At 43.8% G+C, this 144,179-nt stretch overlaps 1 protein-coding gene across 2 annotated transcripts; it reads left to right on the top strand.

Moving 5' to 3' along the window:
* Positions 1 to 3,459: 3,459 nt before the first annotated feature.
* On the top strand, positions 3,460 to 110,291 carry Kctd1 (potassium channel tetramerization domain containing 1). 2 transcript variants are annotated; one of them, XM_027404373.2, is made up of 5 exons: positions 3,460 to 4,294; positions 58,876 to 59,054; positions 89,093 to 89,237; positions 104,796 to 105,101; positions 109,372 to 110,291. In XM_027404373.2, exons 2-5 carry the CDS (start codon positions 58,891 to 58,893, stop codon positions 109,528 to 109,530), a joined length of 774 nt encoding a protein of 257 aa, XP_027260174.1. In that variant the 5' UTR covers positions 3,460 to 4,294; positions 58,876 to 58,890; the 3' UTR covers positions 109,531 to 110,291. The 2 variants fall into 2 exon arrangements, with proteins under 2 accessions (XP_027260174.1, XP_027260173.1); XM_027404372.2 differs by lacking the exon at positions 3,460 to 4,294 and adding an exon at positions 4,327 to 6,434.
* The last annotated feature ends 33,888 nt before the right edge of the window (positions 110,292 to 144,179 follow it).

Below are 144,179 nucleotides of genomic sequence, written 5' to 3' on the forward strand. Positions count from 1 at the left end.
ATTCTTGTCCTTTCAGAGTTATTTCTCTTCCACTTTGTAGAGTTAGATTACATGAGTTCAAATTTCATCTGAGTTCAAAAAGCATAACTCGAGATGTTCTTCAATTGAACACAACAGAATTAATAGTAAAATTGAAAAAAATGTCAAAATAGCTTCAATTTGAATTCCTATTTAGCCTCAAAAGCACTTTATGAATCTTTAAGTAATCAAATCAAGAGAGCATGGTTTTCTCTTTTGATTTGTTTCTTTAAAGTGATTAACTAAATGCTTTTTCTGGCTTCTGCCCAAGAGTCCACAAAATCCTGTGGGTTTATCAGTGTAAATCCTCTCCAACTCACTTCTCCTAATACACAGACACCTCCATCCCCAAAACCTCTCTTTGGAGAGTCCACAGTAACTAACTCCACTGGGTCAGGTAGATGGTCCCTTTTTCTACTACCGTAACAACGTTCTACAAAATGTTCTACCAGAGAAAAATTTTGATGGTGGGCATATTAACCAAAGCAGCCATCGAATTCTCTTTAATATCCAGGGGCTGGTGTTGTATAACCATTCTTTTTTGTGCTGCTTTTGAATTGTAGAATATCATTCATGCTATTTTATATTTTCAAATGAAAAAATTCTGTTAAGTCTAGGATTTAACTAAACACAACCCTTCTGCTCATTTGTTCATTGGCTTGCAATAAATGCTGGAGAGCTCACTCTTACAAGTATTGGGTTAGTAGAGGAAGCAAAGCAGCTCAAAGGCACTTATACAAAGTTCCTAACAGATGAACCTCAAAACTGGAAGTGATATCTGAGTCTGAGTGTGAACATTTTGATGGCTTTTAGAAGAGGGTGCTTAGTAGTTTTCTTAAAAGGCTATCCTAAATGATAATGACAACAAACATATGAGAATCTAAAATGGGAATCATGGCTTATAAAGCAGGTGTGTGGAGGGTGTCTGGAGGATTTCCTCCCCAAATAACCTTCTCTGTTTTCTGAGATGGGAAACACAGAGACATAAGTGGTACTTTCTGATGATGCTGGCAGAGCCAGCTCCTGTGGACAAAGCATCTTGGGGAAGCTGCACAGATCTTCAGGCGAAGGATCTAACAGTTGGATGGTTGCAGCCAAAGTTCCACATTGAACGGGATTTTTTTTTTTTTTTTTGTAACAAACCACATTTCTTGCCCAGTTTTAAGTGGTGAGCAGAACAGACTTAGTGATGTGAAAATCAGGAAGGACTTAGAAACAGATAGACCAAACAAGTAATACTGCCTCTACAAAAATAATAAGAGAGCATTTGTTATTTTTTTCTATTTCACATTGAGTATATGGTACTACATGATGTAAAAGATCATCTAATAAGCCTGGGATTGAACTCTTTTTTTGAGTTCAACTGTAATTTTATGTATTGGGTTTTGAGTAAAACAACCTTCCCCCTTATCTTTCTTTCCTTTGATGGGTACAGTGGGGAAAGAGCACATATTTCTCGTTGTGTTTGTTTTGTTTTGTTTGGCAGTTCTGCCTGGTAACTATGTTAGTTACTAACCTGACGAGGTCTATTCGGTATTTGATGAAGTATCCTTATAGGCATAAAATTTTGGTAGCAGAGCTGATGCGAGGGGGTGGATGAACAGTCCCGACAATCGGGCCAAAGCATCCTTTCCAAGGTGCGTTTTTTCATCCCTAGTTTAAGTTCGGGTCCTGCCGGTTGTTGCCAAATGTTGAGGCTGCTCCCGGAACTGCTGTTTCTCCAAGTCCGTTAAAAAGCGATTCGTGCCTGGGTGGCATTTCCCCCTCTTCAGCCCTGCTATTCCCCACCTCCATCGCCTGGCTTTTGCCAGTAGGGACTTGCCCTGGGGGGTGTTTTGTCCTGGGAACACAAAACTATTTTCTTTTCTGGAAATAGGTTGACGTCAACTGGAAGCTGTTTTTGGTTGCTTTGTTTCCCGGAGCGTCCAATCCAGCATATTGCCTCCAGCAAAATGCAAGCAATTGGAAGCAGCTCCCCCAGAGGGGAGCAGCGGAGCCGGTGTCTGTGTGGGAGAGGGTTGGGGAGTGGTTGTAGCCGATCTGCTGCAAAAGGAGGAGACCTGCAGAGCTACTCCCTCATGGGCCCAAGCGAGGAGCTCGGTCCCCAGGCAAAGTCCGAGCGCAGCCGGTATCTAAGGTGGACCCTGGGTTCACGGTGCTTCTAAGAGGTCAAGGCCACTGATAGTTAAGGAGACTTGCCCAGGGCCCAACTGAGTCCTCAGCACCGCAGCAATTCTCAGAGGTTCCAAAACCTGGCAGCATCCTGGGACCAAGGGCCCGCTCTCCGGAAGGGCTGAGTGCGACCAGCATGTGCAGGCTCTTTAGCTGAGCTCCGGGTCATGTGTATCCACTTAGCTTCCCATTGCTCCAAGCTCTAGGAAGCTAGTACATCTCGATACATATTCCAGGGGCTAAGACAGAGAACAGAACGCTGTGACACATCCGACCACCTCTCTATTAGTACCCGGGGAAAGATTTCTCTGAAGTCCAACCCCAAGTCCAACCCTCCTCGGACAGATGTCAGTTGTCTGTGATGAGAGGGCGCGTGGGCGTGTGTGTGTGTGTGTGTGTGTGTGTGTGTGTGTGTGTGTGTGTGTGTGTGTGTTTCCCCAAGGAACTGGAGAAAACCTGAGAGACAGGGACTTGTTACAACTTGTTTTACCCCTGGCATGGCTTCTCCAACGCTCTGTGGTGTCCAGGGCTGAGGGAGGCTCTCAGAGGACGACAAAACATGGCTACAGAAAAGACACTGTCATCTCCCTCTTGGATGCCCACGCGGCCCGGACTTAGCCTTTCTTTCTTACTTAACATTCCTTATAAATTACAAATTGATGGATGGTTTCTATTGAGGCACACAATGATAAACGCCCTGAAACAACAACAACAACAAAAAAAGACAGGCAACAGGGAAAGAGGGAACAAATAGTTGAGACAGGACTCCCCACAGCTGAATTGAGACTTAGAGGCAAATTCCAATGACGCACGCAAGGACCCAGTGAGACTGCCTCCAGGGAGGCCCGGCCTGGCACATGGGTGCACTGCTGGGATCTGGCTCCGGTGGTTCTCTATGGCCTTGAGTCTCAGACCTCGCTGGAGAGAGTGGGGACACTTGGGCTTCCCAAGGAGTAAGAGAAAGTTAGGATGCAGCTCGTCTCTGGAGACCGCCCTGGCTATTGCCACCAAAGAACAGTCAAGGTCCGGGTGGCACTAGGGCGCTGCCCTCCGGGGCTGGGAGAGAACGGGAGGTGGTGACGTGAAGACCTGCCCAGAGCCTGGGCGCGCCAGGGGCGGGAGTTTGGCTGGAAATGGGACAGTATCTCCTATGGGAAAGCGGGACCCGACGAGCTCTTTGGCTGTCTTTCCAGTTTCCGAGGTGCCCGCCCCCACGAGCCGGAGGCAACGCAGCCCCGAGGGCGAATGCAGGGCAGTTGGCAAACTTCAGAGAGAGCGCTCGAGATCCGAATTGCCGGAATTGGGCGAGAGCGGAGGCGACCCAAACCCAAGTTCACTTTTTCCAACAGCCCGCTCTCCGGCTTGTCCTTTAGGGATCCGCGATGCTTTAGTGCCAACCTGGGCACTCCTTGCCCCGGGGTGTTGTGTCATTTTGCTCTGGGGCAGGGAAGACGGCGGCCCGGGTGGGTGGTGAGTGGGTCCCTGGGGTCCCGGAAAGCCCTTCTTCCCACGTCTTCCCTCCCACCAACCCCTCCCAGTCTTTCTTTCCTGCACTTTCCCGGGGCTGGCTAGACCGGCGCGGACTTGCCCCAGACCTTTGGGGAGCGCCCCAGGTCTTTAATGACAGCTTAAAAGTGGCAGTTGGAAAAGTCTAAACAGATGAGGCTGACGTGGGGCGTGTTCCGCTCCTTAGCAAGAGTCGGGATGGGAGCTGGGAGTCGCGCTGCTGGCCCCAGGCCCCCGCGCCTTGCCGCCAGCAAGTAGGTGGGGGAGCGGCCGCTGCCGCCAGCCTCATCCCGCTCCCAAGCCTCGCCCGCTGCGCCCTGGCCGCGGGCGCTGAGAGGGTGCTGGGCCTCGCGAAGCCTCCTCCACCCAGCTCATTAACCTGCCTGCTCCGGGCGGTCCCGGACACCAGCTCCTCGCAGCAGCACCCGCGGCCCTCACACTGCAGCAGTCGCCCGGATCCCCCGACTCCGGGGGGCAATGAGGGGGCGGTGGAGGGGGCACTGCTCCTCCGGCATTACCTAGAGAAGCGACACCGCCCCGCCCTCCCGCCGGCCCTCCCTCGCGCCCGCCCGGGCCCGCGCGCTGGCTCCGCTAGAGGGTAAGTTGGGAGTGTTTCGCCCCCACCGACAGCTCTCCCTCCCCTTCCTATTTTTCCCCCCCAAAGTTTTCCTAGAAGTGGGGATCGGGCTGGGGAGGACGAAGGTCCCTCTGGCCTCCCTCGTTTACCCTCTCCTAGCCACAATTCCCCACTTCCTCTCCCTGGCATCCCCTCGCCCCTCCCGAGCGGCGCTCCGGAATGACAATTGGAGCGCGGCTCCTTTAAGAGCCCGGCTTTGCCTCCCGGTAGCTGAAGGTCATTAAACACAAAAGCTCTCAGCGCTGCGGTCCAATATAGCGCATGCGCCCTGCCCGAGGACTGGCAGGGAGACGGCAATATGGCGAGAATGCCTGGCAGCGGGGACTGTAACACCAGCGCGGGCGGCAGCGCCGCCGCCGCGGCAGAGAACAATGGGGAACGGGGCGAGGGCGAGCGCGGGGCCGGGGGCCGCGGCCGCCGCCACGGCCGCCCGCACTACTGCAGCGCGGGCGAGGAGGAGGAGGAAGAGGAGGAGGAGGACGAGATCCAGGAGGTGCAGATAACGGGGGACGAGGAGGAGGAGGAGGACGGAGGTGGGGGGCTGGAGGAAGACGAGGAAGAGGAGGAAGAGGAGGAGATGGGGATGGACTGGGAAGAGCCCCTGGAGCCGGAGGACTCGGCCGGGGAGGAGCTGGAGCCCGAGCCGGTCCATATGATCCATATGGACCAGAGCGCCGCGCTGGAGCCCGAGGCGCCACCGCGTCTGCTGGCTCCCCGGGCCCGCGCAGGGCCGCCGGGGGACAGCGCGGAGCTGGACCCCGACGTGCTGCAGCGCCCCGAGCGGGCCCGGCTGAGCGAGAACACCCGGCTGGCTACCCGCTACGCCGTGCGCATCTTCCGGGAGTACCTGAGCGAAAAGGCTCAGAGCCCGGACTTCGAGACCATGGACAAGGGGGCGCTGTGCCGCGTGCTGCGCTCCTTCTACGCCGAGGCCCGTTCTAAGAGCGGCCAGCTCTACAGCAAGTCCTCGCTCATCAGCATCCGCAGCTCCCTCAACCGCTACCTCAACGAGCCCCCGTACTGTCGCACGCTCGACCTCACCAAGGACCCCGAGCTGCGCAGCGCCAACCTGACGCTAGCTGCAGTCATCCGCAAGCTCGAAGAACAGGGCGCGGGGCCCGTGGTGCAGAAGCAAGCCATCACGCGCGCCGACCTGCGCAAGCTCTACACCTCCAGCGTCTTCAGCACCAACACGCCCTTTGGGCTGCTCAACAAGGTCTGGTTCGAGACCTGCATGTACTTCTGCACGCGCGGCCGCGAGAACCAGCGCGAGCTGGAGGAGGACTCCTTCGGGCTGGCCATGGACGAGGATGGTCGCAAGTTCGTCTACTTCAAATCTCTTGGGCCTTACCATAAGTCGCGCTCCTCGTCCTGGAGTAAGAAGCGTGCTGAAAGCAGCGACGAAGAGAACTTGCCGCGCATGTACGAGACAGGCACTGAGTTCTGTCCCTATGCCAGCTTTGTCAAGTACCTGTCGAAGCGCAATCCCCTCTGTAAGGCGTTCTTCCAGCGGCCCCGGGACCACTGCAGCGAGGGCGATGTGACCTGGTACGAGAACAAAGCCATAGGCAAGAACTTGCTGGGCACCAGGATGCAGATGCTTTCTAAGGCAGCCAAGCTGTCCAAGACTTACACTAACCACTGCATCGGAGCGGTGTCCATCGCCACGCTCAACAGCATCGCGGGCATCGGGACCAAGCTAGGCTCCCCGACCCCTCAGGGCTGCTATACCGAAGCTCTGAACGGGTCAGCTCGTCACCACTCCCACCATCCCCCCACCCATCCTTCCCACCACCACCGCCCCCAGCCGCCCTCGCTGGGAAACACTTATATCCTCCCCAAAGACAGCCAGGTCGGGCCCGACGTGAAATCCGAGGCTGCGCCCAAGCGCGCACTGTACGAGTCAGTGTTCGGGTCCGGGGACATCTGCGGCCCTTCTTCCCCCAAAAGACTTTGTATCCGTCCTTCCTCGGAACCTGTGGATGCGGTGGTGGTGGTTTCCGTGAAACACGACCCCCTGCCTCTTCTTCCAGAAGTCAATGGGCACCGAAGCACCAATTCTCCCACAGTAGTTTCACCTGCTATTGTTTCCCCCACCCAGGTAACCAAAACCACCGTCTATGCATGAAATATATGTTTGGTACCCTTAACTTTTGTGCGCCCGATGATCGGGGTTGGGGTGGGAGAGGATTTTTTTTTTTTTTAAGTAGTTGTTATGCTCTACCGGATTTGATACAGTCCCTAGAACTGTATGTAACTCTTCGTGCTTTGGGGAAACTCTACCCTTAAAAGATGCCAGGGATCCTTAGCTCCCAAGTCACTGCTGCGAAGTAAGGGAGTAACCTTACTAGAACCCTCAAAGTTCTCAGAACAAAAGGTTTAAGCTCACCCTACACGATGCCTGAGTTTTATAAGGTAAGGATTGCCAGAGTGCTAAATAGAAGGAGTTATCTTTAATAAATTAGAATGAAGTTACTTTAAAAATGTTCCATTACATACTCGCCAAACTTCTGAAGGCAGAAAACTATGCTTCTCAATTATTAAAAAGAAAACATGCCAATTCCACTTCCTGTAGATTGCTTTTTTGTTGTTAAAGAAAAGGGGCGGAGACTGCCTCTGCAGGCAGGCCGTGGAGTCCAGTTTATTCTTTTAACATGCAGACCTTTGGGGGGTCATTCCCATTAGTGTTTGTTAACATTACTCAGACGGGAAAGTGATGTCTGAGCTATGAACGTGAGACACAGATGTGCAGCTGTGACGTGCCAAGCTGGCGGTGGGCACTGAAACAGCTTTATTCATCCCTAGCCCAATACAGGCTTGCTATTTGGGGCTCAAAGAAGGAAGAGAGAGAAACACTGGGGAGGCTTCACCCCGAGTAAGTAAACAACCAGACAAGAATAAAACGTGGGCAAATCCGTTCACTTGTCTGGGCTTTAGGTATTGTCAATGAGTCTGAAAGAAACCCACCGCAAAATTACTTAAGTCACAGTGGTAGTGACTGCACAGAGACTAGGGCTGCATAGAGACTAGGGCCTGAAAGGACAGAGACTGTCTCCTGCCGCTTGGCCTGGAAGAACCCGTTCACCAGCACTGTTAAGGTTGTGTTCCTGTCTTGGATGCTTCTCCAGAAGGCAAACATGGGACATAGGTCTCTTGTGGCCCCGTTTGCTGGCAGGAGCCACAGGAAGTTTTTACTGCCTTGACACCACACCCACTAATATCAGCAGAAATAGGAATTCTGCCCCAAGTCTGGAGAAATAGTGAGGGCTCATCACTGCCTCTGTGCTCTTTCTCCAAAGTGGAAATTCCAGTTCTGGACAAGCTGACCCTTTCAGAGGCTCAGCAGCTAATGGGCATGCCCCAAGGCTGCCAGGAAGGGCTGTGAATGGCAGTATAAACACCACTGGCTGCTAAACCCACAGAGCCTGTAGGCTGTGTCCTTCTGTGAGGCTCTGTGAGTGTCTCATTTGATCAGGGGTTGTTTAAAAGAATTTTAAGGGTGGAGAGTCGAGTTGGGGTTTACCTTTTCTTTGAAAAATATTCACACTCTTGTAATAAATACCCTTAAAGTGTCCTGGGTTAGAGTCACACCTGCTTAGGGTTTAATGCCTAGGAATGCATATTAAATATGTGTATGCTGGATAATAATGAAGCGGTCAGTTCTGGATATTGGTGCCATACAGATGTGTGACTGAAGAGTCCATACATTTGTTTGATTTTCTTCCTCTTTCCTGGCTTTTGTTTTCTGTGAGTGCACTTGCCCACCCCAGTCACCGTGTTTCAATTAATCCCGTGATTCAATTAAATCAGCCTATAAAACTTTATACTGACACGTTTGTTATTCTCAGGCCACTGTCAGGCAGCTTCCAAGTTAAATGTGGGTAGATTTTACTTATATGATTAGGAACCGAGTCTTTCCAACAAGGTCTTAGCTGCTGGGCTTTTTTAGTTACAACTACCGAAAAGGGCATTCTATTTCACTTTTTCGGTGCGGTGATCTCCTAAAGATCAAGCCCAGGGCCCTGTGCATGATAGGCAGGTGCTGTACTATAGAATTCCACCCCCAACCCTGTTCGAATGTAACTTTTCAGTTGGAATACAGTAGATTTTTTTTTTAAACCAGCAGTTTTGACTGCTGGCTTCTGAAGAACTCACTCGAAGGGCTCTGGGCATTCTCATCACCAAACACATGTTTGTTTAAGTAAAAAGATCCACTAAACTTTTACTTTGGCATATATTAAAATCCCTATCATTGGAGATCAATGACTGTCAGGTCAGTGGTCAATGGCAACATATGCCTGGTGGACTTTGAACTCCAGCTGTGTTTTTCTTAATTATAAACATGGTACCCCAACCTTAATATTGCCTACTGTTAGCCATATTAGTACAGACTTGATAAGCAGAAGCCAGGCTCAGCCACTGCTTATGTCTCTTCTAATATGGCAAGTTTACCAGGAAGAGCCTGCTAATTGAGATAAAGTCACATCATCCCTTCTTCTCCCCGAGAGACACATTCCAAGACCACCCCTACACATAGTACTAAAGCATCCCTTCTCATCCCTGGGAGGCACATTCCAAGACCACCCCACACACATAGCACTAACCCGTGGATATGTCTGATATTTTCCCTAGACAAACATACCTGTCACATAGTTTGATGTAAGTATCAGGCACAATAAGAGATTGGATAATGGTATCTTTGGATAAAAATAGAACAAGTACAATATCCTACAAAAAAACTTATCTAATGCGTATGACATTTTATTTCTGGAACTTTCCATTTAGTATTTTTAGACAATAGTTGACCTTGGAAAGGAGAACTATGGGTAAAGGATGAATAATCTCTTTTAGAGGGTGCTAACAAGTGTCTTCATCTATGAGAAAAAGGAGAAAAATGAATATACCCAAGAATGAATAGGTGTATGGAGTCTGTGATTTTCACTGTCGTGTGCCTGCTTTGGGAGGGTGATGTAGTTCTAACTGACAACTCTGAGTCTCACTAGTGGTGTTAGCAGTTAAAAGTACTTTATGTACCTTCCCCCTACACAGTGTCATGATCGAGGTTTTGGTAGTAATTGCTCTTTCCATTTTACCTGCTCATTTCAGTGTCTGGGAACTGAACTCAGGGCCGTGTATATGTTGAAGACACTTGCTGTGATCCATTTAAAAAATGTTGCACCATCAAGCATGGTGGTACATACTGTAATCCCATCACTGGGAAAGTTGAGGCAGGAGGGTCTTGTATTTGAGGCTAGCCTAGGCTCTATAGTGCAATCCTACCTCAAAAATAAATTTTAAAAAATATTAAATTGGAAAAATAGAAGGTCTAATACTATATCCTCCATCTTTATAACTGTTCCCTTTGCATGAAAAATGCAGCTTTTTACCTGTTTAAGTGGATGGTAGTGATTTGTAATTCATTTGTTTGTTGTGCTGCCACTAAACCCAGAGTCTTCCGTATGCTCAGCAGGCCCTGATGCTGAGCTGTACCTGCACTTTTATTCTTCATTACTCAAAGGAAGAAGAAGTATTAATAATTTTATATTCTACTTGCCATAGTTTTTGTTGATGTTTTTGTAGATGATTTGTGAAATAAAAATGGGCAAGTTAGTTCACTGTAAAACATGCTTGGGGTTAGAGAGGCAGCTTGGTGTCAGAGCTTATACTTTGCATGCACAGAGCCCCAGGCAACACCTCTCTCTCTCTCTCTCTCTCTCTCTCTCTCTCTCTCTCTCTCTCTCGTGTATGTGTGTCACCACCAACATCTGGAATACTTGAATCTTGTGATCAAGGTGTCTGGTTACACTTGCTTGGCCCTAGCCCACATTCATTCTGGAAATACTTTTAAGGAATTCTGCAAGTAGAAGGCTTAGCATAAAGGTTCAGGTGGGGTGAGTCCCCTCTTTCTGTGTGACTTGTCTCACAGTGTTCTTGAGTTGGTCCTTACAGTATACAAGTTAAACACAGGCGCAGCCAACTAGCTGACACACCGCTCTTCAATTCACCTTCTGGAAGAAGCCAGAGGCTAATATCGTTGTTGCTTTTTGGGGAGGGGTGCAATGATGTTGAGAGAAGGTTGTGCCATGTGGCCTAAACTGGCCTAGAATCACCACCAAGCCTTTGGGTCCTAAGTGCTGGGATTACATGTATGCCCTATGACGCTGTGCTCCAGGGGCCATTCTCTCACTCAGGAGCTGCAGTGTGCCTCGGATTTGATGGGAGTAGTGTGAATTTGATGTACTGAAACCATCTCTGAGGTTGTATTATGGGTTGGAAGACTAGGCAAGAGAAATGCTGTTTCTAAAGTAAGAGTTTGTACAGGCAGGAAAGACAGTGAGGGAAACAAGGCTTCTTGAACTGACTGCTTGGCAGTATAGGCTTAATTGCCTCGTTAAAAATGGATGTTTTCCTGCTTTTTAGTATGGTTTGTGGCTGTTTTCCTTTTCCTACAGTACGATGCTTGCTCTTTTAGGGAAACTGCAAACTGGCAGAGGAACTACATGTCTTGTGCATAAATACATTGCTTTTTTTTTTTTTCATTTAGGAAGTAGTTACTGAATGTTGACTATATTGTGCCAGGAATTTATAAATTGATCAGTTTTCTGCTTGGCAAGTAGTCTCATTGGAAAGATTTCAGTCTCATTTCATATTAAAAACAGATCAAAATTTTAAAAAGTTAAAAGGTTATGGCGGGGCTATAAGGCCTCATGTAGCCCAGGCTAGCTTTCGACTCATAGTCCTCCTGTTTCTGTTTCCTAAGCACTGAGGTTACAGGCGTCAGCCATCATGGCCAGCTAGTACACTCAATGTTTTGCAGCTGTTATTGGAGGAAAGTAATCTAGTTTTATATTCTTCTTTATGCAATCTTACATATCAATATTACTGTCAGTACTGGGGGATATTATTATAATTATTTTGTTTTCATCACTATTGGTGAAATAGGAACTCCCTGAGTTTCCCAGGCTGGTCTGTGTTTTCCTGTCTCAGCCATTTGAGCAGCTAAAATTATGGGAGCACACCACCACACCCAGAAGTTTATCATTTCACACGTCTATAAATCAATACCAGGGGCCAGTTCACTGTGTATTAAAGCAGATGTGTGAAATAGGAAAAGACATACATGGTGAGACACATAAGCTTGGATGTCATCTGTGTCAAACTGGAGGGTCCAACCTGAGCCTGTTGCCACCCACCAAGTTCATGATTAACTCTAGATCTCATAGAATTTTAAGTAAGTGTTTGCTGGACTGAATTCACAGCTATCCTGGCCCACAGGCTGGATACTCCTGATGGAAAATGTGAACATTTTTATCACTCTGATTTGAAATCAGACACCCCTAAAGACATCCACTTGTTATTATTAAAGTAGATTTTGAGCAGAGAGAAGTCCCACATCCCTTCTGACTTTCTGAGATGGGCCTCATGTAGCCCAAGCTGGCCTTGAACTCATTCTGAAGCCAAGAGTGAGCTTGATCCTCCTGAGCTGGGATTACAGATATACACTGCTACACTGAGTTTATGTGATTCTGGGGATCGAGCCCACAGTTTAATGCATTCAAGGCAAATACTTTACCAAAGGGGCTGCATCTCTAGCCTGAGAAACTTTTTTCAAAACTGCTAGTTTGACTGGAGGTCTCTTGGGGTTCTGGAGGCATCGTTGGCCAGACAGAAAGCCCACTTCAACTCTGAAGTTCTGAGTTTCAGGTTATCTTTTGGCGTTGTACCTGCCCTTTCAAAAGCTGACTGATGTTGGAGTTCCTGGATAACTGTCCCCACTACAGCTCCTAGAGCAAGTATGTAAGCCCGCACTTTGGGGCTGAGCTGGACCCAGGTCTATAAACGGTGTGACCTCCCTCCCGTTATAGCTCAATGCATTATACTGATTAGTAAAGTACGGTTTAGGGACTTTTTTGGAGAATATACATAAGGAATGGTGTAATTGAATTCATTGTTCCAGAAGGAATATTGATTGATCTTAATAAATTAAAAAAGCAGAACAAAACAAAATGTAGTTTTAGGTCTTTGAAGTGGCTCACTGTGTGTGTTTGTGTGTTTGTGTCTATGAGTATGTAGAGTTTGTGTTTGTGTTTGTGTGGTGTGTATTTGTGTGTGTGTAAGTGGTATGCGTGTTTTGTGTGTGTGTGTGAGAGGATGTGTATGTGTCTGTGGTGTGTGTGTTTGTGTGTGTGTAGTATGCATGTTGTGTGTGTTTGTGGTACTGTGTAAGTGGTGTGTGTATGTTTGTGGTATGTATGTTTTATGTGTATGTGTGTGGCGTGTGTATGTGTGTTGTGTATTTGTGTGTGTGAGAGAGTATGTATGTTGTGTCTGTGGTGTGTGTGTATGTAGTGTGTGGTGTGTGTGTGTTAGGCCAGAGGTTGACTTTCTCTTCCTTGCTTGCTCTCCACCTTACTTTTGGAAATCAGGTCTCACAGAATCTTTTGTTCATTGACTTGGCTAGCTGGCCAGCCAGTGGTATCTAGGGGTCCTCTTGAGGCTACCTCCTCCCGTGCAGGGCTGATGTGTAGACACAGCTGTCCTGGGCCTGGCTTTTCTGTGGACTATAACCTTCCTGCTCATGCAAACACTTCACTGAGCCATCCCTACAGCTGACAGTGCCCTGGTTTTATGTCGCACTTCTCTGTTCTATGATGCTGAATTTAATTCAGTCATTTTTAATTGAGTGTCTTGCTGTGTTCTATAAAGAGGAATAGGGTTCAGACCCTGCAGAGGCAGTTCTCTCTGCCTGGTCATAAACACAGTCGAACTGGGTAGACTCTTCAAGTCTGGCCCCTGGAAACCTCTTCCATGCATAGACAGCCTTCTCTTGGCCTGCTCCTTCCCACTTTCCAGAGAGGACAGACTGGGTGCTATGGGATGGATTCTGTGTGGTCTGTAAAATATGAGCAGTGAGGCCCTGTGAGATCCCCAGTATGTCAAAGCCATAACAGATCAGCATGGATCCATGCTGGGATCTGCTCATGCTCATGACTATAACTGGGCCGGAAAGCTCACTGTAGAGAGCTACAGAAGGCCAGACCCCATGGGGGCTTTGAAGTTTTCAGTAGTTCTCCCAGTCCCTCTGACCACACTGTCTTGTCATTGTCAGGCTACCTGTCCACACCTTTCCAACCTGAAAGAGATCAGTCTGTATTTAACAGTGAACTTAATGATTTTTTTCTTTTTCCCTTTCTTCCTTCCTTTCTTTCTTTCTTTCTTTCTTTCTTTCTTCCTTCCTTCCTTCCTTCCTTTCTTTCTTTTTCTTTTTCTTTCCTTCCTTTCTTCCTTTCTTTCTTTTTTGGTCGTTCAAGACAAGGTTTCTCAGTGTAGCTTTGGAGGCTGTCCTAGCACTCACTCTGTAGACCAGGTTGGCCTCGAACTCACAAAGATCTGTCTGCCTCTGCCTCCTAAGTGCTGGGATTAAAGGTGTGCACCACTACTGCCTGGCAACTTTTCATTTCTTTCTTTCTTTTTTTTTTCTTTTTGTAATTATAAAGTAGGAGTAGAGGATGGCCGCATTGATTAACCCATGAACTGCTTGTAGGTGCTCCTCTGTGTTTGACAGGGTTTTCCACATTGGTAGTCCCTCCCTCTGCATTCTGAGGTGTGTTCTAGATTGTGAAACTTTGATTGTTTTTACTCCTCCAAGGCACAGGACACAGTGAGGATGGTGTCAGTTTCTCATGGTTAACCCTTTAGGACACAGTGAGGATGGTGACAATCTCTCTTGGGGAGCCCTTTAGACACCCCAAGAACTGGAGAACCCAAGTGACCTTGAAAGGGAGCAAGTAGGACAGGCTAGAAGAGCTGTTCCATTTCTACTCCCCCAGCCCCCCCCCCAGCCTCTCTCCTTGGACACTGGGCGGGGCCAGTGCTGTTAGAAACCCCCTTTGCAGGACAGACCTTGTCTGGGAGTACCAGGCCTCACAAGCACCTGGATCTGCTGCTTTCCACAGTCTGGCAGTGACCTCTACAAGACTTGTTGTGATTGGGTCTGAGAGGAGGGGGGCAAGAATGTGCCACAGGAAGGGGCTGACAGATTTAAGATGGCAAATGGGGGCAGGCCCCCGGAGAGAAGAGGGGCTCAGAAAGGATTCAGTGGCCTGACCCAGGATGTCACTTCCTTTATGAGGTGTTCAGTTACCAAATTAAAATGTCAGGACAGTTTGGGAAGCTTGTAATTGTCAGTTTTAGTTTTACTTCATGCCTGTAGTCAAAATTAATGTAGCTAGTTCATTGTCTCCCCATTTGTCTCTTTCTAGACCCAGGGAAAGGGAGTCACTATTGATAGCACAGTTCCCCGTTGGAGCCTTTGCACTCTGTACCGAGCTTAGAGGCTACATTAAAATGTGTATAATATATTTATATATTTAATGTATTAAATGTAACCAGCATTTAAAATCTTACATTATCTGTAGATTTGTCTACCTTACTTTTATAAAAAAAAAATCATAATATTTACACAAATACACGTGATTGTGTGTTTGTGATGGGGTTTCACAATGTAGTCTGGAACTCCTTGCTACTCGAATTGTGGCTATCCTCCTGCCTCAGGTTCCTGAGCATTGGTTACAGGTATGCATCACCCCCCCCCAGCTTGCATTTGATACTTTAAAATAATAATCCTTCATTGTGCTATAGTTTGGGAAGTAATTACTTAGGGCAAGCTTCCTGAACATGATTAACCGTGATATCCTTGCTTGCTCCTGTTTCCAGTATGCAGTTTTAAGGGCTGTAATGTAGGCATGTGAACTGTTTCCACATTCCCAGCTGTCATGGGTCACAGAGTAGACAAGCCAACCAAATCGTGGCAGGAGGGAAAATACAAGTGCTGGGTTCTTGTTTCACTGGGCTGCAGGCTGCAGAGACAACAGGGCTCATTCACTGTGGTGCTCACAGCCTCTCACTGAGCAGCCAGTAATGACCCAGGCTTTCACTCGCTCCATCAGCTAGCAACTTGTACATCATTCAGGAGCTTGTGGGAAATGCAGTGTATTGGTCAGGCTTTGTGTGTGTGTGTGTGTGTGTGTGTGTGTGTGTGTGTGTGTGTGTGTGTGTGTGTGTAACAAAATACTTGAGAAAATAAGGGGAGAAGGACTTTCTTAGCCAGTGGTTTCAGTTCATGGTTTCTGTTGTATGCAGAGCATCCTGGTGAGGAGCTCACCCCATGGCATCTGGGAACAGAGAAGACAGACAGGAAGGGGTGGGGTAACACAGAGCCCCAAGGCCATTTCCCCAGGGACTTACCAGTGTAGCCCTACCTCCTGAAGTCCCAGAACCTTCCAAAACCATGCTAAGCATCCGAAGATAAAGCCTTCAGCTGATGAACTTGGGAGGGAGGCAGGCATTTCATATCCAAACCATACAATATGGAATGTCACCGTGCTGGTCTGGTCAGCATCTTCATTTGACAGGAGCCCTATTTAGGCTTTGCTGAGTTCTGAGCTTGTCTCTCAGTGGCTCACATAGCCATGGACCCTCTTTACAATTTACTGTGGAGACAAGTCTAGTAGATGTTGACTAGCTTACTTGATGACTATCAGGTAACTAAGCTGGGAGTTGAACTCGTAGGTTTAAATGTATAGTCTATTGGTGCCAAATTTCTTGTCAACTGTTGAAGTAAAACAACTTGAAAGAAAAGACAGTGGTGCATCAAATCACATCTCCGGCTTAGGGCTTTCCCTCGACAGCTTGTTTTTGCATAGCACTAAAAATTAACTACACACAAATGTATGTAGGGTTCCACGCTCAGCTTTGGTTGGATCTGGGGACTGGAACAAACTCTTGAGAGACCAAATCACAGAATAGTTAGGAACAGTCCCCACAGTTAGATCCTAGACCAGCTCTCAACTCTGCCCCGCACTCCTTGGGGACCATCCCACCCCTATCAAATGGGTTATCCATCAGAATTAAGTTAGTCACTGTTTGAAAATTCCTCAATTAGGTTAGGGATGTGACTCCATAGGTAGAATGCTTATTTCACATGTAGGAAGCCCTGGGTTCAGTTCCTAGCACAGAATTAATGAGGTGTGTTGGTACATGCCTTATAAAACCAGCCCTGGAGAAATGGAGGCAAAAAGATTAGGGGTTCAAAGTCACCCTCAGCTATGTAGTGAGTTCAAGGCCAGTTTGGGCTTGATTCTTTCTCAAAAACAAAACAAAACACCAAAAGAAAAAAGAAAGAGGAAAAAGGGAAAGAATTGAAGATTGATTCTCAAGACAGCCGTTCTAGAAAGTTACTGTCATTTTGTAAGCACATGTGAGGAAAAAAATGCAATTTTTGAGTCAAGCCCCATGTCAGTCTTCAATATTCCAGGGACTGGGTAAGGACCTATGCAGTTTCTTCTCTGTGGACTGGACAGAGATCACTGGAGGCCATGGGTGTCCTGTTAGGTGGTGAGATTTTGTTGTATCCTGTGACTCTCTGGTCCTCTCTAACCTCTGCTCTCAAATACCTCACAGGGCCCATCTTTGAGCCAGTTTCATTCCCCAAATAAACTTCCTTTTCTGTCTTTGTTTCTCTCTAAGACTTGCCTGCACCTTCTCGACTTACTCTGCCAGCCTTTCCTGTTTCTCTTTGTAGGGGCATGGGGATTTTTTAAGGCTGAAGAGAACCACGTATGGATATAATTGCTGCCAAAATTCCAGCAATTCAGTAATATTGGCTTAGACAAAATCAACAACTTTTTATAGGAGATAAAATTTTATCTGGGATGACTTGGGGGTTAGAGTTCATCATACTGGGAGTCGTTAATTTTTTTTTACGTGTGTGTGTGTGTGTGTGTGTGTGTGTGTGTGTGTGTGTGTGTGTGTATGTGTGTGTGTGTGTGTATGTAGGTCAGAAGATAACTTGAAGGCATCTGTCCTTTCTGTCTACCTTGTGGATTCTGAGGCCTGAACTGTAGTTTTTGGGCTGGTCAACAAGCACCTTTACCCACTGAGCCGTTTCAGCAGCCCATCCTGGTGTTCTTAAAACATGAAAATGATTATAGCAATCGCTTTTCTAGGTCTTCTAATTTTGGTACTCTAAATTAGGGTTTCTATTGGTCTAAATCTCATGTTCTGTTGTTTGCATTTATCAAGTGTGTAAATGGACTACAGTTTTCTAATTGAAAATTGGAATTGAAACCACATTCCTCACTGAATATAGTATAAACGAAAAGAAGTTGCATTTGATGTTGTGGTATCCCAGTTGTGTTGTGAATAGACTCCAAGATCAGGCGATTGGAGTTTTAGTGGAACACTGCCAACCAATTCCTGACCTCTCAAGACTTATTTTAGTGTGACCAAGTGTGCTTATAAAATAGAAATGATTGATGTGACATTTATTGCATTCAGTTTGCCCTTCAAAAGTCCATGATACTCAGCCTGGACAGTCATTGTAGGATAAGTTTGTGGGCTTTTAGGCATTAAGTTTTATTAGTAGGATAGCTCATGTAGAATATTAGCTTCTTGCTTTTGGCATCCTTTCTGATAAAACTTATCTTAATAGGTTTTAGATATTTTAGGCATTTTCTTCCATCTTGAACAAAGATCTTATTGTGGGTTTTTTTTCCTCTAGCAGAGATAGGGAGAGACAGAGGGATAGAAGGAAGGAGAGGTGGGGAGAAAAGAAGGGACAGAATATTTATTTCTCAATAGATTGAGATAGCAATTTAAAAACATGTTGCTGTGGAAACAGACTAAAATAAAAGTCTAACAAGAACTTCAGAAAACTGATTATGATGGTGTCATTTTCTCTTCCCCACAACCCAGTGTCTGTTTACATGTTGAAAATTAATAGCAGGTCATCCACAGAATTGGTGATTTCTCTCTTGGACACTTTTTCAGATTGGTGATGACATTTCAGGAATTCTTCTTAGATCTCTGTAGTTTTGATTTGTGTGTGTGTGTGTGTGTGTGTGTGTGTGTGTGTGTGTGTGTGTGTATGCACATGTGCCGATGTGCAAGCACCCTACCAACTAAACTACACACTCAACACCTGGATTAGTTTACAGATGTGTTTGTTGAACATTTACCGTCTTAGTTAGGGTTTCCATTGCTGTGATAGAGCACCATAAACAAAAGGCAAGTTGGGGAGGAAAGAGTTTATTTGGCCTACACTTCTATATTGCTGTTATCATCAAAGGAAGTCAGGACAGGAACTCAAACAGGGCAGGAACCTGGAGGCAGGAGCTGATGCAGAGGCCATGGAGGGGCTCTGCTTACTGGCTTGCTCCACATGGCCTGTTTAGCCTGCTATTCTGATACAACCCAGGACCACCAGCCCAGGGATGGCCCCACCCACAATGGGCTGTGCACTTCCTCTTGAATCACTAATTAAGAAAACTTACAGCAGGATTTGATGGCGGTGTTTTCTCAATTAGGCTTTCTCCTTTTAGATAACTCTAGTTTTTGTGTCATAAGATCAGTTGACTTAAGACCAGGCAGCACAAATACTGTGTGCAAGGGTTGGAAGAATTTGGAAATGGAGAATTTAGAAATGCAAGAGAAGAAAGACACCGGGGGCCACAGTGGGCACTTGGATGAGCCCAATAAGCTGGTTTGAGAGGAAGTTTCATGACTGATGACAAGGAAACCTAGCAAGCAAACAGTTTGTGCTAGTCTCCAAGAAACATGACTGCAGGCAGCCCGACAGCCCAAAGGCTAGCCTAAGTTCATATAATATGTGGGAACTCAGGAAAAATGAAATATTTGTAAGAAAACATCTCGCCTTTCTTTATGATAACACTTCAGCTTAGTCCAAGCTGGGTGTCTTTTATCCAGTAAGTTTATGAGGAGAAATATTTCCAGTTTTAGGTTTTTCGTTTTGAGATTTTTAGAGTATTTTCATATATATATATATATATATATATATATATATATATATATATTAAGATTTCTTGGAGGAATATTTCAAATATATATGTGAAATTCATCTATGTTCTGTATTTTCCTTATACATGCAGCCGAGGGCTGATTCTATAGTACTGTTTCATTCCAGTTTTCGGACTTCAGCCCAGCACGTGAGATAAGACGTGGAATTTTCCACTTTGGTGGCAGGTCTGTGCTCAGAACAATTTGGATATTCAGATAAAGGATGTCCAACCATTATGTACTCTGGAATTAGTAAACTGCCACATTTCACAGTTTAGCAGTCACTCTAAGTGTTCATCATGTTGTTAACCTGTGTATTGTATGGTTGAAGGAAAAATAAAAACCCCTTTGGAGGAATTAGTCATGTGTATCCTGGGGAGGAGAAAACTAATAGAGTAGTAAGTTTTAACAGCGTGGTAAGCCTGTAAGAGGGGGAAAGCACACAGAGGGAGAGGTTAGAAATCATGGTCACACCCATTCTACAGGTGGAAAGACTTCGGAAAGTTCAACTTCTCAACTTCTCCCACCTGCCAAGAAGCAGGGGGAAAGTTTTAGTTCCTGGCTAAGGCCTAGGCCTCTTATACAGTGGCACTTTTAAAAAAACTTGATAACTAACACTATAAACATGGTACAAATAGTCATTCAGGTGGAGGGAACTAGGCCTGGTGAGGCAGGCAGGCCTGTGATCCCAGCTATTCTAGAGGCTGAGGCTAGCTCAAGGCTAGCCTGGGCAAATTAGTTAGACCCTGTCTCAAAATTAAAGGTTGGAAAAGGAAATAAAGGCTGCCTACAGCTCTGTGATGGAGTACTTGCCTAGCGTGTTTGAGAAATGGGTTCATTCTCTAGTGCCAAAGGTAATGGCGAGAGGGAGGGAGGGAGGGAGGGAAGGAGGGAAGGAGGAAGGCGTGTGCAGAAGGATGGACATCCCCACATGCTGGACATGTCATTGGAAAACAGTTCCATTTTGGAGATTGAAAAAAAAAAAAAAAAACCAAAAAAACAAAAACAAGCATTATGGACTAGGAAGAAATGGTCCCAGGCACACTTCAGCTGTCAGTGACCTGAAGCTACCATCTTAAGTGGATTGGGGGAGTTTTGTTTTTATACAAAGATGAGCACACATGCCTCTCCCAACCCCACCTTTTCTGCAGTGGTGGAGTACTCATTAGGTATTCACTGGGAGTCGGACACTCATGGTGACCAGGCCAGGACTCACTCTCCAAAGCCTTCGGTATTTTCCACTTCACTCAGAGCATTTAATTAAAAGAAACACACACACACACACACACACACACACACACACACACACACAGGAGAGAGAGAGAGAGAGAGAGAGAGAGAGAGAGAGAGAGAGAGAGAGAGAGTGTGTGTTCTGATGCAGAGTTGTTACTAGTAAAAGAACCAATAAAAATGACCATAAACTGCCTGACAAATAGAAAATGTTTAATAACACCACAGTGCTTTATGGCAAGGATTTGCCTCCTGGCATGGGATGACAGGCCCTCCCCACCAAGGCCTTCCTCTTGCTGGCTCTTCTTGGCAGGCAGTACTTGCCCAGCAGGAACAGGCTGGTGAAAGGATCCAGTGCTCTTGGAGTCACTTCACTTAGAACATCTCTGGAAAGTGACAACCACAGACATGTACATCTTTCATTGGTGACGGTAGTACACAAGGAATAAAGGCCACTTTGGTGACCCAGGAGCCCATAAGAAAACAAGGGAAAAACAGAATAAAAAAAAAAGCATGCCAGGCGTTGGTGGCGCACGCCTTTAATTCCAGCACTCGGGAGGCAGAGGCAGGCGGATCTCTGTGAGTTGGAGGCCAGCCTGGTCTCCAGAGCGAGTGCCAGGATGGGCTCCAAAGCTGCACAGAGAAACCCTGTCTCAAAAAAACAAAAAACAAACAAACAAACAAAAAAGAAGCACAAGGCGCAAGTAGATGCTACAAGGTCATGCTGTGCTGCTTCTTCCTACACACGGTGCATGTTTGATGCAGCCTCCATAGAACGAAGCACGCTCCGGCACTTTAGCCATCCCCTTTCCATGCGAGATGCAACAGCAACAGTAGTGTTCATTCTTTTTCCTTCTACACAGTTTCCCAGAAGCCTCTTCATGTCAAGCTCAGCAGCCTCAGTGGATTCCTTTCCCTTTATTAAATAAAACAGTTCCACTTTTAAATCCTGCAAATAGAGACATCACACCCAAGAATTAACCAAGCCCAAAGTCTACACAACTGAAAAGCTTTGCCCTATAAAAGATATGTTTACAGCTTCTCTTTGGCTTATTGGAATTCTCAGCATCCCGGCCCTTGTGCTTCCGGGTGGTTGTTAGTGAATGACATGAGCACAGGAGACTTACTCCGTGGGTTACATGCCAGTACAGTAGGCCTGACCGGTTGATATTATGGCTACAAAGCATATAATTGTAAGGTTCTAGAAGTCTGTGTGCTGGGGAGGGATGGTCCACACCCCAAGTCAGAGCAGTAGGGTGATACAAGGTCTCAACATGCTCAGTACTTGGAACAATGTGTAATTGGGAAGTTCAAATTGTTTACTTCTAGAATTTTCCATTGAATGTTTCAGACCACAGTTGACCATGGTAACTGAAGTCTTTGAAAACCCAATCACAGGCGTTGGGGGTGTGAATCTAGTAACTTGTTCTAAGTCTACGGTGAAGCTGGTGATGTGGGCCTGGGTAGAGTGTTTGTCCAGTGAACGTGATTCTCAGAGTACGATCCCCAGTACCAGAAATATAAATCTTGGAGTATGTTCTTAATAGATTAAAGCTGGAAAATGCTGTTGTTTAGTAGTTGACAAGTGGGGGGCAGCACCATAGGAAGATTTTGGACCATTTATTCCTGATTTTCAATATTCTCTTAATAGTAAGACAAAGGGTCCACAAAAGCTTGTAGGCTGAGAATGCTAAAAGATATCTTCCAGCAAGTAGTTAGTGAATGCCAAATTTAGGACTAGGTCTCTCCCTTGTTCATTTGTTTGACAATTATTCAAGGAAGACTCAATGGTGGAGAAAGGCTTATTTTCTGTGGACTCAATATTTCAGTGGGAAAGGCAGACCTTGAAACTGACAAGACTGCTCATTAAAATAGACTGAAGCCACCAAACCTGCCTTATGCTGTGCAGTCTCCTCTGTCACTTGGGTCCCACCCCACAGAAGCAGGCTTTTACAATGACCGTGCATCCTGACATTGTTACAGGAAGGTTCCATGTGACCCTGGGCAGGTGAAGCTGTTACTTATTCTTCCAGATAAAGGTGGTCACTGTTTCGAGATTTATAAAATGTCAAGAGTTTCCTAAATTTAAAAAAAAAAAATGTGTGTGTTAGGGTACAGGTGCATGCATGACATGGTGCATGTGTGGAGGTCAGAGGACAAGCTTGGGTGTCGTCATTCCTCACCTTCCACCTAGTTTGAGACAGGGTCTCTTGCTATTCAGCACCCTGTAAACAAGACTGGCTAGTCTATGGGGTTAGGAAGTGCTCCTGTCTCCACCCCCTCTCTCCCTTTAGGAGCTGTGGAATTACAGATGTGAGCTAGGGCTGTCTCTGGATTCTGGAGCTCTGACTCAGCAAGTGCTTTATCCACTGAGCCATCTCTGCAGCCTGTATTTCCTAGTCAATGCTGGTTTAAATCAGGGGAAGGTGAACTCTGGAACATGTTAGCCAAGTTCTGTGAGAACTTCACAGTCCTGTTGGGGTGAGGAGAGATGAGAAGGGGAGTCCGTTCAGGGTCAAGAATTGGTCCCAGCCCATGGAGCCAGTCTTCTCCTTGATGACAAAGTCTCTCTCCTGTGCAAGGGTCTACATGACCTCGAGAATGCCATGGCATTGTGCCTCATTCAGGCCTCTCTCATCCTAGAAAGGCCTATCATGCCATCCAAAAAGCTAAATGAGTCATGGGGGGGGACATCTTTTGGCTATCAGTTGCTTCATCCCCAAATGTTGTTTCTTTCCCTCTGTCTCCCATGAAGGAGAGCATCTGAGGTGTACCTGCCTGATCAGCAGCCGGGTGTCAGCACTGGTCTATACTCCTACGAAATGCTGACTCTTGGCTGACTCAAAGGGTTAGCTTTTGAGGAGAGACTGACCGGTAGGGGAGCTTACTTATGCAGCTGAGCTCCACCCTACCCTGCCTGGCCATCAGATGACCACCAACAGACAGGAGGTGCTGACCAGCCCCATAAGGATCAAGAAATGTTATCTGGCCATGTCATACACATAAAATCTACCCTTTACCAGAGAACCTATGATTCTGTCTTGGCAAAATATCTGCAAATAAAATGTTTGCAAATTAGGTCAAAACAAATACATGGAGGGAAATTATTTTTTAAAGGTCTGATTTTGGTGCTTGCTTTGGCAGCTCATATACTAAAGTTCTGATTTGTCTGTCCCTGGTATGAATTTCAATATTAGGTCAGGCTGTTTAATGCCAAATATATTTGTGTGTGCTTTATAACATAGTATCTATTACTATTTCTAGCCACCGTTTATATGTTGAGAGAGATAGAAAGGGGGGTATTTTTCAAATGTACTTTATATGCATTGATCTTAATGTATTTGAACCAATGGTTGAAAATTTCTAATTATTTTTAATTTGATGCATGCAGAATAGTCTTTAAAAGAATAGTGAACAGTGAGCTGGTCTGGTGGCATAAGCCTGTCATCCCCGCTGCATAGGAGGCTGAGACAGGAGAGTCATAACTTTAAGGACCACTTGGGTACAGATGTAGCTTAAGACCACCTGGTCAATTTAGCGAAACCCCATCTTGAAATAAAAAGTACAGTGAATGTTGAGGATATAGCTTAGTGGTAAAGTGCTTGCCAGGCATGCACAAGGCTCTGGGTTCAATCCCAAGTACCACAAAAGGTTGAATATTTGTAAGATTATCAACATTTTCATAAATTCCAGTCATTTATTCTTTATTAAAATCCATACCATGGGTGGGGACATTGTTTCATTGTTTATTGCTCTCCTTCCCATGCCTTGTACATACTGAGAGCCCAGACACATTTATAGAAAAAGCAATATTTTCTAGTTTCCGTTAGTGTTAATTCATTATTTCTGCCGCCCTCTTCTCCCAGCTGAAAGCTAAAAGGTTTCTCTTAAATGTTAGATCCTCATCTGAAAATATGAAAACCAATCCTTGGTTGTGAAGATTAGAAGTGAAAAGCTTTCCCCATAGCACACACAAAATGTGTACCGTTCCTTAAGCACCTGTTGCATGCTCCCTGGGTGCCTGGGAGTGCTGTGCTCTGATGGACCTGGGGAAGTCAGGTTCAATGTTGCATACATTCCGATTTCAGGTTTGTTCTCCTCGAAGTTCTTAATACATAACTGGAATCACACACAGCCCAAACAAAGCATCAGCTATGTAAGTGCTTTCCTAGTGAGAGGATGTCTGGTTAGCAGGTTGAATCTGTGGCTAAATGAAAGCCAGGGTTGAAATGTATTTCTCCAGAGTCACCAAGACTTCCAGTCTTACCGGTGTTTTTTTTTTTTTTTTTTTTTTTTTTTTTTTTTTTTTTTTTTCCCTGTGTAGAACGTTTTCATCTCTCTAGACCTCACACTTTTTCCTTCCTGTTCTATTTCCATAACCCTCATTTCTCCTCCATCCTTTGCTTAACTCCAACCCATGGAAATACAACCAAAAATGCTTTCACAAAAGTAATCATACAACCAAAAATGCTTTCACAAAAGTAATCATTTTGTTTCATGCAGTCCCCCAATGTCTGGGATCTTCTCCAAGGATAGCACACAGCAGCACTGGGAATATTTTAGGGAGCCTCTACAACTTTAGGTGAGTCAGGGTTATGATTTGGGCTTGGGAAATATATCAGTAGGAACTCTAATCACCGTGCTTCAGAATACCAAGGGAATAAGTGTCCCCCTTGCATCCGTACTGGCCTAGTTGACTATCTATCCCCTAACAGAACTCGGTCTCTAACTAAGAGCTTTTCTAGAGAAGAACGGGGCAAGAAGGGCCAGGAATCTTGTCTGGGTTGCTGTCAAGATCAAGATAAACAATGTGCTATGTTTCGGAATGTCAGTGATGATGACATGAGTCCTGCTTTGCTTCTATGAGCTTTGATCATGGTCCTGTCTTTTTGATTGTTCATACCTATAGGAATTAAAATCAGTATTCTAAAGATGATTTAATATTTGGAAATTTGTGCTTTGTTCTAATGTAGATACAACCTCAGGGAGTCACCTCCCCACTCCGTGTGTGTGTGTGTGTGTGTGTGTGTGTGTGTGTGTGTGTGTGTGTGTACAGGTGATTGTATACTTATGGAGGCCTGAGGATAACACGGGTGTCATCATTGGGAACACACCTCCTTTGAGACAGGGTCTGTTATTAGCCACTAATTAGGGTCAGTGGGTCACTAATTAGGCTAGATTGACTGGCTAGCAAGCCCCCCAGATGCCCTCTGTTGTCACCTCTTGAATGCTAGTATCACCAGTCTGTATGTAGACACTCACATGTACTTTTACTTTTATTTGGATTCTGGAGATCAAATTCAGGTCCTCAAACTTATAAGGCAAGTGCTTATTGACTGAACCATCCCCCCATCCAGACCTTTCCTTTTTCATATAAGGAATGACATTTGAGCCAAGGGGATGCCCAAGCTTGTAATCCCAGCACTAGGGAGGTGTAACATAAGATTTTCTCTGGCTGGCCTGGTTCCCTGGCCCTATTTCCTCATGGCCGTCTCTTACCGGAGGAAAGGTCGGGGCTTCTTACTCCTTTGGGGTCTACACCGCATCTGCTCAGCGTCTCCACAGAGAAGAGAAAAGAGGGATGTCCCTGCTTATATTCTGATTCTGCCTGCTACATCACTTCCTGCCTGGATCACATGGCTACTTCTATTTATTACATTTCCCAGAATTCTCTTTGTCTCCTAGTCCTGCCTATCTTGCTTCCCTATTAGCCAATAGTGTTTTATTCATCAGCCAATATGAGAAACATATACAGAAGACTTCCTCCATCAGGGAGGTAGAGGCAGGAGGATCCTCAGCTACACAGTGACTCAGAGACCAACTTGGGATACATGAGGTGTGTCACAATTCTCCATATGTAATATCTAGTGTTTGATATTGATATAGTATTTAATGGCATTTGAGTATGTTTACCATTTATTGTATCGTTAACATATTACACTTGTTTTTCCTTTATGATATACTCTTTGTTTTCACTTCTGAATGTGCAGAGAGATAAAAGGCAGGAAAAGGGATTTTGAACCAAGAGACATGATAGACAGAGGGAAGTACCCGAACAAAAGGCTCACAAAGGGAAGGGCATGGACACTCCAGAATACTCCAGGCTCTGATCTTGGAGCAGAGAGAAAGGGAAGGGCATGGACACTCCAGAATACTCCAGGCTCTGATCTTGGAGCAGAGAGACTGACGAGGAAGTGGTGAGAAAGAAAGCCAAGGGGTTTGGAGAAGGGACTTATCCTTATGTCAAGGCCATGATGATTTCAGAATTCAGGCAGAACACAAGGCAGGGGGCAAAGAAGAGTGACTTCCTCCTCTTCTGGTGTTTGTTCTTTTGTTTCTCAAGTTCTGTCTCCGGGTAGCAGATTGGTCAGGTCAAAGGGCCCAGGGTTGGAATGGTAGAGAGGGCGATAAGTCAGTAGAACTTTAGGCTGATGTCAAGGGATGAAAGAATACAGTCACAGGTTTCTGGCACTACCAAGGCAGACAGAACAGGAGCCACTTCTAGGAACCATGATATGTCTGAGATATCCACGAGGGCACATTGTTAAGTGTATGGCATCCAGATCTGGGGAAGCTGGGCTAGGTGGCCAGATCTGGAGTCCCTCAGTCATGAGGATTACTGAAGCTATTCATGCGGCTTGTCCTCCTTGATAAGAAACATAGGAGGGGAAAAGGCTGCAGAGGAACTGGACATTCCAGACCTAGGTAAGAGGGGAGAGAGGAACTTGACACAGCGGCAACAAGGCAGTTTCAGAAGCAAAGCAAGGGGCCCTTATGCTAAGTGCAGCCGAGATTTCTAGTAAGACGAGGCACACAGTGTGTCTTTTGGAGTCTCTTAGGGAGGCCTATAGTCAGTCATTTTGGCAAGGGAGGTTTGAGGAGGGATAGGTGTATTGAAATGGGGTTGTTGGCTGGGGAGCCATAGTGTGGCCCAGGGAGATGAAGGAATAAGAAGGGTCTGTACCTTTAAGAAGAGGGACAGAAAAACTGACATAATCTGAATGAGAAATCTAGAGTCAGAACACAGCAGGAGTCTGAGGGTGGGTAGATTGACCAGCTTTAGATTGTCTTATTAACTTTTCAATGTACTCTTCAAAAATTTCAGGCAGAAAAGATTAGCCCAGGCTAAACCAGTACTGCAGCCTCTCCACTAGGTCAGAGGGGACTCTGCCCAGCAGGACCTGTGTTCTAGAGGTAGGTGGAGGCAGCAGGGGAAGAATGGAGTTCTGTCAGTAAAGGAACCCGGCTCCTATTTGTTAAAGAAAGTTCCCATCAACTTGAGTTCACCTGGAGTTTGGTATGAACCAGGGTCAAAGCTGAGGATCAGTTCTCCATTGAAAACAAAGCTCAATACAATAAAACACTGAAGCTGGACCTGATGGCTCCCGCTGCCTACCCTAGTACCTAGAAACTGAGGCAGGAAGAGGGTTGAAAGTTCAAGGCCAGCCTGGGCTACCCAGTAAGACCCTTTTGCTGACCAGAATATGTAAAGAAACACATATGTACATACATACATACATACATACATACATACATACATACACACATACATAATTTTTTGGAAAACATTGCTGAAATAGAGAAACCCATAGTTGCATTCTGTGCAGCACACTGGGTGTGGGTTCCCTTGGAATTAAAATTGTCTTTTGTCACATTAACTGACTTTAAGGAGGATGTCTGTGTGCAAAAAGGGTCACTGCCTAGGTTTTAGGATGAGCTAGGCATGTGTAAACTTGACATATAAAGGGAAAAAGACAGGCCTCTAGTTGCTCCCCAACCTTTTTTTCTGGAAAAAAAGTTACTAATTTGCAACAACTGTAGTTTTTCATTTGTTTGTTTATCATTTATTTATTTAATTGGCTTTTTGAGACAGGGTTTCTTTGTGTAGCCCTGGCTGTCCTAGAACTCACTCTGTAGACCAGGCTGGACTCAAACTCAAAGATCCACCTATCTTTGCCTCCCAAGTGTTGGGATTAAAGGCATGCACCACCACCATCCAGATGATGTATTTTCTTAACAAACCATTTTAAGAACAGTTAGGGTTCACAGAAAACCAAATAGAAACTTGGAGCTTCCATGGATCTGTCCTTATGTAAAAAGAAGTTCCCAAATTGGCTTTGGAGGCCCATGTCCCCTCTTAAGGTGACAGAAGCATGAAGCTTGAGGATTCAAGGCTTCATACAGGGTTTCCAGGCTGGCCAGAGCTACCTAGGGACATCCTATCCCCAAAAATAAGATAAAAAATGAAAAGAGAGAACAACAAGAAAACCTACCGATCTCCATTACTGGAACTACACACTGGTTCTAGTTGAGATACCAACACAGCCATCAGTGTCCAGAGAGTCCACAAGGGCTCACCCTTGTACATTCTGTAAGTTTGGATAAAGGTGTCCACCAATAGAGAGTCACCGTGAATAGCGGCACGGTTTGAAAGTCCTCTAGTTCCTCCTGTGCTCCCCTCCCATTCATTAATTCATTCATCATCTGCTGTAGTCCTCTTCCATGTAAACATAACAATTTGTTTTCCCATCTCACCGTTCCGGAAGATCCTGTGGTGCAACCTTATTAATAGGTTTGTTTTGGTTTGAGTACACAAAAGAGAAATTTAGTCACTGACCTGGAATTAATGACTTTAAAGCAGCAAGTCCCTTAATTTGTGTAATTGTCCTTATCTAATGCCAGCTTTGTTCTCTTCTCTGTCATTATTCCCACTCCCTTCTTAAAGCTCTCTGTAGTTAACAATTTCAGCAGAAACTTCTTTTTCTTCTTTGGCCATGAAGGAAAAAGCCTGCCCTTGGCCTGCCCCTCCCTAATGGCTGTAGGCTAGACACCCCCCCCCACCAGCTCCCTGTCTAGGAAGAGCCCTGTGGCTTTTTAAGATATCTACTATAACACAAGAGACAGGAGGCAGCAACATTAAAGGATTAGCAGAAAGGCAATGTGGGGATAAAGGAGTTAAAGAGCCAGTGTTCATTACTACCCTTGCTGGTTCCTGACTTTGCACACACACAAATGCATTGCTCCAAAGTCTAGGGCAAATGCTCTTTGTGTGATTGGGTGCTTGGGAAGTTCATGACAGAGGAAGTTCAAAATGTGCCGGAACAGTTCTTCAGGGAAAGGTCCCCTGTCTTAAGCTTCTTTGGCTGTGCAGCTATGAGATGGAGCCTCCCCTAGGTTCCCAGTGACCTTCTCCATGCCTTGAAGCAAAGATGAAGAACAGAGAAACCGGTTCTGGAACCCCAGGAGAACCTCTGGCCTGGCTTTGGTTTTTCTCATTTTACCACTTGCCTTTCTAATATCTCTTTTCTGGTAAACAAAATCGGCAGTTTGGTATGATATTTAGATTTTCCCGTGCCCATGGGAACCATGCACAACTATTTAGAAACAATCGGACAGCTGTCCACGTCTGTCCTCCCTGCAGCTCTACTGGGGTGTGAGTTCTACCTGGGACCACCCATCTACATCATCACCTCATGAATTTGTTAGGAGCCAGGGAAATTCCTCATGGGGAGTGATGCGGGCTCCTCCTCAAGTTGCTCCAGGGTCCCCACTGGAATAAATAACAAGCACATTTGTCAAGACAGGGCTGGTTTCCAGCCAGTCCCTTTTTTCATGTGTAGCTGTCCCATTTTATGCAGATTGTCTTTTCTGTCTTTACTTGGCCTCCTGCCTCAGCAGCATAGATAGGGTATGTATTCCAGGGCAGTGAGAGCCAGGGGCTGTGGTAACTCAGATCAATAATTGGCACATTGCTCTCTACTCCTTATTGAAAACCCACTGTGGGGGCTGGAAATGATAGCTGGCAGCCAACGTGACAAAGTCCTGCCCTCTTGGAGCTTAGACTCCAAAGAATTAAATGGAAACCAGGGAGAACTAGGCAACAAGAAGGAACTATTACAAAGCAGTATAAAAGTACAAAGTGTTTTACAGAAATTGAAGACAAGGGACCATGGCAGGTGGCCAGCAGAGGAGAGGGCTGTGTAGATTGGCTGTTAGGTAAGGAGTCCCAGTATGGTGTACTGACTTGACATATGGCTCATGGAGGCTAGCCTTGGCTCTTTTTCTGAAGGCTAGGAAGGGCAGGAAAAAGAAAGCTACACTTTAGAAGAAAGGTTCCCAATGCTGAGGTACTTCAACTTGTCTGCCACTGTCAAAGGAGGTCTTTGAAGACTGACAGCAGGGGTTGGCTTGGAGTCTAGAAGACAGGGGGTTTTATTGTTGTCGTCGTTTTTTGGGGAAGTCAGTCCCTTTGTGGAGTGCCCCCCCCAACCTTTTTGAGTTCACCTCACCTGGGCAGGCCATACATACAATGAGAACGAGTTGGGTTTTTTGTTTTTGTTTTCAGAAGAAAAATGACCTTTGCAGCTCTTAATAGCATAGGTGTTTTGTATCTTGTTTAAAAATCAAGAGTCTTAAGTTCAACACATATGCATGTTAAAAATGTCAAAATAGACCATGGCAAATGAGCCTGCCTCTGGATTCTGCAGTCCCTGCTTTCTTCCCTAGAGACAAGCAAGCTGGGGTGGGAGGCCCCTGCTTACAGGTTTGGACCAAAGAGAACTGTATAGAACACACTAGAATGGTGTCTACTGCGAGTTTGGAGGTTCATGTAAACCAGAGTCACAAACAAAGCATGTTATAGGATAAAATGAGGATAAATGTACTGTGAAATTGAGCTAATTCTGTCTGCAGAGACAGAATGTTTGGAAATAAAATGAGACCTTGAATTTTCCCATCTCATATGCATGAGAGGAATCTTATAGAGTCCTTTCTTCCTTTTCCTGCAGACTGGAAAGTGAGGAGGGCCTATAACACCTTGTGGGGCCCCTTCACTCAGGCATGTACACACCCCACAGAGAAATAAAAGCCCAGGCAGGAGCTGTCCCCAGTGCCAGGAAGGAAGGCAAGGCCTCTGTCCCAAGCTAGACTAATCTGGCCATAACAGTGAACACTTCAGAGATGTTCCAGGTACCTCCTCAACCCTCCATGGGATGCCCTAGTGGGTGATTGGGGAATATTTGCATTAGAAGTCACCAAGTAGCAGCCAAAGTATCCCCTGTCCTGTCCTGTTTTCTCCAGAGCCACTTCTATAATGTCCTGAGTCCTGCTCAGGCAGAAGGGTTCCACAGAACTGTAGGTTCTAGTTTGTAGTTTGTTTCCTGATAAAGCTCATTGGCGACAGTGAGCATGCTCAGACCGGAGCCCAGGGGTCCTTTGGAATAGTACCCACAGGAGTTTGATGGCTTATGCCTTAATGGTGTCCACACTATGTGACACCGATGGCAGATTTTCCTACTTTAAAGGAGACAGGAATAAAGTCATAGAAGGCTCCCCACAATTGATGGACTTTCCCCCCCCTCACAATGGCTTTCCTTAAGTACAATTTTTCAGATTTTCATGTTTTTACACACCAACCCTGGAAGATGGGTGATTTCATTATATTGATGCAAAAAAAAAATGAGACAAAACAGTCAAGTCCTGTGACAGTTTCAGAGAATAAGTCATTGTCTGTGATAGTTCACCCTGAGTTACACAAGACACTAGCTCTACTGTATGTAAAAATTAATTATTCAATTAAGTAGGATTTCAAGGCCAGGTAGACTTGGGGAGTCGTGTCATCCTCTTGGATATGCAATATCTATTGCTACATGTCACATTGTACACTTGTAATCTCAGAGCTTGTTAGGTAGGAGCAAGATGACCAGGAGTTTGAGGTCATCCTCCGTTGCATAATGAGATCAAGGCTAGCCTGGACTTAATGAGACACTATCTGGGAACAAACAAACAAAACAACTAAAAAAAAAAATATGATCAACAAAAAGAAGGTATCCATTTGTCTTGTTGGTAATGGGGTATAGTTAGGTGGTACAGTGTGTGCCCAGCATACACAACCCTGGACTTGCTCTTTGGCAGCAAGAAAGAAAGACACATGTTTAACTCAGCCTTTGTCAGATTTATTCCATTTTTAACCCTCCCCCTCTTCCACTGGGTGATTTGTAGTGTCACTTCTAACATGGTGAGAAACACATCACCACAGGGAACATGTAACTTTCATTAACTTTCAGAGATTTCTGTAACTTTGTAGTGTTTAAAATAATTACAGTAACAATACAGAAACTCCAAAAGTTCCTAGAGCTGCTTATGAGTTTCTGACTTGGCTGAATTACTTAGTCTATGTAAACTTCTTTTGAAAATGGTATCTATTGTATTGATTCATGCTACTAGAAAGACAGCCATGGGCTAAGAGCACTGACTGTTCTTTCAGAGGACTCAAGTTCAATTCCCAGCCTCGACACAAGGACTCATAACTCTGTGACTCCACTCCTAGGGGACCTGATACCCTGTCTGGCCTCCATCGGCACTGCATGCTGCACAAACATCCAAAAAATACACATACAGATAAATTATTTTTAAATTTAGGAAATGACATAGTGTTAATTCACATATCATGCTCATTGACTAGGTTAGATGGGACAATTGCACACAGCCCTTGACCCCAAGTCTAACACAGGAAGTGATCAGAAAATGCCAGGATGATGATGTAGTCCATGAGCCCCAAGCAGACCGGCCCTGCAGAAGACTCTGGTCTTAGACTCTCTCTTCAAGGCAGCAATGGAAAAGTCTAGAAAGAGATCCTCCAAGCTCTGATTAAGTTTGAGGAAGAAGGTAAAAACGTCTCCTCCTTTGTAGCTGGAGAAAAAAATAATCTACCTGACTGTATTAGTTTCTGAGTGGCATCTATAGCTAGAATTTCTTGTCTCCCAGGTCTGGAGGCTGGAAGTGGAGACTGAGGTGTTGGCAGGTGGCTCCTTCCAAGGCTCTCCCCTGTCTTGTAGGAGAAGAGGGATTTCGATGAACCTGGGTTGTTCTTTATGTTTATTTTTTCCTCTTAGAATTCAGTTCTTTCAGTCACTCTTATTAAGGTATATGTTAATTGAAAATGCACCAATTATAGGTAAATGCACAAAGTATACAGTTAAGTGGATTTTTAAAAATATATGGCCAAGTCAAGTAATACACTATTTCTGCCATCTTAGAAACTTCCTCCTGTCTCTCTATTGCCTGTTCCCTCTCTCACCCAAGGACCAACCCATTGCTGAACTATGGCCTGCCATAGATTAACTGAAGCTGTGCCTTCTCCCAAGTTTCATATAGACAAAATTATACCACATATATTTATTGTTCTTGCTGTTTTGTTTATGTCTGCTGTGTGTGTGTGTGTGTGTGTGTGTGTGTGTGTGTGTGTGTGTGTGTGCATGTCCGTGCATAAGCTTTTCTGGTTATAAGTGAACATGTACGCACATCACATGCATGTGGAAGCCAGAGGACACCATCGTTGTTCCATGGACGCTGTCTATGTTGTTTTTTAACTTGCCTAGAGCTCACCAAGTATGCCAGGCTGGCTGACTGTGTCACCAACATAGCTTTAAGGTGAACTGTGTGAGTCTTCAAGAGTCCAGGCCCTAAGTTTCTAGTCACCATGACCAACCCTTAGAACTCTGTGTCCACTAGAGCACAATGTTGACAGAGCTTCCTTTAAAACAGTTGCTGCTTCACTGTGCCCGTGGTTCTGGATTGAATACCCATGAGCTAGGTCTGCCTGTGAACAAAGTATTTTCCCCATTCATGAATGGGCAGCGTTGTTTGCTTGCTGGTTTTGTTTTTGATTTTTTTTTTATTAGTTCAAATTAGGAACAAGCTTGCTTCACATGTCAATCCCTTCTCCCTCTCCCTCCACTTTCCCCAAGCCTTCCCCCAACCCTCCACCCCATCCCCTCTCTACTCCCCACGCATGGTAGGGACCTCGACAGGGGCTCCCCAAAGTCCACCACATCATCCTGGGCCCGGCCTAGGACTCCCCCATGTTTCCAGGCCAAGAGAGCATCCCTTCACATGGGATGGGCTCGCAAAGTCCCTTCTTACACCAGGGAAAAATACTGATCCACTACCAGGGGCCCCATAGCAATCTGGACCCCAGACTGGCCTTGAATTTGTGATCCCCCTGCCCCGGCTCCCACATGTAGGGTTATAGACATGAACCTTACAGTTGGCTAACAATTAACTTCTTAAAACAGTTAACAGTAAGAACTTTGGTCACTTCTATCTGGAAAATGAGTTAAATTGAGGGAAATTCAGCCCTTTGCCGACTTTAGCCTCTTGAAATATTAGAGTATGCCTGAGGTAGTATTTTTAGTGTGGTGATTAAATGAGATATCACATGGTAAGGATTGAACATGGTTCATGATACCTCCCAAACACTACCTGTCACAACTGCTGCCAGTGGACTCACCCATGTCACTGTGTAGACCCTGGTGTTGCTCTGCCAGAGCATTTCAGCTGTTAGAATTCTGACATTGTATCCAGCTCCAGGAAGAGACGGTACTGTCCTAACTTCATTCCTCATTGTCTATTAAAATAAATAGTACCTTTCCCTTACAAAGGCTGGGCACATAGCTTGCCTAACACTCATGAAGCCTGACTTTGAATCCCAGAACCACATAAATTGGTATGATAGCATATGTCTATAATCCAAGAACTTAGGAGGTGGAGACCAAGAGTTCAAGACTTAGTTTGAGGCCAGTTCAAGATATAGGAGTTACTGTCTCAGAGAAGAAACAAACAAGTGAAAACCAAGAAGGTTTCACAGTGATTCCATGTGGCCAGTGTACTACCAAACTCCCAGTTCTAATGGGCAGAGCTGTGGGCTGGGAAGCAAGTGTCTTCAGATGTCCTTAAATCTGGCTCCCAGACTCCAGTCTTTGGAAGTTAAAATGGAAGATGCCAGCCAAACACTGAGGTAGTCCATGCCATGCTAATTAAAACAGGGGCTGCTCTTATAAGCTCAGAATCTCTAGAACCTGCCAAGCTATAGTAAACTTTCTAGAAGACAAACAAAAGCTGGCCATTTTAGTTCTGTGTTTGGGACATATTAAACAATTTAGAACAAATGTGTTAAACTGCCCAGCACCATCTTTTTGGTAGTTATTTTTAGGACGATTTTTAAAATTCTTATTTGTTACAGTTTTCCATCCACTTTTCTTCATACCATTGTAGAAGTACATGTGAATTAAGGTCAATTAGTATGTGTGTCGACATCCACCTCATACTAAATCTCTAAATTATCTTCGTATCAATCGTGAAGAGGTAGCAATTTCACTGTAAGTGGCAATTAAAAAGTAAGACTTAAACTTAATAACCTCCACGGGGGCATCTGAGGTCCTCTGCTATAGAGCCTTTAGCAAATCCTCTCAGGCATCAGTTATGTGGGTGGGTACCATCTCCCTCCCATGCCGGTTGACAAGGTTACACGGGCTTCTCTGCACTGAGCAATGGCAGAAAGGAAGCATCGAGCATATGATTCCTTGAAACTCCGAGCCCCACTTGCCAGGCACTTCTCAGCTGAACTTCCTTGAACCTCAGTTTCCCTCTTTTTTTTTTTTTAAGATCTCAAACATCTCTTTTCCAGCCTCATCCTCACTAGCTATTCATTATCAAAATGTTAATATGCAAATTCTGTGTCAGAGCTACTAACTCAAATATGGTTCTGTTAGGAGCTGAACATTAATTTTGTTAAGTGTATTGTCAGATTTGACATTGAAGACATACTCATGCTAATTAGAACAGGTACAGTGAATAGACTCCTGCTCGAGCTGTCTCATTAAAACTGAGCAGAATTGATTTTGATGCTTTCTTACAGATTTTTAAATTAAGAGTAACAAATGGCAGCAATTGGCACTGAATACATAGGCTTTTACCTAGGGCAGCCACATCCCTTTCCACAATTACTTTTTACATTTTGAGTATGCTAATGTCTTACCCTCTCCTATCTCTCTCTTTATTATCATACAACCAAATTATATTAGAGCAACTGAATATAGCTTCACAAAAAGACACGGCCATCACTGCTTAATTTGTTTAACATTTTAATAGCTGTACATCAAGGACATAGATCAGGATAGAGAGTACATTATTAAAATTATTCCAGTGGTGGAATTTGAGTTTTAGTTTATATAAGTGGTAGGCTGAATATTAAATTTTGGGCCATCTTCTCAAAACGGTGAAGAAAATTACAGCTACTGTTATTAACCTGATTCGATTACCTTTTAGCTTAAGACAATTAGAGGGTCATTGCATTTTCAAATATAAAAATTTGAGGATATTTAAAAATTGGTCTCAATAAACCCCTTTTCTAAAAGTAACAGAGTGATGTGTAAGCAAGCGGTTACTGTTTTAGCATCACCAGGGCCTCGGTTTTGCTTATCTGGGTATATAATGCATAGGAAGGAGACAGGAGTTCTAGTTTATGCCAATAATCACAGCTGGTGGGAGTTGGATCCTGAAGGATTGTGAGTTTGAGGCCAGCCCGGGCTATATTGCAAGTGTCTAATATCAAAAAGTTAAATATAACAAGGAATTCTGTTCTCTATTTCTGATACCACTTTTATTTAAGTGAGAATTCTTTACACAGAGGTTGTCTAAGGCCATTGTAAGAGTTTTCTGAATACAGACTCAAAGTAATACTTAGGAGATTTAAGCATAGTTCTGGTTTTTAGAGAGGTTTTTTTTTTTTTTTTTTTTTTGTGTGTGTGTGTGTGTGTGTGTACACATGAGCCCCCAGTGCCTGTGGAGGCCAGAAGAAGGCATCAGATTCCCTGGAGCTGGAGATACAGGTGGTTGTGAACTTGAGTCCTGGGAAAGAACACTGTGTGGTCTTAACTACCAAGCCACCTAAGCTGGACAGTTTTATGTCAACTTGACACAAGCTATACTCATCCAAGGGGAGGAAACCTCAATTGAGAAAATGACTCCATAAGATCTGTCTATAGGCAGGTCTGTAGGGCATTTTATTAATTAATGATGCAGGAGGGTCCAGCCCATTGTGGGTGGTGCTGCTCCTAATCCAGAGTTCTATAAGAAAGCAGGCTGAGCAAGCCACAAGGGAAAAGCCAGTAAGCAGCACTCCTCCATGGCCTCTGCATCAGCTCCTCCCTCCAGGTTCCTGCCTGACTTGAGTTCGTGCCTTGGCTTCTCTCAGTGGAATGTGATTCTGGATATGTAAGCCAAATAAATCCTTTCCTCCCCAAATTTCTTTTGGTCCTGGTGTTTCTTCATAGCAATATTAATGCTAAGACACCATCTCTGCTGCCCTAAGTTGTAATTAAACAGCTTTGAGAATGAAGTAAAAGCCATAAAAATAATTACTCCACTACATATAGATTTATTTGGTTTTTGAGACAGGGTCTCACTGTGTAGCTCTGGGTAACCAGGAACTTGCCTGAAACTTTCATCATTCCTCCTGCTTCTGCTTCCCAAGTTCTGGGATAACAGGCATGTTCCCCATATCTGGCTCTGCTTGTCATTCTTGGTCCACACTCTACAACAGCTACAAAGGGTTTACCTTTCTAGGTGTTTACATCACAACTGCATTTTATGCAGAATAGAAAATGCTTAGGATTGCATAGCTTAGCACCCAGGAAAACAAAAAGAGCAAGGAAATAAGGATGGTGGGTAAGCAACATATGTGAGATTGACATTTTATACGTCTCAAAAGTTGTCATTAATTAAAAGAAAATGATCATTTGCAAAATTTTGAAAACCTGTATTAAAAGTGACAAATTTTGTTTTGTTTTTTGAGTTATATTCTAGGTACTAAACAAATATTTTCCATGACTTGTTACTATTGCCCATGAGGTGGTTTTTGTTTGTTTGTTTGTTTGTTTGTTTGTTTAAGTAGTAGTCGTAAAAGACATGATGATTACTATTGCCATGGTTGGAAAACTGAGGTAGAATGCATGCTTCACCCAGGGTGGGAGAGCAACAACATGTCTTTGGTGCAAGCACTGGTCCTCTCTGCCTCCATCCCATGCTGCTCAAGTGTTGGCAGCATTTTCCCAAATAGAAAAATTTGAAGCATGGCTGTCAGTTCACAGTATCATACTTGAAAATAGTTTACGGTTCCTTGTAGCCTTTCTCATAGTCTGGTGTTTAATATCACAAGCCTATATTGTTACACTTTGTTTCTTGAAGTTTTGCTTCTCTCCTTAATCTGGGGGTTAATTTTGTGGTTTCTTTCTCTGCCTCTGCTCTCTGTACTGAAGTGGTTCTGGAAGAGATGAAACAACCTCTGTGAAGAAAGGTCAATGATTCGGTGCCATTTAATGGGGTGCCCTTTAATTCCCTCCTGAAATACCACATTACATTGTTGCATTCCACAAACGCTTATTTTTTGTGTCTACCAAACCCAGCTTTGTGGTAGAGAAGGTCCAGCAAGCAAAACGCACTGCTCCCCTCCTGGATGAACCTCCATCTTGGTTCATTTCCAAGTCTTATTTTGGATACTGTATTTCATTGGTGAAAATCCTGGGTGAGAACTGGGGTGAAGTTTGGTTGTCTTGGTCTGTCTGTCTGTCTGTCTGTCTGTCTGTCTGTCTGTCTGTCTGTCTATCTGTCTGTCTGTCTCTGCTGCAGGGGTGTAGAATCATCCCTGTTTGGCAACCTCCTTATCATGTTTTAAATCAATACAAAACTCTGTGACCTAATATTCTGACGTGTCACCACATCACCCTGGGTGATTCCTGGGTTAGGGCAGGTTGCCCAGTTCCTTGTGACAAACATTGTTTCTGTCTAGGGAGGTATTAATATCCTAACTTCATTTCCACAGAATCCGAACTCTCATTTCTGTTGACATTTTCTCTAATTGACCTGCCCACCATGTGACACAGGATACCTTGAGACTGTGAAGCTAGTCTTTTTGTTTTGATGGGTGAGATGGGGTGGAACAAACCAGAGGCATTTGAGGGCCACTACCCTAAAGGACAAAACGCTATGGTCATAGTTTGGAAAAAGATCAGAACACTCCATCAGGCCAGAGACCCTGCCATGGCCCCATCATTGTTACTTTGTTTATCTACTGCGCACAAAAAGGGGACAAGCATTTCACTGAATTCTGTGTGAAAGCGAGAGGTATTCACTCCATGGTTTCACTACAACTGTACCTGCACTTCTAACTTCTATTTGTCAGAAGCATTTATCCGTGAGCCTCTACACTGGCAAACTTCCCACTAGAGCCAAAAATACATCTACTAGATTTTCCAAAAACTTAGGCCTCTACCCCACGGTCTTGAAAAGGGTCATTCAGATTTATTAGCAGGTGACAGGAGCTGATTGCAAGACCCGGAGGACCCAAAACTCTCTAGACTGCTCATCACAAAAGCTCATCAACAGAGGGACAAAGCAGGACTCTGCACTGGGACAAACAGGGAAACTGCCCACAAGCAAAAGGGCAGCAGACACTGCCTTCCAGAATCGCTGGTGAGTTTAGTGGTCAGGAAAGCAGCTTAGCTGATGGGGTACCTGCCTAGCATGAAGCCCCGACTTTGATCTCATATCATATGAATTGGGCATAGTTATGCATGCCTGTAATCCCAGAATTTTGGAGGTGTAGGCAGGGGGATCAGAAGTTTAAGGTCACAGGGTTAGGAGGATGTCTCAGTCAGTCACATTTTTACTGTGTAAGCATGGAGACCTGAGTTCAGATCCTACTACCTACATGAAAGCAACCCCAGGGCAGGAGGGAACAGACAGGGGGATTCTGGGGACTTGCTGGCCGCCCAGTCCAAACAAACCTGTGAACCCTAGATTCACTGAGGGACCCTTCTCACACACACACACACAAAAAATAGAGGAACACACCCGATGGTGACCTCTAGCCTCTGTATGCGCACACAGGGGTTCATCCATCCATGCATACATTGTTGTCTTAGGGGTCTATATTGTTTAGAGACACCATGACCACAATTATCATCATGGTGGGAAGCATGGTGACATGCAGGCAGACATGGTGCTGGAAAAGGAGCAAAGATTTCTGTGTCTGGATTCCCAGGCAGCAGTGAGCTAGGCCTGGCTTGAGCTTCTGAAACCTCAAAGCCCACAGTGACACACTTCCCCCAACAAGGCCACACCTCCTAATAGTGCCAGTCCCTGTGGATCTATGGGGGCCATTTTTATTCAGATCAGCACAACTATACATATACACCAAGGAGTTCAAGTCACCCTCAGCTACATAACAAGTTCAAGGTCAGCCTAGTATATGTGAGAACTTGTCTAGCCCAACACACACTATTCCTCCTGTCCATATCTTCTTTTCCTTCCTTCGTTTTCCCTTCCCAGCTGCCACCCACTGTCAGTTCTTTGCTTACTTCCTGCCTCTCTTCCTTTGCATCTCAATTCTCCTTGCTGTCCTCTCTTGTTCTGGCCTTTCCCGTTTATCCAGCTGTGATTCGTTTTATCCACAAACAAATCACATTTAACCGCCACACTGTCCCACCATCTTGACATTTTTTACTGGCTTGTGATTAAATAACCATGTCATAAACCATAGCTGGAGCTTTTACAAGCAACCACAAGAAACTTCACATTCTGTTATCTTGAGTGGCAAGGTTCCCTAGTGGGTACAACTAGAAGTACAGCCCAGGGCCTGGTGGGCCAGATACTACCATACCAACCTGACAGAGACAGTGTGTCTAAGATGGGAGGATATGAGCTTCAATCCCAGAGTCCTCACCACTGCTGTGCTCCAGCCCCTGATCTACAGCTGTCTGCCTTGCTGTTCCTTTTCTGTAAAAGACAATAACCATTCTTGCCCCTGCCCCAACAACATAAAGGTCATGGCTATTCATAGTCTTTGGTGTTCTTGGATCTCATAAACAACTACTCTATCTGGTAAGTCAGTGTGAAAATAGAAGGCATGGTATTTTCACTTTCATAGCAATTTTTCTTCCCAATCAGGTTGATCTTTAGAAACCTTTTTTTCAGGAGTGGTGACACATGCCTGTAGACCTGGTGCTTAATGGGTAAAGGTGAGGATAGTCTAGAGTTTAAGGTCATAATCACTTACACAGTAAGTGAGGACAGCCTGGGCTCCATGAGACCCTGTCTCAAAAAAGTTTTTAAGCTAGTTCATTTTTTAATCCTTTTGGTGTTTATTTTAAGCAATGTCTTCTAGAACACAGATGTCTCCTGTTCAGTGTGAAACTTGTAAAGAATAGCTCGTAAAGTGCTGAGGGCCAAGATGACTTCATTGTGTCCCCTTTCCTAACCTCTACTTGCATTCAGCACTGTCTGCTAAGCCAGAAGTCCCAGAGACCACTGTCCTCTCCAAATGGTCCCTAGAAATGTTTCCACTCTGTTGACACCAGGGCCAGCAGTTCTGTTGTGAGCACTGGTCTCACAGTTACATTTGGCTGCTGGCAGACCTGTTCCTACCTCATCATAAGCAGATAGCCAGAGGAGTTCATTCCTTCACCTCCATACTTATTTTCTCAGTGCCAAGTCCCATCTGGGGATGCTACACGAAGAATTAGGATGACCCAAGCAAGCCCATGCCTTCTGAGAGCAAGGACCCCAGGGAGCATCAGGTGTCTTCTGTGAGGAGAATTTTGGCAAAGCACTGGGGCTCAGGCGTGCCTACCCACAGGGACACATGGCCCATTGGATCCAGTGTGTACACATCAACATATCCCTCAAATGCCTGCTTTCCCTGTTTTTATCACCTGCTAGGTCACTTGGAAAAATAAACACTCTGCTTATAAGGGATGCTTACTTTAATTTACAGAATACATGTCATGTTACTAAAGCAGATTTCTTACATTCTGTTGAAGAATTTCAGACAAACTCCTTAAGACTGCCCTGAGCCTAGGGAGATGACACTCATTAAAATGCTTGCCACACGAGCATGAGGACCCAAATTCTAGTCCACAGGCTCCATGTAAAAGCTGGGCATGGTATGTCTAACCTCAGCACTAGAGAGTCACAAACAGGAGGATTCCTGTGTGGGACACACTGACCACCAGGTTAGCCAAAGGTTCAGTGAAAGACTGTTTCAAAGTCTATGGCAGAGAGCAATTGGATAAAGACACTTCATATCATTCTAGCTTGACACATGTACACACACATGTACACATACACATACACTTCACACAGAAGCATACAGATTGCCCTGTGTTTTATGTATTTGAGACAGGTTTTCAATGAGTAGCCCAGCTTAGTCTCCCAAATCATAATCGTCCTGCCTCAGCTTCCCAAGTGCTGGAATCTCACACAGTCTGAAATTTCAGAGCAATACATGATATGAACAAGCAACACTCCAATTCAAGGCTACCCAGAAAAGACTTTGCAAAGTAGGCCTATTGTAGTCAAACACCATGCTTTATTAGCTGTTCCCTCCTGTAAGTGAAAGCAAATACAAAGCAATACAGTGATTAAAATTTAATCTTCCCCATCAGCTGGAGAAAATAGTATGGTTGTTGAGAACTCTTCCTGAGCTGCCTTCCTTTTCTGCCTGTGCTATTTTAGGAGTGCCTTTCATTTGGTTGCTAATTCTTCATTCTTGCAAAAGGATTTAGAACTCTCATTCTGACCTACCGAAGCACAAGTTTTCTTAAGATGTTTGAGTCTCAGAGTGTTGTACTTTTTAAGACCATAGATCATGAAAATTCAGAACTGGAAAGAGCATCCTAAACCATCTGCTCCAACCACATGTACATGTTATAAAGGGGAAACGGAAGTGAGAGACAGGCAATGTGAGCGTTGCTGACATGGCTTGGGTGGAAACTTAGCTGCTTCTTCACCGCGTCCTTGGAAAGACAGTTCTCCGGTTAGGAATCCATCAATATTTGCAGCATTAGAGGCACTAACTGGACTTCCTCTTTACAGGGTAACTGGGGGCTGGGGAGATGGCTCCGTTGGTCAAGTGCTTGTCTTCCAAGCATAAGGACCTCAGTTCAATCCCCAGAACACACATGAAAAGGTTTGGGCATGGTGGCACATGTTTGTCATCCAAGAACTGGAGAACCCATGTGAGCCCTTGTCTCAAAGGAGGTGCGTGGCATTCATTTTAGTGGTGACACTCAAAGTTGCCTTCTGACCTACACACACACACACACACACACACACACACACACACACACACACACACACCCCTTCATACTTGCACACACATACATAAAACACAACAACCAAAAAAGTAATTGGGTCAAATTTAGAAGACACTTGTGATGTGGAAATACCAAATATAGGTATGCTGTATTTTAAAATGATATGCCCTAGATTTATAAAACCAAGAGAAGTATGTTTTTCTCTGTACCAAAGTATTATTTGCCTTCAAAGGGACTCAGGTAAGGATACCTACAAGTAGTCCTCATAGAAGGCATGTCTAGCTGTGGGCTGTGGGCCACATGCATCCCAGCATAGCTATGAATATGGCCAGACATTTGGTGATGACAATGTTATGTCACAATGTCAAAAGAATAGACACCCCGATTTAAAACATGACAACTTAAAAAGGTTTTTATATTCATAGGCATCTCTTGTCACAAAGAATTTCTGAGCATGTAGCCATTGTTAAGTAAACTCTCAATTTCCTGAGGAGTTGATGGCCATAGTGCCTTAGCTGGTTCCAAATGCAGTAGCCAGTGAGCATTTTCTAAATGAATGAGTCAATGAGCTTTCAATGAATACATAAATTTGCACAACTTAATTTTTATTTGTTTAATACAGATAGGGCAAGCAGCTGAGCATTAAAAATCTAGCAGGGATAGGGTTTCTAGAGACTCAGGGTTTGAGGACACACATTTAGCTTTTGATACTCTCCTGGGCAAGGGATGATGGTGGTGGTGATTCGTGTGTGTGTGTGTGTGTGTGTGTGTGTGTGTGTGTGTGTGTGTGTGTGTGTGTGTGTGTAGGTCAGAGGGCAATTGTCGGGATCGTTCTCAGATATGCCATCCACCTCTTTTGAGACATGTGTGCCAGAGAAGACCTATTTGGGTGTCATTCCTCAGAGGCTATGTGCCTTGGTGTTTGAGACAGGGCTTCTCACTGGCTTGGAATTCACCAGGTACGCTAAGGTGGCTGGCCAGTGAGGATCTCTTTACCTGCCTCTTCTTGGTGCTGGCATTGTAAGCACTTACTAGGAGCCCAGACTGTTATGTGGATTCTAGGGGCTAACTCACTGGTCCCATGCTTTCTAGACAAGCACTGTGTCAACTGAGCCATCTTCCCATCCCAGGACAAGGAGTGTTCATGAGTATATATAAGCAGTCAGTAGGCAGTCATAACAGTGCCTACGTAGAGGTAGATGTGGTCCATAGAAGTAGGAATTGGGGGTAAATTGAATACCACTTTACTGAGGTGGGGAATACAGAGCCCATGGAGGAAAGGGGTATCCACTGCCTGGACAGTTGCCGCCTGCCTCCTCTGTGACCATTAATGACCCTTGCACTTGCTATAGCCCTCCCTAGACAGACTGACAGAAAGAAAGTGGATGGTACAAATGTCAAATCCACCCCTTCTGGGAAAAGCAGACACATGGGTAATAGGAGAGTGGCAACCTTATCTCACTACACAAAGGCCAGCGTGTAAAATATCACAGTAAATTCATTACTAGGTAATTATAGGCTAAGCCACTTGACCTCAGAGTCAACTTCCTTCTCTGCAAAGAGGCGATAATGCTTAACATCTCACAGAGGTTTCTGGTTTCAGCCTAGAAGGCCCTCCTAGCTAGACATTGTGTCATAGCCAAACCCTTGTTGCCACTCACATCTTACCCATGAGACTTGCAGAGCCCTGACCTCCAGGATCACAGGAGATTTTGTCTGACCCTGGGTCTGAGTCATTCTGCCCTTCCTGGGTCTTAGAGCCTGGAAGGCAGGCTTCTGGGAAGAGGGAACAGAAAGCCAGATTGGCCTCAAGAGTGTGGGCACCATGGGCTTCTGCCTCTGACCTTCAGGATCAAACTAAATAGGCCCTGTGTTTGCTGGACATGAGCATATCATGACCTGAGGCCTGTTTGATTATCTCTTCTGCACATTCCCTCTCTGGAAGGCAACGAGGGGGTTAGGGAAGCAGTTTCTCTAAGTTAGTTCCATTTCTGAATCCTGTCTTTCAGTTCCTTCTATACTGTTAAAAATCTCTATTGTGGAGGTACCCTGTACTGATAGCCTTCCCAACTGATGTCCTGGAGCAATAGATTCCTGGCTTTTCCACTCTTTAAGAATAGGATTTTGCTGTCCATTTCTTGTAGTATTATTAAGAGGCTCAGTCAATACAGTGAGTGCCTTCCAAGCATGAGGCCTAGATTCAATCCCTAGAGCCCTTGTTTAAAAATGTGGGGACACTCATTTGCAACCTGTTATTAGGGAGGTGGAAACAGGCGTGCTCACTGGCCAGCTGGTCTAGCCTACTTGGGTTTTAGACCTGGGAAAACTGTCTGATAAAAGCATGAGAAAGTCAGGATGCCTGAGGCTGTCTCTGACCTCCAGACACATGTGCATGAGTCTGCATTCATGAACACATACACACAGACATACACACTTTTCTTACAAGCTTTCTTGTAACATTATCACCTAATTCCAAATTCCTAATGTTTTGACACAATAATTTCTGGGGTTTTGTTGTTCATATACTTTAAAAACAAGTATTTCTCTCAAACTATCATCCCCAGGCCCACCCTGACACTCTAGTGCTACATTTGTAGTTGCAGAAAATTAATATAAATTGATAAAATTAATATGTAATACCAATATTAATTAATATTAATATATCATATATTAACTAGTATAAAATTAAGTATGTTACAATATCTAATCAATGTAATTTTAAAAACAATTAACAAAATTCCATCAATATGTTGCTTTTCTCAAGTTCATTTTCCTTTTGGTAAAAAAAAGAGAAAGAGAAATATTAACTGGGTATTCTCATGGCTCCAGTGTGGTAAACTAATGACAGAGCTTTCAGATACGTATTTCACTCTTTCAAAGAAAAAAGAGAGGCACACTGAGGGCACTTATCCCATATGTTCTAGACACCCTGTGTGTTGCAATACACAAACAGCAGCGACCTCCCCCTGGCCAGGACAAGAAGAGCAATATGCATGGCTTCAGCCTCAGAAAGAACTGCACATTTGTGTAACAGGTTAGAGGTCATTTCAAAACAACTTTGAAGCATACCATATTTTTCATTTATTTCTTCCAATGAAATTAAGATGCAGTAGCAAGCCCACGGTGCTAGCTTCCTTCTTTCCCCACTAGCTACAGTCTGTCCAGTGTGGTTAGCATCTTGGTATGGTCTATCCTGTTTCCTCTTCCTCTACAGCCGGAAGCACCACACTCAGGGCTACAGTCCTTTCCCTGGACTCTGCCTCAAAGACAGTAACAAGTTCCCTTTACTTTTCCTGAGGTGGGCAGAAGGCTCCAGGCATCTTGGGAAGATTCCCCTTGTGTAAAAGGATACAGTGTCTTCATGAACCTGTACACATCTTACAGACTTTAAGTTACTTGTTATCCCTATTACAATGTAAACACTATATAAATAGTGTTCTACAGTATTGTAAGGGATGGTGATCAGAGGAGTCACCTGCACATGCTCAGTGTGGATTTTAAGCAATACTTTTCACCTTCCCTTGACTCTTTGGGTGTATCATCCCAGATACTAAAGGTCCCTTCTCTATGCAGAGCACCCACCATGCCTCCTCAGAAGGGCGATCTCATCTTCCATCGTGTTTTTCAGTTTTTTGAGACATGATCTCATGTTGTTCAGTCTGGTCTCTAACTTACTCTGTGGCTAATGATGGATGACCTTGAACTCCAGATCCTTCTGCCTCCAGCTTCTGAGTGCTGGGTTACAGGTGTGTGCTACCACACCCGGCTTCTGCAGTGATAGGGAGTGGCACGGGGCTTTAGAGGTGTTAGGCAAGCACTGATCTACACCCCCAGCTCACTCTCCTTTCACACACACACACACACACACACACACACACACACACACACACACACACACACACACACACACACTGAGAGAGGGGGGTTCATTCAAGCCTGGCCTAGAGCTCACTATGTACCCTAGATAGGTCTTGAACTTGTGGGCAAATCCTCCTGTTTCAGTCTTCACAATACTGGAATAACAGGTATGGGCTACTATTACTATGCCCAGCTTCTCCAGCCAGCTTTCCCTGTTGGAAGGTTGGAAGGCTCATCCCTGTCTGACCTCAGAGAGGAAGCTGGAAGTATGTGGTTTGGATTTCTCCAGGGTCATGCAGAGCACAGGACTGAGCCAAACTCAGGTCCCCAGACTCCACACACACAGATTCTTTCTCTTCACACTAACTATGCCCTATACACAGAACTTTGCCAGAAATAGGAAGTTTTGAAGATGGCCTTTACTTAAAAATAAAGTGATTCAGTACCAGTTGGGGATGGAAATATGGTTAAACTGTACTATTAGTCTGCACCAGTTTGGAGTTTGATTTTCATGAGATGGGGTGGTTCTGGTAATGAGTTACAGAAGCAATACTGAGGTTCTTTTTTCCTTTCTCCTTCCCTTCCTTCTTCCTTCCCTCCCTCCTTCCCTCTTTATTTCTTTTTTTTCTCTCCCTTTCTTTCTTCCTACCTAGACAGGGTTTCACTGTGTAGCCCTCCTGGCTGGCCTGGAACTCACACTGTAGACCAGGCTGGCCTCAAACTCACAGATCTGCCTGCCTGTGTTTGCCTCCCGAGTTCTGGGATTAAGTATGTGAGCCACCACCACCCAGCCTGAGAGTCTTTTAATGTGTAAAGTCAGAGTTAGTAGACTGTAGAGACTGTCACATGCATGCACGTGTACACAAACTCTCTTGTATGTATACATACACAATTAAAAATAAAAACAAATATTATAAAATGGGCCCTATGAATTTGAGAAGGAGCCTTTTAGTTAAGTAAGTGGAAGTTTTGGCATGAAATTTGGGTGCTTGGAAGATTTGGGGACCTAATTCCTTACTCATTGTCTTCCGGACGGTTGAGACTGATGGACATTGTCCTCTAAGGAGATATGAATACAGTAATCATAACATTTGAAGCATTCTGGTGCTTGTTGACCTTGTTTTAAAAACCTATGTAATGACTGGAAAATAATTTTTTTGTTTCTCTCCCTGGGCTCAAGTTCATTCTGTTGTTTATTTCAAGTCAATAGAAAGCAGAGCTTAGCACCTGAGAAATGCCCAGTCAACAGTGCTGGAGTGAACAAGAGCAGGCGCTTCCTTCAGTGCTGGGACACAGAGAAGCTTGTGGTAGGCTAAAGGGACAATGTTGGGCCAAGTGGTGATTTTAACAAGAATCGGTGAGAGTCCAATAGAGTTGTGTCATTTCTGAAATAACATGCCCAAGTCAACCACAGATTTCTGTCACAGGGAGTAGGTCCTTGCCCATGAGACTTTGATTTGTTTATAGTTTGCTTGCTAGGAATAGCTGTCAAGGTATTTGAAAGAGAGTGAGTCAGAATGCTGTTTTCCCTGGGCATACATAGCAAATAGATGTTAGTGATGTGTGTGTGTGTGTGGGGGGGGGGTAGGTAGGAGGGAAGGAGGGAGAAAGGGAGGGAGGGAAGGAGGGAGGGAGGAGGGAGAGAGGAGGGAGGGAGGGAGGGAGGAGAGAGGGGGGAGAGAGGGAGGGATTGGTTCGTACATCTTAGTTGAAACTGAGGAAAGGTTCTAATCTATACCAGACTCCTTTCCTACAATATTGCACACTATAAATTAAAATATAAAATAATGCAAGGATTTTCCCCTGCACATGCCTCTCTGAAGGTGTCACTAGGAAGCCTGCTTCTTTCCCCAGTAAAAGACCTGATAGACTCCAACTTGAAAGTGAGAGTGACATAAGACAGGGGCATGCATTCCTAACAGATAAAGTCATTAAAACTTTTGGTGTAAACTTCAGTTCGTTTGTTTGAGGCAGTGCCCCCGGGGCTCCTGTTTGAACAGCACACAGCCAGGTTAGACTGAAGAGACAAATTTTCATTAGCTTCTGTGGGAAGATGCCTGAAGTAAAATCCCTTGAAGGATTCTTCTTCTCCAAACCATTGCTGGGTAGGTGAGATGGATGATTAAGGTACAGAGAGGCAGCAAACTGAAGCAGCTGGGAGATGGTAATGTAGAGATAAACCGATTGACATGCCTGGGAAATCTGTGCCGGCCAGATATGGGCAAGGCAGGAATTAGAAATAAAAGTCCCAGAGGGCTGCTTTGTGCCAGAGTAGTTCAGTTGGATTTAGCAAGCTCTGTGAAAGGAAATAATAAACACCTTTGTATCACTCCCCACCCCACCCCCACTGTTAGGAGTGGACCTCACATGGTAGACAAATGCTCTACCACTGAGCCATATCTCCAGCCTTTGTTGGTTGTTTTTGTTGTTTTTGTTTGTTTATTTGTTTTGTTTTTAGGCAGTATTTCACTGAAATTTAAATATTTGATCAAGAGAGTGTTTTTACTAGAGTGGGTTTCTTTACAGATTATTTTTTACATGTAACTAGAATTTAGAAGAGAGACGTCTTGAGTATGCATACACCTTAGGTATACCTGTGCAACACCCAGATGAGCACAGACTTCTCCAGCTCTCCGGAGACTTGCCTCTCCATTCCCAGAGAATGGACAGTATTCTGACCTCTGTCATTACAGATGTGTCCTGCCTGTCTGCCTGTCACTTCCCATGGACAGACACACAGCATGTGCTCTTGTGTGTGTCTGATGACCATCTGTTGGATCCAGGCCCCATTCTTCCCTCATTTTCCCTCATAATGTGGTTTTTCTTTTCTTTTTTCTTTTTGTCATAATGCCGACATAGAAGGCAGAAATGCTGTTGGAAGAATGAGGGAAATGAGTGCATGGTAGGATGGTAGGGCTTCCTACTCCTGGGATAGAAGACCTTGAGTTCCATGCTGAGCTCAAAAGCAAAAGACAACAAAAGCCAACCAAGCAAATGCCAAGCCAAAACACACACACACACACACACACAAAACCAACAACAACAAGCCACAAACTACCCTTGCTTCCCTAGCCCAAGGACCATAACATTAGATGTGAGCTGCCTTCCCAAAATAATAAAAGTCAAGCACAGTTTATTGTTTTGCCCAAGATGGTAGCCAGTCCAAGGGGTGATTTAGATTAAAATTCAAATGGATTCAAATCCATGATAATTAAAAGCTCAGGAGCATACATACCTGTAATCCCCGCACTCATGAGACTGGAAGAACCGGAGTTCAAGGCCAGATGCTGTTTTATAGTGAATTTAAGGCCAGCCTGGGCTACATGAGATCCAGTCCCTAAAAAACCAGTAAATAGGTATCCATGGTACTGAATACACTTCAGATGCTGGCTGTGGCCACCAGGTACCACGGTGAGCAACATTCCCACTGTAGCAATTCCCACTGTAGTAATTAACTCATTGCCTCTTCTTCCTCATTTACAGGCGTAAGGATATTTTTTGAGGGCTGGGACAAATAAGTGGTTGAACCTCTGCTGTGCTGAAACTATAACTTCTAGGATGTACCTTTCCCCTTTGGGACCTTAGTGAGGCTCTTTGGATCACTCTCACTCTCCTGCTTGTCAATCTCCTATCCCCTGGGTCTCAACGTAGACTGTCCCTCCCAAGCCTACGCCAGGGACTTAGACTGTCTCCTGGACCTTCCATCATCTCTCCCAAGCTCCTCTAGGGTTAAGTGATCCTCCATGAAGCTGCCATGTCATCTGGCCTTCTTGTTCCCTAATCACAATCATTTGCTGATCTCTCCCAGGTACCCACACCTGGGGCTAGCCTTTCTCCTTCACTGTGTTGTCCAGCACCTGGTACCATTCCTGGCACTTAAGTGATGTTAATTAATATCAAGGAAGAAAGGAAGGGGCTGTAGGCCACAAAAGGACAGAACTGCATAGTATAGAGTGAGGGCAGAGTTTCTTATGTCGGGGCAGAGGCAGCTCCAAGAAAGCTGCTATTGGACACAGTTTTCTGGGAGAGCAGCTTTCAGAACATGCTTCTGTGCCCTGAGCCAGTTCTTCAGCTGAACATACAAGTCCTCTGTACTCCTTCTGGTTTGAGTTTGTGGTTTTCCTGTCTGCAGAAGTGACGCTGACGGATATGTGCAGACCACGGAGCTGGCAGGTGAATAACCATACAGAAACACAGCTGGAAAACAGCACCAAAGAAGGCGCTAGCTAGCAAGTCCTGCTGCTTCTATGGAAGGAAGCTGTTCTTAGCCTGACAAGCCAAGTCTCCCAAGGCCAACCTGCCACAAAGGGAGGTGTTCTATCAGGACTGGTGACAGACATTCCAACTCACACAAACATTCGATGACCTGAACAACATGCCATCCAGAGACAAAGAGGTTCAGGGTGGCAGATTCCAGGCCTTGGTTTACACCTTGGACCCCGGCTTCATCTTTAGGTTTCAAGCAGACAGCTGTCGCATGGCAGGTAACAATAGCTCTGCCTAAGTACCCAGTGTATACATGAAGAAAAGTGAGCGTCCACTCTGTCACTGGCCACCTCTACCCTGGATCTTATTGGGGGCTGCGGAGGTGACTCCAGTACTTACCTTGCAAGCCTGAGTACCTGAGTTTCAGTTCCCAGAACACACCTGAGAAAAAAACCCACTGTGGTGGTGGCACACATTCATAAACCCAGCCCTGGGAGAGCTGAATCAGGGAAGTCCTAGGGCTCACTGCCTCATCATCACAGCCTACCTGGCAAGTCCCATAGGCATGAGAAGTTTTGTCTCAACAATCAAAGTGGAAGATATCCTAGGAATGGTACCTCAGGGCTACCTGGCAAGTCCCATAGGCATGAGAAGTTTTGTCTCAACAATCAAAGTGGAAGATATCCTAGGAATGGTACCTCAGGGTGACCTCTGGCTTCTACATGTGTCTGCACATATATACATCCTTACACATGTGCATGCACACAGATACAAAAAGAAACAAAATTTATAAGATCTTCCCAACAGGGAATGTGCTGGAGGATGTACTAGGATGGGGCAGAATCTAGGAGAAAACTCCGGAAGGTTCAGGAGTTCAATTCTAACCCTTGCCCTGTCCCACCCCATGTCCAGCTGAAGAAATTCTGGCTTCATTTTAAATTCAGCAGTAGCCATCCATTTATGATTTATGATGTAAATGGTAGAGATCTGGAACCCTTAACCAATCAGTTATGCTTTGGATTTTTGCTCTTTCCGTGTAGACCTGGCAGTGTTGGAGCTGTGCTGAATGAGGTCACAGTCTAACTGCAGTATTAACCCTGCAAATCTGTTCATTTCCTGCGAGCACCCTCAGGCAGGATATAGAATGTGTCCAATTGAAAAGCTATTACAGACACTGCACTGCTGTGGTGGGCTGAATTGCAACAGGGTTGTGTGCATGTGTGTGCATGAACAGAGCCAGGAAAAAATCCAGGAAGCCACATAATAGGAATTTCTTTTCTTTTTCTTTTTTTGAACATAATTTCTTTATTGTTTCTTTGGGAATTTCACATCATACACCCCAATTCTGCTCACCTCCTAGTCCCCCATATCCTCCCCTCACCCCTTTAGTACCCCAACAAAAGAAAATTTTTAAAAACAAAACAAGCAATCACACAAAAAACCTCTTTGATCCTCTATCTTTCCCTCCTCTCCATCACCTCTCAGTAAACCTGGTGGCATTGGGAGCCGCAGGGTGTCACATAGTATACCCTTTGTCCAGTCAGCTTTACTAGCATATGTTCATTTCGGTGAGTCATTGGTTCAAAGCCTCTGGTTTCTGGTACACCATCGTCACTGGATCCTCATTGAACCTCCTCTCAGATACCCCATGGCTGCCCCAAGTCTTGCAGATCCTGCCGGTCTCATTCCACAGGACCAGTCCTTTTATGATCTCCAGCAGGCTATAGTTGGGGTAGATGTTAGGGTGAGCCAACCCCAGGCCCAGATGTGGGCCTGGGTGGTAGCTGAGCTGGTCAGTCCTGGCTACTGGGGCCACCACCTCCTCAGGCAAGTGGGCAGAGCCAGCTCCTCTAAGCTCATGCCATCAGGGTCAGTTCTCCCTCACCGTGGTGAGTGGTAGGACCATCTCTCCTGAATGTGGGGTCCAGCTCTCTTGCTGTGTTCAGTGAGAGGCAGCGCCAGCGAGGGGCAGAGCTGGCTCAGCATGGCCCTTTCATTTCATCATGCATGGTTCCAATGCCCCCCTGAGGTAACACAGGCCACAGACATCAACATAGACCCCAGCTGCAATGAGATCACAGACCCAGACATAGCCCTTGGCAGCAGCTCGGGCCCAATAAGTATTTGTTAAAAGCGGCTTCTTACTGCTTCGTGAGGTGTGATGTATATGACACGTGTGTGTGTGTGTGTGTGTGTGTGTGTGTGTGTGTGTGTGTGTGTCTGTGAATGTATGCACACACAAGTCACAGCATACATGTGGAATGAGAGGGCAACCTAGGGAATTAGTCTTCTACCTTCAACCTTGCTTGAGGCAGGGCCCCTGAGCTGGGTAGTTTTATGTAAGCTTGACACAGGCTATAGTAATCGGAAAGGAGGGAGCCTCAATTGAAAAAATGCTTCCCTATGATTGGACTGCAGATGAGCCTATAAGGCATTTTCTTAATTAGTAATTAATGTGGGAGAGTCCAGCCATTGTGGGTGGGGCCACCCCTGGGCTAGTGGTCCTGGATTCTATAAGAAAGTCACTCTCCATGGCTTCTGTATCAGTTCCTTCCCTGACTTCTTTAAGTGATGGACCACGATGTGCAAATAGAAGGCAAACCTTCTAACCCCTTCCTCCCCAACTTGCTTTTGGTCATGGTGTTTCATCATAGCAATAGTAACCCTAACTAAGACAGAAATTGGTGCCAGGAGTGGGGTATGCTATGACAGATTTGACCATGTTGTCTTGGGGAGGATTGTTGAAGGACTTTGAGCAAAAAAAGCCATAGAGTGTTGAGAGCTCAACAGACTGTGCTGTAGGAGCTTGGGAGAGAACTATGTTGAGAGTAGTGCAGACCTTGGAGGTCTGGTTTGTGAAGTTTCAAAGGGAAACAAAGACTCTACCAGGCCATTTTTGTGAAGAATCTGTGGTGTCTGGTCATCTAGAGCTGAAGAATCGGTTGTGATTAACAAGGGACCAGAACTACTAAAGTAAAATTTGGCTTTGCTGCAACAATAGAGGCTAGTCAGCTGGGACTGGAGAATCAGCTATGATTAAGAAAAAGTCAGTGTCATTGCAGTGAAATCTTCTGGGAAGTGTTTCATCAGGGACAGCACACAGAAGCTGTGCTCCAGAGGTGGGTGTGGTTGTACTGAGGTTGTACTTGTAGTTGAACTTGGTAGTGTATAGTGGGAAATTACCAATACGGAGTCAGGTAGAAATATAAGGGTATTTAATAGGGAAAAGCCTTACTTACAGAGCAACCTAGCCAGCCGGCGCGGCAGCAGTCTGTCCAGCAAGTACCAAAGTGAAACCGAAAGAGAAACACAGTCCCCTGAAAGTCTCACTCTACGTCACCCTGACCATGCCCTCCCAAGCATGGTCAGGCACACCTGTAGCCAGCCCCTAAGTAGGCGTGGCTACAGCTTCCCCTACAGTAGTGTAAGAGTTATCCAGGTTTTGATACTGGTTTTGAAAGCATGAAGGGGTTATGGAGAACATCAGAGGCCTGGCAGTATGTGACAAGGCTGGAGTCCCTGAAGAGAGGCTATTGGTGAAAGTTCAGCCTTGTTACAGCAAGAGAGCCCAGCATTTTCGAGAAGCCAGTACCATGGGATAACTCCGAAAATCAGCAGAGCTGTGGAGTGGAGTCAGGTAGAGCCTAGAAGATAAGCTGTGTGAACTGCAGAGGGTGGAGAATTCACCCAGGCCCTTTGGAGTGAAAGACCCCTGCCCCTTAGCCCTTTCTTTCTCAAGTTTGTCTCCTCTTCCTCCTGTCGGCGGCTTCCCCGATCCCCACCCCCGGCGGCTTCCACTTCCCCCGCCACCCGCCGCACGCCCAGCCCGAGAACGAGCACCAGGTGGGCTGGCCCGAGAACGAGCACCAGGTGGGCCGGCACGAGGGCGAGCACCAGGTGGGCCGGCACGAGAACAAACACCAAGTGAGCCGGCCTGGAGCCCTGCCCCTGAGCCCGCCTGATGAGAAACACTCCGTCCCAAGGTCTCCGCCCCCAAGGTCAGCCATCTGGACGCGGAGGGAGGGGGAATTGAGTCTGTTGTACCAGACACCAGACCTTGAGAATATGCTGATCTGGAATGGCTCTGTGTCTCATTTGAACCATCCAATAGAAATGATTCTGTATTTCGCCTCATTTGAAAGACTCTATGTTTCACCTCATTTGAATAACTCTGTACTTTGCCTCATTTGAATAACCCTGTATAGCGCCTCATATACATTGACCAATGGGAATAGCTCTGTACAATGCCTCATTAGAATTATCCAATAGAATCCCTGCTCCTAGCTTGCGCCTTTTTCCCTATATAAGGACCCCTTTCCCTTGGCTCGGGGCGCTTGGCCTCACAGAAGCTAAGTCTCCCGGGTACCCGTATCTCCAATAAAGCCTCTTGCGGTTTTGCATCCAAGCTCGTGGTCTCGCTGATTCCTGGGTGCGGGTCTCCTTCTACGAAAGTACCACTTTGGGGGTCTTTCAGGAGGAGCCCAGAAGATTGTGGGTGAATCCCAGATGCTGGATATTGAGTTATTTACACAGTTGGAGTTTGGTTTTGCTTTGATTATGATTGTGTCGTGGTTCTTTCCTCTTGAAATAAGAACATATTTGACTCACTTTTTAATCTCATAGGAGCCCACAGTTGAGAGCCTTTGGATTTTAAAAGACTGAATTTTTAAAGGTGTTTGAATTTGTGTGACTTGTGGGACTTTTTAAGTTTGGAAATGGTTTACATTGTGATGTCATTATTAATGTATGATCTTGGAGATCAACAGGAAAGAAAAGAATATGGCTAACTGTGATGTGTTTGTGTGTCAAGTTGACAAGAGTCAGTTGTGCTGGCTAATTTTATGTCAACTTGACACAATCTATAGTCATCTAAGAGGATGGAAACTCAATTGCGAAAATGCCTCTACATATAAGACTGGGCTGCAGGCAAACCTGTAGGGCATTTTCTTAGTGATTGATTTTGGGGTGGGGGGGTGTTCTGAACTTTGTGGGTGGGGCAACCCCTGGGTTACTGGTCCTGGGTTCTATAAGAAAGCAGGCTGAGCCACGAGGTGGTGGCACACACCTTTAATCCCAGCACTCGGGAGGCAGAGGCAGGCGGATCTCTGTGAGTTCAAGACCAGCCTGGTCTACAAGAGCTAGTTCCAGGACAGCCTCCAAAGCTACAGGGAAACCCTGTCTCAAAAAACAAAACAAAAACAAAAGAAAGAAAGAGAGAGAGAGGGAGGAAGGGAGGGAGGGAGGGAGAGAGAGAGAGAGAGAGAGAGAGAGAGAGAGAGAGAGAGAAAGAAAGAAAGAAAGAAAGAAAGAAAGAAAGAAAGAAAGAAAGAAAGCAGGCTGGGGTGCAAGCCAGTAAGCAGCACCCCTATGGCCTCTGCTTCAGCTCCTGAATCCAGCTTCCTGCCCGGACTTCCTTCAGTGATGGACTACAATGTGGAAATGTGAGCCAAATAACCCCAACCCTGCCAACTTTCTTTTGGTCACAGTGTTTCATCACAGCAATAGTAACCCTAACTAGGATGATCCCTTTGCTGATTGCAGTTGTACTTCATGCACCAGGCTAGCTGACTCAAAAGCTCCTGGGCAGTCTCCTCCCTCTACTTCTCCTTGGGCAGTTGGAACACAGGAATTGCAGACTCATGCTACTGGGCCAGGGTGTATATAAACTCTAACTCCATTCCTCATACTTACACAACCAACATTTTATTTACTGTACCATCTCCACAGCCCTTGATCACTTTTTAGGGGTAAAGTATGTTTTCTGTCATCCAGAATTGAAAATGCTACTTCTGGCACTTAGTCATACAATGTTCTACCATCTGTGACTTTGTGTAATTGTATCCCCTACCCTTACCCTCCCAGACCTAATAACCCTTTCAGCTCCTTTTCTTTATGTGTTCCAAGCACCCTTTTGTGTTCTTAATTTCTATTTTGCATTATTGAAAAATACAGTAAAGAATGCACTAGTGAATACCCATGGATTTGCCACCCAATTTAGGAACTGAAAAATGAACTCTTTTCAAGTGACAGTTTCTGGGCTCTGTTTCATGTGCCATGCAAAAGAATGCCACACAGATGGTAAACATTTGATGCAAGGCCTGTCACCTCACTGTTCCTAGTGGCTGCCTGGGAAAGCTTGCCCAGTCACAGTCTCGCTTGGACTTGTGCTTAACCCTAAGTAGTCTACCAGATGAGCTCCAGGTAACTCCTCAAGCTGTTCTAGGATCAAGAGACCCATGATTCTTTGCAAATTTATGTTATCACTTGCACTTTCTGTTATCACTTGCACTTTAAGACTTCTGAAATCTCTATCAGAGACATTCTTCATGTTGCCCACAACTATTTTTGGCATACATGGTGAGTGTGTTTGAAAACAGTCTTTGACTAAATAACAAATCTGAGAATGGAGTGTGTGTGTGTGTGTGTGTGTGTGTGTGTGTGTGTGTATTTCTGTGTTCGGTATTTCATAATGCTCTTTCGGTTTATTCCTCAATTGATCATTAATTGAGGCATCGAATAGTTGACCCTTGTGGAGAGCCAGAAACCTGATGTGTCTTGCCTGTAGTTTGGAATTGCCCACTGTGTTTGAGCATTTATGCTGTATCCTGGGACAACTTGCATCCTTTCTGTTCCTTGAACACATGCCTGCTGCTGCCACATGCTGCCCTCACTCTGGTCTGCTCACTCACATGACACCGCTTGCTGTTAGGACTCCAAATGGTAGTAGCAGCATCCAGCTCATCTTCTTCACTTTGGACACTTGATCTCTTCAGAAGTCAAGACACAGAAAAGGCGCTTTCTGTGATCTGCAAGCACGTATTTACCACTGGAGGGTTCTGTTGTTTTTGAAGCATCCCAGAGCCACAGACTCCCAGGGAGAGAACTAGGGAGCAAGTAATTGGCTTTTGATTTTTTTTTTTTAATCTATTGACTGATAAACCCGTGGTGTCTCTTTGAACAGCTGATGGCTAGAACTATGCAACACTCTTTTGTGATTCAAAAAATAGAACTTTAGGAAACTGTATTCTAGAATATACATGGCTAAGATCTGCTTTAGTTCCTTGTGCATAACAATGAGGAAGTTTTCAAAGAGAAGTATAAACCACACATGCTTTATTTGGGTGTGTATTGTTTTAAGCATTGATTATCTTTTCATTTGAAATGAATAGGATTTCTCCACAAGCCACTTGCTATTTGCATAATGTGAAAATTGATTTGTATAATAAGCCCTCGGAGTCATCAGAATGGGATCCTAGCTAGGCACATGAAGTTTTCTTTCTCTCTGTTGCAGGGTTTGCTTTGCTTATTCATTAAAACAAAAGTGAGAGAACCTGCTGATTTCCAGATTTTATTACCAAGTGGTTATCATTGTGCTCACTTGCTCATTTCTTATGATTTATGCTTTCTGTTTGCATTAACAACAGAAACCATATCTAAAATGTGCTTCTCTCTCTGTAGGACAGTCGGCCCAATATGTCAAGACCCCTGATCACCAGATCCCCTGCATCGCCACTGAACAACCAAGGCATTCCAACTCCAGCTCAGCTCACCAAGTCCAATGCACCCGTCCACATTGATGTAGGTGGCCACATGTACACCAGCAGCCTGGCCACGCTCACCAAATACCCCGAGTCAAGGTAATTGCACAAGTGGGGGTGTTGTTCTCAGAAGTGCATGTGTGTGATGCTCTTGGCTGTTTTCCTTTGATTAGAAGAACAGTGTGGCCTGGCCAATGCCAACGGTAGGACATGACCTGCTGAGACTACCCAGGGCCATGGTTGTATGGCTTCCACAAGTTGGGACATGGAGTATATGTCCAGATGTCACTTGCAGAGTGCCATGGTATATGCATTCAGGAACCCTAGGGAGAAGGAACATAAATTCAAGGCAAGCTGGTGCTACACAATGAGTTCAAGGCCAGCCAGGACTGTAGAGTGAGACCCTATCTCAAAATAGAAACAGTGGGGGCAGGGTGAGATGGCTCAGAGCAAGCCTAATGTCCTCCGTTCAAACCCATGTCAAGGTGGAAGGAGAGAATCCAGAGGGTTGTCCTCTTGCCTCATGGACACACACACACGTGCATACAACCACACACACACACACACACACACACACACACACACACACACACACACACACGGGGGGGGGCAGGCAGGCAGATACACAAAGAGACACACAGAGAGAATAATATTTATAACCTAAATAGACAAGATTGAATAAAAATCACAGTTATCATAAAAATGTTATAAATACTGGTATTTTAGTTTTTCAGATCTCTCTTGACTACATAGTACTTTATAAAACAATTTGAAAATTGGCCTGAAAAGGATAAAAAAGTTTTTTCTCTTGATTTCCAGATTTATATTCCACAACAACAATGAAATTATTAAAAATATAGGTTTATATGGTATTCACAAAGCTTTGCATTTTATGACCCGGTCTGTCATCTGTTAGGGCAGGTGTGACTCAAAAATACTAAGAAGGCAATACAAAGCCACATGGTCACAGTGGCTGTAGTTTCAAGACTGTAGCTCTATAAATATTATTCTTTTTAAAGAGTACCTATTTGTATTCTTTCCAACCCTCTGTTGATACTAACATCAACTATAGAAAATTGCTACTGGCCCTTCAGATGAGGAGCTAAATCCAGGGTCAAGTACAAAATATATTCAAAGGTCCAAATCCTGTCCTTAAATGTAGGGCAAGTTAGTGGTCTGGTCTGGTAGCCGTTGTTTTTGTTTGCTTCTAAAACTTCTGATGTAGGGAGAAGTTAATGCAGCTTGAAGGGCTTCCTTCTGAGCTTCATAGGAACAGAAGTATTTCTGATTTGGCATGTTTTCAAATTTTAGTATATTTTTCTATATATAATGAGATATCTGGAAAAGGAGACTGAAGTCTGAGCATGAAATTTATTTATGTTTCATATATATATATATATATGTATATATATATATATATATGAGGATCATTCTGTATAATATTTTTAATAATTCTCTTTAATAATAACAAAGTTCTAGAATCTGGAATTTTCCATGTAATGGTGGGTGTTATGTTGTTACTCAAAAGGTCCTGGGTACTGGGGAGATAGCTAATTTGCTAAGGTGCTTGCCACAAAAGCATGGGTCAATCCCCAGAATTCATATAAAAAAGCTGATCTGTCCCTATAATTCCAGCTGTCCTATTTAGTGTTTAGTATTTGTGAACTTGACATAGCCTAGTCACCTGGGAAGAAGGAATTTCAGTTGAGGAATTGCCTTGATCAGATTGGCATGCCTGTGAAGGTACTGTCTCAATTACTAATGCATACAGTAAACTCCAGTCCACTGTAGGCATTACAGTCCCCTAGGCAGGTGTCCTGGGTTATATAAGAAAGCTATCTAAGCATGAGTGTTCAAGCAAGCCAACTGGCAGGCAAAATTCCTCTATGGTATCTACTTAAGGTTCATGCTTAAGTTCCTGCCTTGGATACCCTGGAACTGGAGTTTCAGACAGCTGTGAGCTGCCATGTAGATGCTGGAATTGAAGCCAGATCCTCTGGAAGAGAAGTCAGTCTCTTAACCACAGAGCCATTAAGTTCCTGCCTTGACTTTCCTCAGTGCTAGACTGTGTCCTAGAAATACAGGCTAAAGAAACCCTTTCCTTATCTTTTGGTCAGGATATTTTATCAGTGTGACAGAATGCACTAGAACACTAGTACTAGGGAGGCAGAGATGGGTGGATCCTTGGGTCTCACTAGACAACCAGCTAATTATGCAAATTCTGGGCCAACGAGGGACCCTGTCTCCAAAACATGATGGACAGCTCCTGAGGGATGACACCTATGGTTGACTTTTGGCCTCCATAGATTCGTGCATCCCTCCAACCCTCACAAACATTCATGAACACACATGTGCACACACTCCAATAGATGCCCACATCAAGGTTCTGGACTTTGGAGCATTTGGGATGTGGGTGTTTGGACTACTGGCCTGTGCCTTAGGCAGCTGGTTTTGGTCTGGTTGCTTGGTGCAGTTGCCTGGGTCTTTTCCATAGTCTAATGCTCTCTGAGGCTCAACCCTCTGCAGAACTCTGGATTTGCTTGGACTTTGGGCAGTGGTGGAATATAAAAGTTTGATTACTCTCTTCATTCTGTTGCTAGCTCACATAACTTCACAATCCCCTCCTGTTTGTGCTGCATCTTTTAGGAACAGACCTTAACTAATGTCTCATTTGGAGACTTTCTAGTCTATCTTTCCATGAGTATTCCTCAAGTCCATGTTTCTGACTCTCATTATTCATACCCTAAAATGTTCATCAGACTCCATCACTCTCTAGCTGTTTGGTGTCTTATAGCAGCCAGCTACCACATGCAGCTTTGATCACTGAAAGAGCAGACAAGCCAAATTAAAATCTCCTTGATATATATCACACATTGAATTTTGAGGCATAGACCAAAAATAAGTCTAAAATATCTCAACAGTTTTTTATTGCTTCCTTTCCATGTAGGAATGATAATATTTTGAGTTAAGTAGAAATGTATCTCAGACAAATTTTGTTTCTTTTCACTTTTACCATGTGGCTGCTCGAAAATGTAAAGTTGCTTATGTGTCTTCTTTTCTATATGGCAGCACTAAACTAGGAATATATGTTTTTATAAAAAGAATTAACCTGTCATTTCCCCATCCTGACACGTGCATCCATCAAAAATTGAATTTTTCCTCATCAACATAAGGCAAGATTGTTCAGCATGCTTTCCTAATTTTTCTTGTCATTTCTAGTCACCCATAGTATTATAGCAGCAACAAAGAAATGTTTTCTCTTCTTGTGATGTTTCAGGGGCCAAACTCAGGGCCTTGTACATGCTAAGCAACTATTCTATCACTAAGACTCACCTCCAGCTCAAGCAAAAGGAATTTGATTCATTATATCTGCATTTAGATGTAGGGTCTGCCATTCTGGCAGTTATTTGATGGGTTGGTAGGGTCCAATGGCTGAATGAACACTGGCTTCTCTCTTATAAAACAGGCACAAATACATCCTTTTACAAAGCTGATAATGTTATTATAGAAATCACTTCATAGCCCTGTGTTTGATGCATAGTAATCTGCCAAACCCAGCCTTCCAAATTCTAAGAGAATCCCACTCCTTCCTTTCCTATAGCCAGGAGACAGGCTGACATTGGGGTCTCCTTCCTTGTGTCTGGTATTGCATCCTCTGTTTTATACCCCACTTTGAGCTCATCCTTTGAAACAGGAGATAGCTTTAAGCTTATGTCAAGTTTCAAAGAAACTTTTGTTTCCATGGCTTATGCCTAAAACAAATAACACTGGTCAGATAACATGGGCTCAGTGTTTAGTTGACCACCTTGTGTTGCTCTGCTCATCCTTGGTTCTTGTGACACCTTTGTAGGTAATTAAATAGTCATCTCAAAGAAAATTCAGAAAGGGACCCACACTCAAATTATAGTAACCAAACATATATAGAATAGATGTTGGTGATTTTTCCGTAGGTGTCAGTGTCCCTTCCAATTTCTGTGAAGATCTACAACCTCTGGGGATAAACCCCAGACAGACCAATTGGGTTACCCATGATCTTAGAATTATTAGCAACTCTGGTTAACATTCTCCAGGTTCTAGGGGTTTGGAACCCTCCTTCCCCTGAAGAACTCCCCTGCCCTACCCATTTAGCGCCCCTGGTTCTTCTCCAGCTGCCTCTGCTGGTGGAATGGCCCAGAGGGAAGTGATACTTCTAGGACTACAGGGAAGACTTGTAGTTAAGAAATTCTGATTTATAAATAACAGATAACCTTAAAAGATGCCAGGTGTAGGGCAGGAGGTATAGGATGTGGGGTGCAGGATGGGAGGTGTAGGACATGAGGTGTAGGGTATGAGGTGTAGGATTTGGGGTGCAGGATGGGAGGTGTAGGACAGGAGGTGTACAGCATGCGGTGGGTGCACAGTTTGGTGGGAACAGCACATGTGCACGCATCTGAGTTTGAGCCCAAGCACTGACAAAGAAAGGAATGGGAAAGGCCCTACATCTCCAACTGAGATAACAGCTTCAAGTTGCAGTCCACAAGACCACCTGGTTTGGATCTATAATAACTTTACACCAACCAGTTTAAAGGAAAAACAAACCCCACAAAAAACAACACATGCTTTTAATCCCAGTACTTGGGAGGCAGAGGCAAGCAGATCTCTGAGTTCAAGGCCAGCCTGGTCTACAAAGTAAGTCCCAGGACAGGCTCCAAAGCTACATAGAGAAATCCTGTCTCGAAAAGACAAAACAAATAAAAAGCAAAAACAGAGCAAGGATGGCAGTGCACACTGTATCCATAGCACCTTGGGGCTGAAGTAGAAGTCTATTGAGTTGAAGGCTAAGCAAGCCTACAAAAGGAGGCACTGTGAGAAAAACCAAACCAAACCTGTGTAGGGATAGGAGACAGCCATGGACATGTAAAGATGGACAGTCAAAGATCGGCAAACTAGGATTTGCTGCCTGTTTTTACAAATAAAGTTTTACCAGAGACAACAGCAAAGAAAAAGTCCACCATCAGATATCTTCCGCTGGACCTGGTGGTACAGGCCTGTAATCTAAGCTGCTCAGGAAATAGGGGCAGGAGGATTGTGAGTTCATAGCCAGCCCAGGAAACGTATCAAGATTATGTCTCAAAAAAGTCTTTTTAAGAGGGTGGAGCAGGACCCTGGGAATATAGCTTAGTGGTTGGACACTTGCCCAACATGCCTGATCAAACCCAGCACCACTTTGAAAGAAAAGGAAAGAAAACAAGTGGATGTATACAGATCTACTCACTTGCTCTGAGGGAGGGAGTTGTAGATGTACTCGTTCTCTGGCCTGTTAAGATTTGAATGGCAGATCTGATTATGACTGGCTCAAAAACATTGATGACACTTTATTAACACCATTGATAACGAAAGACCTAAATATTGCAATAATTTGTTTATTAAGTTCTGTGCCAAATTCCAGGGCACCCTGAAGATCTGCTCTTGGCATGTGTGTATGATAAGCATGCATTCAGTAATCATTTAAAGAAAGACTTGTCTGAGTTCAAAGTTGGGTCTTTCGCATCCATCACTGTCCCTTCTAGCAAAGGCAATTTTAGTAGTGCTATGTTGAAGTTTATTCAGATTTGAACTCTTTCAATCAGGGAAGTGGACCCATATTACTAATCAAAAGCACCTGTGGGGTGGTAATAAAGCCAGGGTCTCAATGGAAAGAGCTCACTGTCAGCCAAGGAGCTCTCAAGTTTCCCCTGCGCTGATGGCCTGTTGGAACTTTTGTATATATTTTAAACCCAGTACATGAGTTAATTCCCACATAAGCAGATTATGCTAAATGGATGTCTCCAAAATAGCTGCAGGGTTCCTCAGCATACAGGGATATGTAGGTAACTGCAAAATTCAAGAGACTCCCTTTGCAGCCATGGAGTTGACACCCATGGCCACCCAAGGGTATGCATTCAGAATTTCAGGATGGAGGAGCCAAGCATGTGTGACTCACGCCATCCAGTGTGCATCACTCGCACATGGTAGACATTACAGGATTATTTCAGTAGAGCTGCACTAAGAGGGAAGGCAGACAAGTGTAATATGAGACAACTAGAGAGGCCAGGGTTGTGAGTTCACTCTACATTACATACATATGAAGCCTGTCTCAAAACAAAACCACATAAATATGAATCTGGACAGTTTGCTCAATGGTTAAGAGCACTTCCTGCTCTTCCAGAGGACCTGAGTTTGGTTCCTAGCACCCATGCCCATGTTGAGTGGTTCATAACCAGAGGATCCAACACCCTCTTCTCTATTCCTCCAGCAACTGAACTCACATATGAACACACACACACACACACACACACACACACACACGCACACACACACAATTTTAAATACAATAAACATTTTTCAAAACCCTAAAATAAAAGGATCAGTGAATCCCGTGTTCTGGAGACAATCAAATCCCATGTTAGCATTTCTGTGCACTTGTATCCTGGCCTAGGAACTCTCTGGACTCCTGTGTTAGGTCTGGGGACTCTGTGATGTCACCTTTCCTGACTTCATGCTTCTAGTTTTAATGCTGTCACTGCTAGACATGGACCCCACTATGTTATCATATAAGCCCATATTTTAAAGACCTCAAGAAATAAGTGCAAAATGAATGTATCTGATTTGATTTGCCAAATGGTTCACTGAACTTTTCTTCAGAGTTGCTGCATGGTGCCAGACTCAGTGGCGTCTATCTGTAATCTCAGCTCTTAGGAGGCAGAGACAGGAGGATCCCAGATGAGGTTTCCTGGGCTGCATAGAGAGAATCTATCTAAAAAGCAAACAGATAAACAAACAAACAAAACCAAAAGACATAAAGTTACTGCACGCCTACTGCGCACCTAAGCTATTTTGTGCGCAGTGACTAAGCTATTTTGTTATTTCCTGCATTTTGATGCATGTGTTGAATAACTCAGTGCCTTTGTTACAATGTCACAGGTCAGTCAGCCATGGAGTGTCAGCAGAAAGGGAGGGATGGCACTGCTACTGCTGTGAAGGGACAAGCACCCAGTGACTGAGAAGTGAGGGCTGGAGAAGCCTTAGACAAGGCAAGGTGGTGGAAGTGGAAAGTGTGGCATTTCCCAGTGATAATGGGGAGGGCTCTTCCTTCTCTGTCATCTCTCTTCATTTTACAGTCTTGCTCCTCTGGGATGCAGGTGAACACCCCTGTGTTTAAACGAGGACCTGCTGTTCTGTTTAGTGCGGGGGGGGGGGGGGGGGGGGGAGCATCCTTTAGTAATGTGTGCTATACAATGATAGATTCCTCGGCCACAAGATTGGCCTTGCTTTCAACGGGGTTGGACTTGGAGAGTCTTATCTTAAGCTATATTTTAGAGAAAAGACCACTGCAGTGTCTATACTTCTCCCCTCCACGCTCTGATGTTCATTGATGGATTATTTTCCCTTCCACCAGAGCACACAATGGCCCTCAAAAGTCCTCATTCTCTTACAGTGGCCTCTATAACTTATCAGACAGAGGTAGCAGAGAAAAACAGCAAACAGTCATAAGTAATATTTCACTAGGTAGTTCATTACTACTAAGAAAAGTAACAGCTGGGCATAGTGGAGCACACCTGTAATCCCAGCACTTGGGAAGTGGAGGAGGGAGCATCAGGAGTTTATGGCTACATCTATTACACTATGACTTTGAGCTAGCCTGGGCAATATGAGACACGCACAAGATAAATAGGCCCTCTGGGGAATTAACTTGCCCCCTGTATTAAATCTAAAGATAATTTTCTTTTCACATAGTTATTTCTCCTCACAAGAAACATCTTTATTTATCTTAAAATAAAATTAAACCAAAAGTACAGTTTGCATTTTAGTTTACACTTGAAAGCAAAATTGTGGTACCATGATGTGCTGAGTCTTTCTTACCTGGTCTCTTTGTCTCCTGTGTCCTGTGATGCATCTGGCAGGGGATTCTTGGGAATCTCTACATTGCCCCTTTATCCCAGTGGTCAGAAACCTACAGGATGTCTGCACTGCAGGCCCTGGGTGTGGGGCAGCTCCCCACACTGCTTGATCGGTCACCCACAATGCCATTTGTGACCAGCACCGTCTCTCATTTTTGCATGTGAAGTTACGTTTGGTTTTAACTGTCGTAGTGAGTTAAGAGCTGTTGAAATAAATGTGTGTAGAAGCCGTGTGGGAGCAAATGATGCTTTAGCGTACTCCTCATTCTTCCGTGTAAGACCTGGGAAGAAGGCACCTGCTGGCACCCTGATGTTACAGTCACTTGGGGATAACAGAGAAAAATGATTCCAGGCAGATCTACAGTCATATTGTGTATGTTGTGTCCTGATTTGTCAAGAACCCAACTTCCTGTCACCCTACAAAGCTCTTTCTCCCTACATTCCACCCAGTGTCCTTGGGGCCCAGCAAGTTTCAGTGAGGCCTGACAACTGTCTTCCTGGAACCAAAATAATAGAAAAGTGAGCCTTGACTTCCTCTAATTGATACCCTCTCCCTAATCCTCCATCTCAGGGAATACAGATTTCTGGGTATGTTCTGCTCCTCATTTAGTATGTAGTTCTCAGGAAGTAGAAACTCCTCAACTTATTGTGAGTGTGTGTGTGTGTGTGTGTGTGTGTGTGTAGGTGTGCATGTATGTGTGTGTGTGTGTGTAGGTTAGTGTGTGTAGGTGTGCATGTATGTGTGTGTAAGTGTGCATGTGTGTGTGTGTGTGTGTGTGTGTAGGTTAGTGTGTGTAGGTGTGCATGTGTGTGTGTAGGTTAGTGTGTGTAGGTGTGCATGTGTGTGTGTGTGTGTGTAGGTTAGTGTGTGTAGGTGTGCATGTGTGTGTGTGTGTGTGCATGTATGTGTGTGTGTCTGTGTGTGTGTGTGTGTGTAGGTTAGTGTGTGTAGGTGTGCATGTATGTGTGTGTGTGTGTGTAGGTTAGTGTGTGTAGGTGTGCATGTATGTGTGTGTGTCTGTGTGTGTGTGTGTAGGTTAGTGTGTGTAGGTGTGCATGTATGTGTGTGTGTGTGTGTAGGTTAGTGTGTGTAGGTGTGCATGTATGTGTGTGTGTTCATGCGCACATGTGTGCACCAGAGGTAGACACTGAATGTCTTCTTTTATTGCTTCCTACATTACTCTTAAATACTATTTCTATTTATAAATTCATAGCATGTATTTGATCATCTTCTTTGTCCTCCCCCAAATCCTCAGACCTTCCTGCAACCCACTACCCATCCAACTTCATGTTCTGTCTCTCTTAAAAAGCAAAACAAAAAGTCACGGAGTCAAGTTTTTGCCGGAACTTTGCTGGAACTGGTGGCCACTCTGGAGCATGGGAAATGAATTAACTGTCACTTCATTGAACTGGCTTTCCCTCATCCAGCAGCAGTGAAATATGCCTTGGACAGGGGTGGGACTTCACGCCTACTTCCCCTTCTCCATGCTGTGATCTTGTCTGGGAGGAGCTTGCACAAGTGTCCTATGTTCTACCATAGTCTCTCGATCTGCCAACGGTGTCAGTCATCCACCACCTGTGGCTCTTACAGTCCTTCTGTCCCCTCTTCCACATAGATGCCTGAGCCTTTCCGGACAGCCATGATGTAGACATCCCAGTTAGGGCTCAGCGTTCTAAAGTTACTTCCTCTCGGTTACATTGACCATGTGGGTTTCTGTGTTAAGTACCATTTACTGCAAGAAGAAACTTCTCTGGTAAGGTGGGGTGGTACCCTGATCTGTGGTTGCTCTGTTCATCTAGCAGAGTAATGGTAGTAGGCCTTCCCATAGGGACCGTGACCTATCTAGCCTCAGATTCTTTGAGACAGGGTCTCTCACTGAAGCGGGAGCTTGCTACTTTGGCTCAGCTGGCTGGCCAGCAGCCAGCAAGCCCCTTATATCCATATGTCTCTTCAGATCCCAGCAATGGGACTGCAGACATATGCTGCAGTGCCAAGCTTTGATGTGGGCTCTGGAGCTGAAACTTGGGTTCTCCTGCTTGCAAGTCAAATAGTTGTCAGCTGAGCCATCTCCACAGCACCCAAACTCTCCAGTCGTAATAAATGCCCCAGAATCCCCATGTGTCTCAGAGTTTGGGCACCTGATGTACAGTGTCAGGTACAATTGTCCATAGGTTGTTCTGAGCATGCTCTGGTATGGCTACATACAGGCTTTTCTTATTGATGATGCCATGAATCATACAGGTTGGGACAAACACAGTTTTCAGTTTTTGTTTGCCATGATGAATAGTGTCACTGAGAATGCCAAGGTTATTTTTACTGTTTTCAGTATCTACATGTTTCTTCTCATCGTACAAGAAAAAAAACCTTAAAACAAATGCCTGATCTAGTCATCTGTTTGAAAAATTAATTCACTTGGATAATTGCTTACAAGGTTAATATGTGAAAAATGTGCTCCATCTCACTGTGTTCTTGAGAGCAATTTCACTAAAGGAGCTTCAGTTTTGTTTTGTTTTGTTTTTCAAATTTAAGCAAGCTTTTATTAAAAATATTAAATACTAAGATGGAATTTTTTCTTTTTTATTTATTCAAATTCTTTAATTACTACTCATATTTACATATCCATCCCCCCATTCCCTTGCCCTCCCATCCTCATGTTCCCCACCCAACCTCTCCCTCCCACCCTCCACCCCCAACCCCTCCCCAGGGATACTGAGGCCCTCGACCAAGGACCTTCAAAGTCTGTCATATTGTTTGGGGCCTAGGCCCTCCTTGCTGTATCTGGGCTGAAATAGTATCCCTCCATAGGGAATGGGCTCCCAAAGCCCATTTGTGCTCTAGGGATAAAGACTGGCTCTGCTGTGAGAGGTTCCATAGACTGTCTCGGCCTCCTAGCTGGCACCCACATTCAGAGGACTTGGTCTGGTCCAATGCTGTTTCCCCAGTTTTATGACTAGGGTCTCCATTCTATCAGTAGGTCAGGTCCACTGTTTCTGCAGGTCTCTCCCGCCCCGTCTTGGCTCCTTTGCTCATCCCTCCTCCTTCTCCACAACTGAATTCCAGTAGTATGGTTCAGTGCTTAGCTGTGGGTGTCTGTTTCTGCTTTGAACAGCAACTGGATGAAGGCTCTCCTTTCTCTCCCTGCCCCCGGGCTCCAATTTGGTAAGGGGTTCTTGTCCCCATCCTCTTCTTTGAGGGACTATGCAATCTTCTCTTGGGGTCCTCCTTGTTTCCTAGCTCCTCTGGCAGTGTGGAGTGTAGACTAGTGATCCTTTGCTCTATGTTTAAAAATAAAAAATGAGTGAGTACATACCATGTTTATCTTCTTGTGATTGGGTTACCTCACTGAGGATGGTTTCTTCTAGTTCCATCCATTTGCCTGCAAATTTCAAGATTCCATTGTTTTTTTCCGCTGAGTAGTACTCCATTGTGTAAATGTACCACATTTTCTCTATCCATTCTTCAGTTGAGGGGCATCTAGGTTGTTTCCAGGTTCTGGCTATTACAAATAATGCTGCTATGAACATAGTTGAACATATGTCCTTATTGTATGAGTGTGCATTCTTTGGGTATATACCCAAGAGAGTGATTGCTGGATCTTGAGGAAGACTGATTCCCATTTTCCTGAGAAACTGCCATACTGATTTCCAAAGTGGTTGTACAAGTTTGCACCCCCACCAGCAATGGAGGAAAGTACCTCTTTCTCCACATCCTCTCCAGCATGGAGCTTCAGTTTTTAAATAGTTCCTTCATGCAGCTCAGCCCACAGATTTTGGACATTGCTTTGACTATAGTTTGTACAAACCCTGTCATTTCTGCCAGCCACACATATGGATTTGAGGAGGGTTTGTAGGTTTTTGTTTGTTTGTTTGTTTGTTTGTTTTAAAGTCCAATATGAAAGCATTTAGGACCAGAGACATAGATCAGTGGATAAAAGCTACACAACAGTGATGACCTGATTTCAATGCCCAGCATGATGACCTGAATTCAGTGTCTCTCCTCAATGAAGGAGAGACCTGACTCCCAAAAGGTGTCCTCTCTAGCTGCTGGCAGCTGATAGCTCCTGAGGGAGAACCACTCCTTTCTAAGGACATGGCTACTGATAGGATTACCATGCTCCAGTGGATGGTCCAATACCCATGCACATATGGTCAGCACTAACTGGACTTGGTGGGTTAAATATGTGTGCATATATATATATATATATATGTGTGTGTGTGTGTGTGTGTGTGTGTGTGTGTGTGTGTGTGTATGTGTTTATATGTACAGTCACACTGATATACGTATTCTATATATAAATATATTTTACATATACATAGTCTATACCTATTATATAATATATATTAAAATATATGGTAAAGTTGGAGAGGGCACATGTTGGGGGCATGGAGAGAATTGGAGGAGGAAATGGGGTATATATTTCATTGTATACATATATGAAATTCTCAAGAATAAAGAAAAACTATTTTAAGCTGTCCTCTGACCTCTTCATGCATGCTGTGACATGAACAGACATATTTCACTTTCTCACACACATTATCACATATACACATTATTAGTTATATTCATTCCAAAAACCCAACTGCTTTTTTTGTCATATGGGAACCTTGAACGCAAGTCTTAGTTTTGTGGCTACTGGTAGTTCTGATGTCATCCTCCCAGGCTATCACAGTCAACATCACACAGGGGATCTCTTTTGGAGAGCAAGCATATCTGTGTCACTGGAACCTCTGTCATGTGCCTTCATGGTAAGTTTGCCTCTCATTCATGCAGAAAACAAATATTTCTTAATAGAAGCATTTATTCACATCCAAGCATAACTTAAATTTCATTTAAAATTTTAGTTTCTTAGCCAGCTATTGAGTGGGCACCTCTAGTCTCAGCTTCTCTTAAGGCTGAGACAGTCCAGGAATTCATACCAACCTTGCAACATAGTGAACATAGTCTCTTGAAAATAAATATCCTAATTAAGTAATCAGATTAGTTTTAAAAGGAAATCTCCCATAGGTAGTAGCAAAAAGTCACATCAAAAGGCATCTCAGGGACCCACTGAGTGTGTCAGTGTTCTCTGCAGGATGTAAATCAAGTGTCCACTTGCAGACCAATATATGTTTTACATCATTGTGCTTTCTGGACTTTATATACATAAAATCTTGTATGTGTGTATGATGGGTAAGGAAAGGCAAAACTGTCTAGAGGAACAGAGGGTACTCACAGGAGGGTAAGTGTGGGTAAGGCAGGGTGTGTGGGGTAGTGAGAATGCATTCAACATACAGCATATCCTTGTGGACAGCATTCTCATATCATATTGAACCATGAAAAATTGGTATATACAGTGGAATTTTTATAAAGGACTGAAGAAAAAGACAAGACCAGGCATATTCAGGCTGAAGATGGACTAGTGAAAAAGAAACACCCTACCCATTACATTGACCATATCGTTGTCTGTTGTCATATATGTCACCTGTTAAAGAAACATTTCATTAAGAATTTTGAATGCATTGCTGTCCCGCGCGATAGTCTTGCCGGCAAGAACCACACAGGACATTCAGATCCTTCTGCAGTAAAGCTTTAATGTGTCTTGAGAGGAGAGCATAAGCTTACCAGAGCGGAGACCCCAAGCCAAGAATCCCGTCCCCTAATAAAGGCTGGCAACCGCCGCCTCGGACGTGTCACCCCATGATTGGCTGCAGCTCATCGGGCCATATGACACCACGGAATAGGCAGAGATCAAGGAATGGAAAATTACCCAGCGCCTGCGCAATAATCTTGTTTACATTCGGTGCCTGCCGGATGCAGGCGCCATCTTGTAATGGAGAATGCAGGGATGGCTCCCTACACATTGCCTTGATTGAATGCATTATCAGTGCTCTGCTTTTGAGGGGTTAAGTGCAAGATGCTCGCAAAATGGCAGCACTCTGTGCCAACAGTTACAGGGTGCACACTGCCCTCCATGCTCTTGGTGGGGGCCCTGAAACAATGGGAAGTCAGGCATGCTGTTACACAGTGTCTTAGTTAGGTTTTCTATTGCTGTGAAGAGACACCATGGCAACTCTTACAGAGGAAAACATTTAATTGGGGCTGGCTTATAGTTCAGTGGTTCAGTCCATTATCATCATGGCAGGCAGCAAGGCAGACAATGGCGTCATGTTGCTAATACATACCAGTGTCAGATGTAATGACATTGTGCTTTATCCTTTGATTTTTTATGTTGGGAGGCTCAGTTGAGTGCCTCATGAGGAACCATGACTTTTTAACAATGGCAAAGTCTAGAGGCTGCCAAGCTTTATCACAGAAAGGTGATCTTGACCTCCCGCCATCTTGTTTCTTTGATTGGAACGTAGTGAGCTCTAGGGTCCACCCCCAGCCTCATTAAGTTTGGCATCCCCCATCCAAAAATTGATCTTTAAAAAATAACCTAGAAGGCTCTGAGGACTTCTGAGCTTACCAAAACAAACAAACAAACAAAAAACAAAACAAAACAAACAAAAAACAGAAAACTCCCCTGACCCCAAAACAGCTCAGTCAACAGAAAAAGAAAAATGAAAGCTCCTCTCTCTTCAGGGCCTCGGGCAAACCAGGCTGTGTAGCCTAGGATACTTCCCTCCCCAATCTTCCTGCCTCTAACTGAGTGTTGGGATTACTGCTGTGCAGCACACACCCGGCTTGGAGCTGGGATTGAACCCAAGCCCTTGGAGATGCTAGGCAAGCACTCTACCAACTGAGTTATCTGCCTAGATGACCCTCCTTTCTTTCCTCTATTTCTGTCTTTAGGGAATAAGGTAGGACTGACCCCTGAATCTATAATCTTAAGGGCTTTAAGGAAAAGTCCTCACCAAAACCTTTGTATTTTAATAATATGCCATGTAAGGAATGAACTGGCAGGAGGGAGAATTCAGAAAGAAAATTATTAGATGCACTAGATTATTGGACAAAAGGTCATAACAACCAAGCTAACCATGAAACTTTGTCTGCATGAAGCATGTTTCCTCTTTCCCACCATGAGGTGTCTATGATGATCAGAAAGGTCAACAGAAGAGCAACGGCTTCTCTCTCCAAGAACATGATGGGCTGGGTGGGCTCTGTGGAGCGTATGTGCCTCTGAGATCCCCAAATTGGCAAGCATTTCCTTCTTTCTCAGGACTGCTGCCTAGGGAGGTAGAAGAACAAGTCAGGGAATGCTGTCATGCCATCGCTGTCACCTTCTGTATATGACCACCCAAAGCAGGAACGGAATAATGACGGGATAATGACAAGTTCCTGCTCCTGGCTGGAAGCCTTTACTTCTTTAGCTGATCTGCAGGTTGGGACCTGGTGCTGCTTTTTTGTTGGAGAGTTTTGGAAGAAATGTCTAGAGATATATCTGTTGTTCAGTGTGCTGAAGACTGGCATGGTTCTCAGGGGGCATTTTTGAACTATGTAAGCTGCACATAAGTCCAGCAGGGAGGGAGTGGTTGCCCAACACAGACACCCCAAGAGCAAGCACTGTTGGCCCCACAGCTGCCAAAGGCAGAGTGCTGTCAGCATCCTTCTTGGGAGTGTCCCAAGTGCACAACAGGAAGAGTTGTCTGTAAATTATGAACAGATCTGAACTTTTTGTGAGGTTGGCACTTAAAAGGTCTCAGTAGCCAACACCAGTAGAACTTGCTGTGTACCTAAGCCCAGCCTCCCAGCTGTGAGTGTACAGGAATGAGGCGCCATGCCTGGCTCTACAGGTCATATTGCTCACGTGACACTTTGAGTTGATGACTAAGTACATTGTAAAAAGGAGTTCTTAATTGATCTAAATAATAAAAACCTGGAGTCAGATGTAGAGGGAAATGCTGAGAGATCAGAGAGAAGAAGGAACAAGCCAAAGTCACCTTTATCTCCTTAGGTTCTCAGCAGAAAAGAGAGTGAGTTCCTGTTCCTTCCCACTTACATCTCTCCACCCAGCCCTCTCACTTCCTGTCTGTCCGTATAGACCTTCAGACCTCTATGGTTAGCTAATGGTAAGCTCCGTCCTCTGATCTTCAGACAGGCTTTATTTGCACAAGCAAGATATCACCACAGTACATGCATGGCATAATTTAGAAATACTATAGAGAGCGTATAGCCAAACAGACACAACCCACAGTGATCCAAAGAAGCAACTAGACATCGTCAGAAGGCTGTTGGGTGACAAGGATGTTCACTGAACCCTTTAACATGCTTATGTGCTACAGATGCTGTGCGATGAATTTCAATTTTCAGCTTTTCTCTCTTCTTTTAAGGAGGCACAACTCTCGGTCCTTAGGGGTGTCTTGGAAAGCCTGGTTTCTGGATGTGTTTTCACACTCTATCACTCTGAAGCCATACAGTCACAGGATGGATTCATTTCCATCATTCATTCAACCACCTTTGGATGTTCTCAGTATGTGAACGAGACTGTTTATAAACTCTTGAATGATGGTAGTAATAAAGGTGTGTGTGTGTGTGTGTGTGTGTGTGTGTGTGTGTGTGTGTGTGCTGGCTAGTTTTATGTCCACTATGTCCATTTGATACAAGCTAGGGAAGCTCAATTGAGAAAATGCCTCCAAAAGACCCAGCTGTAGGCATTTTCTTAATCAGTAAGAGAGGGCTCAGCCCACTGTGGGTGGTGCCATCTCTGAGCTGGTGGTCCTGGGTTCCTATAGGGAACCTGGCTGAGCAAGCCACAGGAAGCAAGCCAGTAAGCAGCATTCCCCCATGCCCTCTGCATTAGTTCCTGCCTCCTGGTTCATGCCCTTTTTGAGTTCCTGTCCTGACTTCCTGTGATGACGAAGTGTAAGCCAAATAAATCTTTTCCCCCCCATGTTGCTTTGGTCTTGATGTTTCATCACAGCAGTACTAACCCTAACGGAGACAGTGTACCTGTGTGTGTGAGAGTGTTTGTGTGTGTATGAGCATTTGTCTATATGAGTGGATTTGTATATGTGTGTGGCATGTATGCATGTCTACGTGAGCAATAGTGTATGTGTGTGGCATGCATGCATGTAAACGTGTACACTTGTGTATACATATATATGTGCATTTGTATATGGCATGTATGTATGTCCATATATATGCATTTTTATTTGTATAGTATTTATGCATATGGTATGTACATTTGCATATGTGTTGTGGCATGCATGCATGTGAATGTGCATGTATTTTTGTATGTGTGAAGTATTTATGCATATGGTATGTGTATAAATTTGTATAAATGTGTGTTGTGTATATGTTTGTGTATGTGTGACATGTATGCATGTGTATGCATTTGTGTACATGTGTGGTATTTATGCATATGGTGGGTGTGTGCATTGGTGTCTCTGAACATTGGGAGTAAGAAAGCAGTACAAATGGAGTCAGGGTGGATTCAGCTATTCTGTCCATCGTCCGCAAGATATTAGAAAAGCATTGGCCCGTTCTCTTGGTAATTTTGTGTTCTTTTCATTAAACTCTGTTAAGCTTCTAGACTTTTCACTTAAACATACTAAGCAAAAGATTTAAATACTTTCATTATGAGCCACTGTTTTGCTGGCATGATCACAAGTGGGGAAAACTGTCAAGTTGAAAATAGAAATGCTGGCTTGGCCATCGTCCCCTTGTATGATCAATACGATGCGCGTTTATGTGAAGCAATGACTGTGGCATATTGTAAGTGATTTCCAACCGTCTGGGCTGGTGAAACAACAAAGGAAGTGTGGACACACTCCACTCCCCAGCCTGTCCTCACTGATGGTCACAAAGTATGAGGAGAGAGGGGCCATCTGCGAGCAGCAGTCCCACGGGACAGACTCGGGGATTTGCTAGACATGTGGGAAGGCATGTATCACATTCTGTAATCTGACAATCAGGTTTGTCATGACAAAGGAGCCCGGGAACAAGGTAGGGGTAGAAATCAAGCACAACTCAGATTCACTAAGAACACACACAAGTGTTTCGTGTTACAAGAAATGTGAAGGCCTGGGGATGAAGTTTGGAGGTAGAGTGCTTGGCTAGCACACAGTACATGCTGGATCTGGGGATTTGACACCATAAGAAAGAGCAGAGAAAGAAAGGGAAAGAGATGAAGAATCCAAGAAAGGAAGGGAGAGAGGGAGAGAAAGGGAGAGAGGGAGGGAGGGAGGGAGGGAGGGAGGGAGGAGGGAGGGAGGGAGGGAGGGAGGGAGGGAGGGAGGGAGGGAGGGAGAACAAACCACAACCACAAGATGTCAGGAAGGAAAGGGCAAGGAGCTGAGCTCTGAGACAGGTGGGCAGACTTGGGATACTACTATAGACCTAAGCTTCTGCTTTTGTCGTTTGTGTGTTTTGAACCCCGGTCCTTGCATACACTGAACAAGGACTCAACCATGGATCTGCATCCCTGGCTTGACATTTTAGTGTGTGCTTGAATGATTTGGGCAGTGGAGGGACTTGGGACAGTTCAAAGATAGACTGGCCCTCACCCTTAGGAAAGCAAACCCCACTAGCTCAGCGTCCTCAGCAGGCTACTTGATGGCACTACAATCCAGTTTCGTCACTGCTACAATCAAAGTGTTCCCTGTACTAGGCATTTTTATACTTAGTATTACTGTAGTGAGAATTCAAGCAGATAATCTGTAAAAATTTTCAGCAGAGTGTTGAACACACTCTCAATAAATGTTAGCTATTATAGCATTTCCCCTTCTGAATAGTGATTATTACTGGAAAATGGAAAACATTCTAGAGTTCTTAAATCAAGAGAAAAGCCTAAGGAGTGTGTCAAAAATACCTCTAAATATAGAACTGACTGTTGGGAGGAGGAAGGGCGTGGCTTCGGAGGCAGGCTCGTGTGCTCATGTTCATGCTTGCCTGCTCACACAGAAAGCAAGACAAAAACCTAAAGAGCCTGTGCTTGCTGAAAATATCCAACTGGGCTCTAGGAACAGGCATGATGATTCCATCCTGGGCTCAGCTTAGAAAAACGGCCATCCATTCTAAAACCATTTAAAAACAGACATTTGCTTGAACCGGGAGTACATGCAGGTGATCTTAATTCTTTTTGTCCAGTTCAGCCTGCTCCTTTAGATTTGAAGAATTCTGATTGGGGGCACAGCACTTTTCTCCAGGAAAACATCTGCCAGCAGTTACTGAATCTGTGGCGGGAGGGCATAGTGCTTTACGGAGAGATAGAACAACCTGTGGGCGGTAAAGGAGCAGGTCCATGCCAGGCACTGTAGTCCAGCTGCCTGTGGGAGTTCTGACGTCATTATTTATCAGCTTGCTGCAGTGTCCTCGCCTGCAAAGTCGGGAGCCTCAAAGCCAGGTAGACTTGGTACCATGTGCCCCAAGAGAACAGTGAATGTTAATTGAGTGTCCTTGTGTTCCTTAGGAGAATCCACTGTCTGATAGGACCCATTTCTCTAGTTAAATCAAAACTCAAGCTGAAGGGCTGGGGGATGGCTTAGTGGGTAAAGTACCTGTTGTGGACCTGAATTTAGACCCTGACCCTCATACAAAACCCAGTGTGGTGGCGCCCCCTAGTCATCCTAGCACTGGGAAGTAAAGGCAGGTAGGTGCCTGGAGCCTGCTCACAAGCCTGCTGAGTCCGTGAACTCAAGGTTCCGAGAGAGACCCTGTCTCAAAAAGTGAGGTAGGGAGCAACTGAGAAAGACTCCCAGCATTGGCTTTGTACTATTACTCCCACTTTGCAAAGGAGGACACTTTCGGCACATGTGTGTGCACGTGAACACAGACACACATAGCAACAATAATAAAGGCATGAGACAATCCCTGTAGTCGTGTCTCAGTGGCCTTGGCCTACCGTGAGCCATCAGTATCAGGACTGATTCTCCAAACTGATTCTCCAAACTGTGCAGTGTTAGCACTGCACACACTGTTGTTTACATTTGAAACGTGTCTTTCTCTCTCCCCTACTGTCTCCAGCTCCATAAATCACAGAAAATGATGCTGCCCTAGGGAACAGGTGCTGGAAGCACAGCTTCCCCTAAGTGGATACAATTTGCTTTGGTTTTTACTTAAGAAATTATTTTCTTTCTTCTTGTGAATTACTTCTACCCATTTCTATAACAAGATCTAAATCATTTTTTATCTACAGTCATGAAATATGAAATTTGCCAAGACTGGAAACATTAAAGAATTATTACAGAACCCTGGATGGTCATAAACTCCATCTTATGTGTTTAAAATTAAATGTTGTTTATGATCATTCAGGGTTTTTTCTCCTTCCTTATTTCTGTTCACGGTTTCAGGAAATACAGTCCATGATGACAGAGACGGTATCGTAAAGTACCTCAATCAATCTAACACTAGTTTTAAATTTAATTATTAATGTACCGTTTCTCTTCATTTATTCCCTCTGTCCTTCCTCTGTAATCTCAGCAGAAAAGAGAAGAAGGAACCCTCTAATGACGAGTCACCTCTGCCCATATGTGCTTATCTCCCTGAGGTTCTGAGACCAGCTAACCCTGTGGTGACAGTTCTCCCTATACCTATAACACATACATAACTGTGCATGAACACCCAAGTACCCAGTCCTCTACCCTGTTTGCCAGACAACTTAGATTTCCAATATTAGGGGAGAAATTTGGTGGGGAAGCCAAAATAGAAAACATAAAAATATGTAAAGCTGCATGTCGTTTGTCCGGTCAGCTTCGCTTGCCTGACAGGAAGTGCCTGACATAGCATCTCAGGATGAAAGACTTGCTTACAGTAGCTGGCTCTATTGTTTTTAGAATGAGGAGAGACACAGAAACATAGTGAGGGTCATGTGATGGAACAAACCTGGTCCCCTCATGATACCCAGGAGGCAGAGAAGGAAGAGGAAAGGCCTAGGGAGAATACACCACTTCAAAGCCACATCCCCAGTGACCTGTTTCCTCCATCTAGGTCCCTCTTCTAACAGCCCATTTGGCTGTGAACTCATTAGTATGGTGATGAAGTTAGCACCCCATCCACCCAGTTACTTTGGAATGGGACATCACCAGTGTGGACCAAGCCTGCAACACATGTGCCTTTGGTGGGGTATGTGTGTGTAGACTCATGAAAGATTTTCTCTTCAGCTAAATTTCTACCGTTTACACTTTCCCAATTTTCAACTAATAGATACGACTTATAACTTAAAAATATCTCCCAACGCTAAAGAGATCATTTGGTAGTTGCCTCTGAATTTGGTAGCCAGAAAAAAAAAATCTGGACAAGAAATTAAACAGTCTTTCTTCCAAGTACAAGCCATGTTTACCTTAGAACAGAAAGGTGGGGACATTTATTGGCAAAAAGTTCCAGCATGGGTACAAAGGCCTACCACGACCACCTTCTCCCCTTTTCTCCCCCTTGCTTCTAGGTCAGTCTTAGCATTTCATTCCTCAGGTTTTTTCTCATCTTCCCTGTTCAAGTCTGTCTTACAGAAGCTGCAGATAATCACTCCCTCTAGTTACCACGGCAGTTGAAGTTAGGAGAACTGGGAAGGTTATTCCATTTGTCCCTATGTAACAGAGCAAGTGTCCAGTTCCACGTCTGGAAACAGGATATGACCACGTGTCTACCAAGCATTGTGGGAAGTATAGGGTGTGAAGAACTGGAGGCGGAAGGCATGGGAACCTCCCCTGCTTGAGTTTCCACAGCTGTGAAGCTGTAAATCCCATAGGAGTGTTCCAGATTCAGTGTGAGGACACCGTGTATCCGGGGATAGTAGAGACAGAGTGGGTGGGGTCATGAGTCGGCTGTGTGCTCCTCTCCCCAGCATTTTCACTGCTCTGCAAATCCTCAGTTCACATCCTTACGTATACTCCGTCCCTCACACTCACCAGCTGTATTGACAGTAACCTCAGAAGTCTGGGTGTGTTTCATTTTGGTTTGGTGTGATAGGTTGTGGCGGCTTCATCGTGCACCATTTCTTTCACCGACCTTGACTAGAAGCCCCAGATCCTAGGCTTTTTCTATTCCAGCTATCAAGTAAATTATTTCCCCTACCCAATAATTACCAGATAACAAATTATCTTGGATTATCAAGCTTTGTCAAACTGTTACAATCGTGCATTTCCTAAAAAAAAAAAAAAAAAAAAAAAAAAAAAAAAAAAAAGCTGTTTTGTTGTTGGTGGTGGTTTTTTTGTTTTTGTTTTTGTTTTTTTTCATAAATGAAGAGGCACTCTATCTAGTGATCAAGAAAAACCAAACCAAAGTTGTCATCTGAGATCCATCATTTAAATATGGTACCTTTGGCCAAGTGACTTAATATCTGAGCTGGTTTCCTTACCTGCAATACAAGAAGCTAAGGCCAGTGTGGGTATCATTGTAAGATGGACCACAATATGCCTTTTTTTCAGATTTTTTTATTTGAATTAGGAACAAGATTGTTTTACATGACAACCCCAGTTCCCTTCTCCCTCCCGTCCGCCCCCACTACCCTCCCAACTAAAAACCTACCTATCACATATCCTTTCTGCTCCCCCTGGATGGTGAGGCCTTCCATAGGGTTCCACCAGAGTCTATCATATCCTTTGGGATAGGGCCTAGGCCCACCCCTGTGTGTCTTGGCTCAGGGAGTTTTCCTCTATGTGGAATGGGCTCCCAAAGTCCACACCTATGCTAGGGATAAGTACTGAACAACTACAGGAGGTCCCGTAGACTTCTGAGGTTTTCTCACTGAAACCCATGTTCCTGGGGTCTGGATCAGTCCCATGCTGGTATTCCAGCAATCAGTCTGGGGAGCAAGAGTCCCCCCATGTTCAGGTCAGCTGTTTCTGTGAGTTTCACCAGCCTGGTCTGGACCCCTTTGTTCTTCACTCGTCCGTCTCTGCATCTGGATTCCAGTTCAGTTCAGTGATAAGTTGTGGGTGTCGGCTACTACTTCCACCAGCTGCTGGATGAGGGCTATGGGGTGGCATATAAGTCAGTCATCAATCTCATTATCCGGGGAGGGCATTTAAGATAGCCTCTCCTCTGTTGCTTAGATCGTTAGCTGGTGTCATCTTTGTAGATCTGCAGACATTTCCCTAGTGCCTGATTTCTCTGTAAACCTAAAATGTCTCCCTCTATTATGGTATCTCCATTCTTGTTTTCTTCTATTCTTCCCCTGACTCAGCCTTTCTGTTCCCTCATGACCTCTGCATCCCTCCTCTTCTTCCCTTCTCATTCTCATAGCTCCCTCCCCCCTCTTCCCATGTTCTCAATTTGCTCAGGGGATGGTGACCCTTTCCCCTTCTCCAGGGGACAATGTTTGTCTCTTTTAGGGTCCTTGTTTCCTAGCTTCTCTGGCAGTGTGGATTGTAGGCTGGTAATCCTTTACTCTATGTCTAAAATCTACATATGAGTGAGTACATATCATGTTTGTCTTTTTGTGATTAGGTTACCTCGCTCAGAATGGTTTCTTCTAGTTCCATCCATTTTCCTGCAAATTTCAAGATTCCATTGTTTTTTTTTCCCGCTGAGTAGTACTCCATTGTATAAATGTACCACATTTTCTCTATCCATTCTTCGGTTGAGGGGCATCTAGGCTGCTTCCAGTTTCTGGCTATTACAAATAGTGCTGCTATGAACATGGTTGAACAGATGTCCTTGTTGTATGAATGTGCTTCTTTTGGGTATATGCCTAGGAGTGGAATTGCTGGATCTTGTGGTAGACTGATTCCCATTTTCTTGAGGAGTCGCCATACTGATTTCCAAAGTGGCTGTACAAGTTGGCACTCCCACCAGCAGTGGAGAAGTGTTCCCCTTTCTCCACATCCTCTCCAGCATAAACTGTCATTGGTGTTTTTGATTTTGGCCATTCTGACAGGAGTAAGATGGTATCTCAGAGTTGTTTTGATTTGCATTTCCCTGATGGCTAAGGATGTTGAACACTTTCTTATGTGTCTTTCAGCCATTTTAGATTCCTCTGTTGAGAATTGTCTATTTAGTTCTGTACCCCACTTTTTAATTGGATTGTTTGGTGTTTTGGAGACTAGCTTCTTGAGTTCTTTGTATATTTTGGAGATCAGCCCTCTGTCAGATGTGGGGTGGGTAAATATCTTTTCCCAATCTGTAGACTGCCGTTTTGTCTTGCTGACTGTGTCCTTTGCCTTACAGAAGCTTCTCAGTTTCAGGAGGTCCCATTTATCAATTGTTGACCTCAGTGTCTATGCTACTGGTGTAGTGTTCAGGAAGCAGTCTCCTGTACCAATTAATTCAAGGGTATTTCCCATTTTATCCTCTAAATAGGTTCAGTGTGGCAGGGTTTATGTTGAAATCTTTGATTTATTTTGATTTAAGTTTTGTGCATGGCGAAAGGCTTGGGTCTATCTGTAGTGTTCTACATGTCTGCATCCAACAAATGCCAGCACCATTTGTTGAAGATGTTTTCTTTGTTCCAGTGTATATATCTGGATTGTTTGTCAAAAATCAGGTGTTCATAGATGTGTGGGTTAATATCAGGGTTTTCAATTCTATTCCATTGGTCTGCCTGTCTATTTTTGTGCCAATACCAAGCTGTTTTCAGTACTATAGCTCTGTAATAGATCTTGAAGTCAGGGATGGTGATGCCTCCAGAAGTTTCCTGTATTGTACAGGGTTGTTTTGGCTATCCTGGGTCTTTTGTTTCTCCATATAAAGTTGAGAATTGCTCTTTTTCAAGGTCTGTGAAGAATTGTGTTGGGATTTTGATGGAAATTGCATTGAATCTGTAGATTGCTTTTGGCAAGATTGCCATTTTTACTATGTTGATTCTACCTATATCCAAGAGCATGGGAGATCTTTCCATTTTCTGGTATCTTCTTTAATTTCTTTCTTTAAGGAGTCAAAATTCTTATGGTACAGGTCTTTCACTTTTTTGGTTAGTGTTACCCCAAGGTATTTTATGTTGTTTGTGACAATTGTAAAGGATGATGCTTCTCTGATTTCTTTCTCCACCAATGTGTCATCAGTATATAGTAGGGCTACAGATTTTTTTGAGTTAATCTTGTATCCTGCCACTTTGCTGAAGGTGTTTGTTTATCAGCTGTAGGAGTTCCCTGGTTGAGTTTTTCGGGTCACTAATGTAGACTATCATATCATCTGCAAATAGTGAGAGTTTGACTTCTTCCTTTCTGATTTGTATTCCCTTGATCTCCTTTTGTTGTCTTATTGCTCTAGCTAGAACTTCAAAGACAATATTGAAGAGGTATGGAGAGAGTGGACAGCCTTGTCTTGTCCCTGATTTTAGAGGAACACATAGGCCTCTTAGGACATCCAGGTCATTGAGCAAGGGTACCCACTCCTAGTAACTAGCCTTTTAGTTACCTTCTGGAGCTGGAGTGTCCCTGTCTCTGCTGGCCAACACAGGGGATTTAGAGAAACTCTGTGTCTAGCCAAATGTGTCTCTGGGAGGGTATACTTATCATTATTGCTACATTTATAAAACAAGAGGCTGAATGGCGCCGTGTGTTTCATGTTTGAAAGTGTGGTTGGCTATTTGCGTGAGTGCTGTTACAGTTTAAGGTGACCAGATGAGTAAGGGAAACACTGCAGGTGGATGTGGCTGCTCTCTAGTCTCTTAACCCCTCCTCCTTTACACCAGTTCTCAGCTAGGTGAGACCAGCTGTGGTGTGCACACCTGTAATCCTGGCATTCGGGAGATGGGAGAAGGAAGGGCCATCAAAAATCCGTGGTTGCCCACCGTGGGAGTAGTAGCACGTACCTTTACCCCAGCACTTGGGAGCCGAGGTTGAACACACAAACTTGGAAAGCTTTTTAAAACTGCAGCTGTTTATGCCTTATTCCCATCTGCCTCAGAATAACTGGGGACTCTGAGGTGAGTGGTTTTTCAAGGCTCCCCATGGATTTACCTCATCAGCCAGGGCCAAGAACCACATCACCATGCACATGACATGGGGGAAAGGGAACACAGGAGACTGGGTTTGAGTGAGCCATGGCTGTGAGGAGATGGGGCTTCCAATATGGTGTCTCTCTTTTGTCTCTTTTCTAAATTTGCTCTTTCTCTTGAGACTCCCAAGAGAACAACGTGCCCTCCATTCCTATCACCCTCAGAGCAAATCTCCTTTCCATTGCCGATGTGCCAGGGGCTTCACTGTATACCTTCTGCTGCTTCAGCCCACTTTTCTGTCAACCTGATTCAACATGGCGGTGACGTGGGAAGGCTTTTCCAGCTCAAACCTGTCTCTGAATGTCCTGTGCCCTCTCCTACTCTGACCTCCTTGCCCTGTACTCTGACCTGCTCTTCTTCACTCCAGTGAGCCTTTCTTTCTTCCCTGATAGCTGCAGTTGTGTTTAATGAGTTAGGTGTCCGTCCTTTTTATCGCTACTTCCACCCGACGATAATGATTCACTCAGCCATGGTGCAGTTGGCCTGTGCTTCTAGCCACATAGACTATTAAATTCCACAAAAGCAAGGACTGTGTCTTTTTTGACATACCCACACCCGTTACTGGTAGAGTCAGGCTCAGTGGATACTGAATGAATAGCTAAGTGATTACACAAGAACGGAGGGAAGGGAAATTCTTCAGAAACTGACTCAGATCTGAATGAATACAGAAGAATGCAGTTTTAAGGACTGATTCATGCAGAGCCAGGTAAATCAGATTTTAGCCCTTTCATATTCATATGCACACTGTGTCAACCACAACTATGCCAGGTAAATGGGGATCCCATTATAGCAGGAAACCAGACCAGCTTTCCACGCAGAGAAAGGAGCCTGGTTCCCACAGCAGGCTCTCCCCTGAGCAATAAGCAACAATGTTCATGCGCGAAAGCGCCAAGGAAGACTAATATTCAACATTATTGACTTCTGATTTTAGTGGCCTTTATACTGCTAGTAATTAATGAAATGTTCAGCTAAAATGATGTGACGTTTGAGATTTTACTTCAAAACTCCTGGAATGGGCAGTGAGGCGTGAAGGAGCACATAAAACAAGATTAGTTAAGAATTCAGGGATTTTGAAACCGGGGTAGCGGTGCTTCACATAAGAGATTCATTTTATTACTCTGTTTTGGTGGGAGAGTGAAATTATCCAGAATAAATTTGTTTTTAAGGAAGATATAAAATATTAGTTAGAGTACTTATTTGCCTTTAAAACATAATGGAAGTCTTTCTCAGCATTACCATTGGGTTCGGTGAAGATATATTTTTAAAAGGGAGAGAAAGGCCAGGCGATGGTGTCTCATGCCTTTAATCCCAGTACTTGGGAGGCAGAGGCAGATAGATCTCTGTAAGTTCGAGGCCAGCCTAGTCTACAGAGCAAGTGCCAGGACATCTAGGGCTGTTATACAGAGAAACCCTGTCTTGAAAACAAAACAAAACAAAAAGTCAGGGGTGGGGGTGGGGAGAGAAAGAAAACCTCAGTCATACATCATCTGGAGCCAGCTTGGTTTCGGTCAGTTGGAAACCAGGAATGTTCTGTAAGGTCTGTACACTGTAATCAGTCCACATAGTTTCCAGGCAGCAGCATTTACACACCACTGCTGTGTGATTTGTAACCCCATTCATATGTCCAGGAGAAATACAGCCTGTTGATCTCTCCCTTTATTTGCTTAGCCAAACAACACTTTTTCACTGTGCAATCTCAAAGCCCACCAGGAGACAACATCTCAGTTGGGGACTCCTCCTTCCCGTCCCTTCTGCTGTTTACACAAGGCTCATCCTTTTAACGTTGGCGGAAAGTGGAGCACTGCAATCCCTTTTTACTTCTAACATTTGCTGCGCGGATAGGGAACTTCCTGCCTCTCCTGAGGACCTTCACCTTGGTTAGGAATGTGTATCTGATGCCCCAGGACCCTTCAGAGTCTTCTCACATTCTCTCCACAGTCCTGACTCTTTCTCCACAGCCCTTTCTGCCCTAAGTAGCCGAGATTTTTCTGAGTCCATGGCTTTCTTTGCCCCTGAACTCTGGGAGCATGTCCATCAGCCTGGCTTTGCTAGTTCCTATTCTTTGGGGTCACTCCTGCTATACCTGGTCCCTCCTAGTGGTGATCCCATTCCCTTCTGGTTCTGTTTGCCCGGTGCTCTCCATACAGCATGGCCATAGGTCTGAATAAAGGTTTCAGGGCCACCATCAGATGACTTGACCATTGCTGGAGTTTCATTAAGGATGAGAGCCTCAGTGCTTCAGGGTCTTCTCCTTGGCCTGGCAGCCCTGGCTGGGTTTCCTCTTCTGACCAGGAAGTCAGTCCCTCTTGTTTCTCCCTGGAGACACTCTCTCACTGCCCATGCCTTGCCTAAGGCCCAGCTGCTTTTCAAGCCTGCACTGGCTGGCTAGAGTCCCCCGTTTCCTTCTCTTTGTAATTTCTCATGTTCCTGCGATACCTTTGGTTGACTACATGCCACATTTACTGTTTTGGCTTTTACATCATTAAAAATTTCTGGATTTGGAGGGTTCAAAAGCCAATGATGTTTTATATCGGAGTTTAATAAATTAATAGAAATATACATTGGCTCCCTTGGAATATTTCGGTTCCTGTGTACCTTTTGAGCTCAGTATGACTTATGGGGTTTTTGCTCATTAACAATGAGTGGAGAAAAAGCTTATTTTAGAAAACAAATGAGACAATTATATTAAAAGAAATGGAGATACAAGAACGGCATGCATCAGGATTACAGCTAGTAACTGGCCAGGCCACATTGCTCTGCCACTCTGCTCACACAGGAGCAAGCAGCTCCTTTATGTATCCACTCAGTGCATGTACACTAATGGCTCACCATGTGCCCATGCACTGCCAGGTGTAGGCTGGGATGTGAGTGTTCAAGAGTACTGGAGCAAACGACTTAATTAGAAGTAAAATACTTTTCATCTCTGTTTAATAAAGTAATGAGACCATTGATGCGGGTTTATTTCAATCCCCTAAATTAATCATTATACAGTTCTTGTTTAACAGACATAGATTAAAAAACAACTCTTAAACCAAAAGCTCTCATTGCCCAGTGGCAATTCTTTTCATTGCCATGAAGGTAAGGAGGCCCCTTCCCTCTCAGCAGCCAAATCCCCCATTGCTACTTAGCTAGTCGGGCCAGTTCCTCATATTTTCAAGCCGATTTCTTCATCATTAAGATGAGGATAATGGATTTGTTACATGTAGAAAGTGCTGAGGACAGTGAAAGAGGCCTGGAAAGTGCTTAATTAATATAGCCTCCTTTCTTTCCCTGTCAACCATGTGTTTATCGTGTTATTAAGTGAGGAGTAAGATGTTTCAGTAAGAGGCAAACAAGTTTTGTTCCCTCCCATCCTGCAGCAGGCTGTCCTGGAAAGACTACATGTAAGTGACACAGTCTGTTTGATTGATGTGTCAGTGAGAAAGGAACGAGAAATAACACACAGTGAAATAATCCCAGGGTGATTATAATCTGCACCCTAAATAATCAACGCTTAGTTCACGAAAAGTTCAACAAAAAAACATAGCGAGTTTGAAAAATGCAACCCCACTGTGGCTTTCTTTGATCCACCTTTGGATAGGGTATGTGTTTTAGACTTATCTTTAAAATACTTTTATTGAAGCGAAAATTCATACCACTGATTTCAGAGGAGAGGAAAATACCATTTGTCATGTTTAAGGGTAGAATTCTTGATTTTCTGTGACCTTTGTTACATTTCAACACATTATTGGTGTGTTGTTTCAAAATAATCTTTAAAGCAATAAATAACATTCCAAAAACCAAGATGGTCAAGTTATGAGATCAGTTAAAAAAAAAAAAACAACTGTATTTTAAAAATGGGGCAGTACATCCACCCATACTATTAATGCAAAGCCAGATGTGCCTCTGGTAAAGAAAACATACTGTTCCCTGGTGTGCTCCAGTGTTGCTAGCCAGCCCTCACTTGCTTTTAGTGTAGGTGTTAGCACTCTCTACTGCTGTCTTTTTAAAAGCCTGGGACTCACGATTGGGGAAGACACTAAACACATTTCTTAGAAACAGAATGCCCTTTTTTTCAGTAGAATAGGTTTAAAGACACATGGGAGAAGTAACACTTCTCAAGTAGCAGAGAACAAGTAACACGGGGGGAAAGGCAAGGAGACCTCCGGTCACAGTGACAGCCCTTTACCATGATGGCCATGTTAGGAGCATTTCCTCTACAGGTGACAGACTGGGGACACGGGCACGTGTTTGAACAAACCTGAGACTATTCTGAGTTCCTCATCCTAAGTCATTTATCTAGTATGGACCCACCACTGCTGACAGTTAGCCATCTGTAGAAGAACTGCTGTTGACAGTGACACAGAGCTGAAGCTGTGAGTCTTAGTGGCCGAATAATTGATCTAATTGTCTTCACTGTTCCCTCTTTTTTTTTTTATCGCAGAATCGGAAGACTGTTTGATGGTACAGAACCCATTGTTTTGGACAGTCTAAAACAGCACTATTTTATTGACAGAGATGGACAGATGTTCAGATATATCTTGAATTTTCTACGAACATCAAAACTCCTCATTCCTGATGATTTCAAGGTGAGGGAATCCATGTTAACAGTAAATTTGTGATTTGTTTTGATGTACTCCAAAACACTATCTCTAGTCCTACACCCTTGCCATGAACACCAACTCGAACGGCATCAGCAACCCCCTTCACATGGCTATTCTGTCTTTGGGAAGCAGAGTATATGGGCATTTAAGTTTTATAGGACCAGGAATCATTGGATTTTTACTTATTAAATTATATTTCATTTTAGGAAATTGAAAAGAAGTTGGTTAAATTCAAGTTCAATTTCTGCTATGTCTTAGCAATTTAGATAGTGAAAGGAACTTCTCAACTCAAAGAAAAATTTGTCTCCCAGAAATCTAAGTTTAATATTAGTAATATACTTTTAGAACTGTTCCTTTTAAACAGAGTAGCAAGTACTGGCATCAAGCAGAGTGAGAGAACCCTGGTAGGCAATGGAATTTGAACAGGGAGACATACAGAAAGTGTTAGTATTAGAAGAGAATACATGAAAATAGAATTTTTATGGCTGGTAATGTTTCTCTAAATAGGAGATTTTAAAAACTAATAATGCTGAATACTATTAGAACTAATAGAGAACTAATTAAAACATCTAAATTCAGAACCACTGCCCCACAATCAATATGTTGCCCATGGAATAGCAAGAATCAGTCATAGCATCTAACAGAAAAATGAACAACAGCGATTGTAATGTCCAGGTGGCAATAAACCTAATGAGAAATGTACAGAGTATATTTAAAAAAGGAATTTCTATTTTGAGGCACAAAGGATATATTTAAGACTTTTATACACAGGAATTTTTAAAAGATCCTTGTGAAGCAAGAAAGATCATATTCAAAAGAAGATGTCTTATTAGAAGAAATATTTGCAACAAAAGATTAATATCTATCATAAAAGACTTCCTCCAAATCTATAAAAGCATATAAACAATCTAGGGGAAATTTTTAGCTATGAACAAAGATTTTCCCAAAGGGAGAAAAAGATTTTGTCAGTAAATATTTAAAGTGATATTCAATCTCTCTCTAGTATCAAAGGTACAAAAAAAATGATACAATCCTTTTTATATAGTTTAACTAAAATTTTAAAGATTGATAGACACAGTGTTGGGGGAATGTACAGTGTGCTTGGGAGGAAAAATGACAAAACCTTCTTGGAGGACAATTCAGCAATAGCTATTAAAATTTCAAATATGCAGCAGGGCAGTGGTAATGCACTTCTTTAATCTCAGCACTCCGGAGGCAGAGGCAGGCGGATCTCTGTGAGTTCGAGACCAGTCTGGTCTACAGAGTGAGTGCCAGGGCAGCCAGGGCTATTACACAGAGAAACCCTGTCTTGAAAAAAATTTTTTTTCAAACATGCATGCTATCTAGCAATTCTATACTTATGAATCTGTCTCCTATAGATACTCACAAGAGCATATACACACATAAACATGTATGTAGCTGTAGTCATGTGTATAAAAGGAAAACTTAACAGGAGTTCAAAATCATCAAATGGTAGGAAATAATATAGAATATCCATATAATGGAATAATTTTAAAGAGTGTGGTTCATCTGTATCTGTTGATATATGGGGCAGAAACCATTCAGCGACAATAGCAAGTTATAAAATGATATGCAATGTGTTCCTAGTTATGTAAAATATCATGTATGTTGTGAATATTTGAAATGGCATCCTCTCAACACACAGACAGAGGTCACTTACCCTGCAGAACTGTGATGTATTAACCAAGTCTTTAGAGCCTGGGATGCAAAATTAGGAGTGCACCCTTGAAAGACCCTCAACACTTATTGCTCTCCGTGAGCAGCAAGCTCAGTAGTCGTCCTAACATTCTTTAAGAGGTGCAGTGGACTTGTACATCCCAACAGCAGCCATTACTCTCCTTAGTTTCTTTTGAAAGATGTATAGTTTTTCACGTAAAACAACCCCGCCCCCCCCACCACCATGTAACTCCTCTGTACTCTATTCCATTTGACTAATCCTTGGCATATGCACAATGTTTCAAATTCAGGTAAAAGAGGATGACCGAGAGGCCCCTGAGCCCCTTATTAAAGACCTGATGACTTAACAGCAGTTCACCTAAAACTTGGTCATGGGGTGGGGAGGTGGCTCAGTGGGTAAAGGGCTTGCTGTGTAAGCGTGAGGACCTGAGTTCAAATCCTCAGTTTCCACATAAAAGCCCAGCACAGAGGGGCACAAAGAGAGGTGAACGATGGGAGCTCAAAGGTCTAGCTACAATGGTGAGTAGTTCCAGGCTCAGTTAAAGACCCTGTCTCAAAGACTAACAATAATAATAATGTAGAGATTGATAGAAGACAACTAGCATTGCCCTCAGACTTCCGTGTACCCCCTACACGTGTACATCCACATGTGTACACTCCCACACAAGAAGTAAATAAAAGAATAAATTCCAGCCATATAACCTTCTGAGTCTGGTGCTAAATATGCTGTACTAACTCGCTGCATGGTAATATTCTTATACACAGAGACACATGTTTTTCTGAAGGACATTGTATACTGTGCCCATGATAATTGCTTATTTAGCCACAGAAGTCACAGGAGGCCAGGTGCTGAGTGTCAATAGACAATACACATCTCTTCCAATCACATAGGAGTAACCTGAAAACAGAAAGCTTACATCTATATAATGTCATCATTTATAACTCTCATTTGTAACAGAGATGTGACTCCAGGGAACTGAAAGATGGTAAATTGGGAATTACTGTTAGAAAAATAAATACAGCCATTTATTTTTAATGGCAGCATATTTCAAGAAAGGAGCTCAGAAAGGCTTAACTCTTAGTCACAAACTTCCATGGGAGGAATTGTTCTGTCTCTAAGAATGTTCAGATTACATGCTGATATAACCAGTTCCAGAGGCCATGTCCTAGGGACTCACCCAGTCGCCTAGGACCAGGCCATTTATTTTACCATACCCTTGGGGTGTCCCCTAAGGATTCCTGAACCCCAAATATCTTCTGATCATCCACTCTAAGTACAGAACACATCTTTAGTTGATCATAGCCCAAGCTTTGGGGGAACCCCTCCAAAAAACCTTCTCAAAAGCAACTCAGATATCTGGGGGCATTAAAAAGTGTCCTTTGGAGTTGCTGGGAAATAGGATCTGCATCACAGTGTCTGGGCCTGAGGGCGAGCAGCAGGACAAAGGATGGGAGCTGAGATGGTCATTCAGCTCTGTGGCCCTTGATGGAATTAAACCAGAAAGAGCAGTTCAATTCCTGGGAAGCACACATGCCCATGTGAGCTGTCAGGATTTTCCTTCTGACCCTGGCAATGGGATCTGGCCTTGTCACATGGGAAGAACTGCTTTACATGTTTGCTAGAGACAATGATAATTGACTGCTTCCTTCTGGCTCCAGCCATTTAATGCTGGGTAAACAAGGGTGTGAAATCCTACACTATTAGCATTCTGCACCCATTAACATCCAGTTCCACAAATATGTCGTCTGTGCTAAAAGTCCACTTAATGATTCTGAATGTCATATTTCAGAAGCTTGTGTCCTGACTTCTACAGAAAGCCAGCTATCAGTGTTGGTGATTGCAGAACATCGCTGAGTGGTTTTCTGTGGATTTTACTGCCCTTCCTGTCATGATTCCATCCTCAAGTATAATGATTTGCTTATTGCTACTTCAGTCCTCACATTCAAGCACAAATGTGGGTTTGTAATTCCCAGTACTCCAGAAGTCTGGCACTTTGCTCTTATTCTTAAGAACCTATAAGATTCTCTGTCTCTCCAGCTTGTTGTTTTTAACATCTGTGATAACAGCCCTCCTGTGATCTCTGTCTATGAATATCCACCATTACTAGATTTTCAAAACTCCACTACCAGGCAGGCCTAGCTTATTGATCTACACTGTATCCAATACTTTTTAATATTATAGAAGTATGCATCTACTGTAGAAAAACTAAAGATATAAAAAAGCAAAAAACATTTATGCACTATATTCCCTCTGCTCAGATTTGCCAGTGTTAAAATCTGCCCTAGTTCACTTCTCTGTTGCTGTGATAAACACCATGACCAAAAGCAACTTGGAGAGGAAGGGGTTTGCTTGGCTTACAGTTACAATCCAGCATGAAGGCAAGCCAAGACAGGAACCTGGATGTAGGAACTGAAGCAGAGACCATGGAGGAGTACTGCTTATACGGGTTTTCTTCCTCTATCTTGCTCAGCTTATACAACCCCAGGACCATCCACCCAGGAATAGCACTGCCCATGGTAGAGTGGGCCCTCTTGCATCAATTAAACAATTAAGAAAATTCCCCCAGCCCAAAGGCCTGTCTGAAGGAGGCAGTTCCTCCTGTAACTCTCCCTCTTTGCAGATACATCAAGTGGACAACTGACGAGAACTATGACAGACTTTGCATAGCCCTCTGGATCTTTTCCTGTACTTATTTTAACAATTTTCTACCATCCCTTTTTACTAAATCTTATTTCATGTAATACCATAACCACACTGAAGTTTATTTGGTTGATCCCAGAAATGTCCTGTACAAGTAGTTTTTCTGAGATACTGCCTGATGACATCTTGGGTGAGAATTTACAGCTCATCACTCTCTGAACTGTATAGTAAGATTCCTACTCAACTTAGCAATGAGGCTTGGCCAGCTGTCCCACAGAATGGCTTGTCATCTAGACTTGCCTGTTTGCCATTCCTACAGTTTAGCTCATTCAGTCTTCTGATTTCATTTGACCTGGAAATCATATCTGAAGGCCTTGTAGGTTCAGCAACTTGCCAAGAACACATACCCTGTGATAGTGTGTGCTTCATGGTATAGCACATGAGCAAGCTTGTGGCCAGCCTATGATGCTAGGGTTGAACTTTGCCAGATACTGGGGCACATGCCCTCGGGCTGCAGTAGAAATGAGCTCTGTGAAGCTGACTTTTCAACCTCCGCATGGCCAACATTTGTGGCCAAGTGATTCTCTGGGGTTGGGCTGTCCTGTACAATGCAGGACTTTGATCAGGTTTCCTGGCCTCTCCCCCCAAGAGCCAGCAGTACCCCACCCCCAGTTATAACAACAAAGACTGTCTCTAAGCATTGCTAAATGCCCTCAAGTATTACAGTCAGCCCAGCTGAGAACCAGCAGTCTAGCTTATGGACAAAGAATGTTTATGGAATGGGGTAGAGACTTTTGCTAGTTTATCTCATGGAATTATGGAATCCTTCTTTCACAGGTAGAAACAGTAAGACAGTTCTGAGGATCACAGCTGTTACAATTCTCTAACTTATAAATTGCTATCACTACCCTGGATCCATCCTGCAGTGACCAGAGTCTCTTCTCCACTCTGGTTCTATAGAGAGACTATCCAACTCTGAAACACAAGCATAGCTTCCAGTTATTTCAGCTGTTAGAACCTTCTCAAGGCTGAGGGCCCTCACTCCCACTCAGGGTCCCTGCGCCAGCCCACTCAGTGGCTGCCGCCTTGCATTTTGCTCCTTGTTCCAGAGACTATGTTACTCTTGGCCAGGCCTGCTTCTTTCCTCAGAGGATGCTGCCTATGAGGCAGGAAAATAGCTGCAACATCCTAAAAGGCAAAGAGAGGGGCAGGCAGCAAGTCCCAGCCTCAGCCCTTTCTAGACAGTGCCTGGAGCCCCTCCCTTCACCAAATCCTAAATCAGGCCTGACTCCTGCAGTGCAATGTTCATGTGACTTGCAAGCCTGATTGTTGCTCCAATGTCTCTGCCTTCAGGGCTGTCATCCAGCATCAGGTCACTGTTAGCTGTGCTTGGACTAGTCTTTCTCTGCAGGGTGTACAGGGGTGGAGACAGCAACAAAGCACAGAAGGGACGCATTGCTGCATCCATTTCCTTTAATAGTCATCGAAGATAAATGCGAAGCTGGGTACAGTTGCTCCCCAAACCCAAGAGTAATCGTGAGAAGCTGGGAGTCCCTTTCCATTGGTGAGGGGAAGGACTTCTGGGAAGAAGTCATGGGTCACAGCAGAAGAACAGGAACAGGTGGGTCAACTACTCAGGCTCTGAGAACAGAGAAAACAAGCCCTGGCCTGGAGAGATGGCCCCATAAGATGCTAAAGTGTTGGTAATACAGGCACCAAGACCTGAGTTCCATCGCAGAACCTACATGAGGAAGCTGAGCACATACTTGCAATATCAGCACTGCAGAGGTGGAGACATGCAGATCCACCGGCTCACTGCTCTGCCAGCCTCACCTACCTGGCTTAGGTTAATGAGAGAGCCTTGAAGAACAAGGTATAAAGCAACTGAGGAATTACAGCTGGGGTTGGTTTCTGTTGTACACATGCATGGGAGCGAACATGTGTGAGCGCACGCGCACGCGCGCGCGCGCACACACACACACACACACACACACACACACACACACACACGAAGAAAACACTAGAATGCCAGCCTGAGAAAGAATTGCAGCATGAGGATAATGATTGGCTCTAGAGGTCCAAACACTGCAAAACCATGCTGTCCGCCCAACCCCTGGTAGGGAAAAAGTCCTTAAAACTAAATGAAGGTAAGTCCTGCAGAGGTCTGTCACTTCTGATGGCTGGTCACTGTTTGAAAACAAAGAATGGTACTACCTATGACATCCCTGCTGTTGGGAGCTAGCATTTCCTCCAGGGTCCCAGGAACACAATCCCACGGTCCTGAATACTGACTGCATTCCCAGTAGGAGATCTGTGCTGCTGGGGCCCTGTGTGGTGTTTGGCACAGATATGGCTTTTAAAGTGGATGAGTGAGTGGTTCAGTTGCCCTGCAAGCAGGAGAATGTGTCAGCTACTGTAAAACATGAAGTGCATCCGGAGCCACATAAGCCTTTGAAGGCTTCTGAGAAGATAGACACTCTGTGGAAAGCCGACTCCCAGGGCACAGGTCCAGTGAACATGCTTCCTGTGTGGCAGGCAGGACTCTGCTGAGTTCAGTTCCAGGAGTTAGAAGACATTTTCCTGGAGAACCAGGTGGGCTCTAGGGCTCTTATAAGAGGGGACAAGGGCTCAAAGGTAGATTGTGACTGAACAAAATGCTACGATGACTGGCCACCAGGAAACAGCTGCCCCCTAACATCTGCAGGGGAGAAATCCTGCTGATCCCTCAGTTTTACCCTAGTGACATCCATTTCTGACTTCTGACCTCCCATGCTGAGAGAATGTTGATTTAAGCCACCAAGTTTGCAGTCACCTCTTCTAGCAACAATAAAAAACTAATGTACTGTGCATATTTACCCCTACCCCAAAACGTGTGTAATAAACAAAAACTTTTTTCTAAGATTTATTTTTATTTCTGTGTGTGTGTGTGTGTTAGTGCATGTGTATCTGTGTGTGTGTGTGTGTGTGTGTGTGTGTGTGTGTGTGTGTGTGTGTGTGCGCGCGCATGCACGTGCACATATGTGCCTGCACTGTGTATGTACAGGTACCTATAGAGGCCAGAAGAGGGCATTGGATTTCCTGGAGCTAGAGTTACAGGCAGTTGTAAGCCACCCACAGGGATGCTAGGAACCGAACTTGAGTTTTCTTGAAGAGCAGCAAGTGCTCTTAACCACTGAGCCATCCCTCCAGTCCAAGAAATACATTTTCAAAACTAATTTATTTGCATTTTGGAGTCCATTCAAGTTTGCTTGTTCTCCCAGGTGCTTGTCTTCAGGTCTTAGGGAAGCTCACCTGTAAAGTGTGGTCTCCCTCTTTCTATCTCAAAAACTTATTATAAATTTCAAAAAAAATTAATACATATTCTCAGAAACTAAAATCACTGAAACATGGTAAGTCTGTGAAAAACCACTTCCCTTTAACAGTCAGAGCTGAGCAGTCAGAGCTCTGTCAACCTTCACTGTTCTTCACTTGCTGTACCTAAAGCTCCTCACTCCCAGGTGAGGAGAAGCAGATGCTGGGGGCCCATCTTCCCCAGAGGGGCTGAAGCCCAGCCTTTTTCCACCAAGTGCCTTGAGATGAAGAGAGTAAAGTCATTTAGAATCCGTACAAGGCAAATAAAGGACACTGTCAGATCAGAAGGGGGCATAAGGAAGATTTCAAAGATTTAGAGTCAACAGGGAGTGGTGAGTCCAGGACCAGGGAACCCCAAAAGAGCCATATGAAACTCTCAGAGTAGGAAGCTGAAATCATGGAATTAAACAGGCCTGCTAAAAGTCGGGACCAAGGTTTCTAAAGAAATAGCCAACAGGTCTGATTCCGCTTTGAAGGAGAGTTCTCAGGTGAGCCAAAACCAGAGCTGTGTCCTAGGAAGTACAGGAAGACAGACAAAGAAGAGCCTGCCAAGAACATGGATGGCCAGAGTAAACAGAAGTGTGGAAAATGGTGGCATAGTGAGAGGGCCCTGTGCAATGATCAGGCCAGTCAATGCCGAGAGGCATGCTGGCATGATGAGCCGTCTAAATGGCTCAGCTCTTCTCCAGTGGTACTCTTCATCTCCATGCAACATGGCAGCTCGCCTTCCCTGGGAACCAGACAGAGCAGTGGGACAAAGGACAGCGCAGCCAGGATATTTAAGAGGGAGAGAAAGATCCCCACTGGCTTGGCAGGAGGCCCATAGGATGCCACACTAGGGCTCAAGGTAAGGGGTGGGTGCATTCTAAACCTTCATGAGCAACAGAAGTTACCAAAAAAGGCCAGAGGCTCCAAACAGCCATTGTTTCTCTAACATTCCAAGGAAAGATGATGATAATGATTAAATCAAGCATTAGACCAGGAGATGGCTGACCATTCCATGGCCAGGCTTCAGAGTCATTAGTCATTTATAAAATATGTAATTTGTGTATTGAGAGATTACAAAAAAAAAAAGGAAAGGGTTCAGTGAGCAAAGAGGGACTCTAGCCCCAAGTCCTCTAGCCTCATTACCATATATATATATATGATTGATTATTTACAGTGCTGGGTGTTGAACCCAAGGCCACATCTTGCCAAACACCGTCAGCTTTATCACCTTTGGGTTATGAGATCTCTGTCATGTCAGGGTTTGCTGTAGATGCAGCATTGTAGGGTGGGATGAGGCTGCAATATAATTTGTTCCCCTCAGTTTTCAGACAGAGGCTGAGGTCTAAAGAGTGGAGGAGAAGCCTGGGGCAGTGTAGGGATGTGGCCCCATTCTAGAAAACCCTACTTTAAACTGTAGCATTCCAGCAAGACCCCCTACCAAATGCCATAACTATAAGCTCAGGATCGTAGAAAGATGGCTTCATAATTGCTGGACAGCGAAGTCCAGGCTGCATTTACAGTCTGAACCCCACAAAGCATTGTTTCTAGCCCTGTTGACTTGTTACTTTGTATTGTGATTCACATTGGAACAGACGGCCCAGGTGACACAGGGTGTTGGATGAAGGAATCAAAGTTTTCAGTTAGAAAAAGTTCAAACCCCACAGCACAAAGTTAGGATGGGGTAATTACGGAAGCTCTCAGAATACTCCTGGACATCAAACGAGGATCTAGACCACAGCAGCCCTTGTGAAGGGGGCTCAGAGACTCCTCTAGAAACAGAGATGAGGGGGGCAAGAGAGGATGACCTTTGCCCTGGAGGGCAGGCAGAACAGCAGCACTGACAGCCAAGCTCTAACTCCCTAGTTGGCAAAGGACTTCCAATTTGACCAAACGAGGCACTTGGGTTGGGGAGATGACCCCATATTACCTGGGTGTGCTGTGTTACAGGGGTTCTTAAAAGTACAAGAGGAGGCAGGAAGGTCAGAGTCAGAAAAAGGTTTCTGCCAAAGCCATGGAAGCCATTATAGACTCTGGTGTAGCCTTTGACCAGGACTGTGCAATTACTGATCTCACAATGTTTGTTATTTTGTTTTGGCTCACGGATTTAGAAGGCTGCATCCAAGGTGGTGGACAATGCATGGTCCAGTTCACACCATGCATGCTGGGAAGCGGAGACAAAGGGAATGCTGCCAGCCATCTGGTTCTTTCCTTTCATGTCTTCCATTCTGGCCAGCAGCAACTGGAAACATGGTATCCTTAACAGTGACAAAGCTGAGCAGAGGCTGTCTGTATGCTCCTGAGTGACACCTTCAGTGATGTGTGCTATTGAGGTGTCAGGGAGCATATCAACAATGTCAAGTCCAAGTGGCTGATGAGACCCCTCAGAGCCACAGCAAATGAAGGAGAGCTAGAAGGTTAATTTCAGCCTGTATGATGCAAGACTACAATGTTTGAAGGGCAGGTCAGGGGCAAAAGGTAAAATCACAATAGCTCTGACCACTAAGGGTGTGGAACACCTTTTCTACTTTTCTTGCCATTTGTTTTTCTGCCTTTGAGAGCTGTCTACTCAGTTTGAGGGTATTTAATTTTTGTAATTTTACTGATCCTAGGTGTCAATCCCCTGTCAGATGAATAGCTGGCAGAGGTTTGCTTCCACTCCATGGCTGCCCCTGCTGCCCTCTGGGCTGTATAGAAACCTTTGGCTTTGTGCAATCCTATTGGTCAGTTCAGAAAGTCCTTTCTATGCATATGTTAAAAAGTGTTTTGTCTAGCAATGTTAGAGTTTCGGGTCTTGCAGTCAAATCTCATGCATTTTAATGGATTTTTACAAGCTACAAGCTACAAAATATTCTTTTAAAATCATGTCCAACACCCTGAGCTGTCAGGAAGTACAGTTAAGATTTGCTTTACAGTTTCATCTCACCCCTGCCGGAATTTGGGTCAGTAAGAAAACTAATGACAACAAATATTGGTGAGAATGTGGGGAGAGAGGAGCCCTTATTTACAGCTGGTGGGAAGGCTCACCGGTGTAACCACTATGGAAATCACCGTGCAGGTGCCAAAAACAAAAAAAGCAAAAATACAAGTAATGGACTTGCACAAGCAACCAAAGGAACCTAAGTCAGCTTACCACAGGTGCCTGCTCATCCATGTTTAATACTTAAGTTGCCAAGATACACAGCCAGCCCAGATGCTCTTCACAGAGCTCCATCCTCAAACCTACTGACTGTACAAAAATCTCTGATCCCCACACACTCGTAATGGCACACACTAGCCAATACACATACATGACACACAATCAATAATAAATAATAAAAGTTTTAAAAAGAGAGTGTAGTGTGTACACACAATGGAATTTTATTCAGTGGTAGAGAGGTACAAAGTCATGCAAGCAGGAGAAAGAATGAAACTAGGGGTCATGTTAATCAAAAGAAGCACTAATGTCACGTTTATTTTTGTATGCAGGATCTAGGTGTGTGTGAGTGAGAGACAGAGAGGTGGGGGAAGGAGGGAGGGGAAGATAAATAAAAGAGGGACTTTGGGAGAGGAAGGAGGGACTGTGAGGGAAAAGGAAGCAGAGGGGACACCCTGTTTGTCAGGGAGGAAGGGGACCAGCAAGAAGGGGCATGGGTGTGGAGAGGGTGATGCAGGAACACGTAAAAGCCCAGCATAGTAGAACAGCTTCAGGAAAGTGTCACAGTGAAACCCACTACTTTTTTCATTTATCTATTTATGTATTACTTATTATTTTATTTATTATTTTTGGAGGATTGGGTTTTTGTTTTGTTTTGTTTTGTTTTGTTTTGTTTTTGTTTTCCAAGGCAGTGTTTTTTCTGTGTAACTGTCCTGGAACTCGCTTTGTAGACCAGGCTGTACTCGAACTCAAAGAGATCCGCCTGTTTCTGCTTCCCAAGTGCTGGATTAAGGGCGTTCACCGCCACTGCCCAGCCCATTAAACTAAAACATTTTTTTGATCACCGTAACTCCAGAGAGAATTAGAACAAACAGGTTGGTAGCATGGCAAAATTCAGGTCTTTCTATTGCTGCCTTTTATAACAATCAAAGCTGCCAAAACCTGTAAGTGCTGTGACTTATTAGAGCCAACTTCCAGTGGCTAGAAGGATTCAGCCAGAGGCCCAGTGACTGTTCAGTGGTGTGGGACAGATTTCTCCCTGGGGTCAAGTTGGGCAAACAGGCTGTTGCCAGCATCTTTACTTGGTTGGAAGGCCTGGTAGCTCCAGGAAGCCCATGTGCCTTAATAGAACTCATGCTGGTTAGCAATGTGCCATGTGGGCAAGCAAGCAGCACCCCCTCTAATTGTACAACTCTCAGTTATGGCCTTTTTGGTGTGTGTGTGTGTGTGTGTGTGTGTGTGTTGCAATGCTATGGCTTGAGCCTTATACATGTTAGGTAAGTACTATGCTGGCTTTTCTTTAATTTTTCCTGTTTTTTAAAGGCAGGATCTAAGAGGTGCCTGGGCTGGCCTAGAACTTTCAATCCTCCCTTCTCAACCTCCAAAGTATCTACTATTAAGGATTCTGGGTTTTGTTTTTGTTTTTTTGTTTTGTTTTTTGGTTTTTTTTTGGGGGGGGGACATGTCCATGTGTTCATGTGTGTGCATGCAGAGGAATACATGTATACTCACTTGGAGGCCAGAGGTCAGCTTCAGGTGGTGTTCCTCAGGACTCCATCCACTTTATTTGAAGTAAGACAGGGATCTTACTTCCTGAAATGTGCTGACATTAGTCTGGATGGCCAGTGAGCCTCGGAGATCCACTTGTCTCCACATGCCCAGAGGATGTGGGATGACAATGCTGCCTGGCTTATTTCCGTGGGTAGCCACACTTACACAACCACTCTGTTCCTCCCCAAGCCTCCACTCTGTTTCTAAATCTCTTTGAGAATGCTCATCTTAATAAGTATTGGAGGTCAGTATCTTGCAGTTATTAAACTTAAAAATGACAAAGCTCTGAAGTGGAAACCCTGAGTAGCTGCATAGAAACCCAGGCCTCCTGTCTCCTGTCCTTAAGGCTTGGCGCAGGGTCCCTAGGTTTTGTATTATTGTTCTTTTGTTCTTTTAGGTGGTTGGTTGGATGGTTTTTCAAGGCAGGCTTTCTTTGTGGTAGCCTTGGCTGTTCTGAAACTCACTTTGTAGACCAGGCTGGCCTTGAACTCACACAGATTCTCCTGCCTTTGCCTCCCAAGTGCTGGAATTAAAGGTGTGCACCCCATACCCTGTTCTTTTGTTCTTATGTCTTGAAACAGAGTCTCATGTAGCCTAGGCTGGCTTTGAACTCCTGATCCTCCTGCCTCCACCTCAAGAATTCTGTGATTAGAGGTATGTAAACATATCCAGCTTGATTTTGCCCTACCTTGAGAGTGGATACATATCAGCTAATTCTCAATTTCTTAAAAACCAAACCGTGCCCCGGAGTCAGGAGGCCATGAAGATAGAAACGCATACAGAAGGGTTAGCAGAGCCATGGCTTCCTTTGCTGGGAGGTAAAAGGAAGAGTCAAGATGTATCAGATTCTTTGAGATGAGTGTCCCTGACAGCATCTTACACCTTGTCCTTATTTCCAGAAATGGAAAGTGGACTGCGCAATGAGAGGCCCACTGGTACCAACCATTGTACCATTCTTCTGGTCTCTCAGGAAGACATGAATGAAGCTGCTGCCATGGTTACTGCTTCCTTGGGGGAGGGGAGAGAGAGTGAACAAGAACTGTAGATGTAGTTCTGGCCCATCCTCTGCTTCCGGGCCGTCTACTGCTCTTAGACGCACATGGCCATATATTTACAGAGCTGACTCCCATGTGAATAGCAAGCACCAACTGTCAGCTTGGGCTCATGGAAGGAAGGCAGCAATGACTTTGTCAGTTGACTAAAGAAAGCATTCTCAGTCAACATGTCTGGACAAGTACCCACTTATCTCACACCCAGGGACGATTGTGTCCATAGCTACGTTGAGATATAATATTGACCTGCTTGTCAACATCGTTTCTCTTGGTGCCTCTCCACCCCCTCCTTGGCCCCATTCTCTTTGTCTTCTCTTTCAACAGCTCCTGTGTGTACTTCAGTACCTATTCTATAGATCTGAGGCTCTAATTCAGGCCACATGTGTATGACCTGAGGAAAAGAACCCACATCTAAGTGTTTCAGAAATGGCTAAGTCCCCATTTCTTATCCAGTTCACAGGAATCAGGGTTGTGTGTTGTTGACTTCTCTGCTTTGAGACAACTCTGACAGGTGGCAGAGTGGAGGAAGAACCTGCCAAATCTCTATCAGCCTCGTCTAAATCATCACATACCAATACCCAAGTTTAAGTAAAAGCCACATGCAAGTCCTCTAGACACCCACTCAAGTCTGTCCCCAGGCTATGTTGCCTTCTACAGCTTCCCACCATGGGTTCTGAAGGTGGCAAGGACTAGGCACCCATGAGTGTATCTGCAGCTGAGCCCAACCTCATGCGTGTTCCATAAGAGCAGATTAAATTTAGATTCCCACAACACCATCGAGCTTGAAATGCCCAGGTGCATTTTAGAACTAAAAGAAGAAAGCGAATCCTTTCACATTTCAGTTTTTCATTTGTGTAATGGGAATAAGGATGGTGCCTGATTTTTGTAGGCGATTCGAGGACTTAATTCATGAAAAGCTCTTAAACAGGCCTATCTGCTAGCTCTTAATCCCCTATATCATTAACAAAATGAATGAATGCTTTAGTTAGGGTTTCCACTGCTGTAATGAAACACCAGGACCAAAGCAACTTGAGGAGGAAAGTATTTATTTGGCTTACACTTCCATATCATTGATCATCATTAAAGGAAATCAGGACAGGGTACTTGAGCAGAGCAGGGACCTGGAGGCAGGAGCTGATGCAGAGGCCATGGTGGGTGCTGCTTGTTGACTTGTTCTCATGACTGGCTCAGCCTGCTTTCTTATAAGCACAGGACCACCATCCCAGGGATAGCACCACCCACAGTGGGCTGGACCCTCCTCCATTGGTCACTAATTGAGAAAATGCTCTACAGGCAGGCCCACAGCCTGATCTTGTGGAGGCATTTCCTCATTTGGGGTATCCTCTTCTCAGATGACTATGGTTTGTGACAAGTTGACATAAATCTAGCCAGCACAGTGAATGAATGAATGAGTGAATGAGTTGTTTTTTTTGTTTGTTTGTTTTTTGTTTTTGTTTTTTTGTGAATGGGTCTTTATAAAGGTGTTGTAACCGAAATGTTTGCATTTAGATTTGATTATTGAAATACAACACAAATGAATTAACATCAATTTCTTTTTTAACATTAATGTTTAAAATTAGTTATTTAATAGTTTCATACATGCATACAAGATTGTATTTTGATTCCCACTCCTTCCCCCACCTCCTCATAAATCTATACCTACTCCAATTTGATGTCCTCTTTTTTTTGTAATGACCCATTAAGTCCAGTCGTGTTGTCCATATGCTCATGAATGAGCTATACTTACTGCCCAGCTGACCGTCCATTGGAGTATGGCCAGCCTACCCAGGGCCACTCCCTTAAAGACAACACTCTCCCTCTCCTTGCAGTCATCAGTTGTCAACAGCTCTTCAGCTAGCAGTGGGAGCTTGTGAGCCCTTCTCCCTCCTTTCTAGAATATGCAGACAGCCTCGGCTGCCGTAAGTTCACGACTACAGTGGTTCTGTCATGTCCACAAGTATTACACACATCTGTAGTCCCAACACTTGTGGGGTGGTGGGGATTGGAGGATCATGAGTTCAAGGGCAACCTGGGCTGCCTAGTAAGATCCTAAGCAAAACAAAACACGACCGTTTTCGGCACCTTGTATATGTTTTGCCCACTGTGAAATGCCTTTTTATTCCCCCCAGGACTATACTTTGTTATATGAAGAAGCAAAATATTTTCAACTTCAGCCAATGTTGTTGGAGATGGAACGATGGAAACAGGACAGAGAAACTGGCCGCTTTTCGCGGCCCTGTGAGTGCCTCGTGGTGCGTGTGGCCCCAGACCTGGGAGAAAGGATCACACTCAGTGGGGACAAGTCCTTAATAGAAGAAGTCTTTCCGGAGATTGGCGATGTCATGTGCAACTCCGTCAATGCAGGCTGGAATCACGACTCAACACATGTCATCAGGTTCCCACTAAACGGCTACTGTCACCTAAACTCAGTCCAGGTATATCATCATATTTCATATGGCATCAATGTCATTCTCAAAGCTGTCACTTAACCTTTCTTCCAGGGAGCTGAGGAACCATCATGTGCCGTGCTCACATTGAGTAGGTGGTTTCTCAGTCTCCACAGCATCCATCCCACAAATCCACAAGTCCTTATTGAACACCTAGTATGTGCTCAATACTGTGTGAACCTATCATGAATACAGGTGATACAGAAGAAAACAAGACAACAACTCTGTGGAGTTTTTTGTCTCAGAAGTGGGGTGGGGGCAGACATTAACCAACATAAATACCGCCCAAATTGTAGTAAGAGGACATCTGAGGCACAGTGTTTGTGTTAGTGTTTGTCACTGTAACAATTACCTGAGAGAAACAACTTAAAGTCATTTATTTTGGCTGTGGTCTCAGAGGTAATCACTTGGTTCCATTGTTTCTTGGGCTGTGGTGAAGGAAAACATTGTGACTCACAGGTGTGGTATAGCAAAGTTGTTCACGTTATGGTGGCCAGGAAAAAAAAAAGAGGGCAACAAATAGGAAGTGGCCCAGGCAAGATGTACGCCTCTAAAGTACCTTCAAGTAAGCGACTTTCTCCAACCAGGCCCCACCTCCTAACAGCCCATTCATTGTAATGCCATCAGTGAATCAAGGAATTAGGTTAGTCCACCAGCTGGAGAACAGGCTTTCTATGCCCAAGCCCTGCGGGGTGCACTTCACACCGAACCCCTAGTGGTCTTCCAGGCAGAATGATCAAGTTGTAAGGAGCCCACAGTGGAAGGGCCCTCAGCATGTTGAGTGCTCAAGAATGTCACTTGAAAAGGAACCAAAGGGAGTGTGTTTGTGCTAGTACACGAGGTCATAGTGAGAGCCTCAGAGAGAGCTGTCAGCACTCAGGATTTTCTGTTTTGGTGGGGTTGGGGGAGAGAAGCATTGTTGTGTTTGGTGTTAGGTTCATTTGCTTGTGTGAGACAAGTAGAAAGCCAGTGGGACGAGTGGAAAGCCAGCGGAGGATTTGAACAGAAGAGGAAACTGCTGTAACTTGTGTCCTAAAATAAATACTCCAGGGTCCAAGAATGTAGATCAGTTGGTAGAGGGCTTACCCAGCATGCATTGGGCACTGGTCGGATTCTTAGTAACCAAGAGTTGTGGTGCATCCCTATAATTCTAGCACTTGGAAGGGTAGAAGCAAGAGGATCAGAAACTCAAGGTCAGGGCTACAGAGATGACCCAGTGGTTAAGACCACCTGGGTTCAGTAACCAGCATCACAATTGCCAGCAACTCCCACTCTGGTGACCTTCCCTCCTGTCCTCCTTGGGCAACTATACACAAATGATGCACATACTGACAAGCAGACACACATATACATACAAATAAATTGAAATAAAGAAATTCAAGGGCTTCTTCAGATGATTAACAAGTCCAAGGCCAGCTTTGTTTACATGAGTCCCTGTCTAACAGTCGATGATAATAGAGAAACAAGGAGGCAAGTTACAGAGCAATGGTCTCTCAGTGTCTTAACTGCTGGTCTCGCAAGCTTTTCTGACTGTGGGGTGGTAAGAAGCCTGACAGATTTCTGACAGAACTGGAATGGAACTGTTAGTTCTGACATGGAGCCATCTCTGGGAGAAGAAAAACACTGGGTGGAATTGAGGCTTTGGTTTAGACCATGTGAGGTGCTGCATGCCTTAGATGCTGATAAGTGCTGTTTCTATCATAACTCAGTGTGCTGAGCATCTAATCTGCCCTCCCCTGGGCTGTGGCCAATGGGTCACTGTCCTCTGACAACAGCTCTGCCTTACTGTGAGAAGGCAAAGGCACACCTGAGTCTCCCCCCAGAGTCCTTGGGTTGAAATCTATTAGAAGGCAGTTGCTGAAAGTGCCCCCACTAAAGATAGTTCTAACTGGCCCATGACTTTGTTCACTGTTTAGCCAACAGTGGGCTGGGACATAGCTAGTGGCAAAGTGCTTACCTAGCAAATGCTACGAGTATCTACATTCTGCCCCTAGCACCACAAAGTGCTCTCCAAGAGTTTAAATACTCACAGGATCATGTTGCCTCAGGGAAATTGTTACATGGTGTTTATAATTTTACAAATGTATAAGCAGTTGTACCTGGGCAGAATAGCAGGGAACTTAGAAAAATGAGACCTGCCAGCATCCAGAGAAAGGCACACCCAGTCTTACTAGGATTCCAGAGGGCAACACTTGCATTCTTACCTGTGTGGATATCACCGCCAGGTGGTGTGAGGTGGTCATACAAGGACGGACACACACACACACACACACACACACACACACACACACACACACACACACACCAGTAGGTGTTGCCTCCAAATGCTTGTGAAGCCTCAAAGCCCTTCTCCTCCCACAAACCCTGCCAGGTGCCTATAGAGCCAATCACAGCATCCAAAGCCAGACTGAGAGGGTCTCAGTCCCTCCCCTGGCCAGTAAGCACCTTCTGTCTTCCGTATGCCTTGACCAGATCAGCTGTGGAAATTCCACGTGTGTTGCCTTCACCATCACATGGCCCCAATCCATTCTTGCTTCTCACTTCACCCACCCCCAAGAGGTAGACAACTGTCTGTCGGTACACAGAGACTTAGGGACTAGGCATCAGATACCGGCAGGTCTACCCTGTCATTTAAATGTTCCTAAAAGGTTTCTAATCCCAAGGAACTTTGCTATGGACTTGGTGTTTAATCAGCCTGTGAGTTAGCTCACCTGGTAGAGGTGCTTACCTTCAAGACTGGTGACTTGAGTTCAGTTGCTGAGACCCATGTGGTAGGAGAGACGTCACTCACACACACACACACACACACACACACACACACACACACAGAGAGAGAGAGAGAGAGGGGGGGGGAGGGAGAAAAAGAGAGAGGGAGAGAGAGAGAATACATATATAAATAAATAAACAAAAAATAGAAAAAAAAATCAATGACTTTCTTAGCTGTTTACACAGCATTGAAACAAGCACTTGACCGCATGCAAGCCAGCACTGGGCCATACCATACACCTGTCACATTCTGTGTATAATAACTGCTGGGGAGGAAGACAACCTGTGTCCATAAGACCCCTGGGGGAAATAAGCATCAGAATAAGATTTCTTGCTGTCTAATAGTTCTCATGCTTATATGTCCTCTTCTAATGAGCAAAGATCCTTTTAAGGCACACCGAGGCAACACTCACTGACAGGTTCCTCCTCTGCTAGAGAATTCTGCTCAGAGTTATGGTTCCCTCTATTGTATTCACCAGAACTTAGGGGCGGGTCCCATCACCCTGTCATTAGGCTGATGGGCACAAATGTGCACAGTGAATTCACCTGCGCCTACTGAGTGCTACCTGTGGAGAGGGATTGCAAGTGTTCTGTCTGGCCTTTGTAGTTCCGGAGCACATACTCTTGTTTTTCCAGTCTCTTCTAGTACATTATTTTGCTTCTATATTCTGGATAAAAGTTGGTGATAAGAAATGGAAATTAAGAGGCCAGAGGACATGTAGCTCAGTGGTGGAGCACTTGCACAAGATCCTGGGTCCAGTCCCCAGCACGACACTTAATGAATTAATTAATCAATTAATTATAATTACGATTGCCTTGCTTAGTTATCTTTAGGGTTTTGCTTGCTTATTTTCAGCCAGACTCGCACTGTGTAGCCCAGGCTGGTCCCACTCTCTTGATCTCCTGTCTTTGCCTCCCAAGTGTTGCATGTCACACAATACATGGTCCACCATATCACTGACATTTTGAGAGTTTGTTGGCAGCATTTCACTCCACTCAGGTGGGGGGGGAAATGAATCAAGCTTGTATCTAAAGTTTTGGTTTATGGTGCCCCTTGCCTTTAGAGATGGCAGAATTTGATTCTGTCCAGTGAACTGTCTGTGGGATTGCCAAAGAACAGTGCTCAGTTAGCTGCCTGTCTCCCTATCTTGTAGCCACAGGGGTGGCTTCCTGTATTGAAATGTCTGACATGTAGCACAGGCAAGGATCTGGCTAGCATTTGACTTTAGCATTGAACATTTAATTAAAACACATTTAGGCTACAACAGACCTCCATGGTATTTTCTTGCTGTTTGTGGTACTAGGGGTCCAAGTCAGGCTTTGTGCATGCTAGGCAAACACTCTACAAGTGGGGAATACTTTGTAATGAAAACTGTTGCCTTCATTCTTGAATGGACTGTGAATGGAGCTGTGGAACACATCTTTGGTGTGTTTATGTGGTCAATGAACTTGTCTTGCCCCTAACTAGATGCCTGTCTTGTTGTTTTCACAGGTCCTCGAGCGGTTGCAGCAAAGAGGATTTGAAATTGTGGGTTCCTGTGGGGGAGGTGTGGACTCGTCCCAGTTCAGTGAATATGTCCTCCGACGGGAGCTGAGGAGGACACCCCGAGTACCCTCTGTCATCCGGATAAAACAGGAGCCACTGGACTAAACAGACATATTTCTTATGCAAAAAGAAAACATACACAACCAATAACAATATGCGAAAAGGAACATTTGTGTGCAGCTGGGACAGTAAACCAAGCTCTGAAGCGAAAATTGAATAAAAGACATTTATATCCACTAGAAATCACACCTGTATTCATATGGGAACAATTGGAATCATGATATCCTCAAGATGTAAAAAAAATATATATATATAAATATATATATGTCAAAAGGTAGGAAATGCAAAGAGAGAGCTACGGTGGGTGCTGCGATGGCCAGCCACGAGTGTCCTGGGCCTCTGGGGTCTCTGTCCAGTAAATAAGCCATGAGCAGGGAGGACAGAGTCTCCTTATACTGTCAAATTGCCAACAGCCATCCATTGTTTCTTTTCCTTTATCTTTCTTCCTTTTCTTTTCTTTTTAACAAACAAAACAAAACACCCCGCTGATGTTTCTTTGCAAGTGGAGGTTTCATGTTTCATCAGGTAGGGACCAGGAGGGAATTCAGAGGATCACTCAAGAGCACACTGCCTCTGTGGTACATAGACGGGATGATTGAACTGTAGTTTGTACGGAAGTGACACCTTTTTGTCTGCCTCGCTCACAGCTTGACCTTTCCTTTGTTTTTACACTGATCATTGATGGTTTGGCAGAGGGGCCAGAGCTATTTCTTGCTAGAGATCTCCAGTTTCAGTCTGCTGCTTTCCTACAGTTTTTTTCAGATTTTATAATGTATTAAATACAATAAACTCTGTTTAAAAAATGAGTTCTGTGTAGAACACACGTGTTGGGATAAGAATGAATTAAAATGAAAGTTTTCCTTTTTCTTTTCTGTTTATCAGAAAGAGCTCTTAACAGCTGGAGCCGGCTTTAGAGGCAAAGCCGGCACAAGATAAGGATGTGGCGAAGGTTCCCACAGTTCTCCTCCAACTCAGCCCGTGTTTCCTGTGCTTTGTTATTCTGCCTTGTTGAATAAGATAAATCACTTTGTTTCTTCTTGATGAAGACGAGGATGGAAACCAGGCCCTCCTTCAAGCTAAGCGGGAATTCTAAAAGTGATATTTCCCAGGCCAGTCTCTGTGCCCTCCCTCCCTACAGCCCTCTGTCCTGGCCTTCCCCAAGTCACAGCTACCCCATGCAGAGCTGAGAATCACTATGTCACCCATCAGGGTCCTGACTTCTCATCCTTCTGCCTTAACCCCAAATTCTGGGATTATAGATTTGCACCACTATGCCTGCTGGACTCTATGTCTTTAGTACTACAGACTTTTCAGTCACATGTAGGTTATCTTGCTGCAGAGGGAACCAGATGAATATTATGTTCTTGCTTGTGACTCTGGGATCCTGAAGTATGCATTGTCCTTGGATGGTCTGTTCCGGCCCTCTGATGCCATCCAGGGGGACAGGACAGCAGGGCTATGATGTCCATAGAGTCTTAGCCAGGTGGCTGCCAATCACACAGCTGTCAGCCTCCCTGTGGCTAAGACTCCTTCAGCAAGGTGCTACTCTAAGTGCCCTGAGAAGCAAGCAATGGAAAGTGCAGTCCTGTAAGAGGCCATACCTGACCTGTGCTGTGGCTGTGTTCTGTTTTCTGAACAGCATAACCAGTTCAGACTGAGGAGAAGTTCATAAAACACACCCGATGAGAACAGTAACAACAAACTTGTGGCCAACTTAGATCCTCTAGAGTATCAGCCAAACGATCTCCCAAGAGGGTTGTTACAACTTTACAACGAATAAGGGAAATGTTGGTGCAGATCAATCACTTTCTTACCAGTCAGAAACGTACAGAACCTGGGGTGTCCCTCTTACTTTAGAACTAAATCCTCAGCTTTTTCAGGGCATTGATGACTCTGGTCTCTTTCCCAGCACCTTTCTTACATCCTCCTTCCAGACACCTCACACCACCAGGCATGCTGCTAAGATTGGCAGGTAAGGTATAATGTGTTTTGGGTGCAGCGATGCCCCTGTGGTGAAGGGCTATTTCCATCCTGAACTTACCTTCCTGTTTTAAATTAAAAAGTCTGTGCCTGAGGACTCCAATAATGAAAATATCATTGCTACTGGAACGAAAAGTAAGCTGTTAATGTCTGCTGCCCCTCTCTGAAACAGGCAGCCTGAACATTTAATTTCTTTAGTGACTGCCAACCAGGCTGCCACATTCTTCCATAATGCCCCCTTATATGAGGCTAATAAACCCCAGAATTCAATGCACACAGCCACAGCTGCTCCGGCCAGTTGCTTTGTCATCCCTGCCCTACTAAAAGAAGAATTTCATCATGGTTTTTACTGGCAATCTATTTTCATTAGACAAGATATCCCCAGATGACTAAAACATGGACCTTGCTCTAGGATTCCACTGGTGACAATCAAGTTGACATTTAGTGCTAGGGAGGTGGCTCAATCAGTAAAGTGTGCCTTGCAAACATGTTTGTGTGTTTGAGCCCCAGAGTCCATGCAAAAAGCCTGACTTGGGACAGTGTGTACTTGTAAACCCCTCAATGGTGGGATGGGAAGAGGAGACAGGCAGTCCTGGAGCTTGCTGGCCAGCTTGAGTCAAGTCTACTCAGCGAAGTTCCAGGCAATGGAGCAACTCTAAAGAAAAGGCACACTCTGCCTTCACACACAGGGCACATGTGCACCTGAACACACATGAACACAAGAGTTGATATTTACCCAGCATCCCCTTTGTGCAGTTAGAACTGTCTCCCCAAAAAGTATGCATAGCCCACAGAATTGTGTGCCTTGACTGCGACTATTTTGGTCAGTTCAGTGGAACCAAGTTTCCTTTTGTAACCTCCATGTTCAGACACTAAAGTACTTCAGAAACAGTGGCTCAATCAAAACATAAGTGGGCCACAGCCTCAACTACTCACTAATTTTTTCACTATCCAATATATAGTTCATATGCAAATATGACCAGCTGTGCTTATAGCAACCTAGGACAGCTGTGCTTTCCCTCTGAGGATCTGATCAAGGATTGCATATGATAGTTATTAATGTCTTTTTAGAGTCCTTCCAAGATGTTTTCCTTGGAGAGGAGGAATCTAAAGCGTCTAGCTCACTTGTTTTGTAATGAAGGCTTGGATTTGCCTAACTGGTCCCTTGTTGGTAGAGTCATATGAGGTAATTTTCCGTTTCTACAGGAACACTGCATAGCTGATGCTGTGTCCATACTGCCTCACTTCATAAGAGTTGCCTTGGTCCGTGTTAATGATGAAAATTTTTTGGTCGTTGTTCTTGCTATAGTTTGAGACAAGGCCTCACTGTGTAGCCCTTGCTGGCCTGGAACTCACTATGTAGAGTACTAGGAATAAAGACATGCCACTGTGCTGGCCAGCTTTTTGCCTCTTGCATAAAGTGACTTCCACAAAATGTAAAACTTGATTTTTCTCCTTATAATTGTTAATTAATCCATAGGGTGATAAGACTATGAATCTCCTTTTCCTCCACATACTTGTCTGATGGTTTTACCATTCATTGGCAGTAGTTTTCTCAATGAATTTTTACCTTGTTGGTTATAAAATCTTAAATGTGTATTTCTTTGAATGGCTTGACCATTGATACTTGAAATAACTTTTTTTTTAAAGAAAACTACATTTGTTTAGCCTGAGGCAGACAAACCACACTCTCTGACATGCTCTTTCTTAAGAAATACTTTGGAAAAACAGAGCAAGCCTAAACCAGTTTCCAAATCGTGGGTGAGTTTCCACATAGGAATAAGAGCCGGGCACTGAGCAGAGGCTGTGTACCTGTGCCTTTTAACTCCCATGGTTCATTTCATCTGCATGAGCACACAGGTGTTACATTGTTTCTCAAGTCACCAAGACTCTGAGAAATCAAGAAAACAGCATAATGAAAGTTAATATTTCCTTAAGCTTTTGCAGGAGGGCCGAAACAAAACCACACTATTGAGGGAAAGTTTCAAGTTATAACAGCAAAGAAGTACAAACAGATTCTTTTACAAATGTGTTACACTTATTTATTTGGATGTTGTTGTTATTGTTGTATACACACCTATGCCATGCTGTGTGGAGGTTGGTGAATAAATTGTGGCAGCCAGTTCTTGCCTTTTACCATGGGGTCCTGGGGACTGAACAGGACCTGGGTTGTCAGGCTTGGTGGCAAGTGCCTTTATCTGTTGCCAAAAGAGTTTCAGAGTTATAAGCAGTTGTAAACCACATAACATGGGTGTTGGAAACCAAACTCTACTTATTATTATTATTTTTTTTTTTGCAAAAGTAGAAAGCACCCTTAACCACTCACCCATCTCTCCAGCCCCTGAAGTAGGTTATCAATACATTCTCTCCCTAGATTGGAAATGTATTGCTAAAGACCAAATATTTCAGGCATCCCACATAATATGCTGGCCCCTTGGTTTGGGTTAGACTTTGATGACTATGACATTGTTTTACGCCCTGGGTTACTGGGGTGTGGTGAGCAGGGTTCCCCCATCCAGTGGCAGAATGAGGGTATCTGTATATCTAACCATAGTCCAAAGCACACTGAGATGTGCATGATTTCTTATTTATGAACCATGGACTAGAAGAGTGCCAAATTATCAGGAGCCATATCTAGAGAGAAAAATCAGAGAAAACATTCTCAGGGAGGTGATACTCTGGAAGTGTGTGAGTAGGATTTGCCAAGGGCATAGACAAAAGCTGCCTCTGAGCTTGGGATAAAACACTGTCGGGGGTACAGCTGGTCTGCACTGGAGACAGAACACACATGCTAGAAAAGATAAGTTGAATCCACTGGGAGAGGTGGAGTTGAACTTGAGTTCAAAATGCACCTGCTGAAGGTAGCTCTACAGATATTCCTCTAAGGGCTTTGCAGGCCTAACTGGCTAGGAAATCTGTTGATGGGAAGGACAATTAAGTGGCTGCCTTTTCCATCCATGCATCTACAATCTACAAAACAAGCCAAGAGCTGGCAATTATTAAGATATATGAAAAAAGAAATCATTTCCTTGAACATCTGGGTGACACTCAGAACCAGGCAAACCACATCAACTATTAGCAAGAGGCAGAGACCTGCATCATAGATCCTCCATTCAGAGTCAGAACCTCGCCATTCAGCTCCAGGAAGCTGCAGCGATAGAACAAGGGTGCACTTCAAACTTCTTTTCTACAAAACCTAGAATTCAGGGCTGGAGAGACCACTCAGCAGTTAAGAGCACTGGCTGCTCTTGCACAGGACCCAGGCGTGGTTTCCAGTACCCACATGATGGCTTACAACAGTCTGTAACTCCAGTTCCAAAGGACCTGACACCCTCCTCCTCTGCCCTCCATGGGAACTGCACACACACGGTACACAGACACACCTGCAGGCAAAACACCCATAACTCATAAAATAAAAATAATAATAAAATCACCCAAAACATTTTTAAAAACCTATCTTTAAAATCTATTTTTTTGTGTGTAAAATATCTAGATAAGTAAATGTAGGAACAAACTCTCCTTTAAAATATACAGGCCATTGTTTTTTTTTTCTGCTGAGTAGTACTCCACTGTGTAAATGTACCACATTTTCTCCATCCATTCTTCAGTTGAGGGGCATCTAGGCTGCTTCCAGGTTCTATTACAAACAGTGCTGCTATGAACATCATTGAACAGATGTCCTTGTTGTATGAATGTGCATCTTTTGGGTATATGCCTAGGAGTGGAATTGCTGGATCTTGTGGTAGACTGATTCCCATTTTCCTGAGGAACCGCCATACTGATTTCCAAAGTGGCTGTACAAGTTGGCACTCCCACCAGCAGTGGAGGAGTGTTCCCCTTTCTCCACATCCTCTCCAGCATAAACTGTCATTGGTGTTTTTGATTTTAGCCATTCTGACAGGAGTAAGATGGTATCTCAGAGTTGTTTTGATTTGCATTTCCCTGATGGCTAAGGATGTTGAACATTTTCTTATGTGTCTTTCAGCCATTTTAGATTCCTCTATTGAAAATTGTCTATTTAGTTCTTCACCCCACTTTTGGTGTTTTGGAGACTAGCTTCTTGAGTTCTTTAAATGCCCTCCTCTATAGTGAGATCAATGACTAACTTATATGCCATCCTATAGCCTTCATCCAGCAGCTGGTAGAAATAGAAGCAGACACCCACAGCTGAACTGAACTGGAATCCAGAGCAAAGGGGTCAAGACCAGGCTGGTGAAACCCACAGAAACAACTGACTTGAACAAGGGGGAGCTCTTGGTCCCCAGACTGATAGCTGGGAAACCAGCATAGGACTGATCCAGACCACATGAATGTGGGTTTCAGTGAGGAGGCCTCGGAAATCTATGGGGCCTCTCATAGTAGATCAGTACTTATCCCTAGTATACGAATGGACTTTGGGAGCCTTCTCCACATAGAGGGATACTCCCTGAGCCACACACATGGGTGTGGGCCTAGGCCCTATCCCAAAGGATATGACAGACTCTGAACACCCCCTATGGAAGGTCTCACCCATCCTGGGGAGCAGAAAGGGTATGTGATAGGTAGGGTGTTAGTGGGGGGGGTAAGGGAGGAGGGGAGGGAGAGGGAACTGGGATTGACATGTAAAACAGTCTTGTTTCTAATTCAAATGAAAAATGGAGGAAAAAATATATACAGACCAAGCATAGCATCTGCAGACTACCAGTTTGTAACTTGGAATTATGAAATAATAAAACAATTTTAGACAGTCGAATAAAATTCCATTTGAGTGGAACTGTGTGGTGATAGTACAAGAACTGACTTGTCTAAAGGCATAAGTTTCATAAAAAGGTGAAAATTTGATGCTAACTTTTTATCATGCTGCTTAATCATAAATATTTGAATCCTGGCCTATTACTGACAGCAGTAATAATCTGCCACCCCATTAGATGTTGTGTGCCAAGAAAGGCCTGTCGAAGGGATTTATTTATACATCTGTGATCCTTTAGTCCTCCTAGAAATCCCATGAACTTTAGCTTTATTATTTCAATTTTACATGTGAGAACATTGGTATGTAAAAAAAAATTGCCAGTGTCCACAAGAAACTTGGAACAAAGCTTAAACTCTCTCTCTCTCTCTCTCTCTCTCTCTCTCTCTCTCTCTCTCTCTCTCTCTCTCACACACACACACACACACACACACACACACACACATGCACACATGTGGGCATGCACACACACATGCATGTACACACACACACACACACACACACACACACACACACACACACACACACCACACATATCTTTTGAGTAACACCTTAGACTTACCTTTCCCAACTTGTGCAAAGGTAATTTTTCTCCTTTGCTGACAACTCTGTTGTATGTCACTGTATGACACTAGGACAAAAATGTCCAAATAAGAATTACATCCTTGACCAGTAAATGTGAACCTGAAATGAAAACCTATTCATTACTTGGCCTGGACTCTGTCAAGCAGTTATCTTCTTTGGTTTACGAAGGGTATATGAGTGTTCCCAATGTGATGTGTCTAAGACACAGAGAGTTCTATGTTCCAGACCAGCTCCCAGCACCCCAGCACCCTAGCACCACAGTACCCAGCACCACAGCACCACAGTGTAACGATAAGTCTTACTGCCATCCACTGGAGCCCCACTGCCACATGGGTGCCTGAAGTAACACACAGAGTCTTATATTAATTACAGTGATGCTGGCCAATGACTAGGATTTCTTATCTCCTAACTCAGTCTTCATTATCAACCATGATCATTAATCTGTATATTTATAAGTCTTATCAAGGATGCCAGCCTTTCCTCCTGTCTTCCTGGCGGTCACATGGCGACTCCAGAGCAGAGAGCAGGAGGAAGAGAACGACTTCCTGCTTGTCCCTGCTTATATTCTGAGTCTGCCTGCTATGTCACTTCCTGCATGGATCACAAGACTTTACTACATTTCCCAGAATCCTCCTTGGCTCCTAGTCCTGCCTAACTTGCTGCCTCATTGGCTGAACAGTGCTTTATTCAACAACCAATAAGATAAACGTACACAGAAGGACGTCCCCCATCACCACAGTACCCAGCACCTAGCACCACAGCACCCCACCACCCACCACCCCAACACCACAGCACCACAGCACCACAGCCCATGAGTTCCTGAATCCTAGCCTCAAAGCAGCCAGAGATTCTGTTAATCACCAAGCATGGTGATGCTTGGATCAGACAAGCATGGAGGAACTAGGGGGCAGCACAGTGCCCCTTTAGAGTGTGGAGAATCTGTGAGGATCTTCTGGGGCACTTTGTGATGTTACTTTTTCTGACATCATTGATGTTCCTTAGATAATACTTAGAGCTCTAGCTTTCCCTGACTGTAACAAAATGCCTGTAACAATCCACTTAGTGAAGGAGAAGACTAACTTTTGTTCACAGTTGAGAGATGATAGCCCATAGCACTTGGCCCTGCTGCTTTGGACATCGTGAAGGGAGCTTGTCACCTGACAGCAGTCAAAGGCCAAAAACAGGAGAAGAAAACAGCTTCTTCCCACCAGGACCTTAACTCTCAATGCCCCACCATCTCCCAATAGCACCACAGCATGGGGGCCGGGTCCGCAGCACATGGCCTTGGGGGACATTCAAGTCAGCTGGTCTCTTTCATTCTTTTGAAGGCCATATTGCACTAAGTGTTTCTAGTGGGGTTTGAAAGGGAGGCATGATCTGGGGAAGTGCTCAACCAAAATTTAACCCTTCAAACTTTATAAACTAGGAAGACAACAGACTGAACATGAGCAATAGCCATGTTACAGAATTACTCCACCTGCTTCGAAACCAGCATAGGAAAAAAAACAACCCAGATGTCTCTACCACCTGAAAATAAGCAACAAGGGATCCTCTTAGTGCCATCTATTTGGGGTTTCTTTGAAACTTAAACACTATATCGAACTTTCAGGGTTGGCAGGCATTTAAATCTGTAATGCTAACCTTTCACCACAGACTCCTTTGCTTTGCTTTCATGCACTTCTGAGTCAGAGTGCTCAACCCACCTGCATCTCACACAGCTTCACCTTCAGTCTGTCTCAGCTCCTCATTCCCAGTAACTCTGAGTGTGATTCACACAGCCATTTGTCATGATTCCCAATCCACTTGTCAGGAGAAAGAACAGAGAGTACAGGCACTAAATCATACTGCTGACTAATAGGACTGAAAGAGCTAGAGGGAAACCCAAACTGCATTCTATTGTAAACTTGGGAACTCAACAGGGAAAGCAGGTCCTAGAAGCCAAAGATCAAATCCTTGTCATGGAAGAATTGAATTAGTTGGATGAGAAGTAAGACAGGTAGGGACAGTTGACTCCATCGAGTGTGAAGAGGATTTAAAGGCTCTTCAAAGCTCTGAAATTCGGCTAACACAGCAGAAGCCAAGATTAGTCAGCAGGGATGAGGAGCTGGTAAGAGAAAATGGTAGGAGGATGTGGATCAGGAACACCAAAATGTGGTTTTTTTTTTTTTTTACCTATTGCTGTTTTTTTATTTTTAAATGTTTCAATATTTAAGATAGTGTTCTGGCTTGGCATGGTGGCACACACCTTTAATTCCAGAACTCTTGAAGCAGAGACTGGCATATCTCTACGAATTTGAGGCCAGCTTGAGGTACATAGTGATACCCATCACACACACACACACACACACACACACACACACACACAAGACACAGTTCTGTAAATCATATCTTCAAATGTTTGGCCTCTTTAGTATGAACATACAGAGAATTTGAAATTCTAAGTGAGTTGCATATGCATGAAAACAACTCAGTTATGGCTCCTACTTTACACAGAGTATTCATGTTTCTATAACAGAATGCTGACCTGCTAAACTTGCTCTACTGCCATTATGATTCCAAAATCAGAGTGAATTTCTCATAATTCTAGGTGGAGGGGAAAAAACTGAACATACACACACTCAGACATGCACAGTCACATGTGCACACATACACACATGTGCACACACCCTGAATCCTCCCAGTAGCTGTCTGTCCCTGTCCAGATTGCAATAAATGTCTCTACAACCCATTCCTCACTTTCCTTCTACACAGTCAGCCAAGTGATGAATAGTGGAGCAGAAACCAGAGGCCTTGAACCAGACCAATGACTCTTTACAATGAACATTTACATGTAAAACTAGCCGGACACAGGGGTTTGTGGATAGAGTTTCTGTCTCACATGTTCCCACAGCCCCTTAGTCCCAAATAAACACACAGAGGCTTATACTAATTATCAACTCAGGCTTCTTTATTGGCTAGCCCTCTCTTAATTATTAATCCATTTTTATTAAACTATGTATCGCCACGAGGCTGTGGCATACTCATAATTCTCCAGAATGTTATTCCTTCAGCGGCTACATGCTGTCTCTCTTTTCACTACCTCTCTGTGTTCCTCTTCCCAGCATTCTCCTACTCTGGTCACCCCGCCTATACTTCCTGCCTGACTACTGGCCAATCATTATTTATTCACCAACCAATAAGAAACACATATATTCACAGCATACAGAAGGACCTCCCCCATCAAGGGTTTACTGCATGACGCACTGTGTCACATTATAGCTTCCATGACAAGATTTTTTTTTCTTTTCTTTTTTCTCTTAAATTTTATTTGGAGGGGAGGGCTAGAAGGGCAGAAGATGGATACAGAGGTTTGGGAAATGAATGGGAACAAGATGCTCAATATGAAAGACACAAAGAATAAATAAAAAGTTTTTAAAAGCCCATGCTTTTCTGTTACATCTCTTTCTGCCTCTGCCTTGTGAATAAGAAACAAGCTCTAAACTACTACTCCAGCACCCCTCCTGCCTGCTTCCATGTTCCCCACCATGATGGTCATGGAGTCATCCTCTGAAACTGTAAGCAAGTCCCTGATTAAATGCTTTCTGTTATAAATTGTCATGGCTATGGTGTCACTTCACAGCAACGGTAGCCCTAACTAAGGCACCAGCTCCCTAAGGAAGCATCTGCTAAACACCTCTAGTCTTCGTCATCTCTCTGTCCTTGCTACCACTGTCAACGGCATGTCACATCCATTCCATTCTTCCTCCACAGGCCCTTTCTGCACATTCTCCAGTCACTTTGCTGGTAAGAGGTGAACCCGCTGCCCTCTGAAGTCTAACCCCTGCATTTCAGCCCAGCCACTTAAACGTCACATTGTTTCGTCCTCACTTGCAGAATAATCTCAAGTCCTAACTAACTAACACCCAACCTAACTCTGCAGACCCTCACCCTCTTCTCTGACCACTGGTGACCACGTCAACATGTGTGTTTTGCATCATGTTCCCACATGAACTTAAGTGTTTTGGAATACAGTTATTCTCTCATTTGTTTCATCACCTGCCACCCATCCTTCAAGAACACCATTGTCTATCACCAGATCTCCTCCTCCTTTTAGCAAAATGACCCTTCTCATCTGCTCCAAAGCATCCTGTTTGTATTATATATTTACTGATTTAACAGTCATTTTAAGATCTTCAGTGGGAGAAATCCTGGATACTGTCAGTACCTAACATGTGTTAAAGAAATATGTTTTGGTTTGTTTGCTTGTTTTTGCTTTTACTTCACAATTCTTTTGATAGGGTTCAAATCCTAGACTGTTGTCAGCTTCTCTTGCTTCTCCCCATCTGTGATACTGATGGACATTAGTGTGTACTCATCAAACTGTAACTTTCACCTTATCCCCATCTTCCTAAATCTTGACTGGTACAGCATCATGCTGTGTAGTTGTGGACAGAAAAAAATCCTTGATTTCTTCAAATTGTGAGGAACAGAAAAAAGATGTTCAAAAAGTGTGAATACACAAGAAATGAGAGCAGAGGAGAATAGAAAGGTTTACAAAGGTTTTGTTGGTGAATAGTTTCTAGGACTGGGTAGAGTATGGGAGTCACGTTTCTCTCTCCATTACATGAGTTGTTCATACTCATTTGGTTTGTTTGTTTGTTTGAAGACAGTAGTCCTGACTGTCCTGAAGCTCACTATGTAGACCAGGCTGGCCTCAGACTCACAGGGATCCTCCTGCTGGGATTAAAGTCATGAGCAACTAAGCCTGGATTGATTGTTCATAGTCTTTTTTCTTTTTTTCCTTGTTTTTATTGAGCTATACATTTTTTCCCACTCCCCATTCCTCCTCCCCTTACCCCTTCCTCCCTCTACCCTGTCCCCATGCTCCCTTTCCTTTCTAGGCAAATCCATGTATGTCTCTCTTAGGGTCTTCTTTGTTACCCTGGTTCTCTGGGTTTGTGGACTATAGGCTGGTTACCCTTTGTTTTATATCTAATGTCTACTTATAAGTGAGTACATACACTATATTTCTTTTTCTAAGTTTGGGTTGCCTCACTCAGGATGGTTTTTTCCTAGTTCCATTTGCCTGAAATTTTCAAGATGTCATTTTTTTTTAACCATTGTGTAGTACTCCATTGTGTAAATGTACCACATTTACTTTATCCATTCTTTGGTCGAGGGGCATCTAGGTTGTTTCCAGGTTCTGACTATTATGAATAATGCTACTATGAACATAGTTGAGAAAATGTCCTTGTGTGAGTATGCATCCTTTGGGTATATGCCCAAAAGGGGTATTGCTGGGTCTTGAGGTAGGTTGATTCCCCATTTTCTTAGAAACCACCATACTGATTTCCAAAGCGGCTATACAAGATTGCACTCCCACCAGCAATGGAGGAGTGTTTCTCTTACTCCACTCTTCAGCATAAGCTGTCATCAGTGTTTTTGGTCTTGGCCACTCTGACAGGTGTAATATGGTATCTTAGGGTAGTGGTATCTTGTTCCACCAATGGACTTGGGGTGGTGAATGCATCCTGGGGGGCATAACTTCAGCCCCAAGTCCACTGGCAGAACAAGATTCCACTACATTTCAGAGTTGTTTTGATTTGCATTTTCTTGGATGACTAAGGATGTTGAGCATTTCCTTAAATGTCTTTCAGCCATTTGAGACTTCTTTGTGGAGAGTTCTCTGTTTAGATCTGTACCCCATTTTTTAATGGATTGCCTGGTCTTTTGATGTCTACTTTCTTGAGTTCTTTGTATATATTGGATATCAGTCTTCTGTCAGATGTGGGGTTGGTAAAGATCTTTTCCCATTCTGTAGGCTGTCTTGTTGACCATGTCCTTTGCTTTACAGAACCTTCTCAGTTTCAGGAGGTTCCATTTTTCATCATTGCTCTCAGTGTCTGTGTTACTGGTGTTTTATTTAGGAAGTCATCTCCTGTGCCAATGTGTTCAAGGATACTTCCCTATTTCTCTTCTATGAGGTTCAGTGTGGTTGGTTTTATGTTGAGGTCTTTGATTCATCTGGACTTGAGTTTTGTGCATGTTGACAGATATGGATCTATTTGCGTTCTTCTACATGTAGACATCCAGTTTTGCCAACACTATTTGTTGAAGATACTTTCCTTTTTTCTATTTTATAATTTTAGCTTCTTGTCAAAAATCATGTGTTCATAGGTGTGTCAGTTTATGTCAGGGTCTTCAGTTGGATTCCATTGGTCTACCTGTCTGTTTTTATGCCAATACCAAGCTTTTGTCATTACCGGAACTCTATAGTAGATTTTGAAGTCAGGTAATAGTGATGCCTCCAGAAGTTCCTTTATTGTGCAGGGTTGTTTTGGCTATCCCGCGTTTTTTGTTTTTTCCATCTGAAGTTGAGTATTGTTCTTTTGAGTTCTGTGAAGAATTTTTCTAGGATTTTGATGACTATTGCATTGAATCTATAGATTGCTTTTGGTAAAATGAGCATTTTTACTGTTAATCCTACCTATCCAAGAGCATGGGAGATCTTTGCATTTTCTGATGTCTTCTTCAATTTCTTTCTTCAAAGATTTGAAGTCCTTGTCATACAGGTCTTTCATTTGTTTGGTTAAAGTTACCCCAAGATATTTTTCGTTATTTGTGGCTATTGTAAAGGGTGTTGTTTTTCTGATTTATTTCTCAGCCATATATATATATATATATATATATATATATATATAATCATCTGCATATAGTATATATCTACTGATTTTTTGAGTTAATCTTCTATCCTGCTACATTATTGAAGGTGTTTATCAGTTGTAGGAGTTCCCTGGTAGAATTTGTGGGGTCACTTGTATATACTATCATATCATTGGCAAATAATGAAAGTTTGACTTCTTCTTTTCCAATTTGTATTCCCTTGATCTCCTTTTGTTGTCTTAATGCTCTAGCCAGAAGTTTGAGTACTATATTGAATAGATATGGAGAGAGTGGACAACCTTGTCTTGTTCCTAATTTCAGTGAGATCACTTTGAGTTTCTCTCCATTTAGTTTGATATTGGCTGTTGGCTTGCTGTATATTGCCTTTATTATGTTTAGGTATGTTCCTTGTATCCCGGCTTTCTCCAAGACCTTTATCATGAAGGGGTGTTGAATTTTGTCAAAGGCTTTTCCAGCATCTAATGAGATGATCATGTGGCTTTTTTCTTTCAGTTTGTTTAAATGGTTAATTATATTGATGCTTTTTGTATGTTGAACCATCCCCACATCTCTAGGATGAATCCTACTTGGTCATGGTGGATGGTTTTTCTGATGTGTTCCTGAATTTGGTTTGGCAGAATTTTATTGAGTATTTTTGCACTAATGTTTATGAGGGAAATAGTAATTCCCTTTCTTAGTTGTGTCTTCGTGTGGTTTGGGTATCAGGGTAACTGTAGCCTTGTAAAATGAGTTTGACAAAGTTCCTTATTTTTCTATTGTAGGTAACAATTTGAGGAGTATTGCTATTAGTTCTTCTTTGAAATTCTGGTAGAATTGTGCTCTAAAATCATGTAGCTCTGGGCTTTTTTTTTTTTCTTTTTGATTGGGAGACTTTCAATGACTGTTTCTATTTCCTTAGGGATTATAGGTCTATTTTGTTTGTTTATCTGGTCTTTGATTTTATTTCAGTATGTGGTACCTATCCAGAAAATTGTCCACTTCCTTTAAGTTTTCCAATTTTGTAGAGTATAGGTTTTGAACTATGACCTTATGATTCTCTGGATTTCCTCAGTGTCTGTTGTTATATACCCTTTTTCAATTCTAATTTTGTTAATTTGGATATTCTCTCTCTGCCTTTTGGTTAGTTTGGATAAAGGTTGTCCATATTGTTGATTTTCTCAAAGAACCAACCCTTTGTCTCATTGATTCTTTGTATTGTTTTCTTTTTATATATATTTTGTTGATTTCGGTTCTCAATTTGATTATTTCCTGCCTTCTGCTCTTCCTGGTTGAGTGTGCTTCTTTTTGTTCTAGAGCTTTCAGTTGTTCTGTTAATTTGTTAGTGTGGGGTTTTTCTAGTTTCTTTATATAGGCATTTAGTGCTATGAACTCTTCTCTTAGCACTGCTTTCATTGTGTCCCATAAGTTTTAGGTATGTTGTGTGGTCATTTTCATTAAATTTGAGGAAGTCTTTAGTTTCTTTCTTTATTTCTTCCCTGACCTAGTGATGATTCAGTTGAGCATTGTTCAATTTCCATGAATTTATGGACTTTCTGCAATTAATGTTGTTGAATTCTAACTTTAAGCCATGGTGATCTGATAAGATACAGGGGGTTAGTCCAAGTTTTTTGTATCTGTTGAGATTTTCTGTGTTGCCGAGTAAGAGGTCAGTTTTTGAGAAGGATCCATGAGGTGCTGAGAAAAAGGTATATTCTTTTGTGTTTGGGTGGAATGTTCTAAAGCTGTCTGTTAGATCCATTTGAGTCATAAAATCTGTTAGTTCCTTTAGTTCTCTTGGAGACCTGTCTAGTGGTGAGAGTGGTGTGTTGAAGTCTCCTGCTATTAGTACGTGGGGCTTGATGCATGATTTAAGTTTTGGTAAAATGTTTTTAAATGAGGGTGCCCTTGTATTTGGACTATCCTAATATCTAACAAAATAGACTTTAAACTAAAATTAGTCAAAAGAGATCAAGAAGGACGTTTCATATTTGTCGCAGGAAAAATCCATCAACATGAAGTTTCAATTCTGAATATCTATGCCCCAAATACAAAGGCACCCTCATTTACCTTCTTCTCAGCACCTCATGGATCACCATGGCTTGTATTGTGTTGGTTATGCTTCCATCAGTAGTTCCTGATCATTACCCAGATTTCCCATTTCCAGAGTTCTGTAGGTTTGTGTTTTCTTTATTGCCTCCATTTCAGTTTTCAAGTATTAAATCATTTCTTTCATCTGTTTATTTTTTCTTGGTTCTCTTTAAGGGATTTGTTGATTTCTTACAATTTTTTGTTTGTCTCTTCCTCCATTTCTTTAAGGGAAATTTTCATTTCCTCTTTAAGGGCCTCAATAATCTTCATAAAGTTACTTTTAATGTCATTTTCTTCTGCTTCATCTGAGCTGGGATGTACAGATCTTATTGCTTTAGAAACACTAGTTTCTTTGTGGTGCTGTATTGATCTTTGTGTTGTTGAGTGTGTTCTTACACTGTTGTCTCCCCATCTCTTCCTCCAATTGGTATAGATGGAGCTTGTGTTTCAGAGGTCCTCAAATTGGTGTAATTGGGTCCTGTGGCCCTGTTGAACACTCCTTTGGGTACAAGCAGAGCACAGCCTCTGGTGCAGGTGGGGCTGTGACTGAGGTTCTGGTGCGTGGATCATTTCTGGAGGCCACTGTTGTCAATCTAGACCACTGCACTGGTGCTCTCCTGGTCCCAGAGGCTTGGACTGTCATGCTCACACTGATTGTTCATTCTCTTAAGAACTAAATAAGTAAAAATAAACTCTGAGGCTGGAGAAAAGGCTTGGTGATTGTTACTTTGTCAGATAACCTGGGATCTATCCCTAGCACTCAGCTGGTGATTTGTAACTACCCATAACTCTAGTTCTAGGATCTGACCCCTCTTCTGACCTTTCCAGACACCAGGCAAAACACCTGTACATGGGCTGGAGAGATGGCTCAGAGGTTAAAGAGTACTGAGTGCTCTTCCAGAGGTCCTGAGTTCAATTCCCAGCAACCACATGGTGGCTCACAACCATCTATAAAGAGATCTTGTACCCTCTTCTAGTGTGCAGGCAGAACACTGTACACATAATAAATAAAATCTTTTAAAAAAACACTTGTACACATAAAACAAAATAAATAAATCTAAAAGAAACTGTTTAAGTAAGAATAAATTTAAAATAAGAGGCACACAATAGTGAATCCATTTACTAGTAATAGTAAGTCTTTCCTTCATTTAGGCCTTTTAATTACTTTGGATTTTGCCAATTAAATGTCAGAGAAATTGGGGCTGGAGAGATGGATCAGTAGTTAACAGTACTGGCTATCCTTCCAGAGGACCTAGGTTCAATTCCCAGCACCCACATGGCAGCTCACAACTGTCTGTAACTCCAGTCCCAGGGGATCCAACACCCTCACACAGACATGCATGCAGGCAAAACACCAAAGTGCATTTTTTAAAAAAAGGCAGAGAGGAGCTGGCTGGCACTTGGCCTTACCTTTAATCCCAGCCCTTGGGAGGCAAAGGCAGGTGAATCTCTGTGAGTTCAAGGCTAGCCTGGTCTACAAAGATACAAAGAGAACCCCTGTCTCAATAAATAAATAAATAAATAAATAAATAAATAAATAAAGCAGAGAGGTCTCATACATATGAGCAATATGGAATCACAGACTTGCTAGTCCATCTGGAATAACTAAATGCCTGGCAAATACATGAGTCAGTAGTTTTCAAGATCCTGGATATAAGACACCAAAAGAGAGGTACCTCAGAGGGACAGAGAGCAGACATGGTGAGCCCTCAATGGCACTGTAGGAAGTGTCCATTCCTGGTGCAGAGAGAGATAAGCCAAGCAGAGAGAATAGATCTCCCTAAGCGGCAGAGTCAGAGCTGGCACTCTAGGGGGGACCAAGGCACAAGTTCACAAGTACACCAGTTCACAAGACAGGTGTACTAATTACTTCTCTCATTGTGGCGAGCAAAGATTTGACCAGAAGCGCCATTTGGCTCCGAGTTTGAAGGTGCAGAGCATCACAGCAGGAAGGCATGACAATGGGAATCACCCTTTGTGGCAGCACATGAGTAGTTTGCTCACATCTGGGCAGATCAGAAAGCAGAGCCACTCACACTCACAAGATGGAGTAAGACCTTAAACCATAAGCCAGAGCAAATGCTTCTCCCTTAGCTCTGTCTTACTTAGCATTTGGCCCCAGCAATGAGGAAAGTAGAGAAATCTGATAAGGAGAAGCAGAGCCTGCGAAGCCCTGGCCCAGGCCTGCAGGATGCAGTGATCTACTAGGATGCAGCCCCTCTGATACCTGGGCTGACTCCTGGTCAGTCTGTTTATTCCAGATGGGCTCCACCTCCTAAAGGTTCTAAACCTTTCAAAGCAGCACCATAAGCTGAAGAACCAATCCCAGGAACATGAGGTTGGGGACAGCCAAACCATAACAGCCATGCAGTGGGAAGTGGAGAAGCACACAGGAAGGGGCAATGGAGACTGAACAGCATCCCCCTGAAGCCTCTAGAGAATACTGACACAGTCATGGGAATGGCCCAAGGTTAGGCAAATGACTACAGAAATGAGAGACAGTGATATCCATGTTGGTCTTGTTCCTACAATGCTAAATGAAAAAGCTCACAATTTGCAGTCATTTGAGTACCCAGATTGCCACATTAGTGGGAAAAATTAACCCTGGCCTATGCACGTCTTTAGGCTTATCTAAACATAGCTTTATTCCAAAAGACAGTGGGATAGTTATAGGAATACACACACATCCAGCATTCAACATGGTAAAATGTACAATGCCTGCTATCTAACTAGTAGCAGTAGCCTATGCCTGTAATCTCAGGACTTAAGCAGTCAAGGAAGGGAGACTGCAAGTTCAAGACCATCCTATGACACATAGCATGTCTGAGGACAGCCTGGGTGTTGCCAAGGGCCATGTCTTGGTCTGTGTTGACAGCCATGGACAATGTTGCCACCAAAGGCCACAATGTTGGTTCAGTAACTGGGCTGCCACCTGTGGCCATTCAGGTGTCAGAGGGCCATGTGCCCAGGGACCTCACTGATCTGAGTGGCCTGCACTACCAGTGCCATAGTGATGTCTAGGACCAAGCTGCACCTGTCAGCCATGTCTGGGTCCATGGCCCTACTGCAGCCAGGATCTGAGTTGATGTCCTTGACTCCTGTTACCACCAAATGCCATAGGGATGCCCAGGGTCTGGCCTGCCTCCTGAGGTCATGTTGGTGTTCAACAGCCATGCTGCAGCTGTGCCATGCTGATCTGGGTGTCCTGCACTCACCAGGGGCCATAGTGGCCTCCACACATCCAGGGTCTGTGTTAACATCTATGACCCATGATGCCATCAAAGGCCACACAGATGCCCAGGTCTGGGCTGCCATCTGTGGCTATGTTGGTGACTAGAGCCATGCTGATCTGAGTGGCCTGTGCTGCTACTCCAGGCTATGGTGTTGTCTAGGCCTGAACTGCTGCCAAAGGTGATGTAGGAATGCTTCCACATTCCTACAGGAAGCCAGGGTCTGAGTTGATTTCCATGGTTCCTGTTAACACCAAGGGCTATGGTGACGCCTGGGGTCTGGTCAGTCACCTAAAACCATGTTGATGTCTGAGAGCCATGCAGGAGCATGAAAAGGTTCTGGTACTGCTGAATAATACCTGCATGACTGCTGTGACTCAGGGTGGCTATAGGATATACAAGAGGAGTTTTGGAGAAAGCCCAGTGATGATGGTGTACCAGAAAGCAGAGGCCTTGGGCCAGACCAATGACTTACTGCAACGAACATTTGCTAGTAAAGCTGGTAGGACAAAGGGTATATTGAGCGACACACCAAGGCTCCTAATGCCAACAAGATGAATGAAGAGGTGCTGGAGGAGAAAGACAGAGGGGCAAAGTGGGTTTTTTTGTTGTTGTTGTTGTTTGTTCGTGTGTGTGTGTATGTATGTGTGTTTGTTTTGGTTTGGTTTGGTTTCAATTTTTCTTATTTTGTTTTATGCGGGATGCTGCAAGGGTGAAGGGCGGATATGGAGGACTAGGAAATGAGCTGAATTAGGGTGCATGATGGGAAACTCTCAAAGAACCATAAAGAAATGATGTTAAAAGAAAAGAAAGTAGAAGCAGAAACACAGTGGAAATTCACAGTAAGCGGAACTTAAGATCAGAAAGGAAATCAGTGAAAGTTTTTAAAATAGAGAAAAATAGAGTTGTGATATTGATTTGGATAAAAATCAGCAACATCAGTAATGGCAAAGGAAAAAGCAAGGGGACAGGGGAGTATGTGGCAGGACTGAGTCCACCTATGAGCATATGGAGTCCTGCTAGAACCCAGGCCTGGCAAGCTATGTAGCTTGGGTTCCTGGGGATTCAGGAAGACAGACCAAACTGACAACCAGGCCAGGCCTGATTTAAACAAAGTTTTCCTGGGTCCATAGACACATCTCTAACACTTTTCAATCCAAGTGTTTCCCAACAACATATGTCCAAAGAATCTTGTTATTTTGTTATTTGGTAGATGGATTTGTGATGCATTTATTTTGTTTCTATTTTTTCTGCGTATTTATTGTAGCACATTTTTGTTTTTTTAAATTCATTTATTTATTTGTTGGTTGATTGGTTGGTTGGTTGATTGGTTGGTTGGTTGGTTGGTTTTACATCCTGGCCATAGTTTCCCCTCCCTGGTCTCCTCCAAGACACTCGCTCCCATCCCCACTCTGTTCCCACCCCACAATCCACTTTTCCTCTGATTCTGTTTAGGAAAGGGCAGGTCTCCCATGATTATCAACAAAAACATGGCCTATCAAGTTGCAGTAAGGCTAAGCACCTCACCTTGTATTAAGGCTGAGCAAGGTGACTCAGTATGAGGAGTAGGGTCCCAAAAGACAGTAAAAGAGTCAGAGACAGGCCCTGCTTCTAACTCCCTGTTAGGAGTCTCACAAGAGGACCAAGCTACACAACTGTCACATATGCAGAGGACCTATATCAGCCCCATGTAGGCTCCTTGGTTGTCAGTTCAGTCTCCATGAGTCGCTGTGAGACTAGGTTACTTGATTCTGTGAGTTTTCTGCTGGTGTCCTTGACCCCTCTGGCTCCTAAGATCCTTTATCTGTCTTCTGCAGGATTCCCTGAACTCGGCCTAATGTTTTGGCTGTGGGTCTGCATCTGTTTCCACCAGTTGCTGAATGATGCCTCTCTGATGACTACTGGGCAAGGCACCAATCTGGTCACAGGAGACCAGGCTAGGTATCCACTATCCACTATTGTTAGGAGCCGTAGTCATCACTGCAGATTCCTGTGAGATTTCCTGGTGCTGGGCTTTTACCTGACCCCGCCCCCTCCACCCTTCAGTAGTCTCTTTCAGGACTCTCCCCTCACAACCTGATCACTCACGTTCCCATCCCCACCCAATCTCAGCCCACTCACACAATCTCTTCTATTTCCCCCTTCCTAGGGAAATGCAAGCATCCTCTCGTGAACTCTCCTTATTACTTAGTCTAGTCTATCTGGGTCTTGTGCTAGGTTGATTCCCAGTTTTCTGAGAAACTGTCCAGGATGTTGAACATCCCCTTAAGTGTTTCTCTTCCATTTGCGATTCTTCTGTTGAGAATTCTCTGGTTAGATTTGTACCCCATTTTTAAATTGGATTATTTGTTTTGTTCATATCTAGTTTCTTGAGTTCTCTCTATATTTTGGAAATCAGCTCTCTGTCAGATGTGGGATTGGTGAAGATCTCTTCCCATTCTGTAGGCTGCTGTTTTGATATATTGACAGTATCCTTTGTTTTACAGAAGCTTTTCAATTTCACAGGGTACCATTTATTAATTGTCTATCTTAGTGCCTATGCTATTGGTGTTCTGTTCAGGAAGTTGTCTCCTGTGCCAATGAATTCAAGATTATTTCCCACTTTTTCTTCTGTCAGATTCAGTGTATCTGGATTTCTGTAGAGGACTTTGATCCACTTGGACATGAGTATTGTGCAGGGAGATAGATGTGGCTCTATTTCATTCTTCTACATGCTGACATCCAGGTAAACCAGCAACATTTATTGAAGATGCTTTCTTTTTTCCCTTGTATAATTTTGGCTTCCTTGTAGAAAATCAGATGTCCATAGGTGTGTGGATTTAAGTTGGGGTCTTCAATTCAATTCCATTGATCCACCTGTCTGTTTTTATGTCAATACCAAGCAGTTTTTACTGCTATAGCTCTGTAATAGATCTTGAAGTCAGAGTGGTAATGTCTGGAAGTTCTTTTCTTATACAGGATTGTTTCAGCTATCCTGGGTTTTTTGTTTTTACATATGAGGTTGAGTATTGTTCTTTCAAGGTCTGTAAAGAATTGTGTTGGGATTTTGATGGGGATTGCATTGAATCTGTAGATTGCTTTTGACAAAATTGACATTTTTTACTATGTTAATCCTACCCATCCATGAGTATGGGCACTCTCTCCATCTTCTGATATCTTCTTCAATTTCTTTCTTCAAAAACTTGAAGTTCCTGTCATACAGATCTTCACTTGCTTGGTTAGAGATATCCCAAGATGTTTTATATTACTTGAGACTATTGTAAAGGGTGTTGATTCTGTGATTTCTTTCTCAGTCCATTTATAGTTTGTATATAAGAGAGCTACTGTTTTGTTGTTTGTTTGTTTAGTTAATCTTGTATCCAGCAACTTGACTAAAAGTGCTTATCAGCTGTAGGAGTTCCCTGGTAAAGTTTTTGGGATCACTTATGTATACTATCATATGTTGTGGGATATTAATTTAAGATGTGTTACATTCATTTATGCTGTGGAATATTTGTTTAGTGATGTAAAGATGTGTTGCATTCTTTTATGTTGCATTTGTTTAACTCTGTGAAGCTATGTTACTTTGCCTGTCTGAAACACCTGATGGTCTAATAAAGAGCCAAACGGCCAATAGCTAGGCAGGAGCAAGAATAGGCAGGACTGGCAGGCAAAGAGAATAAATAGGAGGAGAAATCTAGGAAGAGAAGATTGGGAAGCAAGAAAAAAGAAGAAGAGGACATCGGGGGCCAACTACAGAGCAAGCCACAAAGTAAGAAGTCAAGAAAGACATACAGAAAAAAAGAAAGGTAAAGTCCAGAGGCAAAAGGTAGATGGGATAACTTAAGTTAAGAAAAGCTGGCTAGAAAAAGTCAACCTAAGGCCAGGCATTCATTAGAAAAAAATAAGACTCCATGTGTAATTTATTTGAGAACTAGGTGGAAGGCCCCCAAAGACCAAAAGAGTAAAACAACCAACTACAATCATATTATCTGCAAATAATGATACTTTGACTTCTTCCTTTCCAATTTGTATCCCCTTGATTTCCTTTAGTTGTTTTATTGCTCTAGCTAGAACTTCAAGTACTATATTGAATAAATGGGTACAGAGAGATTGGACAACCTTGTCTTGGTCCTGATTTTAGTGGAATTGCTTTGACTTTCTTTCCATTTAATTTGATTGGCTTGCTATTTATTGTTTTTATTAAGTTCAGGGATGTTCATTGTATCCCTGATCTCTCCAAGGCTTTTATCATGAAGGGTGTTGGATTTTGCCTAAGGCTTTTTCAGCATCTAATGAGATGATCATGTGTTCTCCATCATTCAATTTGTTTATATGGTGGATTACATTGACAGATTTTTGTATGTTGAATCATCTCTGCATCTCAGGAATGAAGCCCACTTGGTCATGGTGGATGATATTTTTTTTTCTTTTTTTATGTGTTCTTGGATTCGGTTACCTAGTATTTTCCTGAGTAGTTTTTCATTAATGTTCATGAGTGAAATTGGTCTGTAATTCTCTCTTTGTTGAATCTTTACACGGTTTGGGTATCAGAGTCACTATGTATGGTCTCATACAGAGAATTTGTCAATGTTCCTTCTGTTTCTATTTTGTGCAATAATTTGAAGAATATTGATATTAGCTCTTCTTTGAAAGTCTGGTAGAATTCTGCATTAAAACCATATGGCTAAAATCTGGGAACCAAAAAACTTTGGCTACCAGCTCCTTGGCACAGACTGTCAGTGTGTCAGTGAAGCATTCATGGAAAAAATGAAGATGAAATAATGTGTGGTATTGGGGGAAGGGAAATGCCAATATAATAGGGAAATTAGCAAACCAAAGCAAAGGAGGCTGGTTTATGTGTTTAGGAATGGATTGTTTGGGTCCTGTTGTGAACTGTCAGCCTGTATGTGTGCTGTGTGCCTAGCTATCCTGTTGCTCATTAAACACCAAACATTAACATGAAAAACAAAACAGAACAACAACAGCAACAAACCATATGGCCCTGGGCTTTTGTGGAGAGACTTTTAATGACTGCTTCTATTTCTTTAGGGGTTATCAGTCTATTTAAATTGTTTATCTGATCTTGATTTAACTTTGGCATGTGGTATCTATCAAGAAAATTGTCCATTTCTTTTAGATTTTCCAATTTTGTGCAGTACAGGTTCTTGAAGTATGGCCTAATGATTCTCTGGATTTCCTCCGAATCTGTTGTTATTTACCTCTTCTTGTTTATGATTTTGTTGACTTGGATATTCTCTCTCTGCCTTCTAGTTGGTTTGAATAAGCGTTTATATATTTTGTTAATTTTCTCAAAGAACCAGTTCTTTGTTTCATTGATTCTTGGTATTGTTCTCTTTGTTCCTATTTCACTTCAGCCCTTTGTTTGATCATTTCCTGCCATCTCCTCCTCTTAGGTTGTCTACTTCTTTTTGTTCTAGAGCTTTCAGGTGTGCTGTTACATCCCTAGTATGAGATATCTTCAAATTCTTCATGAAGGCATTTAGTGCTATGAACTTTCCTCTTAACACCGCTTTTATTGTGTCCCCTAAGTTTGCAAAGGTTTTTCATTCATTTTCATTGAATTCTAGGAAGTCTTTAATTTCTTTATCTTCCTTGACCAGTATAACTCACTGGAGAGTTGTTCAGTCTCCGTGAGTTCGTAGGCTTTCTGTTGTTGAAATCCAACTTTAATCCATGGTGGTCTAATAAGATGGGGGACGTAATTCAATTTTTTTAAAATCTGTTGAGCCTTGCTTTGTGGCTGAGTATACAGTCAGTTTCAGAGAGCTGCCTGCAACATCTCATCATTTACCCAGAAATAGACAGCATTGTTTCATGAGAAAAATTATCTGGAGGAAGATCCACCTTCAGTGGTCTTCCCAGAAAAAAGCAAGTGCAACACCAGCATTCCTACCTCCCTGCCTCCTGGCCAGCTGCAATGTAAGCACACAGCCTTGTGCTCTGGTTGCCACAGCCTTGAAGCCTCTCCTGACACAACACCTTCCATGATGTGCTGTAAACTAACATCTTGGCATCCTCAAAACCACAGACACCCAGAGCCATGTGTCTCTGAAGATGGCCCCTTCCCTTCCCAGGCAAGGAGTCCCTCTTCCAGTCTCTCCTTTAATGAGAGAACGGTGCATAGCCCAAGGGTCCATCTGTTTAGAACCAGAATGACAGGGTTTCAGTCTTGGCTTTGCTCCTGGTGAACTTAGCCACACTGGCAGAGTGCTCACAACTATGCTGTACTTAGTTAAGGAGACCACAGCATCTTCCCCAATCTGCTTCTAGACAGTTGCAACAATTACTGATTATTGATTTTCACCTCTTAGCTCTCTGAAGTTCCAGGTGTTCTGGGAAACAAACAAGAAAGCACAATATATAGGCCAGCCTCAGAGTCCTCACTCTGCTCATGGGGATTGCCACTGCTCTGGATGCTGATTATCCTCATGATATACAAATAGCTTGCTTTTTTAAAAAATGACTTCAGTCTAAATACTATGCCTCGCTTGCTGCACTCCAAGGAGCAGACGTCATCTTGGCCTTGACTTCAATGCCTTAACTAGCCTGAGAACATGACCGTGTGTAAGAAAATAAGGATCTTGCTGTGGTTCCCAGTGAAATGTCACACAACTGGTATTTGTCTTTGATGCCCAGTGGGTGCTTTAGAAGCTCACGTTTGTATTCCAGGAGGCTATTAGCTCCTTCAAGATTTGAGTCCCTGAGGACTCCATGGTCTGTGCAGCTTCACCCTAGCCACTGGCTTCATTGTTGAGGATCATGAAATCTCTGTCTACTAATCACTCTGAGTATAAGTGTTCCGAGAACCCAGGACTCAGGAATTGGCTGTTATGCCACACAACAACCATGCACTCACTCACTGATTTAAGTTACTGAGCACCTATTATGAGCAGGACCTGACTGCAACACCAGCCCCTCAAAAATGAAGATGAATCCAATACCCTTACTGTGTTCCCATTGCAGATGTTGTGATGGCTAATTCTGCTAACCTAAATAAATAAAGAAACACCTAGGGCATGAGCAAGGCATACCTTTGTACATGTCTGTGAGCATGTTTCCAGAGGGGATTACTTGATATGGGAAGACTTTCCATGAACATGGGCAGCAGCAGCCAATGGGTTGGAGTCCCAGACTGAATACAGGAAAAGAGAGCTGAGTTACCAGCAACCCTTCTTTCAGCTTAGCAGTTCTATGAGGTATGAGCATCAGCTGTGACTGCTAACTATTCTGGTCACAATGCCTTCCCTATCATGACAGATTGTACCCTCAAAATGTGTGAAAGGAAACTCTTCCCTCTAACATGTTTCTCATCAGGTATTTGATCACCTCAAAAAACAAAACAAAACAAAACACTAAGATACCCATGTCATTCTGCTTAGCAAGTTCATGAGGAAGGAAAGGGCTTCTTATACAGGCCTGCAACATCTACTTTCTTTATACAAGCAACTTATAGATGCCTAGTCCAGAGTTCCAAACTTACTAGAAAGTTATAGGGTTCACAAAGGCCACCCCTCGCTCATCCACACAGTAAACAATGTCTGGGAGGGGCTTTTTAGTGGAGCTTCCTGTAAACTGTATGGAGGACTCAAGTAACGCAGCTGCTGGGTGAGCTTCCTTGGTGATCCAGCTGCCTGTCACCAAGTTTCTATAAATAAACCCTCATCCATGCTCCTGTAAGCGACTTTTATCAGATTTACTGGTATAAGCTAGATTTGGGGGAATCACTTCTTTGGTCTATCATCAGTACCCTATCTGGAGTCCTGGAATGAAGAGATGATGTTCACAACTCCCCAAGAAAAGTCCCTCAACAGAAGAACATACCAAAACAATAGCAATACCTCAGCAGCAGCATATTCAGACAGCTCTGGGGACACAGAGGAGAGGCCAAAGAAGGCCTTGCTAGGGCTAAAGTTCAATCTTAGAACAATTCAATCAAGAAGACAAAGAAAAATAACTGGGAAACAAAGGATTTAGAGACAAAAGCTCATGCTTGAATAAGCATGATGTTGAGCATACCAGCAGCAAGTTCCTTGAGGGGCAGGAGCAGAAAACGTATGGAGAGAAGTTAGAAAGGTGGCCCTTTGAACTCATGATCCTCCTGCCTGACCCACCCCCCCAAGTGCTGGGATTGCATGTTTATGTCACCATGCCCAACTGAAGGGAGCTCTTTTGAGTGTAGATTTCTAGACCCTACCCACCGACTTAGCATCCTGTGGTACATCCTAGAAGGCTGCACTCATTTAACCCTGAGACCCAGCAGGCCCAGCATGGAAACCAGAAACTGGCAACAAGGAACCTCGGACATTCGAAAGTAGAAGTGTGATGTAAGTAGAATTGTTTTTAAGGAACACTATTTCTGTGATAGAATGGGGAAGGAAGTGAAGCAGACAGAGACAGAAGAAGAGGTAAATCAGATTAGTTTAACTGTCTTACAGAGCGATGATAAATGGAAGCAACTGGGAGGTAGGAGAAGGGTGAATGCATGGGATATTTCCGAGGTAGAAACAGCAGACTTTGTTGAGCAATTAGATGTGGGTGGTGACAGAGAAAAAGAAGGAGTCCAAAGTTACTGCCTTGAGCTTTCACATGGTTGGGACCACTTATAGGGAAAAGGAAATGAATGCAAGAAACAGCTGGCACTTGCAGGCAGGTAAAGAGAGTCCTCAGCTGGATGTGGCTTGAAGAGCACATGAGGCTGTGGACGAGAAGTTTAGGGAGTCAGATGTGGTCACTGAGTGGAGGAGTGGTAGTTAAATACAGGGATTTGGAGGGGTGACTGACAAGTAATCGGGGAGTGTGCAGAAGAGGAGTGCTTGGTGCCTGGGGAGGCTGCCAACTCCAAAAATAGACACCCTGAAGGAGCATCTGAGAAGGATGGGGAAGCAGTGTGGAACACGGGATGGGGATGCCCTTCTGTTTGCTGTGAATATAGGTTTCTCTTATTGGTTGATAAATAAAGCGGTTTTAGCCAATGAGCAGGTAGGTTGTAGTCAGGCAGGAAGTATAAGTGGGGATCCCAGACTAGGAGAATTCTGGGTAGAGGAAGGCAAAAAGTGAGTCTCGAGGAGATGTCAGGTAGTTACTGGAAGGTAAGATGCCTAGGCATTCTCAGGTGGAGATACACACATTAATAGAAATGGGTTAATAATTAAGAGAGAGCTAACCAATAAGAAGCCCGAGCCATTGGACAAACAGTTAATAATTAAAATAAGCATCTGTCTGTTTATTTGGAACTAAACAGCTGTGGGCCCTGGTGGGACAGAAATTTCTGTCCACAGGGTAATTTGAAGTGCAGGAAATTTCAAGGACAGAATGACAATGCCCAACACATATGAGATGTGGCAGAGAGATGGCTGAGTTAGGAAAGCACTTGGGATATAAATGTAATGATCAGAGTTCAATCCCTAGGACTAATTTAAAAATCTGTTTGGGATGGTGCACTCTTGCAATCCCAGCACTGGAGAGGCAGAGGCATGCAGAATCCCTGGGGCTCATTTGCCAACCAGTCTAGCTTAATCAATAAGACCCTGGCTCAGTCTCAAAAAAAAAAAAGAATTGTAGAGATTACAGATACCCAAATTTGACCTCTGATGTTCACACATTCATACACATGTGTATATGCACCTGTGTGTATGTGTACCTACACAAACATGTACACACAAAAGGATAGTCAGATAGAGAGAGGACTGAAACAAATTCATCAGATGTGGCAATTTCAAGGCCATAGCCATTCTAAAGAAGGCACTGTGGACTGCTTAGATCCAGACCCGAGTAGACTAACAAGTGGATCAGAAGCAAAGATCAAGGCAAAGGAGAAACTGCAATTGATTTTAATGACTTGTGAGGAGAGAACTAGAGTTGCAGCCAGAGGAAATAGTACAGCGAAATGTGTTGAACCTATTCTCCCCTCTCAACATTTCACTTTATAAAAATGTCATGCCTTAACATGAGCTATTAAATATAGTTATCATTTTCTATATTCTATATGTCAGAAAGTATTGGAAGTTATTTGCTACTTTGAAAATCTCTAATAATGTATTTGTAGAGGACATAGTCTTAGCATGTTAGGATGGCCATGCTTCTTTACCTTGACCATTTGAGAATACCCATATCTGTCTATGCCATCTCATATTCTTGTAGTAAAAAAATTTAGTTCTGAGATTTTAGGGAGCTTGCATGGTGTTTCCATATTGATAGTTTCCATATTGTCTGGATTAGCAATCACTTATGAGACACACCTCGTGTATCTGTGGAAACATTCCTAGAGAAGTTCAATTGAGGGGAAAAAAAAGATCCACCCTAAGTGTGAATAAAGTGTGAAAGGAGCAGGAGAGCCTGATCATGGCTGTCATTTGTCTCTCTGCTTCCTGACTACAAGTGCAGTGTGACCGGCTACATGCTCTTGCTACTATGCCTTCTTGGCCATGATAGACTGTATTGTCTAAAACCATGTGCCACAACGAACCCTTCCTACCTTAAGTTGCTCAACAAGAAAAGTACATTTCTTTTTCAAATATATTTGATCTGTAATTGGCTGAACACATGAATGGAAAAATCATGACTACAGAATCCACGAACACAGAGAAATGCATGTGTCTTTACATGAGTAGAAGAGTTCAACTAGTGCTGGGTCCTCCTCTGATACATGGCTATTTTGCATCCCTTCCTATACTAATGAGAGCTCTCATCCTTGATATACAGAGTAGATGAATGATTTTGAGGACTTCAGGGTTTGTAATGGTTGTTTATCTAATAAAAATTAATTAATCATCTTCTATTTGTTAAATGCAGTGAGGCACTGAAAAATCCCAGGAAGTCACTGTTTGTGGTTTCAGAGTACTCCGATTGAGGGAAGACCCATGGGAACAGATGTGTAAAAACAGAGCAGAAGAGGAGGAGATTTCCTGGTGAAACCATCAATGGTGAAGCAGTTCTGGTAGATGGGAAATTGCTCTAGTTAGCTTTGTGTCACTACGACAAAAATACCTGAAATGAGGAAAATACCTACTTATGAGGAAAAGAAGACTTAGTTCACAATTTTGGAGCACTGAGTCCAAGGTCAGCAGTCCCTATTAGTGTGGGACTCAAACAAGGGAGGACATGATGGAGTAAGTCATATATTACTGGTTAGAGAGACTCAGAGGGGAAAGAAAGGGAGGATGAGGGAGGAGGGGGTAGAAGGAGAGAAAGAAAAGAAAGGAGGGATGGAGGGATGAATAAATGGAGAAAGAAGGGAAAGAGGTAAAAGGAGAAATGGGTTCCACCAGGGCCCACCTCTCAGTGGTCCACGGTATATCCCAATGCTGCTGCCCAGGGGATGAAGTCATTATATGTGGACCATTAAAGGACACTCAAAGCATCACTGAGCTGTTTAAGTTTCTGAGAGGATAAAGCAGCTGAGGTCTGGAGCTCCAGGAGAAGAATAAGGAGAAACCAGTCAGTGCAGGCAGAGCATGTGCCAACACAGGAAACAGGCCCTGCCCAGACTCCTAGGCAAGACCTCAAGTCCCAGAGCCCCAGAGCTGGTTCCCCTTCACAAAGTCACAGCCAAATGAACTATACTATTAAGCAATGCCAAAGGTATCCATAAAGCTCACCCCTACACCTGAAAACCCACACAATGGAAGTTCAGCTTGTATTTGTGTTGACGGAAGTTTCTGTCCTTCCTAGTCCCTTAGCTGTTTAGTCCCAAATAAAGATCCAGAGGCTTACATTAATTATAAGCTGTTTGGATGATGGCTCAGGCTTCTTATTGGCTAGTTCTCTATTAGTTGTGATCCCTTTTCTCTTAATCTATGTATTTCCACATGATCTTGGATTATCAGTGAAACTCAGGCCTCCTTCTTCCTTGGCAGCCACATGGTGTCTCCTCGGTCTCTCTCTCCATTCCTCCTGGTCTGGTAGCCCGACCTATACTTCCTGCCTGGCTACAGCCTGCCTGTCCATTGGCTGAAACATCTTTTTTCATCAACCAATAGGAGAAACTTCTATTCACAGCATACAGAAGGACATTCCCCATCATGTTTGTCCTAAATGTAGAATTTCCACAACAAAATTGGGACAGCTTCAGGCAGCGGAAACATGTTTCAAAACACATTTTAACTAACACCATTATGTTAAAACAGTCACATAACCCTGTTCCACAGGCAGAAGCCTCCAGCAGTCAACAATGGGTTTCATCTGCCAGTTTCTCTTGGATCAATGAGCACACTCAATGCCGAATGCACCTCATAGCCTTGCCAGTGATGGATAGCAAAACAAAGCCAGCACTAATGAAAAATTAATGAAAATGGTCACTGTCATAAGAAAACATATTTTATCCCACCTCTGCATTGGTTTTTAACCAGACCCATAATTAGAAATGTGTAATTTTATCCTAAGGTTGCAGGCTAAGGGGACTACAACAGAATAAGGACAACATGAGCTTTACCCATGCAGCCTAGCCCACCTCCCTCTCCACGTTGCCCTGGAGCCTGACTTTCCCAAGCCACAAGTCCTTGGTCCCTTTGAGGCTCACAGTGATAACCTACTGTTCCTAAGAACTCAGGCTTTTGGAGATTGTCTTCTTATAACAGTCAACTAAGGTAAATACACTCCTGTAAGATGGACTGGTGGGTAAAAGTACTTGCTGCCACGCCTGATGGTCTGAGTTTGATCTAGGGCCCAAATGTTGGAAGGAGAGAACTAACCAAGAGTTGTCCTCTGACCTGTATATGTGCACTGTGACATGTGTGTACCCCAACACAAAACAAATAAATGTAATTTTAAAAGTTTAAATCAAATATATTCCCAGGCTACACAATGGAAAGAATGTCCCATCTCCTCCATTTTTTTTTAATTCCTTGGAAGATATTTACCTTTTTTCCCCCATAACCACCTGTCATAGCTCACTCAATTCCAGGCTCAGCTCTCCCATTCCTTGTATCTCGCCTGTTCTGGCTCTCATGTCTCTAAAGTCAGTCACAAGCTGATACAGTTGATTGCTTTGCCTCAATGAGAGCACTACCGGAAGCTGTGCTAGGCTGCAGTTAGAATAGGCTAGTTGCTGTGGTGAAAGGGCAGAAACTTCATTTGCCTTGCTCACCACTGAGCTTCAAGTGCTAACTTATGGTGGCTGTCACAGGAGCTTGATAGTAACAACAGAGCACCAGCCATCCCAGCCACAGGGTCAGAAAGAAGAAGGGGGTTGCCAGGGGAGTATCAAGGACCAGGGAGAAGGGACATTATTATTTAAAGACATGGAGTTTCAGTAAGAGAGGAGAAAGTTATGGAGATTGAAAGGGGATGGTTGCACAGTTACATGGTTGTGCTTTAATGCCATGAACTGCCTGCTTTAAAGTATTAGAAGTAAATTCTGTCTTATGAATATTTTGCCACAGGGGGAAAAAACTGAATAAGCAATAATAGAAAAAAACAGGGCTGTGGTTCTCAATTTTCAAATGACCTAAACTGAATATCTGTCCTTAGAACTTGTAATGAAGTCCAATGGCATTCTTAACAGTCCAGCTGGTAGGGTGGTTTATCCAGAATTTTCCAAAGACATCATACCAAATACATTCAACTGGGAGAGGAAAAATTCGAAATTCCATATTTCTGGGCAGTGGTAGCACACCTCTTTAATCCCAGAACTCAAGAAGCAAAGACAGGTGAATCTCTGTGACTTCAAGGCCAGTCTGGTCTACAGAGCAAATTCCAGGACAGGCTCCAAAGATACACAGAGAAAACCTGTCTTGAAAAATGAAACAAAAAAGAAAAAAAAAAGGAAAAGAAAAGAAATTCCATACGTATTTTTATAAAATATTTCCTGCTTTGAAGTATATATATTTAATCTAGTTAAAGAGACTAATAAAGAAACATGCATATAATTTAGAAACAAAGATAATTGCCCTGGGGAAAACAGTGGCACTCCCTGTTGCATCATCTACAAACTTTTTTGAGACAGAGGCTCACATATTCAAGACTGGCTTTGAATTTGCTACATGGCTGAAATGGCCTTGAACTGCTAACCCTGTGCCTCAGTAGTGCTGGGATTACAGGTGTGTGTGTGTGTGTGTGTGTGTGTGTGTGTGTGTGTATGTGTGTGTGTGTATACATATGTGGTACCAGAGATCAAACCCTGAGCTTACAAGGCAAGCACTTTAGCAATTGCTGTAGTATTTTTTGTTTAGTCTCTGTGATAGGAAAGTGTAGAGCCTATCTGAAGTCCTGGCTGGAGTAGTGTGTGAAGCTGGTCCATCTCAGCTAGCAGCTTTGAAGTTGTTCTGGATGCAGAATTTTGAGGAAACTGCAACAGAGGCATTGAGAGGCTGGATCCTGGGGTACTTGTCTTCATTGGTATCTGGTTCTTTCATTTAGAAAACACATAAACTTTTAAAGGTAACATACATATCTGCATTGGCACAAATATGGAATGTGCAGTGTGCACAAGTCAGTTAAAGATTTTTTATTTTATGTTTGAACAGATAAAAGGCATCTGCTAATTTTATAAGTTTGTTTGGACTGGATAACCAAACCTCCATCCATGCCATATGATAGGATGTCATGTAATAATAAGTCGACAGGACTCAGTAGCCAACAAGATTTATCAGTCTCAGAGTTGTTCCCATAGTAGAAACATACTGTAGTTTCTTAGAGGTTTGTTGTGTCTGGATCTGGCTTTACAAAGCACCTGCAGTGAGACTCTGACGGAGTGAAACAAATCTTAAACTGCCATGTATGTCAGTGGTCAGCTTAGCACACGGCACTGGTGGCGGGCTCCTGCCCACAGGCAACAGCTGATAGCTGCACCTCTCTATGCTGCCAAGCACCACCAGCCCACCTGAGAGACTGACTGTAGGACTAGGAAGCCACATCCATTCCTTGTCCAGAACTTTCTTAGCTCTCTCAGGCCCTATGTTTAGATATTGGAGCCCTGTGTTGGGTGCCATGTGTAGCAAATCTTTCTCTGTCCCTTCCGCCAGATAAATAATGATATGGAGACTTCTTATTAATTACAAAAGCTTGGCCTTAGCTTAGGCTTATTTCTAACTAGCTCTTATACTTTAAACAGACCCATTTTTTTATTAATCTACATGCTGCCATGTGCCTCATGGCTTTACCTCTCCTTCTGCGTGTCCTGCTTCCTCTGCGTTCAGCTGACCACTCCCCCTTCTTCTTCCCATGAGGGAGGATGTAGATTTTTAAATTTAAATTTCTATTTCTTGAGAATTTCATACATGAATACTGTGTTTATATTGTTTCTGCCCTTCTCTTTTTCCCTCTCCAACTCCTCTTGTGTCTTCTCAAGCTCATGATCTCTTTGTCTTTTAATTATTTTAAACATAAACACACACACACACACACACACACACACACACACACACACACACCCTGCTAGTCCATTTAGTATTTCTCAAATGTATGTGTGTTGAGGGCTGACCACTTGGGATTGGACAGCCTAT

The sequence above is a fragment of the Cricetulus griseus genome, chromosome 2, assembly GCF_003668045.3.
Source record: "Cricetulus griseus strain 17A/GY chromosome 2, alternate assembly CriGri-PICRH-1.0, whole genome shotgun sequence".
In the NCBI taxonomy this organism is placed as follows: Eukaryota; Metazoa; Chordata; class Mammalia; order Rodentia; family Cricetidae; genus Cricetulus; species Cricetulus griseus.

Excerpts from the sequence above, each read along its gene's own strand:
- Kctd1 (XM_027404372.2), top strand. The coding sequence starts at position 4,632 with ATGGCGAGAATGCCTGGCAGCGGGGACTGTAACACCAGCGCGGGCGGC. Across the intron at positions 6,435-58,875 it reads CTATTGTTTCCCCCACCCAG|GACAGTCGGCCCAATATGTC; the intron begins GTAACCAAAACC and ends CTCTCTCTGTAG. Across the intron at positions 105,102-109,371 it reads GTCACCTAAACTCAGTCCAG|GTCCTCGAGCGGTTGCAGCA; the intron begins GTATATCATCAT and ends TTGTTTTCACAG.